The sequence below is a fragment of the Eupeodes corollae genome, chromosome 2, assembly GCF_945859685.1.
Source record: "Eupeodes corollae chromosome 2, idEupCoro1.1, whole genome shotgun sequence".
NCBI classification, from domain to species: domain Eukaryota; kingdom Metazoa; phylum Arthropoda; class Insecta; order Diptera; family Syrphidae; genus Eupeodes; species Eupeodes corollae.
In genome coordinates, this window is record NC_079148.1 from 87,112,367 (window position 1) to 87,244,436 (window position 132,070).

The 132,070-nt window shown below is 32.5% G+C and overlaps 6 protein-coding genes across 9 annotated transcripts in view; 5 read left to right on the forward strand and 1 right to left on the reverse strand.

Annotated features, from left to right (window-relative positions):
* Positions 1-48,295: 48,295 nt before the first annotated feature.
* LOC129948295 (homeobox protein aristaless) lies at positions 48,296-85,699 on the forward strand. Its single transcript, XM_056059248.1, has 3 exons — positions 48,296-49,384; positions 74,135-74,598; positions 83,841-85,699. Exons 1-3 carry the CDS (start codon positions 48,985-48,987, stop codon positions 84,513-84,515), a joined length of 1,539 nt encoding a protein of 512 aa, XP_055915223.1. The 5' UTR covers positions 48,296-48,984; the 3' UTR covers positions 84,516-85,699.
* A 4,438-nt stretch (positions 85,700-90,137) lies between these two features.
* On the forward strand, positions 90,138-90,705 carry LOC129946312 (uncharacterized). The gene is made up of 3 exons (XM_056056447.1): positions 90,138-90,290; positions 90,368-90,452; positions 90,548-90,705. The coding sequence occupies exons 2-3, from the start codon at positions 90,369-90,371 to the stop codon at positions 90,617-90,619; spliced, it is 156 nt and encodes a 51-aa protein (XP_055912422.1). The 5' UTR covers positions 90,138-90,290; position 90,368; the 3' UTR covers positions 90,620-90,705.
* A 5,811-nt stretch (positions 90,706-96,516) lies between these two features.
* On the reverse strand, positions 96,517-98,838 carry LOC129945487 (high mobility group protein 20A). Its single transcript, XM_056055272.1, has 3 exons — positions 98,344-98,838; positions 98,119-98,278; positions 96,517-97,469 (listed from the first exon to the last, which is right to left on the reverse strand). Exons 1-3 carry the CDS (start codon positions 98,663-98,665, stop codon positions 96,746-96,748), a joined length of 1,206 nt encoding a protein of 401 aa, XP_055911247.1. The 5' UTR covers positions 98,666-98,838; the 3' UTR covers positions 96,517-96,745.
* A 5,054-nt stretch (positions 98,839-103,892) lies between these two features.
* Positions 103,893-105,300, forward strand: LOC129947407 (uncharacterized). The gene has a single exon (XM_056057946.1). It carries the CDS (start codon positions 103,952-103,954, stop codon positions 105,053-105,055), a length of 1,104 nt encoding a protein of 367 aa, XP_055913921.1. The 5' UTR covers positions 103,893-103,951; the 3' UTR covers positions 105,056-105,300.
* A 5,082-nt stretch (positions 105,301-110,382) lies between these two features.
* Positions 110,383-117,609, forward strand: LOC129946081 (multivesicular body subunit 12A). Of its 2 annotated transcripts, none has more exons than XM_056056110.1 (8): positions 110,383-110,751; positions 110,817-110,888; positions 110,971-111,215; positions 111,273-111,431; positions 111,493-111,687; positions 113,878-114,037; positions 116,655-116,858; positions 117,185-117,609. In XM_056056110.1, exons 3-8 carry the CDS (start codon positions 111,085-111,087, stop codon positions 117,302-117,304), a joined length of 969 nt encoding a protein of 322 aa, XP_055912085.1. In that variant the 5' UTR covers positions 110,383-110,751; positions 110,817-110,888; positions 110,971-111,084; the 3' UTR covers positions 117,305-117,609. The 2 variants fall into 2 exon arrangements, with proteins under 2 accessions (XP_055912085.1, XP_055912086.1); XM_056056111.1 differs by having other exon boundaries at positions 110,822-110,888.
* A 5,835-nt stretch (positions 117,610-123,444) lies between these two features.
* Positions 123,445-132,070, forward strand: part of LOC129947880 (filaggrin-2) — a 24,609-nt gene continuing 15,983 nt past the window's right edge. The window contains exons 1-4 of one of the 3 annotated variants that reach the window (XM_056058628.1): positions 123,445-123,809; positions 128,012-128,657; positions 129,255-129,420; positions 131,086-132,070. The exon at positions 131,086-132,070 is cut by the window's right edge and continues 2,365 nt beyond it. In XM_056058628.1, coding sequence (XP_055914603.1) covers positions 128,568-128,657; positions 129,255-129,420; positions 131,086-132,070 — 1,241 coding nt within the window. In that variant the 5' untranslated portion in view covers positions 123,445-123,809; positions 128,012-128,567. Of the gene's footprint in view, positions 123,810-124,023; positions 124,114-128,011; positions 128,658-129,254; positions 129,421-131,085 lie in introns of those variants that run through there. The other 2 variants (XM_056058630.1, XM_056058629.1) reach the window with 2 other exon arrangements.

A 132,070-nucleotide genomic window follows, 5' to 3' on the forward strand; every position in this document is an offset into this window, starting at 1 on the left:
TTTCTCCAATTTTCAAAGCAGGTTCGAGAGAAAAAGTATGTAACTATAGACCAATTTGTAAGCTATCTGTAATTCCAAAATATTTGAAAAGATTGTTTGTGATAAACTTTATTTTTTTACCAAAAATGTTATTGCTGAATCTCAGCGTGGTTTCGTTTTAGGCAGATCAACAACTTCTAATCTCTCTGTTTTATGTAACTCCGTAAAGGTTTTGATAAAGGTTTTTAGACAGACATAGTTTTTACAGATTTTACTAAGGCTTTTGATAGGGTAAATCATGAAATTCTTGTTCATAAACTTTCTTTGCTTTGATTTGCTTCTTTGCTGGGATTCCATTCTCATTTTTTTTAAATGGATAAGCTCTTATTTGAGCAACCGGACCCAGTTCGTCAAAATAGATAAATTCAAATCTAAAGCTATCAAAGTAACATCAGGTATTCCACAGGGGAGTCATATTGGACCCTTTTTTTTATACTTTTTATAAATAATATTCCTGATACTTTTAAATTTTCTAATTATTTATTGTATGCTGGTGATGTTAAAATTTTTAAAACCATTAAATCTGTTGATGATTGTCTATTATTGCAAGAGGATCTAAATGAATTGGCATTGTGGTGTAATAGAAATTTACTCTTTCTGAATGTCTCTAAGTGTCAAAGTTTTACGTATTTAGGAAAAAATCATACATTTTGTTTGATTACTCAATTAATGACATTGTTTTGGAAAAAGTTACTCAAAAAAAAGACTTATGAGCCATATTAGATCATAAACTTTCCACATTGATTTTGTTGTAAATAAAGCTTATACATATGTAGCTCGGCTTTGTACGAAGGAACACAAAGGAATTTACTGATCCTTACGCGCTCAAATGCCTTTACTTAGCCTTTGTCAGATCAAATCTTGAGTATTGTAGTGTTGTTTGGAATCCGTACTATAACACTCATTCCTTAAGAATAGAAAGAGTGCAGCAATCCTTCACTAGATATGCTTCTAATAAGCTTAATTGGAGTATTGATAGACCTCCATATCCTGTAAGATGTCAGCTCTTTGGTATGCAAACGCTTGAGTTAAGAAGGAGATATTTGTCAATAATGATGGTAAGAGATATCTTAAGTAACCACATAAATTGTTCTTATTTGCTTGAATGTGTTATATTGTATTTTCCTTGCAGAAGTCTCCGTATGGTTTTTTACCTACGTGATGAATTGTTTAGAAGAAACTACAGTAGGAATGAACCCATATTTCGTTGCATCAAAGTGTCAAATAGTGTTTTACACTCTATTGATATATTTCAACTCTGTTCAAGAGATAGTTTTAAAAGATATGTCATGCTTGTTTTGCTATCTAATCACACATGGTTACTTAAATTCATATTTATTTACTAACGCCGATTGTATATATTTATACATATTTATTATTATTAGTACTATTATTTTATTATTATATTTTTTATATAAGTAGTAATTTATAAGAGAATGTTAAGCTCTGCTATATGAAAATAAACTAAACTAAACTAAAAAACGTGTTTCGTGATATAAGTAAATTAACAAAATGCATAACAATCAAATTGAATTTTCTGTTTATAAATTAAAAATTTTAAAATTACCATCAACATTTCGACTATGATGAAAAATGGATTTTTATAAAAAATTACGGAATATCCGAAACAATATTTTTAAAAGAAATTAGTTTGAAGCCAATATTTTTTTTTATTTTTAAAATGATATTTGAGACGAAAGTACATTTTTACCAACTTATAGTAAAGTTTTTTTTTAAGGTTTTTATATTTTATAAAAAAATATTATGAATTCGATTTTTCTTAAAATTTTACATACAATTATTTCGGAGATATAACCATTTTTTTTTTTGTCAAATATTCGAGGACACAATTATTTTTTTGTCAGTTTTTTAGCTAACGTACGGACGTACGAATGTACGCACAGATATTTCATTAAAAATCGTTAATTTAGACTCTAAAAACCTTGAAACGTTGAGACTTGTCAAAAAGTTCAATTCTACAAATCGGATCGATTACAATAACTTCCTATACGAAGTTAAAAACCGTTGCGGAAATATTATTTTGGTCCTTTTTTGGTACGGTTGGTCTTTTTTATTTTCAGCTTTGGTCAGGCAAAGTGGACTACTAACTGAGATTACAAAACAAATCTGCATTATGTTACTGTATAGGAACGCATTTTTCTAAAACTGCTCTTTAACTACTCAGTAACTTATATTGAGAGACGTCACTTTTCAGTCAAAAACACTTATGTCAAATAAATGCAACTTCAATAATTTAAGTTTTAAAAGATGAGAACAAAATTATTTAGAAACTTAGTATCTTAGTTCTTTCAAACAAGCTGATGTAAAGTAGCTGCCCTTGACACACTTTGTAAAACATTTAGTAAGGCCTTTAAAGTAAAGTAAAGTAAAGTAAAGTAAAGTAAAGTAAAGTAAAGTAAAGTAAAGTAAAGTAAAGTAAAGTAAAGTAAAGTAAAGTAAAGTAAAGTAAAGTAAAGTAAAGTAAAGTAAAGTAAAGTAAAGTAAAGTAAAGTAAAGTAAAGTAAAGTAAAGTAAAGTAAAGTAAAGTAAAGTAAAGTAAAGTAAAGTAAAGTAAAGTAAAGTAAAGTAAAGTAAAGTAAAGTAAAGTAAAGTAAAGTAAAGTAAAGTAAAGTAAAGTAAAGTAAAGTAAAGTAAAGTAAAGTAAAGTAAAGTAAAGTAAAGTAAAGTAAAGTAAAGTAAAGTAAAGTAAAGTAAAGTAAAGTAAAGTAAAGTAAAGTAAAGTAAAGTAAAGTAAAGTAAAGTAAAGTAAAGTAAAGTAAAGTAAAGTAAAGTAAAGTAAAGTAAAGTAAAGTAAAGTAAAGTAAAGTAAAGTAAAGTAAAGTAAAGTAAAGTAAAGTAAAGTAAAGTAAAGTAAAGTAAAGTAAAGTAAAGTAAAGTAAAGTAAAGTAAAGTAAAGTAAAGTAAAGTAAAGTAAAGTAAAGTAAAGTAAAGTAAAGTAAAGTAAAGTAAAGTAAAGTAAAGTAAAGTAAAGTAAAGTAAAGTAAAGTAAAGTAAAGTAAAGTAAAGTAAAGTAAAGTAAAGTAAAGTAAAGTAAAGTAAAGTAAAGTAAAGTAAAGTAAAGTAAAGTAAAGTAAAGTAAAGTAAAGTAAAGTAAAGTAAAGTAAAGTAAAGTAAAGTAAAGTAAAGTAAAGTAAAGTAAAGTAAAGTAAAGTAAAGTAAAGTAAAGTAAAGTAAAGTAAAGTAAAGTAAAGTAAAGTAAAGTAAAGTAAAGTAAAGTAAAGTAAAGTAAAGTAAAGTAAAGTAAAGTAAAGTAAAGTAAAGTAAAGTAAAGTAAAGTAAAGTAAAGTAAGCTTTTTTTCATAGCATCTTTTAATAGATACATATGTTTATTCTGCAATAATACAAATTTAATTGAAGTGAGATATTTCGGGTCGATTTAATTTTAATTTTTTTTATTTTATTTTTTTTTTTTATTTTATTTTATTTAACTTAATACAAGCTATCATAACTTAACTTAACTTAACTTAACTTAAAACTAGTTTAACATTTTTTTTTTTTTTTTTTTTTGCAGTTCTTGTTATCAGTTTTCAACATTAATTCATGTGGGCCCTAAGGCCCACATCAAAGCTCTTTAATGTACAAGAACTAACAATTTTGATTTTACTTAACTTAAAATTGCAGGGGACAGGGGATTCGGACTCAAAAAGGGAAAAAGTAAAGGGTATCTTTCAGATGGGATTTGGAAATGTTGAAATCGAAAACTACCATAGCAGCGTTGCAGTGACGAAGAATTCTGGACATTGGTTCAAAGTGCCCGTAATTAGTGCGGTGATGAGGGATATAAAAAAGGGAAACAGATCGCAGATTTCGAGGGTTAGTGTTAAGATGAATATCACTCAGGAGTGCTGGGGAATCTATATTGCCCATTAACAATTGGTGAGCAAACAATATATCAGCGTTTTTGCGTCTAATATATAAGGGCTGCAAACCTATCAGTTTTAGTCGATCAGCATAAGGAGGCAAGTTGGATGTATCATCCCAGGGGAGGCCACGTAAGGCAAATCGAACGAAACGTCTTTGAACATTTTCAATTCTGAGTGAATGGTTTTCATAAAAGGGAGACCATACTTGGCATGCATATTCAAGATGAGGACGGACTAGGGAAATGTAAAGCGCTTTAGTAACGTAGGGGTTGGAAAATTCTTTTGACCATCTCTTAATAAAACCGAGAGATTGTGTAATAAAAAAAAACACTATCATTTTTTTGCAATATCTTTATGCATCGTTTTGGGATATTATAGGAAAAAATGCAATTTATTTAGTGGCTATCTGTACTTGTTCTTGAGATATGGATGACGAGAAGTTGTAACCCAATCATAAGGACGTACCGCGGACCTACGAACGTACAAACGTGCCCTAAAAATCTTTGATTTAGATTCTATGGAAATTATAGCATTTTCAATACGACAAATAAAAAACACCAGAAAAAAGGTCACCAATTTTGAATGCACTCTGAGTTGAAAATAAAGTTGGGCTTATATTCAAAAATTATAGTCCATTCGGCGATTGAAGACTTGAGCCAAGTTTTGGATACTTCAATTGGTCGTCAAGAATATACGCGTTGACAGCATTAAAATTTTTTCACTACAAAAAAAAATAATAAATAAAATACAATGCATACATATAAACGAGGCTAAACAACAGTATTTTAAAACCGTCAGAAATATATCTATAGCCATAAATATTGCCTTCAAAGTTTAGTAATCCTTATATACAATCATTGAAGTTCCAAAAAATCCAAAAATTAATTACCTTTCGATACAACATGGGATCTAAAGTCTAGTTTTGAATCCAAAAGCACCCCATCAAGATCATTAACTTTAATTATCCTCAAAAGACCCACATCATAGAGTTTATAATTAAAATCAATATCAGATAAAGATTAATATACCTTCCTACACTATAGAAAAACACTACAAATTTTTCATTTTGAAAAATTCAGCTGAAGGTGACCGTCGCACGGTTTAAAAATGGCTGTAAATACTTTCTTATTATCAGAATACCTCAAGCAGTTACGATGTTTAAAAATATTAAAAAGAAAAGTTCTTCCAAATGGGACCTGACAAGTATCTACATATAAGATTTGAGAATCATTCATCTTTTTTACAGCTCGTTTTCAGTATAAAAGATATCATGCAAATCCCCGAACGCTATAACGCGAATTAAAAAACAACATTACTCAACTAAAAACTAAAAAGTTGTGCATATTACCTCATAAAATAGCAAAATTAAAGACCCCGTATACAATTACTCGCTTCATAATTTGCGAAATTTAATCAAAGTTCCTACCATCATCTAATTTTCATGCCTATCAATTTAAACCTGTAGCTGTATAGTAAGTAAGATACACACTCCTACATACGATTCTTCTATCGAACCACGCAATGTCCAATAAAAACTTTTTAATGACATTGCTCTGTCAAATTCGGGTTTTACATCAGAAGCTTCCAGGCTTAGACAACCATAAGTCAATAATCAATTGAAAAAGTTCCAACAGTGCACTGTTTGACATTAGAGTCACAAACACAGCAGGATATGAAAGTAATTTGTTATTTTCAAATTTATTTGTCAATTATGGCAGAACTTTCCTCCCCTATACATACTTTTTTATTCAAGACCTGCAACAATGGCTGCTTTCGTATCTATATTCATATCATAAGTGGCATCATTTTAAATCAAACTTGATTCGATACAAAATATCGAATGACATGGTGTTATATGTTTGTTACACTTTAACTCTGCATACTCGATGATGGGCAATGGGGTAGTATCATAATTCCCAAAATAATAACGCAGTCCGTGCACTGTGCCCCGCTTCACGACGTAAAACTACGCCCGATAGGGTGTTTTGGATTTAACTTGGTTCTTTCAGAGGTTATCAATTACTCGTATGTTTGGACATTTATAACTTTCATCGAAGTTCAGGGATGGAAGGTTTATAGTTTAAAGCCGATTTCGGACGGAGGCATTACTCTTGCAGGTTTTGTCAATTCCTCGCAAGAGGCAGTACCTGTGCAGGGTTTGAACCGAAGACCTCTAGCATAACAGTCCAACGCACTAACCATCACGCCAAGGGTACTACACGGGTACAAATCCTATACTTATAATATAAATTTGAAAATCAGTCTGTTTGTTTGACTGTTCTTCACGTCCCAACGGAGCAATACTAAACATGAAGCAGAAATAGTTACGAGGCTGGAGAGTGTTTTATCTTACTTTTTACCATCGGAAAATATATCATTCCCAGTTCAGACTTATACTTGGATAATCGATACATTATTGTTTTTTTTTAGAACGTTAGCTAGAAGCATATCATTAGGTGCTTCCTGCACGTGGAGCTTTCATCGTTGCATATCATGAGGCGTTACTTCTTTAATTTGGTAGGTTGGGTACGTACCCTTTCTAAGACTTCGTGTCACACAACTTGGTCGAAACATTATTATTGATAATGTTTTACCCGAAGTTATAAATAATGAAAATGTGTTTGTTCCTCTAGTCCTAATAATTTCATTCCTAATATTTACAGCTTTATTATTTAACTCAAAAGGCTTCAATGCCCCATTAAAGTCAGTTTCGCTAAGACAATTAATAATAATAAATAGCGTTAACCTAACAACAGCGTTACTTTTGGTTAATCTTTGTTTCTTTTGATTGTGGAAAGCTTGCCAATTAACTTGATCCTGGAATGTCCCTATTTGATATTTCATTTTCTTTTAAGACGCGGATAAAGCTGCGGGTGAAAGCTAGTATTTAAAAAACTATTTAGGAAATGGAAAACAAGCTATATTATACTTTCGACATATATTAAACTCAAACTGCGTTACAACCTATTGTGTTAAGGTGTTAACTCCCTGTACATGTAAACATAAATTCTTCATACGTGCCAAAAAGGATCAAAGTCAGTTCGCCTTATAGCATAACTCCCAATATTAAATCGGCATGTAAATCCAACCCGAACCATACTCCCAGTACTCCAATACTTTTTGGTTAGCTGTAGTCAGAAACGCTTTTTGCTCTGTACTTTGTATCTGTTCATTAGCCAAATTTACAAGATATGCCAGATCATTGGAAATGAAAACTTTTTTCGTTTGCCAATGTTGTCGATAAATTTAATGCGTGCGTGATTCAGGCACCAGATGAGTATGCTTTTCGAAAGGCGAAGGGTTAAAGTTTTGATCGAGCCTTGACAGTATCAAATTTGCTAGTTAAAACAAACATGTTGTTTACGTTGTGTGTGCGCCACTTTTATACACATGTACGTGTGACCAAGGATTCCATATGCTTTTTTAACACGCATCCGTCTATTGTTTCATTTTTGTTCTGGCTATGTTTGTGCGCCTCAGGCTATTTATTGCCTGTAGCCAAGAGGAGCGTGCAAATTGAAATAATTACATTCGATTCCCTGCAAATGGTTTCTACCGGCTCCAAGGATCATAGAAGTCAATTCAATCTTAACTTACTGAGTACTTTATTACAACACCGTTTTTGTGTCATCATTAAGGGCTGTTTCTGAATTATAATTTGTTTCGAACGCTACCCTTGTTTATGGATTTATTATTGTACAACCGCTGTTGCTTATCGGATGACCATCACGAGGCGAAAAAAATATGGGGACCGGGATATTGACGACGAGGTGATTAAGGGATGATTAAGGATTTGATTGATTGGAAAAATAATTAACTTTGGTTCGTTGGTTATCGCTCATAGAAAAATAATTATAATTATATCTCGATGAAAGGAAGTTTGATGTAATAATGGTGTCAATTTGAGGTCAATCATACAGAAAGGTGGATTAGTTCAGCAATAACATTTGTGTGGGTTATGATGTGATTTTTGATTTTAAATACAAAGTTTCAATTAAAGATTACCTACTGCAAAGTAAATACCATTTAAGAAGTTCTCGGTTTATTTAACAATTTTTCTTTGCGTTATACTCTAAACTTATAGAGTTAGTATAAAACCCTCCTAAACTTTGATCATCTTCTATTTATATGCGGTGTGGAGGTCATTCAACATATTAAATATAAAATTAGTTTAACAAAGCATACGTAAGTATACCCAAATTTTCGAAATTTATTAATCAGAAGTGTATCTCTTTGAATGAATTTTCATATGACAGACATTATTTTTATACACTTTCGTAAAATATTTATCATTTATTAACCATAACCTTCGTACATGACAAATCAAATTTATAACTAAAATCAGATCATCATATACTAAAAAAGGCTTTTAGCTGTGATCTATAATAGACTTTAAAAAAAATGACTACCCAGTTTCTTCTTACAAAATTTTAATGACAATTATCAAATATTATTTGAACATTTTCTAAGAGTACCAAAAGAAAATTATCAGTCTGAGCCCCATCCTGACCACTTTTTGTTTTTTATTAATTTTAACTGTTATGTAATTATTCTCAGTGACTTATTCATATCCACTCTAATCAAAGCAAGGGCGGATCCAGATTTTTAATCAGGGGAGGTCACGCACTTAACATATAGACGAGTTTTTACTTACCGCTTCTTTAAAGAAGGCAAACAAATTTAAATAACATAATGTTATTCTTAACCTGAAATGTACACAAGGGCTAAAGGGACAACTTTAGTTATTTAATTATTTTAGAACGCTATTGTCCAGAAAAGTATAGTCTAACTATTTAATTAAGTAGACTTTCTTCATATGAAAGTATTCCAAGATTCTAACAGTTTTCTATATATGCCATATTTAAGAGCAAAACACATTAGTTAAGAGGGTTGTTATTGCTTTCATGGCGAAATGTACGAAAGTATTTTGAAACTTTGCTTTCTTCCAAAAAGAATATATTCTTTTTTGGTTGCCATTTATATTAATGCGAAAAACGCTACAAAACTTGAAAAGCCCAGAAAATTGAGAAAGAATCAAGAATTATCTGTTTTTTTACGTAGTTTTTTCGGAGTCAATTTTTGGGAGTCTATTATTAATATCGCTACCAGTCTGCTTACTCGTTGATTGACTCTTAAATGAGTCAACAAAACTTTAAAATTGTAGAGAGAAAAATGTTTGGTTCTTGTATTTAAGGAAATAAGTGCATTTAAGTACATTATTTCTCCGAATATAAAATAAAAACAAACCAACTTTTGTGTGGCAGTCACAAATCCCACGTTTCAGAATTTCTTTTCACTTCAGTTCTCAAGAGATACACAGGTTTTATATTAATAGATATAAACGTTTATTGTGTTTTTCAATTAACCCTTAGTTTAAAAAAGGGCCACTTTTCTGTTTTTGGGACATTTATATTCTCAAAATTCGTGTTTAAATCTCAGTTCTAGAACATCTAAAGCAAATTCCCTTCAAAATGTAGATTGCTTTAGTTTGTTACGACCTTAAAAGTTTTATTCAACAGAAAATCAATTTTGAAAGAAATATATTGCCCGGTTGCAATACCTGCAAAAAAAAGTTCTCAAAAAGTTAAATGCTATTACAAAAAAATAATGACATTTTCGATCATCAAAAATCATCATCAATTTGAAAATTTGACCATCGACAAGGGCTTGCATTGAAAGACAAGATTATTGAAATCTGTTGATTAAGTTCTTGAGAAAATTTGAAAACAAAATAACGCTTTATGAGGGGTACCCTTCTGGAGCAATACCAAAAAATGTTTTTCTTGTAAAAAGAAGCCGAATTAAGAAAAATTAAAAAAAAATTCGAATTCACACCAAAAAATGTGTATGGGGACTGCTATTATTTTTAGTATTAAAACATGAAAAAATTGCCTAAGACTGATTGGCTTAGTTTCAATCGGCTCCGTGGTTTATGCTTTAGGGGCCAGGAAAGACCGACAGAAAAATGGAATAAAGAACCCACTTTTTGACTTTTCTAACATCGTAATATCATGTTTGAATCGAAATTTCTTACGAAAGCAATACTTGCCATATAAATAGTTCCTATGTGTCGCAAGTAAAAATCACTTCAATGTTCATTATTTATGTTCATAAAAATAATAAGATAGAATTGAAGGCTAGTTTCAGGCCTTTAAAGGGAACTAAAAATAAAATTTAACATCTCTTATTCAAGGTTTCTTCTTAAAAACCTGAATCTTTGCTCTTTTTCTTGGAAACAAATTTTATGAAAATAATTTAAAGCATTACTCAAGTTACAAAAATTTAATTTTTTTTTTTGACAACAAACCACATTTTGGTGAATGTCGTTAAATTACAAATAAATCTTTACTTACACAACTTAATTGCATATGAACCCCCCGGGTTGTCCATTGGTCAACATTTGATAAATTTGTGCCAAGTTTTTGGAATAGGGCTAATTGTCAGCTTTATATTATTTTCGTGGTCCAGCAACTACGGTCCCCCTCTGGATCCGGCATTGTTTCAAAGTAGGTACATGCCTTGTACTGTAATAGATATATTATTATAAAATATACAAAAACACAGAAACATTCTTTAATATTTACAAATGAGCACTTAAAACTAAATTTCTTGAAATTCTAATATGCTAAGAATAAATAATTGTCAAACTACAACCAAGTCGATCTAATACGAATATGATTTTTGAATTTTTTGGCTTTTTTTTGTTACAAAATAATTGAATTGAAAGCTTGAGCTTGTAAATCTGAAAGTAAGCACACGACACACATATGTATGTACATAGAAAGTTATAAGCATAAGAAAATTTTGAAATGCACTTTATTTTTTTAACATGTTCCCCTTTAAAAAACTAGAATCATATTTCAGACCAGCCACCGCTATTTAGACTTCAAAAATCAGGCTGAGATGCGACCCACACTGATAACTACACATACCGTCTGTCGATTTATCTCGTTTAAAACTTTAAAATGTTCATAACAATTTTTTGTGTGAGATAAATAATTTGAAGTCGATATTTTTCTTGAGTCGACACCATTTATGCCCAATTTTTTGTTGTTTTTGTAGGTATTCGTGTTGTATTAAACAAGTTGTCAGTTGAATTTTTCTATGAAATCAACTTAAGTTTAATTTCAAAATCAATTTTTTTAACGATATTTTTAATTGAAAATCAATTTGTACCAATTTTAGTAGCATTTCTTGAATGTTTTTATTTCTTATGTAAACAAATACAAATTGTATTCTTCTAGGAAAAATTTTGAAAACCCACACAATTTTGAGTACTATTTTTGTAGACTTTAATTTTTATGAAAACACTGACTGTCGAATTTTTATTAAAAAAAAAAAGAGGCTGGGATGTGACCCACACTGATAACTTCCCATCCCGTCTGTCGATTAGTCCTGCTTAAAAGTTTGTAGGTTTTCGTGTTGGGTTAAAAAAGTTGTTAGTTGAATTATTCTTAAAAATTTTAAAACTACCAACAATATTTTTGATATAAGGAAATAGTTCTAGTTCTAGTTTTGTTAAATAGATTTTTAGTCGAAAACAAATTTTTACCAATTTAATTACCATTTCTTAATTGTACAATTGGACGAATGAAATTAATTTGAGAGATATCAAGAACCGAACATTAATTTTTACTAAATTTGCGTAGAATTTTGTGTAGATTTAATTTTTTATGAAAAAACCGACTGTTGGATTTTTATAAAAAAAACACTACTTTATATCGAAAACAATGTGAAATAAAAAGAGTTTTGAGTCGAAAGTAAGTTTTTACCAAGTTTTATTTTTGTTTTTTGTTAGGTTTTTATTTTTTGTAAACAAAACTGTCAATTAAATTTTTCTCAAAATTTTAGCTGAATGTTGAAAACAATATTTTTTAAAAGATAAAATTTTTTATAAAAAAACAATCAATTCGATTTTAACAAATTTTGTCAGAATGTTAAAAACAATATTTTTTAAAAGATAAAAGTAGTTTAAATCGAATATCTTAGAGTTTTGAAAAGATATTTGAGTTTAAAATCAATTTTTAATAATTTTGTTGTTTAGGTTTTTATTTTTGTAAAAAGACGTCAATTCGATTTTTCTCAAAGTTTTTTCAGAATGTTAAAAACAATATTTCTTAAATAGTTTGAAAGCCATAATCTCAAATTTTTGAAAAGATATTAGAATTGAAATTCAATTTTTACGAACTTGGAGTAATGTTTTTGTTAGGTTTTTATCTTTTATAAAAAAAAGTATCTATTCGATTTTTCTCAAAATTAACCCAGGTGTTAAAAACGTTATTTTTCGTTACACAAAAATAAAATAATTTTTATTTGTAAAATTTTCGAGGTGACACATTTTTTTTTAGTTTTTTTTATTCATAAAAAAACAACAAGTTTTTTTTTTAATATACTTGTTTGGTATCACGTTACAATATACATACAATATTAAATTTAATTTATGTCTCTAGCAATTTTTTTGTTCGAGATATTTAGGGTTAACCAAAATGTTCACCTTTTTTTAAACTGCTTTGGTAAAAAAACCCATGCAATTATCTTGAGAGTCCTTTCTGCATCTTTTTGCATTATTATCTGTTTAACAAAATTTATTTGAAGTCGTCTCTACTGGTTCTTGAGCTATGGACGATGAAAAAAACGTATCGAACGTACAGACGTGCGGACGTACGAACGTACGTACACACGCTCGCACAGACATCATTCTAAAAATCTTTTATTTCGATTCTAGGGACCTTGAAACGTCAAGAAAAGTCAAAATTTTCAGTTTGACAAATCGGACTCATTACAATAACGTTCTATGGGAAGTTAAAAATTACTGAATGTCAAATTAGAATTTTCTTAAAAACGAAATTGGTTTGGAGGCAATATCTTAAATTTTTTTAAATATATTTGAGTCGAAAATCATTTTTTTACCAACCAATTAAAATGACTTCCTATTGCAGGTTAAAAATTGGTCATTTCTATTTTCAACTATTAAACTTAACTTTAAATCATAAACATCAACTTGATAACTGAACACTTATCTTTATACATCTGTTTTCTACAACCTATTATATTACGTTTTAAAAATTTCCCGAACTGTATCGGAATCGTTATAACACCTTGATACTTACATACATTTATCTTTACGTTTGTTTAATTGGGATTTTATGATCCATTCGATCATTTGCATTCCTTGATGCAATACAAAACTAATGCACCTTCTTACCAAATCGACGTTAAGCTTTTAATAAATATACATAACTTATAAGAAATTTAACCTGGAAATTTCATAAATCTGGAAAACCGTCAAAACTTCCAACAAGTTGTATAAGCAAAGTTTTTGAAAAAAATTTAAGATGTAAAATATTACGCATCGTTGATGAGCTTTAGATATTTCCGAATGAACAGTTTGGATTCAAAACGCATCACAGGACTACTCAACAGGTATTTATAGGCTGTGAACATTATTAAGAAAATCGATCGACTGGGCTTATTCTTCTTGATATAGAAAAGGCATTTGATTCAGTTTGGCACGATAGAGTTGTGAACAAGATGACATATTTCAGGTTTTCTTCGTACCTTGTAAAAATTATCCAAAGTTTTTTGCCCAATCGTTAATTCAGTGTTTTCGTCAACAACTGTTCGTCTAACTGTTACCAAGTCCACTATGGTGTCCCGCAAGGATCGGTACTGCGTCCTTTACTGTACAATCCTAGATTACCAGGTTGTCAGATAGCCATATTTGCGGATGATACAGGCATCTTTTCATCGCATGAATTTAGTCTTATCATTGAGACAAATTTTGTATTACCCGTCTCATGATGGTTAGTGCGTTGGACTGTCATGCAAGGGGTCTTGGGTTCAGTCCCTGCCTGTGCCAACTTAATTTTTAAAAAAATAATTCTCGCGGGTACTGCCTCTTGCGACGAATTGACAATTCCTTCAAGAGTAATTCTCGTCATGAAAAAGTGCTTTCTCAAATTAGCCGTTCGGATTCGGCCTAAAATTGTAGGTCCCTTCCATTCCTGACAACAGTACTCGCACACAGAATGGTTGCGAGTTGTAAGTCACTAGGACCTGGTTCACAACGGACTGTTGCGCCACCCAATTTAATTGAGACAAATTTGAAAAATGCGATAGAATTGATGACTAATTACTACACTTAATGGAAAATAAAACTGAATGTTAACAAACTACAAGCCATCTTTTTCAGTAGAAAAAGAAAATCTTGCTACCTACCAAGCAATCAACTTACCGTTAATGGTGTAAATGGGAACCAAAATGTGAAATATCTTGGTATTTACTTAGACCAAAAACTGACTTTCCATAGCTTATTGCCAGAACTCTGCAAAAAGTTAGCATTGCTATAAATATTTTATATCCTTTTATAAATAGAAAGTCCTGCCTTACCAATGACAATAAAATGATAATTCAGAAAGTAGTATTCCAAGCAATACTTCTGTATGCATGATAGATTTGGGGGAAATGTACAAAATGTCATTTTAAAAAACTACAAATATCACAAAACAAGCTACATACATGTTTTCATATACAAAGATATTATATACTAGAAAACAGTGCTTTTAGCTGTATCGGTATCGCTCATCCAAATAAATTTTAAACTCTAACTTTTTATATACAAAGACTCTTAGCACACACAGAACAACTGCAACTTGTTTCCATAATTCACAAGCAACTTATCATATTCACCAAGCAATTTTGCGCAAGTGCGCGCCCTCTATTGGAAACATTAAACCAAGCAAAGTATTTATATCTGACACAAACCAAACGCAATTATTACACCACTAGTGGTGAAAAATCACAGACGAAAAAAAATATTTTTCAAATCAAAAGGAAAGGCGCACACATCCATACGTACCTTTCAATGTTTCTTTGATATCATCTTTGTATATGAAAAGATATCATATGAAATAAGATTAACATCGTTCATTCCGTGGGGTAAAATCGTTCTTCGGATTTTGAAAATATGGTTGTCCTCCAATACGACATCATTGTGATTGTTTTGTGTATTTGACCAAAAATTTGATTTATATATAAGATATTTTATTAGACTCTTTTGGTCTTTTTGTTTTTGGAATGCAAATAAAAAATTTATTTCATTGGTTTCCCAACGTTTCGTAAGTGTTCCTTACTTCTTCAGGGGTGTCTTTATTCAATATTTTGTATTAAATCACATTAATTTTATCAATTTTTGTTATTTGTTTGATTCAATGATGCACCTTAGCTAAATCTTTTTAGAATCCTCCAAAATTGTACTTAGATTATGAGTATGATTTTCACTTTTGAGTTTGAAAGAAAAATGGATACGAAGTACATTTGTTACTTGCAACGTTAGTACGTGATCGATCCACCCCTCGTTCTTAAGTGCATGGAAAGATAAAGAAAGGGTTATCTCTTCAGCCACATGGGGTTCATGGAGTTCGATTCAAAAAGCACCCTTAAAGACAGAAATGCATTTATAAAGCCATTTATACCGATGCAAGTGATAATCATTTCGGATGAACTCTTGAAATTAAAATAATAATCTTGCTACATATACATAAAATTCGCTTATATGCTTTACAATAATTGACGGTTCAGCGTGCGCTCGTCATAAGGATCCTTATTGTTTTGATGCTTACATTTCCCAGCTTAATAAAAATGAATAACTTGCAGCTACGTGTCTATTGAGGTACGTTTATTATCTTTGATTGTGTTTTGTACAAAAACGATTGCTTATAATGACGGAAGCATTGCATTAATTTTGTTTTGTTTTTGTTTTTGTTTTTATCTTTCTTTTATTTATGACTGGTGTGTGCAGCAACGTATTCTCTATACTGCCTACCTTTTTAAAGACTGGCATCAAGATGTTTTAATTAAAAACCACAAAGTCTTGCGGATTTGCAATGTAGGTACGTTTTTTTTAGAATGTGGTTCTAAATGAGAAATTGAAGTGGACGCTGGTAATTGGATAATAAATTAAAATGGAAGATGCGAAGTGCACTTGGCTTGAGATACGGATGAAATTCTAAATTAACGCGAAGTAGATGGACGAAGTAAGCCCAAAATCTATGGAAAAAAAATGTATACAAAAATATGGTATAGGAAGTTTTCTTTTCTTTTTTGAAGAAAAAAACTCCAGAAAGAATAGTAGTTTTAGTGATTGACTTGGGTCTCAACCAACATGCGTCTCCAGCCAGCTCGGTCCCTAGCTAGCTGTCTCTAGTTTCGCACCCCAAGATGGTGGAGGTCCTCTCAAACGTGCGTGCGCCACATGAGTCGCGGTCTTTTTTTTCTCGAAGACCTTCCGTGCTTCAGCGTTGATGTCCATTCGCTCTACATCTCATAGCCATCTGAGTATTTGGACTTTTATTCTTTTAACCAGTTCAGTGTCGCTGGACAGCCCGTACAGTTCGTAGTTGTATCTTCTCCTTCACTCTCCATCAATGCATACGGTACCAAAAATTACCCGAAATCATCCTAAGACGTTCTCATCTTTCTTTCTGTCACAAAGTTCAAAAGTTATCATTCTTTTTTTTGTTATTTGGAAGGCATTTTTTATTTTTGAATCAGCTAGGTATTAGCTGTACCAGAACTCGTTAACATTTTATAAATACAGGAAATGGGTAAACAAAATTTACAATAGACTTAATTGCCCAGGTTTCTTTACTTACTTCTTAGGTCCTCAGACCTGTAAAGTCGGTTGGGAACACCTTAAGGTGCATAGGGCCTCTACTACGCCTACGCGACATCGTGTACGGTTTCCGGAGATGTGTTTCAGCTTCCTCCAACTCTTGCCTAGTGAAGATGATTCCGCCTCGACTGGTCTGCGCCATTTGCTTCTGGGTCGTTCAGCTCTTTTTCCTTCTTGTGAGCGGATTCCACTGCATTGCTTGGCCTGCAATGCAGTCGTTACCTTTTCGAAGCGTATGTTCAATCCATTGCCATTCGTATTATAGATTCTATAGGTTCCTCACCTGTCCTTCTATGAAGGACCTCATTTGAAATACGGTATGGCCAGAAAATCCTTAGGATCGGATGTTACGAAGACATCCGTTAAGGAAGGTTTCCAGTTTTCTTGTTATGGTTGAAGTAACCTACCAAGTGCTGAACCTATAAAGAAGGACAAATTCGACATTTGTGCGAAACAGTCATAGCTTTGTTCTTAAGCTAATAAAGTTATTCCTCCAAATTTTTGACAGCATACCGAATGCCGCTTTTGCTTTTCCGATGCGGCAGATGACTTCTTTTTCGGTTTCACCTTCGATGGAAACGATACTTCCAAGGTATTGAAAGCTCTCCACTTTTTCCACCGGTTGCGAGAAAATATTTATTTGAAAGGATGGTCGGGTTCCGAGGCTGTACGTTTTTGTTTTGCCGGAATTAATTTTCAGCCTCACAACTTCTGCTTCTCTCTCAACACTTGTTGTCATTTGATGGAGATCCATAATCCTATGGGAGAGTAAGCAAAATCATCTGACAACTTACCATCGTGCAGAACGTGACACTTGGATCCATCATATGCTGCTTTTATAATAGCAATTAGTTTTTCTGTGATGCCTCTCCTCCGCAAAACTAACCAGATATACTCCCTGTTAACGTTATCAAAGGCCATCTCGAAGTCGATGAAAAGCAGGTATAGTGGTGATCGATATTCAACGCACTGTTTAATAATGATCATTAAAGGAAGATCCAGCGTGGAATCCTGTTTGTTTGGCATCGAGTATGGCTTCAAGGTGTTCTCTGATGTGTTCCAGTATGACTTTTGCTACCAATTTCGCAACGGCAGGTAGAACGCAAATTCCTCTACAGTTTTCGCACTGTGTAAGATCTCCTTTTTTGGGAACTTGACGATAATTCCTTTCTTCAACTCATGGGTTAAGCTTTCGGTGATCCAGGCTTCTTTCATGAGCGGTTGAAACACTTCGCTTGATGACGTTGGTGCTGCTTGTAAAAGCTCTGCGGGAATTCCATCAAGTCCTACCGCTTTGTTGTTATTAAGTGCTTTAAGTGCGGCAACGGTCCCATCTTTACTGGAAGGTGCGGTAAGGACTCGGGGATTAGTTTCCTGTTTGGAGCATCTTCTACTTATTGCATCAATGCATTGATGTAGTTACGCTTGTCACGGCTCACACTGCGGTGAACCTTTCTCTTTTTCATGCGATACAACAACTCCAGCTTTCCATTTATTAGTTTAACAACACTTAATATAAATAAGAACTTCTGCTCTCAAGACTTGGCATTTCAATGAGTTTAATTTTGTGTTGATAAGATGGAAGATCGAAGTGATTAACCCATCCCAACCCCTTCAGCACAAATCTCTACAGAAAGCTTTGTTCAACCAGTTCTAGTCTGGAATTATAAACGTCATAATTTTTTACCCAGACCTGACAATAGTCTTCGCAAATTAGTAGAAGTGTCCTTAAATACAAGGTGTCCTTTCATAACAAGGTGAGTCTATAACAAATTATTTTATACGTTCCTGTTTGTAACATTTGCTTTGGTTAGCAAGCTATACTAAAGTTTAAAACGTATTCATATATTAATTCAAAATATTCAAAAAATTATTTGATTTGTGTATTTCATTGTTGAGTTTTGTTTGTGCTACGATACAAACATATAAATCATAATTTATTTACATACATTCTTTTTCTTTTTTTTTTTGTACGGATAAATGAACAATAAGTCAATTCAAGAATATGTTATAACTACTAAAGGAAGGTCGCAAAATGAGTCCGTAATGATTCGTTCTAGAAGATTTTTTCTTATAGAATTCTATACTCAAAGCATCCCAACAAATGTATTAAAATTACAACAAAAGCCAACCCATTTTATACTTAGTGTAAGGTCTTCATCTGGTTCTTTGACGTGCTCCCCTTTTAATTTTTAATTATAATTTGTTGCAGCAATTATACGCCATGTAGCTCACAAATAGCATTCAAGATTTTTTATATTTTCAAAAAAAAAAAATCCTTACACACTATCCACAGCTTGACAGAGAATTAAAATTAAGTTATTTCCTCATTTCTTCCTCGACATTTCCTACAGCCAGCAAGGAACCGGGCTGGTAAAATCATTCTGCAATTCACCAAAAGAAAAGGACGCTCACTCGGCTCACGCGAAACGTTTTGCAATTTCTTTGCCAAATTGGAAAAATATTCAACAGAAAAATTAAGTTGTTTATTCAATGATGATGATCATGATGATGAGTCCTTATCCAACTTTGTGGCAACTGTCTAAAATTGAATGTTTTAATTGTGTGTTGCAAAAAGGGTGAAGCAAGGACACACGACTTCGGATGAATGAATACAAAAAAGTCACACCACATACGGACTTTCAACAGCAAATGGATGAATACATATTTTTTTAATTAAAATTAAATCTCACACATGAGTTCACCACACTACCATCAGAATCGCAACAGTTCTATGAAAAGACCAACGGAAAAAATCATGTTTCCTGAATCGCCTTTCAGGACTTTTCTTCTTTTTTTTCATTTTTCATAAATATTTGCTCGGTAGTCTTTGAAGGGATTTTTTTTTCGGGCTTTAGAACTACAGAAAAACTTGGTCGTTTACTAGATTTTTTTATTTTCCAACTGAGAGTTATACCTTAAATAAAAAAAAATAAGTGTGTGAGAGATAAAAGCTTACGATTTTTTAGAAAAATAAGAGTTGTATGTACATGAAAGTTTTGAAAATATGTATTCGCGTTAAAAAAGAGGATTCAAGGTTTTTGCAGTCAAATTGATGCAAATTATTGAATGTTTGTGTGATGAACGTGAGTTACAGGAACACCTGTAAACTTTATACTTTGTTTTTAATCATTTATGTAGTTATTATTAAATTAAGTAGAATATTAATGAATATTAAAAACATATTTAAATTCATCGAACATAGTTCATTCCTTATTTTAAAATAAATTTGTATATCAATCCCATTGTTCGAAACATTGGATTTTTACTGAATGTGTGTAATTGGATTCTTTAACCGGGCAGTCATTCTGAAAGCTTATTTATTAAATTGTACATAAACATTTCTTGAAATAACTTACAAAAAATAGAGATTGGAAAATATATGGACTTAAGATAAATTTAAAAAAAATTGAATGACCATCAGCTAACAGAAGCCTTTTTAGAAATAAAATTCAGTTTTTCCATTTTTTCTTAAGAAATATAATTGATTGTTGGGGTAGGTCTAATCACGGTTTTAGCTTATTGGTTGTTTGCAACATACAAAAATATAATTAAACTAAATTAAACAAATTACCATAACCATTTGTTGCATCTATGTATCTTTTTCTTGATAAAAGCTAAAGTAGTTAAAGAGATCTTGTTGATTTCAGCAGTTTTGTTTGTTAAGGAAACGTTTAAAAGTGAACAGTTGTTTATAAAACCATAAATTAGGTACAAGGATTTTTAGATTTTTTTTAGATTAAAATGATTTTATTTATTAACAACATAAGAATACAACAATTTACATTTACAAAATCTTTAAGGCGTGGCTTTGCCGTCTGCCGATTGGTATAATGTTTATGAAATTAACAAACAATTTTTAAATTTATATAAGAAATATTTTTAAAGAAAAATAAAATGAATCACTCATGATTCTCTTGAAATATTAGAAGCTAGCATTTTATATTCTATCTCTATAACTAAGAGCTGTTTTAAAACAAAGTAATAGCTTTTCTGACAATTCGTTCAATACATTTCGAACTTGTTCCGTTGAAAGCGTATCTTTACCGAAGAAATGTCGCCTTGCTTCACGAAGAGTCGGACATCTATTGATTCTGCAACAGATTCAAAAACTTTAAATTTCGTGGTATGGTTCAGATATATGTTGGAGAAACACATCTTCCAAGTTGAGTTTATTGCAGTTTTTGCCTTTGCAAGCTTATCTTTCAAGTTTGTTTCCATTTTTAAATTGCAGGTGAAGATCACCCCGAGGTACTTGTATTCGCTTACAACTTCAAGTCGTTCGTTATTGTAGTGCCACTTCTCATTTGTTCGTACTCTGCCTTTCCTTCTTTTGAAGATCATGATCTTCGACTTCTCTTGGTTGACCACTATAGGTTCCATTTGGCACAGTATTCGCATAATCGGTTGATCATCAGTTGTAGCGTTTCCGGTGAATGAGCTAGAATTACTATATATCATCTGCAAAAAGAAGTGCTTTGATAGTAGTACTGCTGACTTCAATTCCACCAGGCAGGATGTCCATAACATCGTCGAGAAATAGCGCAAACAGCAAAGGGCTTAGATTACAACCTTGTTCACTCCAATTTTCGTTTCAAACCATTCTCATACTACTTCACCATCCCAGACAGCAGCCCATGTATCTTCCAGCAGCTTTTCTATGACTCTTCCAAATTTGTGAGACATTCTCTTGCAGTACAATTTGCATATCAACGATCTTCTATCGACTGTGTCAAATGCAGCCTTGAAATCCACGAAGAACGCGTATACTTTCTTTCCCTGCACTGCAAAAGATTCAGCTACATTGCGAAGTACAAAAATGTGGTCGATAGTTGAGTATCTCGCCTGGTAGGTACTCTTTGAGCATATAGTAGTTGATCCAAGATATAAGGCGCCGTTGTATTATAGTCGTAAAAAGCTAATGAAATTCTAAAAATTTATGATACTTCTCTATATTGGAAAGAAATTAAAGACAATTTAGTTCTTCACTATTCAGAATAAGAGATCTTTCAGTGTGCAGAAATTTTATAAACAAGTTGTTGAAATTTTTTCCACTATGATAAATCATGTAAATTAGAATGATTTTAAAAGAATTTTTGTATTTCAATTGATAACACTTTTCTTTCAATTCTGTCTTCCAGATGAAAGGAAGTAAGTAAAAACATAATTTTTTACCATCATATTTTTATAAGCAATAATCAAGCCAATTAGTAATCTTTTTTCAAAATATCAAATATTATCGATTCCCAAATCGCGTCTCTTAAGAGAGTGAAAGCATAATACAGAATTCGTAAGGCATTTGTATGTATCAACATAATTAAGCTCAGTCGAAAATTCGTTACTGCGTTTAAAAATTTTGCAGATGACCAAACTGTATCTACATATTTCCACGGGGCAATAAGCCACTACACTACCAATTATGGCTGTATTATTTGAGAAATTTCCTAATAGTGTATTTTCACGTTTAGGCAACGTCAATAAGTTATACAAATGCCAAAGAAGAAAGCTTAAAACAATATTTTTTAAGATGAAATCATTTCAAAGTCAACACGTTCATTCTCAAGATATTTAAATCGAAAATTTATTTTTATCAAAGTTTAGTAATGTTTTTTTTTTCAATTTGATTTTCCTAAAAATTATTCGTTGTATAAAAATGTTTCGTATGTAATATAAATTTTCATTCGTAAAATATTCGAAGTGAACAAATTTTATATTTTTTGATTTATAAAAAAGCTATAAGTTGATTTTTTTTTAAGTTCATATGACGTCAAAATAGCTGAAGTCGATAGTGTAATTGGATCGTCAGATATTGAGTTTCAATCAAATTTTTCAACCATTTTTACGGAAGGAAGTTTACGCTGATTACAGACAACAAACCTCTCATATCCATTTTTAACCCAAATAAGAGTTTACCACTACTGACAGCGCAGAGATTGCTTCATTATGCTCAATGTTTAAGTGGTTTCGATTACACAATTCAATATAAAAATGCAAAGGAGCACCTTAACGTAGATTTCTTTTCTAGGAATCCTTTAGCCAAAATCGGAGTTGAAAACTTTGAAATACATCAAATTTGGCAACGATGGAAAAATACTTCTTTTTAGTTGTTGATGCGAAGACTAAGTGGCTTGAGGTTATGCCAATGAATAACAGCAACAGGAATTCCTCAGAACATGAATGAAGCTGGGTTATCACCACTCCCATCAGGATCAATAGCAGGGTTCAGCAAACTTGCAGGGCTACCAGACCTACCAAAGGACTCCGACCAAGTTGTTGAAGCAAGAAGATCAACCAGGATCCGACGTCCAGTTGTTTCATATCAACATAAGACTGTTATATACTGAACCTTATGTGGCAGTAATCACTCATAACCTGAACTATGCGCATCGTATGCAATGGCACCTATGTAATATACAATTTGACACTTGATGAAATAAAAGACGTCACTTCTCGACGAACATTCAAACACACGAGGTATTTCATTTTCCCGCTTTAGCTTCCAAGTACGTATTTATCAGTGATCATAAGTTTACTTACTGAAAATAATGTTTGTACAAATGAAGAGCCCAAGAAAAAAAAACAGATTAAGTACATTTTTTCAGAAAATAAATCCAAAATTTATTGCGACTATTTGATATTCTTCTTTCTTTTTTGAGACGATAAATATCTGAAATTATAAGATCACTTGGATCGTTGTAGTAGAAGTATCCTAAGTGAAATGTTCGTCTTCGCGTTTAGGTGGGTAACAGGACATAAACTTAGAAGGGAAGAAATTGTTTCGCCCAAATCCATGTAGCTTCGGCAAATATCAATTGCAAGAATTCAAATTCCAAATACAAGCCTAGCTTGCCTACCTACATTAGGTAGTGTCCATGATAAGACGCCTATGCCGAAGTGGCTTAGCTGTCTCATATGATGCATGTATCAGTAGTCGAATTAGGTGTTTATTGTATCGCCTTTAGTCTCATCAGCCACTTAAATTATGTGTCTCTAAAAACTCAATCATTGTTATTGACTCATATATGGCTTGATAAATCAAACGTTCTATTTATTTCACTTATAGTCTCAATGTTATGTTTTGAGAAGTTAATCAGAGTAAAAACAAAGAATAAAGAATTGATTTGTTCCTGTTTTTTTTTGCCGTGCTCAGGTTTTTTGCAAAGTCACTTCTAGCGTGAAATCCCAACGGAATTTCCATTGCTTATACACTCACCCATATTATGCACTCATATATTTTGTTTGTTTTCTAACCAATTATTGTCATAAAATATTTTGTGACCCCAATTTCAAAAACCCATTCCAATTATTTGTTTCAATCTACTCACCATTAAAAGCACTTAAAGAAATGAAACCTTACTTACAACTCCACATAAAAAACATATTCCCCAAGGGCTCTGTATTCATATAGGCTAATATGTCTCTTTCACCTCAATGATTTTTCTTCTATACAAATAATCTTAAAAATCTAAATTAAAAACCAAACAAATTATTGTTTTGCGGAAAAGGCTTATATTCCATATATGTATATACGGACGCGGGCGAAAAGGAGCTATTTTTCGCACGTAAGGGCAAATTAAAATACAACACTCTTCAAGGACTTTTAATGCATTTTTTGTTCCTTTTTGTAATTTTCTATTGTTTCCATATAACCATAAGTAAAGATTGAAAAACTCATATTAACGAAGCCACAAAATACAATGGTTGATGTTTTCTTCGCCGTTGCATTCAAACAAGGATTTTAAAATGAACCATTGAAATACTCCTGCAAGTGCCATATGGGATTGATCATTTCGTAATTAGTTGGTTTTGGTGTAAAATGTACCTATACTACACACAGCCATTGAAATGAATGTTTTCAAATCATTACTTCCGATGGAATAAGCAAAATGTATTCAACTCAAATGTATCGAGTGTTTTTAAAAGTTTAAATATTGTTATTAATTTGTGATTTAGGAAGCAAGAAATGACTATCTATATGTATTTATTGATTAGAAAACTTAAACTAACTATCATCACCAATACAGGTTAACTGAAGTCTGAAGTCTTGAAAGGGAAAACATTGGACATTTATAAACATTTGGTCAATATTCCAAGAAATGCACGGGACAAATTCCGAAAGAACGAATTGATAGCCAGAAGAAATAATATTGACTCTAAACGGGACTTTCACTGACAAAAAATTAAATATTGCACAAAGATCATTCCAATTCGTAATCCACGTGAACCAAATTATTATTCAAACTTACCAGAGTGTTGTTTCGACAGAGGAAAATATATTCTTTGAGATCCGAAATGATAGCTGGAAGGTGTTGAATTGAAAACTAATGAACAACTTAGTAAACTCAATGTGCCCAAAAAATGCATATATCTACTGTCCAACAACGCAACACAACGAACACATACAAATTAAACTGACTCAGTTATTAAAAACCCAGAAGTAGTTAAGTTTATTTTCATAGTTTAAATTCCTTTAGCTCTGTTCTTATTCCTGTGCTATGAGTATGAAACCATGTCACTGGTCAGCCAGTACCGATGGTATTTCCCTGAGAACACATTAACAAAGCGAAGAAATGCTTTATTTCGTTCATATTCAAATTTTTCCTAAAAACAAGAAAATTTTCCAGCGCATAAAGAAGTCATTTCTAACACCAATATTCAAAAAAAGTGCCAAGCCGGAGAAACAAACTACAGCACCATTGCATTGTTGGTTTTGAGAGTGCATTATTTTTTAGTAAAAATCTCATAGCTGAACATACTGATCAACCGCTACAAATCTCACATTCTCAAAAAAATATTCAAACGCTTTAGAAGAAGGTTATGAAGTTTACAGTCACTGACTTTTCTAAGGCCAGTTGGTCTAGGAATTATTTTATTTCATCATGACCCTCCCTGGGAGATTATTTTGCTTTTCAAAAAGTGACACTTTCGTTGAACTAATGGCTAATTGAAAAACATAATAACCGTTTCATATCTATTTATTTAATATAAAAGCTTTGAATCTCACGAGAACTGAAGTGAAAAGAAATTCTGGAACGTTTACATTTTTAAATGCAACACTAAAGTTTCTTCGGAAGTTATTTGTTTAGTTTGTTTTTTATTTAATCTTAAGAGAAAGTATGTTATTTAATGCACCTATTTCCTTAAATTTAAGAATCAAGCACTTTTCTGAGTACAATTAGTAAGTTTTGTTGACTTCATAAGATCAAAAGGTTTAGTATTTCTTTAGAATTTGACTTTTAGAATCAGCTATATTATATGAGTAACCAGACTGATAACGATAATAATAGACTCCCGAAAATTAATTCAGAAAAATTACGTCAAAAAAATCTATATTTTTGTAGCGTTCTTCGCATTTATAGAAATGCCGGAAAGATCGGAATATGTAAATTAGGAAAAACAGCTTCGTTTCAACACAATTTCTAACATTTCTGCATGAAATTCACCAAAAACTGTTTAAATTATTGTATTTTAGCTCTTCGAATCTTGGAATGCTTTCATATGTAGGGTCCCAATTAAATAGCAAGACAATTTCTTGCTTAAAAGCAGTGTTTTCAAATAATCGAATTAATAAAGTTGTCACTTTAAATATTATCTTATTTAAAATGTTGTCAACTCCTTTATAGATGACATTAAAGAACATTTTTAAGCGGTGCTCAAAAACTCAGCATTATGTTAAGAGCGTGTGTCTGGATCCACCCTCGATTTGACTGCTTTCAAACATTGTCAAGCAGTATTATTTTAATATTCTCATTTAGCTCGACTTTTTTAATTTTGCGTATCTTTTTTCGGTAAGATCTTTTCGGATCATAGTCATTTTGCGCAGACGGCAACGAATTCAACTAATTTTCCATAAGCAGAAAGTCGTTTAGCAGGAATTTTAATACATATGAAATCTTGTGTTGTGTTTCGATACAGCTTAAAATTACGTTTTTCTTCTTTATAAATGATTACATAATAAAAAAAAAACTTTCCAAATCCACCATATATTTGATAACTTTTATGAACCTTAAAAATTAAAAATTTATAACCTTGTAAATAATTACAATAAAAAACTCATACAAAAGGATTTTTACTTTCACCATTTCATGTAACATGTAAAACAAACTCTGAGCACATCCATCCAGAGGAACTTCTATATATCAATATTTTAAATACTCCTTTTAATAAAACTAATATTGCATTACTAATATCTATGATATTTATGTGCCGTGATATAAAGACAAGTGAAATAAGACCAACATTATGACGCTTTCTGAAAGCGAAATAAGACCAAACGTTGAAATTTGGTCTTATGACACTTGCCCTTATGTCATGGCACCGATATTTCTTTCCAATTTTTAAAACACTTAAAATCATTCAACTAATATTTTTTACAATGTTTTCATTTTTACAGAAAAAAGCTCACAAGTTAACATTAAATAAATAGTATTGAAAACAAACTTAATTTAATTTAAAAAATTATAAATTGAGTTTACTTTAAATTTTTTAAGGAAGAAAAATTACCGATTTGACACAAAATCTTCAAAATTTGTAATTAAAGTATGGGTTCAAACGAAATTTTTGTTTCGAATAGACATTTTTTGCTAACAAAACTAACTTTTCTGTGTTATAGTTCGCCCTGGAAAATTAATCATACTTGATCTAAGAATCGCCCCTAACCAGAATTCAAATCAAGTTATAATTGAATTAAACACGAAATATGAAACTTAATAGTTCTTTTAACACTCATATAAAAACACAAATATTTATACGTTTCAAAAAAACAAACCTTTTCTAAACCACCCACCTAAGGCCCTTATATCTAAGCATCCATCATCACGTAACAAAAACGTTTCGGTTTATCCCCTCATACACATGCACGTGGATAATAATTTCTATAGATAATTGGATAAAAAGCAGTTAACTAATTGTTCAATACAGTAAGTTGCCTATATCTATTTTATAAAGCATTTAACATAAAAAGTGGCATCCTAAATTTTATTGGCAACACACATCATTGATTTAATTATTGTGCAATTTTAATTGGTTCTATTTAAATAGAAACACTTAGCTAATATATATGTGGCTTGTGTTTAATATCGAACTGTAGAGCAAAAACATTTGTATCCTAACAAAATTTTTAGGTACCTATAACGAAATCTATATCATGAATTGATGTGAAAAATCAGGAGGAATCCCGACGGAGAAAAAACTACTTTTCCAAGCCAAGACAATAAGACGATAGTTTAAATCATCTTTTTAATTTGTATCTATACTTTTCAAATCCGATGTGAAACCCATAGACTATTTGCTTTTTGAAATTAAGCATAGGTTTTTAAAAGGCCCAATGAGATCAACCAAATATGACTTTTGTAAAGCCCATACATCATAGACTGAAGCGCTAAGAGTGTATTCGACAGGGGCGGAGAGCCTTATAGCATTATAAGATTGTCTTGTCTAGTTTCTATTTCCTAATTGTAATCGTTTGTAATGTTTAAGTTCAAGATAGACGAAAGCCATTCAAATTGAAAGTTTTTATTTTAGTCTTAGTTTTTTTCGCATTTGCCTCTGTAGTTAGTGGCAACTGTAGATATTGAATTAGATCGAATCACTTAAAAGTATAGAATTATAAACTAATTTTATTGATTCAAAAACCGATACAAAAATATTATCTATAGGAATTAAAATCTCCTGACGCTATCTGTAATATAGTATTGAAAGAGAGAGAGAGAGACAATTGCTAATTAATTAATCGATTGAAAATTTAATTTTTCAATAAAAGTATGACTTAAAATACTTTATTTGGATGATTTAAATTGATTCCTGTCTAAAATTAGCAGATGTTTTTAAGAATATGTTAGGTTAGGTCTAGTTAAAGTGGCTGGCCATTATGAAAACGGACACACGTAGGCCAGTTTAATGGCCCATTGTGATACCACATGAATCTTGAGGCTTCCTCCTTAGATCAATGGAACCAGTTTGAGTCCCTTACGAAACGTGAGAGGCTCATTATGCTGGTATGATTTAGATCGATAAAAAGAAGAATTCTCCTAGGTAATTCCTGCGGTTTTGAGCTAGAGTATCTCATGCACAGAGAAGGTCAAGAACTGTTTCCTCCTCTTCCTCGTTCATACAGCTTCTGCAAAAGTCATTTGAGAATACGCTTAACCGCGTGGTGTGCTTTCCTATTAGACAGTTTCCGGTTATTACACCTATTATTGAGCTTATATGCGATCTTCTAAGAGACAGCAAGCACCTTGAACGCTTTAAATCCAGTGTTGGCCAGATGTTTTTGTGTCCTGACACGTGGTGATGTTTTTCCACTTGGTGTTTGTCTTCTTCATAGCGTCTTGCATTAGCAACAGTTTACAAGAAGCGATTGGTATGTCAGTATGTATCAATCGTGGTAGGATGGGCTGCACCGTTTCTGGCGAGTTCATCTGCCTTGCAGTTACCTGGAATGTCTCTATGGCCCGGCACCCAACCAAAACCCTTTTAGTATTTGCTAATTATAAAAAAAAAATAAAAAATCTGTTTCTTAGTGGAGCGTATATTAATCCAGCTCCACTAAATAGTTGTTAAATGCGTCTGCAATGATGTCACCTGTATGGCGATCCTTAAACGTCTCGCATTTTAATACGATTGATGTTCGTTCAAAGTTTAGCAAGAAAACACTTAAACTGGGATCTGTCCAAATATCAGAAGTAAAAGACATGTAGTCATATTTTTCAAGCATTTCTTTGACTTTAGCAGCAACTTTTTCGTACAGTTCATTGCAAATAAAATCAAAGGTGAATATTTAACTGCTGTGCCATCACCATTAGAGATGATCGACATGTTATTGACTGTTATAGAGTTTGTAGAGACAAAGTCCAGAGATTTTATAGCGGCCTGGCTATCTGAGAAAATACGAATATCAGATGTTAATATCACGTTTTCTTTAAGACAAGACATCTTTTATCGACAATAGTTCCGCCTGGACGGCAATTCGTCTTTTCAGGAATGCCCTTTCCTAACAGAAAGATCTGGGAGGTATAAAAATCGGAAAGTTTCTGTGGAACTGCAGTTGGGGGATGGTATAGTCTGTGTGCTTTGGAATTGATTAGAAATACCTAAGAATTACGGAGTGACCAATGTTGTTGTTAGTCCACTGCGACGAAGTTCTGAGACGAATAGCAGAGCTTGCAGCTATTTGTTTGCTAAATATGTCAAGTGCCGCAAAAGTAGTATGACGAAGCAATCCGCTTATACATAGACTGAACGTTGGACTTTTTTATTTAATTTGTCGCGGGTAAAAGCTTACTCTAAAGCAGTCCACCATACTGCCACACTGTACATTAAAATAGGATGTGTATAGCCAATGCGTGATTCTGGGTTGATAGCCACATTTTTTACCAATAGCTTTTTTGCAAAACAAGAGAGTTGCAGTAGATTTTTGACTTTTTCCTGTACATTGCGTTTCCAATTTAGTTTTTATCTAAAACAAAACACAGGTATTTAGCCTCTTCTGAGAATTTGAATTTGATTCCTTTAATATTATGAGGGTTGACAAATGGAATCTTGTATCTCGATTTTGTGTGGGTTAACACCAAGTCCACACCGATCAGTCCAAAGTATTAGTCTGTCCAAGGCATTTTGTAAGAGTTCTTTTAAGGTGTTAAGATGCATTCCTGAAACTGCTATAGCAACGTCGTCCGCATAGGCGATCACTCTAAAACCCTCCGTACCCAGACTAGTTAGAATTTCATTTACCACTAGGTTCCAGAGGAGAGGGGATAGAACACCACCTTGCGGTGTCCCTCTACTAACGAAACGTCTGCCAGGAGAGTTGCACAGTTTTGAATTAATTCTTCTCCTTGTCAACATTAAATGAATATACTTCCGAAGGGAACTCTCTAGATTGAAAGAAGTTAGTGCAGATGTGATTGCAGATATGTCCACGTGTCCACGGAAGAAGTTTTATTTAAAATAAAACGTACGACTCGGTCGAACAAAGTTGCTCATTTATCCAAAGATTTATATAAACAAAAATAATATCTATTTAAAAAATCCAAAAAGTAATATTTCACATCTTTGATCTTTAGATATTATTTAGACATCATAATCGGTTCATAATTTCTTTAAAAAAACTTAAACACAAAAAAACGGTTCTATGAGTGATTTCCTTCTGAAGCAATACATAAAAGAAGCCAAGTCAAGAAACAAATTTAAAAAAAAAAATTAGAATTTTCGATTTTTGCCAACCATTTATAATGGGGACCACTGTTTTTTCTCATCTTTCAAAAAAACGCATAACACGAATGGACTTAAAACCTTAATTTTGAAGTTTGAACTCAATCGACTGCGTTCAATCTCATTTTGGATAGGGTATCCTGGTATAGGTAGATTTTGAGATACTTTGTTGAACGAGTTGGATAGCTGTATTGAGATAGCTGTCAAAAAATAAAAACAATTTTCAGCTATTCACAAAAAGCAGAGAAACATTTAAGCTTTAAAGTCAAAATTGTTGTAAGACAAAACAATAAATGGATTATTCAACTGATTCGTCGGAATTTGATGAATAATAAGTGCGTAACACTTTAATAAATAAGAGATAACCTTAATCTGTAATCTATGTTGAATTTCTTCTTAGCTCGATTGGAATTCTATACTATTAATAATCTTCGGTTTTAAACGATTTATCTACGTTTAACAGAAAACTATCCTAACAGAAACGAAGACTATTATGAAGTGACAATATATAGATATAGTTTGGAAGAACTTCGATCTCATTTCCGAACGAGCAGAAGCTGCTTTGCGGTAAGATTTTGAGTCGGTTTGTTCACAGTAGATAAAGTTTTAGCTTAACGGTGGGACCAACGCAAGAACTTTTGTTGCATGATATATCCGTTTGGTTATCCCACGCTTCTTTAAAAACCATCCAAGGGGCACCATCAATAATATCCAATAAAATCTGAACAAACTATCTATAGTGAATTGCTTATTAACAATTTCAAATTATTAGAATCTCTAGCACAAAGGCAGCAAAATAAAAGAACTTTTAACTTAGAGAAAAAACTGTTTTTTTTTTGGATCTTGAGTGTTCGGTTGAGATTTCGGATGGTTTCAGTTCCTTCCAAAACGCATTATTTTCGTGGAATTTTAAGAGGTAATTAGTTAAGTACAATATGACATCAATTATATTACATTTAATCTCTTAGACTTTGATAAAAGGTAAATAATTTTATTGTTAATGGGAACTAAAGGAATGTATATTATGTAATACATCTAAAGTATGAAAATAGAATATTCTATTGTCTTACATTAAATGAGCATATATAATTACAATTAGGAACAATTTATTCAAATATTGTTCAAAACAAACGATTCAAATATGTTCCTTGAACAATTGTAAAAATCAACCCTGTCACAAGTTTAATTTGCCTCCCTGTTGTAACGGAGAATGGGTTAATTTCAACCATAATTGGTACGATAAAACCGTTCATAAATTAAAAATCGACAACGTGTTGTTCTGTATGGTGCATTTCGTTAAGTTAATAATATATAAACATTACCAGGAGGAGTTAGATATACTAGGGAGGTCATTAAAGCCTTACTGTTCGAAGATGATATAATCTTGCTGGCAAACTCACAGCAAGCTTTACAGCTTATGGTAACTCGACTTTCAATATATTGTAGACGATGGAGCTTGGTAGTGAACCTGAACAAGTCGAAAGTGATGCTTATCAAGAAAGGTGGAGGAAGGTTAAGCTCAAGTGAACTATGGTACTTCAACAATGAGAACGTAGAAAGAGTGAAAGAATACAAATACTTAGGAGTATATTTTACCCAAAACTTAAGTATGGAAAAACACCTCAACGAAAAACTTCTTAAGGCTAAAACCGCGATTAATGTGGCATGGAAAGAATGTTTCAACAACAAAAACAATGCGCATAGCAGTAAATATAATGATTTGGGGAGCAAAGAAATTTGAGACTGTAGAAAAACTCCTGAGATTTTAGTTAAAACGAACATTCCGCCTTTCTTCATGCAATCCAAACTACATGATAATGTTAGAAACAGGTTTGTCCCCACTCTTTATAAAAACGTTGAAACTGCAAGTCGATTACATTCTGAAAGCACTGAATATGCCCAACAATCGCTTACCAAAAAAAGCAGCTTTAGGTGTCCAATTCTGCGAGAAACTAGAAGAAATGTACTTGATATAGACTTTTTATCAGAAACCGAAACTTTAGCCCTCTTAAATGAAGTAGATGTGTCTATAAAATGCTTATATATTGAAAAACAGCACTTATTTATAGAAGCAGAACTAGGGATGAAAATGTTTAGTTAACACAACTGCATTTTAATTAATTACAAAACTTTAATACAGTTAAAACTTTGTCAATCAGACAGACGCCAAAAACATGCTTTAATGATTGGTAATGAAATTGTACATATAATTGCAAGTAAATAAAATCTATCTATCTATCTGTCTAATGATATAAGCGGAAGACAATTAATATGATATTTATGATGTCTCTTATAAACATAATTGAAAAGTATAATTTACGATCTTGAAAATATTATATATTAAAAACAAACACCGAATGCTATAGGATGGTCTTGGGATCCTCCATTTTAACTGAAGAAGGCATTTCTGAAATTCTTTTGAATTCTCTCAATTCTGTGCTCTGATTTATTATAATAAGGATTTTAGACTCCAGAATTGACCTTACTAAAGAATTGTATAGCGTTTATTTTGCTAAATTAAAGCAATATGACAAATATGACAAGTTGGTATTATAAATTACTCCTAGTCTTCGTTGTCTCTGTTTTTCTTACTAACGTGATTGATACTATAATCAAACGAAATTGGGTTGTAATTCTTGAAGCACGACAAGAATTGACACTTTGAAACAGTGAAATATTAAGTAGATGTTGATTTCGTCGACCCCAATCATCTAATCTTGCTAGATCTTTCAAAAGAGGAAAACAATCAGATTCAGTGCATATTTTACAATATAGTTTGAGATCATCCGCAAAACGGAGGCAATTTGAATCATTGAAAATATTATGAATATCATTCACAAACAGCAAAAAAAAGTAATGGCCTTAAGTGACTTCCTTCTGGAACCCTTATTGAAACAGTGATGCTATATGAGAACTAGCAATCAATTTTAACTTTTTGGATTCTGCATGTCAAATATGATTTTATACACTTTCACAAAGAAGAATGCATACCTAAAGAAGATAATATTTATGTGGTAATACTTTATTCTAATTAGCACCGTGTTTCAACACTCTAAAAAACGTTTTCTCTTTACCTTAACTAATTATTATTTTATAAAGGTCCGTATACGACCTGTGTACAATTATTGTAGGAATTTTTGTTTTAAAAGGGATTAAAGTAGGTGATATTTTTTTCTAAAGTAAGCATACAAAAATTTATAATTTTTTCAAGACTATAATCTTTCTAGAAAATACGTTTAATTCTAACTTTGTCTAAAATAAAACGTAACAGCTATATTAACAAATTAAAACTGCTACTTACAAAACATTTTCAGTGTAAAAACGAATTTTTTTACTTGCGACACATAGGAACTATATGGAAAGTTTTGCATTCGTAAATAAAATTCGAACTCGTTTATACACTCAAGGGGATATTACAACTCGTTTTATTCCAATACACAGTGTGAGCACTAGGAAAGGGAGGGAGGGGTTGAAAAGAGGTGTCGGTTCAGGATTCCTGAATATTGCAGTGGCTAGGAAAGACAAAGTGTGGTAAGACATTCCACATTCGCCCAGTACGACTAAAAAACGAAACTCTGTACTTGACAGTAGAACCGAAGTTCGGCTGCAAGGTACACTGATGGGCATTTCAAGAAGCGCACATTTTACGGTCAAACTGTCTAAGTGGAGGAATGCAACTGTCTATCTCTCAAAGCATAAACTATTAAAATAACGAGAAAAAAGGATAAGGCAAGAAACTTTATGACGATGGTCGATTTAAATGACCCGATTATGATATTATCACCAATTAATCTAGATATTCTACGTTCAATACTGTCCAAGAGGCTTAAGTAAGTTGCAGGAGCGCCAGCCCAGAGATGGGAGTTATTCTCAAACCAGATCAGGGATTAGGAAAACTCTTTGCATCGCTTTAGAAAACTCAAACATCTTGCTGTATTTTTGGCGAAATCGCGTATGTAATCGTCTTGCAAGAGGTGCTTGGTGATACACATATCGAGAATATTGAGATTTTCAGTCTCCTTGATACAATCATCCATGCATAAAGCAAGGGAGGTATATCTCGCACACTCTCTTATTATTATAACGATTGAACGATGCTGTTTAGGTGTTTTTCAATGCATTTATTATGTGGTTTTCAAACTTGCGGAAGGAAGAAAGAATTACTGATAAAATGAAGGACGGATTTATGAAAACACAAAGCACACATTTTTGATTCGAGAGCCTGATGTCATACGCTATTAAATGCTTTTGAAATATCAATTTCAATATTCTAACTTTCTCCAAAACGATATAAAGTTTTGCTCCTCCGTTCGGTGAGATGAAGCATGAGACCACCAGTAAACCTATTGGTACAAAATCCATATTGGCGGTTATTAAGAAGCTTTCGATTTTTGAGATATTTCTTAAGCTGATAAATAATCAATGTTTCCATGACGTACAATCGTTTGATAATTGGAGTAAGAGGAGAATTTCATCTACTAGGAACGAAATGAGGAGTAGGGCACATAAAAAAGCTTACGCAGTGGTTTTAACAACGGTGAAGAACACCTCCTCAGAACAATATCGGTCATACCATCCGGACCATCGGATTTATGCATGTTGAGATCTTTTAGTGCGAACTAACTTAAATGTTGTAAAAAATAACATTAGTTTAGACGGCACGGTTTATCAAAGCCTTATAAAAATATCCTAAGGGCCTTACTTTTATGGGGTTCCCATTCACGTATCTAACGAACCATAGTGTACGTATGTAAGTTTTGTTTTGTAGTGAAATTGATCGCTGCCTACACCTACAGAAGAGTTGGACCTTTTCTTAAAATATAATGCTACTCCTTTTAATACAGAAATATTTGCATTTCAAAGATCTCACCACACGATACTACTTTGCTTATACATTTGTTCCATCTCAATAAATAAACAAAACATAAAATAACTAATGAACCACGATTTTTACTATTCATTTTGTAAAAAAAACATCGTTACCTTACGTAAAAAAATGCAAAATACAAATTTTCAGCAAAAAAACAATCTTCAAAAGCAGCGGCAAAGCTTCATTGAAGTGGAATAAATATGTTGCACACTTTTTCTCCGTCCGTCTACGAAAAGCTTTCATCTTTTAATCGATGCACTTGCATGTAACATACCTTCGCAAAGTCGTTTAAGAATTAGACCTCAACGTCAACATCGCCAAAAAAAAAACAAATAAACCTTCGTCTTAATGAGAGTAAATAGAAATAGCAGCTTATACAAGTTGGCATTCGTTAAAAACAAAAATGCTTTTATCGCCAACAGTCAATTAGTATCGATATACCATACCCTCGAACCTTTGACAGAAATATATTTCCAAAAGAATCAAAAAACCCACCACCATCCCTGAGCTTGAGCGTAGAAACTGAAACCGCCATTCAACCCTTTTGCACCTTTGCAGCATTATGTAATATATGCAAATCCATTTAGCAGCAGGAAGTAAATGTCTTTTTTTGAATTCTTTTGTTTATGTTTTTCGTAGTGCGTTTGTTTTTGTTTTATTTTCGCATATAGGTAAAATGCATTACTTACCTGTGATATTAACGATGGCTCAATCTATTGACAACAAGGATAACGAATGGTTACCACTTCGAACGGAGACGGCAGGCGTATAAAGTATAAATGGTATGGTACATGATATTAAATGGAAATCCCTTTGATACTTGCCGATAAGAGGCTTTTTCATTAACAACGACAAAGAAAGCGTTTTTATTTTAAAAATAGAGAAGTGGAAAATGATAACTTACATTTATGTGTACATTTGTATTATGTTGTATACATTTTAAATCAAGAGAATATTCCAGGTAGTTAAGAAAGAATTATTTACTTTAGGAAATTCGTATATGAGTAATGGCGATTTAGAGATTTTATAGGAACTCTTTTATCACCAGATATTTAAAAACATAAAAACAGTTAAAGCAACAGTCAGTTTTTGGCTTATAATGCCTTTGATTTGTGGACGTGACGACCATTTTTTTTCACTTCTCCCAGGGCCGGATTGAGCCATATCCATATACAAATGCTAATGTTAGTAAGTAAGGCATTGAAAAAAACACTAAAATTAGTTGTATTCTGTAAAAAAGTTATCCATTAGCAGGAATCATCATCAATTTTTGTATGTAGAGTGTGATTTTTTAGCTATTATTTTGTCGGCAACACTGGTTTAAACAGCTAACCACGTTTTTTGTTTGGTTTCACTGTCAAACATCTTCAGTTTGGTCTTTAGTTTAACGATGAATCGTCTTACAAACGAACAACGCTTGCAATTTATTGAATTTTATTATCGAAATGTGTGTTCTGTTAAGAAAGTTCATCACGCGCTTCTTACATTTTATGGTCAGTTTAATCGACCCACTGAAGCGGCTATTTGGGCTAAGGTGACTAAATTTTGCACCAAATTTACATTGTCGGACATTAAACCTCCAACACACTTACGTAGAGTACGAACTGAAAAAAATATCGCCCAGTGTTAATGATGATGGTGACTATCAACTACCGATTCGTCGTTGTTCGCATCAATTGGGTCTCTGTTACTCAACAACGTGGAAAATTTTACGGAAGGATTTAGTTGTGATGCCTTCAAAATACAGCTTGTGCAAAAATTGAAGTCGAACGACCTTTATTGCAACGTAAAATTTTTAGTGAATGGACTCTTGGGAAGTTGGCCAAAGATCCACTGTTTTACGGAAAAATCGTGTTCAGCAACGAAGCTCATTTTTATCTCAATGGTTACGTAAACAGTGGCATCTTTAGGCATGGGCCCGGTGGCCCCGCAATTATTCGGCCCCCAAAATGAATGAATATATACAAAAAATAAAACGAAAAAAGGTTAGTAGACAGTAACAGAAAAGCAAGTGTCATTTTACTCTCCGTTCCGTTGAAATTCTCCTCACTTCTGGCAACATAAATCCTTAATCGTTAACCTGCACACGGTGCTGTCAACATTATTTTAACAATGTTGCTTTCGTTCTACTCTACAGTTCTGCAGAAATGTTGACAGTACACCCGACCTTTCTTATATCGAGAAGTTGACTTTTGTAATTTGGTATGTTAAAAATTGTGTTCCCATCGTAAGGTTCTTAAAATGACCATAAATATTTGGCTGACACAATCTTGACATTTCTGAAATATCATGATATTTCAATAAAGAATTGTAGAGGACAAAGCTATGATCATGCGTCTAATATGTCGGGAAAATATTATGGTTTGCAACTGAGATTAAAGAAGAAGTGCGAATTTGCTACCTTTGTACTGCACAGCACATTTTATTAACTTAGTAGGACTTCATGCGGCTGGTTGTGTGCAGGAGGCAACAAGTTTCTTTCAAGTGGTTCAAAAAATAAAAAACTTTTTTCCCATCCTGGAATAAATTGAATGAATGTTTAGGTTGACATAGAGTTCTTAAAAGCCTTTCTGAAACAAGATGATCTGCACGAGCTGATGCAGCTAACGCGCTCCATCATGGTTATAAGCAAATTACTGAAGATTTGACATCTATCTCGAGAGATCCAGATCAAGCTCCAGACACAAAAAGCGAAGCGCTAAGCCTGTCTAAGAAAATGTCAAAACTGGAGTTCCGCATTTCCAAATGTAGAAACTGCCTGTAGAATTTGTGTACCTTTAATGGTTTCAAATTGCAGTAGAGAGCTTTCATTTTGAACCGGATAAAAAATGAACTTCGAAGCACAATGCTACAAGATAAACTAAACAGCATGACAATTTAATCAATTGAAATGAATTGAATTTGATGACTTAATTCATGATTTTGCAACTGACAAAGTCAGAAAAGTTTAGCTAATATTTTATTGTTATTATATATATATATCTGCAAAAAACCCAAACCAAAACAAATATAAAGAAATAAATTTACAAAAAATTCAAAAAATATATATAAAAATAAAAGAAATCAACCAAAAACAACAATTAAAATTATCACAAATCAACTACAGAGAAAAATGTTCAACTTTTAAAGGTAAATTAAAAAAAAATATATTAAAGTATAAAAAAATATCTGTTTTATGTTCTTTTTTAAATCTTTTTAAAAAGTAAAAATTAAAAAAAAAACACTAATTCATTTTAAAATGATTTTGTTAACCTAAAGAATGAATCGATTTTTTAGTGAATATCAGCCAAGCACTTCAAGAAGCTACCAAACATCCACAAAAAGGGACAGTTTGGTGCGGTTTATGGGTTGGTGGCATTATTGGACCGTAGTTCTTCAAAGATTTTGCGAATCGTAACGTAACTGTGAATGGTGAGCGCTACCGTAAGATGATATCCAACTTTTTATTGCCCGAAATGTAAGAGCTTGACTTACATGATATGTGCGGTTTCATCGAGCACCGTCAATATTGGACTTATTGAGAGGCGAGTTCGGTGGGTAAACATTTTATTTCACGTTCGGGACCGGTCAATTAGCCGCCTAGATAGTGCGATATAACGCCTTAAGACTAATTTTAGTGGGGCTATGTTAAAGCTCATGTCTATTTAGTAATTTAATTGACGCATTTGAGATACCGGCTGAAATCTTAAAAAGAGTATGCCAAAATTGGACTCAGCGAATGGACCATTTGAGGCGCAATCAAGGTCAACATTTGCATGAAATAATCCTCAAACATTTAATTTTATGAAATGTACTATCGATTTAAATAAATGTCATCGATTTTAAGTGTTTTTTTTTAACTTTTCCATAGCTTATAAAAGATCACCCTTTCCTTGCCTTTTTGACAAGCATTAAATACAAACAATTAATAGTTCAGTTTCTTTCGCAAACTGATTTTTCTGATTTACGCTAGCAAATGTTAAACCCCATAACATACTATTAAAACCATTGCTCATCTCATATCTCACTACCTTACACACGACCGGGCTTTCAATCCGGCCTTGCTTGGGTTCTAATCTAAGTGAAATGAAATTTAACTTCTGATACAAATAAAAATAAACAAAGGAAATTCTTTTGCTTTTTCCTTTGTAGATTTCAATTGGGAAATTAAGGACAATAATGTAAAAGAAATTGTAATCTTAGAGGAAATGAAGTGATTATGAAGTATTAACAAGTGTTATGGCCGCAAATGGATTCTAGTCCTTGTATTCTATACACGGGCGTTACCAAACGTTAAAATTGAAATACAAAATTATAGGTAGGTACTTACATACCCTGAAAGTTATGTTTATCCGCACTGGAGAATTTTCATGTTATTTTTTAAAAAGCAATTCTCTTATTATTTTTTGCTTTGAAGAAACGAAAGTTTTTGTAATGCATGTTGCTTTTTAAATATTTTATTATAATGTCTCCAAGAGTTAAAAACATTTTGTGAAAATATTCCCATTTCAAAATAAAATTAACGAAAAGTTCTTTGTTTACGAATAAATGCATTTGTGACTTATGTATATTCCTTGTCATTTTAATTTAAAGTGATTAAAATAATATAAATAAATTAAATATGCTGACGCAAACCTCACAATGTCCTAAATCAAAATAGCAATTCAAAAAATACCATCCATTTTCTTGTATTCTACTGTGTATATATCTATAATAGTTTGAACCAAATCGTATTACAGTATGTTATCGTAAAGTAGGCTATAATCTTATGAATTTTTGTCTAGCTTTAAGATAGTTTTAAGAATGAATTAATACAAATTAGTTGAAAAAATATCGTTTTGAGCAACATACAACACTTTATAACACAAAGGGTGATTTTTTTGAGGTTAGGATTTTCGAGCATTAGTATTTGACAGATCACGCGCGATTTCAGACATGGTGTCAAAGAGAAAGATGCTCAGTACCTATGCTTTGACATTTCATCATGAATAGACTTACTAATGAGCAACGCTTGCAAATCATTGAATTTTATTACCAAAATCAGTGTTCGGTTCGAAATGTGTTTCGCGCTTTACGTCCGATTTATGGTCTACATAATCGACCAAGTGAGCAAACAATTGATGCGATTGTGACCAAGTTTCGCACTCAGTTTACTTTATTGGACATTAAACCAACCACACGAATGCGAACAGTGCGTACAGAAGAGAATATTGCGTCTGTTTCTGAGAGTGTTGCTGAAGACCGTGAAATGTCGATTCGTCGCCGTTCGCAGCAATTGGGTTTGTGTTATTCGACCACATGGAAGATTTTACGCAAAGATCTTGGTGTAAAACCGTATAAAATACAGCTCGTGCAAGAACTGAAGCCGAACGATCTGCCACAATGTCGAATTTTCAGTGAATGGGCCCTAGAAAAGTTGGCAGAAAATCCGCTTTTTTATCGACAAATTTTGTTCAGCGATGAGGCTCATTTCTGGTTGAATGGCTACGTAAATAAGCAAAATTGCCGCATTTGGAGTGAAGAGAAACCAGAAGCCGTTCAAGAACTGCCCATGCATCCCGAAAAATGCACTGTTTGGTGTGGTTTGTACGCTGGTGGAATCATTGGACCGTATTTTTTCAAAGATGCTGTTGGACGCAACGTTACGGTGAATGGCGATCGCTATCGTTCAATGCTAACAAACTTTTTGTTGCCAAAAATGGAAGAACTGAACTTGGTTGACATGTGGTTTCAACAAGATGGCGCTACATGCCACACAGCTCGCGATTCTATGGCCATTTTGAGGGAAAACTTCGGAGAACAATTCATCTGAAGGAATGGACCGGTAAGTTGGCCACCAAGATCATGCGATTTGACGCCTTTAGACTATTTTTTGTGGGGCTACGTCAAGTCTAAAGTCTACACAAATAAGCCAGCAACTATTCCAGCTTTGGAAGGCAACATTTCCGAAGAAATTCGGGCTATTCCGGCCGAAATGCTCGAAAAAGTTACCCAAAATTGGACTTTCCGAATGGACCACCTAAGACGCAGCCGCGGTCAACATTTAAATAAAATTATTTTCAAAAAGTAAATGTCATGGACCAATCTAACGTTTCAAATAAAGAATCGATGAGATTTTGCAAATTTTATGCGTTTTTTTTTTAAAGTTCTCAAGCTCTTAAAAAATCACCGTTTATATCAAAACCCTAAATCCTTGATTTGAATTTGACTTAAGTTTGCTGGCTAGCTGAAGGTTAGTCGAACTCTGGCTATTTAATTCTTCAGTTTGTATCTTATGTAGAATGGATAAAACCGGATCTGTGTTGTGTGCCTTCTAAACTCGATTACGAGTGAAGCAGGAAATTTATACATATGTATATCTGAAGTTTTTTCCTTATTATGTTAGAAAGCGCCAAACAATAATTTTCGACGAAAATTAGCTTCTATCAAAACGAAGTCTACAGATTTTTTGTAACATAGGACAAATTGCTAAAAAATTGGAAATATCTTCGTTTTGGTTTAAGATTCACAGTGAACAAATTGCATTAATGTCAGTTCTATGTGGCCTGTAGTTGAGCTCAAGAGTTTCAGTCCGTATTTTGAATATCAAACGTATGTATATCAGAAGCAGAAAGGTCCTCGTAGAAATATTTATAATCACCCAAAGTTAAATTAAGACGGCTATAGGTTGCCTAGCCCTTTCGTATTTCTTCATTCTTCTTTGTTGTTTGCATTTAGATTCATTGCTAAATTATGCGCTGTTGCAAGTGCATGCCAATTTCTAAAAAGGGAATATCCATGGAGTGATATAAGCACGATTTGCTTGTGCAGATTATTATCAGGTCTATGCATGACTTTAAAAGATAGTCTCCGTTGGCCTTTAAATTTCTAACATATATTTGCGAAAGCCCGGACTCAACATATATGGCGTAATTAGGCGTGCTACGCGGCAGCCGAAAGATTTTTTTGAAAAATTATCTTTGAATAACTTCCATATCCTCTAGAAATTGGTATCCGTACACTTGATTCTCATAACAAGAGCAACTGTTCAAGGTAGCCTCAAAAACCTTAAATTTCGATGTAGGGCCCACGAAGCTTTTTGATGTTCAAATTATGAGTGATAGTAAAACCAACATATTTATACTCGCTGACAACTTCAATATTGGTTTTATCTAATGTCTAATTTCGTACATTACTATCTGAAGGGTTTTGAAGTTTAAAAATCATAATTTTAGATTTGTAAATGTTGATTTTGAGATCCCACGAATCGCAATATTGTTTAAATATATTTACCTGAAGCTGCAATGTCAGCATAGAGTCCGGTAATTAATTTTGAATATCATTGATAAACATAGCTAACATCAGCGGACTTCACATTTAAAGATTTAGAGGTTAATTTCTGTTCCAACTTAGAAGTTACATTAATTTGGTTTTATAAAACGTTGGGCAAAGGAGTTCAATGATCCCTATGTTACTCTTTCTTTGTACATTTGCCATGTTCTTCCTCCTTATTACGAAATTCATAGAAAACGTTTCGAATCAATTCAACGTAATTTAAATCGCTTTGCCCTAAAGGGTCTTCCTTGGGATTTTTTTATCAACTCATTAATCGTTATTTGCTATCTTCTGTATATTTGAACTACCGAGGCGGAACTCATACCTGCGTTAATTTTTTTTACACAGAACGAAGCTTTAAGTCGGACGAGCATTGTATATAACTTAAATTTTTTAATTATTGATTATTAATTTTTTTCTGCATTTCCTTTGACATTTCTCAATTCAAACCCATATCTGTGGAAGATGAGAAAACAGCAGTGCATGCTCGTAGAGCTCGTGCTGCAGAAAATATTGCTGATGTTGGTAATAGTGTGGCTTGAGAGCCGTCCACCTCAAGTCGTCATCGTGCCCACCAATTGCACCTCTCACGCTGGTCGTTTATGAACTATATTAATAAGGACTTAGATTTACATGCTTACAGGTGCAACTGACTCAAGAACAAAAACCTCTTGACCATTTCAAGTGCCATCAATGATCAAAATGGTAGCAATGAATTCAAGCAAAGAAAATCAATTTAAAAAAAAATCATCTTCAGTGGTGAGGTACGTTTTCATCTCAGTAGGTTCGTCAATAAGCAAAATTGTCGCATTTCGGAATGATAATCCAACGATGACTTTTGAAATAAAGCCGGTCAGGCAGTTATTGTGAAATGTGTTCGTTATCGTGAATTGATAATAAAATGTTATTGGCCCGAACTAGAAGATATGGTTGCGCAACACAGTGTGAGCACTAGGAACAATGGAAACTTACCTTATAGACCCTAATAACCATAAACGGAAAAAGTTCAAACAAGCCAGGAAGGCCTGCAACGCCTATATTCGACGGACCAAATTTTTACATGACCAAAAGTTACGGCAAAAAATACTGCAATGTCCCAAAAGCAGTAAAAATGTTTGGTCATTTGTAAAAAACATTAAAAATTCTTCCTTTTCTTCGGTTCCTACGCTCGTTGTCAATGACATTCCTTTTGTTAGCTCTTTAGAGAAAGCTAATCTGTTTGCTAGGCAGTTCGCCGCCAATTCTACGCTGCCAGTGAGTATTATGACTCCGCCTGTACTTGAGCGAGTTAGTGATTCTATGGGACCAATCTTTTTACGCACTCGTACTGTGGCAAGAGTCGTAAGAGATCTAAACACACATAAATTCGCTAGTCCGGATGGTATCCCCGCTATGCTATTGTTCTGAAGAGGTGTTCTTCAACGCTGGCAAAACCACTGCGTAAGCTTTTTCAACTGTCCTTCTCCTCAGGTCTCGTTCCGAGCGAATGGAAAACTGCATTTGTCCAGCCTATTCCCAAAAAAGGCGAATCTTCCTCACCCTCTAACTACCGACCGATTGCACTTACGTCCCTTCTTTCCAAGGTCATGGAAACGCTGATTAGTTATCAGCTCAAGAAATATCTTGAAGATCGAAAGCTTCTTAATGACCGGCAATACGGCTTTCGTAGCAATAGGTCCACTGGTGATCTCATGGTTCATCTCACCGAACAGTGGAGCAAATCTTTACATCGTTTTGGAGAAAGTAAGATTATTGCACTTGATAGGTATTTCAAAAGCATTTGATAGGGTTTGGCATCAAGCTCTCTTATCGAAAATGCGTGCTTTCGGTTTTCATGAATCCCTGCTTCATTGGATTAGTAATTACCTTTCGGATCGTTCAATACAAGTAATATTGGATGGATTCAAGTCTGAAAACCATACAATAAATGCAGGAGTGCCCCGGCTCTGTTTTATCCCCAACACTCTTCCTAATTTTTATTAATGATCTCCTGTCTGCAACATCTAATCCAATACATTGTGTCGCTGACGATAGTAGGTACACTTAGCTTTTCATCTTCGTTTTCAGATTCACATCCCTCTTCTTCGGATGTGGAACTGCAACGACAAAATATGATAAGCTCATTAAATTCCGACCTAAACAGCATTGTTCAATAGGGATTAAAAAACCGCGTGGAATTTAATGCTTCGAAAACCCAGTGCTGTCTTGTATCGTTAAAGCGAGATATACCCCTTTGTCACTATCCATGGATGGCGCTTGCATCAGTGAGACTGAGCACCTCGACATTCTCGGTATGTGTGTCACCAACCAACTCTTGTGGAATGATCACATACGCGATGTCGCCAAAAATGGCGCAAGGTGTTTGGGTTTCCTTAGGCGATCCAAAAATATTTCAAAAGTTCTGATCTGATCTGTTATCTACAAGACTTACATACGTCCAAAGCTTGTTGTATTGAACGTAAAGCATTTAAATTGATAGATGATAATATCATCAAATAAGTTAATTTACTTCGCTTGAACATCGTCGTAAGGTCTCTTGTCTGACCCTTTTTTACCGTTATTTAACGACTTATGCTCTAGTGAAATAGCCAGTTGCATTCCTCGCCTTAAACAGTTCAACCGTAATACTCGCCCTTCTAGGAATGCTCATCAGTATACCATCGAGCCCAACTTCGGCCGTACTGTCCAATACAGAGATTCGTTCTTTAGCCGTACTACGCGAATTTGGAATGCCTTACCACACTCTGTCTTTTCTAGTCATTGCAATATTCAGGAATTCAAAACCAATGTACTCCGACATCTCCTTTTAAACCCTCTCTCCTCTTCCTAGTACTCACACTGTGCCTCTGCATAATAAGGGTAGTAATATTCCCTTGGGTGTGTGTTTATTATAAAAAAGAAAAAAATTTACTTAGGTCTGATGCTTTTAACCCTATTCCGGATAAAAGTTATCATTCCCAGGAGAATCAACGTCACTATCGAGGAAGAGTAGTGACCTCCTGAGGCTGTCCCAGTTGGCTTTCTCGTATTGCCAAACGGTTCACTTAGGAGCTCTTTCTTTAACTGGTGAGTTCTTAAACGAGAAATTTGGTGATAATGGTCAGATGTGTCTTCAGGAGATATAACACTTATAGTGTACTTACCAGGGTCAGATGTAAGAAACAAGTTAAGAGTGTTTTCTGCTCGACCTACCACGTCCGATATTCGAGTGGGCTCGTTGACCAGCTGAGTTAGGTGGTTTAACTCAGCGAAGATCTCTGCACACACTCCTTCTGGTGTTATCTGGCCTGAATGTTGAAGCCATGAAGAATTGTGAACATTGAAATCGCCCGTAATAACGATTTCAGTGCGTGGATAGGAGGAAACAATAATTCCTTGGATGGAATCAGACAAAGCATCAAATTCACGAGAAGTTGACAATCTGTCTAGATTGGGGCTTCGATAAAGGAAGCAATAGTGAATGATTTGCTTATTCATGAAAAATTTAAACCACATACAACTGAAAGAAAGAGTTGGTGCAGAGACCGTAACGTGATAAGCAAATGTGTCAATTGTTCCATACATAATTGACTCACACCAATATTAAATCAAATCAATCTAACTCGTCTTCTACCAGAATGTTTAATTATCAATATCCTTTGTCTTTTCAAAAACTTTACTGTAACTTTTGTTTCAAATAGACGTATTTTTATTGTAATTCTTAATTTTGAATTAGTATCTATAATGATATAATATCTATACCTAAGCGGAAGTTTGTTTGAAAGTTTAATTTTAATTTTGGCACAGCCTTGCCATTTGTAAATAAATTTCCGCATTTATGGCGTAGATATTTTTTTATTTATTTGAAATTGTTATTTTTTAGAACACATTTTTAAGGAATAAGTATAAATCAAAAAGGACTTAGACAAAAACTGGAAGGAATTTACTTATAGGTACATTAATATGATAAGATAAGTATCTAAAAAATGTAGGCACTTGACAAAAGCATACATTGGTATTCAAATTCGTATTTTTAATTTAACGTTTTTCAAAAATACCATATGTACTTTATTGTATTCTTCAGTTTCAATGAAATATTAGTATATAAAATAAAACCCATAGCTATTTTAATTAAAAATTAGGTAGGTCTAAGTACCTTGTTTTCTAAAGTTAGATACGTTTATTAGACAAATATCTACTCAGAAAGCTCATTTAAAAATATTGATTTTATATATGTACCTAGGTATGTAGGTTGAGTCATATACCCACCTTCAACCTAGGAATAGTTATTCCTAACTGCCACAAAATATACAAAATATAAAAAGAACAAGGTAAGAAAATATAGCTCGAAGGTCATTCTACATTTTCAAAGATACCTACATACATATATCTACAGTCAAAAATCGTTAACAGAACACATATAGGCAGCCATACAATTCTAAAGTAATACAAAAATATATTCTAAAATAGGTATGCCTTTCTATTATGAAGGCAAGTTAAACAAAGTACCTAGGTACCTACCCACCTTAATAACTTTAAAATAAAAAACCATTTAGCGAACAAAAACGAATTTGTAACAACATATCATGTAAGACAGAGACGGAACAAGACACAACCAATAATCAATTTATTTCAGAATTCAGACTCAAAGAGAGAGAATGAGAAAAAACGAACATCCTCCAGCTAATCGATAAAACTGACTAATTATTGGCATTGCTAGGTAAAATTCTTAATTAACATGTTCTCTCCACTCAAGCTAGCTAGGGCGGCAAAATCTCACAAAAAAGCATTAAAAAAGATAAAACCCAAACCCAAACCCAAACCACCCAGCCTTCCAATTCCAACAGATCAGATCAACCAAAGAAACAAAACGATGAACAATCCAAACGAAACCAAGCTATCTAATTTTAACTGGCCAAAACGAGACGCCAATAGGTTTGTGCAAATGAAAAAAACTAATTTTACAATCCCATCCCACTCCTGGCGAATTCCTCCGACAGCCACCTTACTCCATACCCAACCAAACAATCCAGGTTTTCCTTTTCAACATTCAATTTCTCTTTCTGTCAACACCCAATGATACAAACTAAACCAACACAGCCTTCAGCAATCTCATGGATACGTACTGTGTGTACACCTATTGTGTCCGTGTGAACATGGGAACTGGAAAGCTATCAGGAGCTAAGAGCTCACTTCCAATGGAATCGGGTAAGTGGAATGCATGTCGTAGCTCCACCCGTACAAAGTCTACATCCCAACTAAGCAGCAGTTAAAAAGAGCTCGAGATACTTTCCAATTTGTTTTACTAGAGCTAGAGCTAGAGCATCCCTTCAGTGTCGAACAACACATCACGGACACGGACTACGGACCAAGTTCAGCTCAGCTCAGCGTCAGCGTCAAGGGTGGGTTGTGGCATTTGCGTCCGTCTCGGAGAGAATCGGTCTGTTTAGCGCGGATTAACCGGAATGGCAATTGGAATTCCTATTTGGATGCGTAGCGATATCTCGAATCAGTTGTTCTTAGTACAGCAAATCGTGTACACGGTGTGAAAAATTTCTGTTTTTTGTGTGGACACCTTTAAGAAGGAACGTTCAACGAACTCACTTCTTCGTCATCGTCATCGTCGTCGGTTTGGTTTTTTGTTTTTGGTCTGTGGTTTTTTTTCTGTGGTGGATGATTTGGGATTTTGTTCTTCTTTGAAATTTAATCTTTGTGCAGTAGAAGTGTTTCTTCGCAAATATTTTATCCGCCCTTTGTTAATTTTTTTTAAATACCTACCTACCTTTTTCCGTAGGGTATGTATACAATTAAGTGAAAGGATACCTATAAATACACTAATAGTGAACTGATAAGTGCAATATCTATCTAAATACCTAGTTGACAAAACAAATGTCCTTAAAAATTAAAATGATATAATAAAAAAAAAAGACCAACCCGTAAAAGTTCAAAGAGGTTTTAATTAATTTCTCGTTTACTATCAATATCTACATTTAATAATTTTCCGTCGGCAAAGTATCAGAAAATATAAAATAAAAATGCAGGCGACAAAAATGCGAACCCCATTTGCAATTCAAGAAATTCTTGGACTTGGTGTCGGAAGACAATCCAGCAATGTATCACCACCGATAAACGTAACATCATCAGGACTTTCGCCCACTGGTTCAGTTAGAGAAACTGGCTCAATGTCACCGGATGCAGTTAAGATGGCAGCAGCCGCCGCTGCTTCCGCCGCTAATCACTGTCAATTGCCTGTTTTTAATCCTGCGAATTTTTACGCTGCTGCTGGCTATGATCATAATACGTTGAATGCGGCACATCATCATCATATGACAACTCTTGCCGCAGCCGCGTACTTACGAGGATTTTTACCGCCGGGTTTTAGTACACCGCACGAATTTAGAGGACATTTTCAGCAGCATTTCGGCAGTCAATTTGGTGAGTGATGAATGATAAAAGCTCAGACATATTTAAAATCAATAATCCTTCTTACTAAACATCGTATCGTACCTAGGTACGCGTACCTATCATATTGAAATAAACATAAATATCCAGCAAGCATCCTTACCAAATTTTTTTTTTATTAGAAAGTTTGTGTGTACCTACCTATGGTTAAAAATAATTATTGATTTATGAGCTTATAACTCTTATAATCAATAATCTACTAGTTATTAGTTTATAATCCTTGTAATAAGTGATCTGCAAAGTTATCAGCCCAGTTGAGAAAACTCATCAATTTTCACGTAAGCGGTCGAGCTGTAGGACTTAGTAACTCAAAAATATGATTTAAAAAAATAATATCAATTGAAAAACTAAACAAAAACACAAAAAGCCAAGTTTTGAATTCTAATCTAAAGATACCTTTTATGTGTCAACAACATTTCTCCGTAAAAGAATTTGGGTATAAGTGCTTTTCAGAACATAAAACTATAAGTATATAAGTGTTTTAATTACGAGGTCCCGCACTTCAACTCGTTGTTATCCAATTTTGTCATCGTCCAGCTACTACTCGTAAATAAGCTTGGGACCACATCGGTTTACAGGTGACGGTGTTCGACTTGTAATTAATACTGAAAGTTTAATCTTGTATGTTTTAAATCTTGCTTTTTATATTAAACCGATACCCGAATAGCAGCCGATTAATGTTTTACCTAGAGATTCCAAAATAAATCGAAAATGTATTCAAATTTCCGGTAGCTATGAGGACTTCAAAAAAAGAACTAAGAGCACCTTTCAGGAAGGTACTAGCTAGAATTACCAAATGTCATTGCTTGAAAGAAATTCTGAAAAGCTTGTTTTAACTTTAAAAATAGCTAATTAAAATATCCTTATGTTGATTTTATATTTTGAAAATAGTTCAATAAAAGTATTAATTTTTTTCACAGAAATTACTATAATTAGAAATACAAATTTTTGTATTATATATTCCAAGACTTCCTTATTTAAATTTCTTAAAATTTAAAGTTCATCTTAACAAAAATTGTTTTTTCTACAACAAAGGTTGTTATGTATTGTGACATATATCTACATTAAATTGTGTATAAGTGCCTATCTTATGTACTTATGCAATTATGTATAATATCTACCGTAGGTTCTTAAGTTCGTTTAAATATTGAAATGGATCTATTAAATCTTTTAACACCAAAATGATTTAAAATGTGAAAAGTGTGTCAACAATTTGTCCCTGTCTAGTTTCATCTTGTACAACAGCATGTATAAACTTCTGATGTGATTTTCTTGAGATTTAACAATATTTGAAAATTTTCTAGAGGTACAATTTAAATTGTTTAAATGCTTTGCTTGAACAAAAACATTATCTTTCATAAGTTTTCGAATGAATATTCACTAATAGTTTAATTAATGCTCTAAATATTTATAGACTATATATACTTGGCACCATACAACAATTATTTAAATTTAATCTTCATTTTGCAACTAAACGACTACATCGATTTTAATCAAACTTTTTTGAGAAATAGTACTTCCTTACAAACAAAATTATATGGTCTTGAAAACCGGATGATAATTTTTGTTGGAAATTTATTTTTTGCTTTTATATCAGTTGTTGCTGTTGCTGTTTAAAAAGTTTGAAAAGTATATATTTTTAAACATGTATTATGTACATATATAAAAACAACTACATATTTAGATATTTTTACATACTTTATTGGTCTATTTATTTATTTATAATTCGTTAAATTCAAACGTTTACAATTCTTCATATATACTTAAAATCTAAAAACTTAAACTAGGCTTTAAAATATTAATTTGCAACGTTTACTTTTTATATTATCATTTGGTGAATAAATACAAGAGTGAAATTTATTATAGATTTCAATTAATTGATTTAAGGGGCTATGTACAGTACACCATAGTTTGATCTGCTAAAATAAGTATTCAATGGTTTCTGGAGTCTTATACTTGAACGACTAAAACTAAAGTTAAAACTACCAAGAACTGATGGTGATGAATTTTGTCCTTTTATTATTCCAACAATAAAAGAAAACTGCAAGTACATACTATGATTTGTCAAAGAAGGAAGGATTATGAAAGAAAGCCTTAGTGAATAAGACGGTAATGTATGAATATCATGAAACCACGGAAGGGATCGTAGACAAAAACGCAAAAATCTTTTCTGAATGGCTTCGAATCTTGTGACGTGTACGGCGTAGTAAGGTGACCATGCTGTACAAGCATATTCCAGAACTGGTCTCACAAATGAAACAAAAAGTAATTTTAAAATATGTGTATGAATCACGGAAATAACCGCCAAATCTCTCAACATAAACCCAGAACTCTATTTGCTTTTTTAACTATAAAGTTAATAAGTTCATTAAATGTTAGTTTAGGATCTAAAACAACACCCAAGTCAGAAAATACATATACTCTACTTAAAGGACAGCAATCAAACATGTAACTAAAAACAATTGTAACTTTTTTGGGTGTAAAATTCATGGTTTTACATTTTTCAACATTTAAAACAAGATGATTATGATGACACAATTCCCTGAATAATATTAAGTCTTCTTGCAAGAGAAGACAGACAGATGTTGAGTTATTTTTTTTTTAATTTTAATGTCATCACCATATATTAGGACAGACAGATTTTGTATGATTACCAATAAAACAAATAGAATAGCACCAAGGTGACTACCCTAGGGGACACCAGAACCCACAACAACTTTAACACTCATTACAAAATCTAACAATATAACGTCTATCTTGGAAATATGAGGAGATCCAGTTTATGAAACAGTCGTTAAAACCTTGCTGTGATAGTTTTAAAAGTAGTGTTTTATGACACAATTTGTCAAATGCCTTGCTGAAATCAGTAAAGATACAATCTACTTGTTCACGTTTTTCAAAAAACATCTAAACAAAAGTACGTAAAGTGAATCAGATTAGTAACAGTTGAACGTTTTTAAACAAAATAATGCTGGTTATTACAGATAATTGAACAAAAGTGAAAAGAAAGGACGCTACATACTATTGACTCAAAAAGTTTAGATTTGATTATTCTTAAGTCAAATTAAGATGTAACTTAATTATGTTTGTTTGGCTTTCTATAATTTTTCTACACATCCATTTCTTATCAATCAAAAGTCTGTAGGTATACTATAAGACTTTGTTTTCAACAATGTTTCTAAACAAAATAATATAAAACAAAAATATTGCAGATTTTGTATTATTAGAATCTGGGAGCTAATTTCATAGCATTTAAATTTCGTAAACTGATTTCTTGCGCTTCAATCAGTCTAATTTTCTTTGATTCTTTTTCCAATAGTTCTGGCCGTATGGCGTCCATGGCGGTTTGAATATTGCTTTTCAATGCATTGAAGAGGCTTACACAGTCCCAACAGGTAACAAGATCTCTTATGCAAATAAATTAGTTACTAAATTGATTTTACAATTAATGAATGACAAGTTACAGCGCCAAGTTACCCGTAGAATAATGGTTAGTGCGTTGGACTGTCGTCCCAGAGGTCTTGGGTTCGATCCCTGCCTATGCCATCTTAAGTTTCTTTCACAGGTACTGCCTCGTGAAAAGTGCTTTCTCAATTAAGCTATCTGCTTTCTCAGATAAGGATTCGGCTTAAAACAGTAGGTCCCTTCATCCCTGACAACAGTACTAGCACCGTTCGTTCGTTTTCAACGGACTGTTGCGCCACCTAATTTATTTATTTCTTATTTACAATGCCAAACCAAATGATTTAGTTTTTTTGCAGATCTTTTATTTTAATCGAAAACTCTCATAAGATTTCGTTCATGGAAAGAAAGTCATATCATTAAATATTGATTAGTTTGAATTTAGTGATTATATATTCTAAAATGCAATACAACATGTGTAGCTAAGGTACATACTACAAATTACACTTTTTACTCTAGTATACCTACACCTAACCTAAAGTTATTTTTCAAAAAAGCAGTTTACTTGTTTGTGGGGTTATCTTTTATATCAATTTATGAAGTATCGAATGACTTATATAGGTTTACTAGCTCTGAAAATTTAATTTTTAACAAAGAAAACATATATTCAATTGCTAAAGCGAACAGGTAAGTACCGATTAATAGCTTAATATATTTTCTTTGAAAAAAACAATAACTTTTAATGTATACAATAATTTTAGAACATAAGTCCGTATATATTCCCTTTTTGGAATATTTCACAGTCACATATCAGTGACTGCATATAACTTTTTGAAGCGATTTAGATCCGAAAGAACGGTTGATTAGCTTTTTTGATATGTCGTCTCTCGTCTCCTTGTTTTCAGGGTGCATCTCTGGTAATTTTTTGAACATAAGGAGCCATATTAATTTTCGTTGAGTATCGCAATAATATATTGACTTTTTTCCGTTCTTCCTTTTTCTAAATTGAATAGTGAAAAACTTGCTTAAGAAATCGTCAGCATAAAAAATATAGACAGCTTATTCCCAAGATCTATTCGAAGCTTCAAGCCAATCCATTTTAAAAAGGTTTGAGTTATGACTGCGGCACCAACTTCCAAAATTCAGAATTGAAATAAACGTCTTGAAGTTTTGGTATTGGAAAAGTATGCTTATTATTTTTTTGTTGGTAAATCTATAAATAAATCTTTATATATTTGAGAAATTTCACAACCCTCAAATGAATATAACAATAACGATATTAGTTGGAAGAAGGTATAAGTAGTTGTATTTAAAGTTTTGATTAGTATTGTATCGATATAAACATTGACTTTATTTGTTTCAATTCGTGGGCAAGGTTTATCTACTTCGAATCTTCTCGTAGTTCAATAGGTTTCTTGAAATAAAGCTGATGTATACTTTTCAAAAGGAAAATAGGCCCAATTTTTGAAAGTTGCTTTTATTTCACTTAAACAAGGTGAAATAAAGCCAAATTGGTTTTATAAATAAATACAAATCAAATAAATAAAATTCTCCTGTCACAGTGTTAGTTGCCAAACTCCTCCGAAACGGCTTAACCAATATCGATGAAATTTTCCATAAACAAATTCGTTAGATCTGAGAAATTTTAGCTATTTGTTATATTCCTAAGTATTATGGTTTAATTGCATCAACGTTGTACACGATGCAACGATCTAACGATAGTATTCAGTGACGCTTTGTACAATGAAGCTTTGATTGCTATTGAGGATCTTGGCGTTATCATTGCCAACTTACCACTCAGTCATTTTGGCAAGCATTCACCTAATCGAAATGCATCTGATTTAATAGACACTAATTTGATTCGTTAACTACAATACAATACTGAATAAAGAACAGAGGAACCATTTTCACAACACCACACTCGCAGTTTCAGACATCTCCAGTTTCATTTAGTCTACTTGAATTTAGGATTTTTGTTATTGTTTTAAATTTTTTTTTCGTTTTTCTGTATACGTATATACTTACTTATTGTATTTATTTTCCAAGTTTTGAATGTATGTTCCCAAATAACTTAGATAAGTATTTTAACTATCGGACTTTCGGTCCAAATTTAACACAATCAATATATTAATATAACTGATGGTTGTCAATTAGTCTTCTTTCCTCAATTATTTTATTGAGTCTTTTGAGTTAAACTTTTTCCATGATTTGTAAAAGCGATATAGTTCTGTAAGATATCCCTTATTAGTTAAATTCATGTGCCAAATATGAATTAAAATTATCTTAAGGCTTTTGAAGGCATTTCTTTAAACCTGTGGGGTAAAATCGGCTAAGGTGATAGATTATAAAATATCTAAATAAAAGTTTCAAATTGGCTGATTTTGAATAAAATTCTTACTTTTCTTACGTTTTTCGATTGTAGTAAGCTTTGTCGGTCACAATGTGTTTTTTTTTTAAGAAACATAGTGAAATAAGAAAATTTTCCAGTCATTTGTGTAAGCGTCTGGTAGCTCTATTCGGAATAAACATACATATATATGTTTGAAAACCACCATCACATTTTTTGTGTCAGCTTTTTAGGTATCAATTTGACTATCAACTTACGCAGATCAAATTCGATAACTTTGATTGTCATTTATCAACAATCACCGTAGCCGATTCCACCCCGATCAGTGATTAGATCGTATCCTGATAATGTTCATACATGCTTTCTCACTTTCTTGAGCCTCAAAAAAAGTTAAAAGGAGCGTGCATGTGTACGTCATTTCTCTAAGCAAACTGTAAGAGATGTGTCATTGTATTTACTGGATCCATTTAGCTACATTTATAAGATTTCACTGGGGATTTGTGTCTGGAGTATTTTTAGACGCTTTGGTGATGATTTGTATAAGAAATGTCGTGAAGAAGCAACTGCCATCAGACTTTTAATTAATCTACGTAGTATACATTTTTGAACCCACCATTTCTTTTTTTAGTTCGCTATCAATATTGCTACTATTTCCTTCGACATCTTATTTTTTGCAAACTCAGTTCCTTTCATTGCTATAGCAATAAAAGTAATTTAAAGTATTTAAGAGTTTAGGATTACTTTTTTTCTATTATTTCATCTTAACTTAGTGATCAAATTAATAGAATATGGTGTGACGGTAGATCGTAATTACTATCGACACTTACATACATAAATGCCTCTAGCTTTGAATAAGTCTATATATAAATAAATAAATCGAAAACTCCTACTCATAATCACATAACAATTGTAATATACAATAAAAATCCAGGCTTTGGCATTCAAGCTTATCTGAAGTAAAACTTTGAACTGAAACTAAAATTAAACCTTCTACTTACTTTAGTTCCACTCACGCATGTACTATTGTGTTAAATTAGAACAATTGCACTCACTCACTCACTCACTCACTCACTCACTCACTCACTCACTCACTCACTCACTCACTCACTCACGCAGTCACTTACTCACTCACTCACTCACTCACTCACTCACTCACTCACTCACTCACTCACTCACTCACTCACTCACTCACTCACTCACTCACTCACTCACTCACTCACTCACTCACTCACTCACTCACTCACTCAATCACTCACTCACTCACTCATTCTCTCATATAGAAAAAAAAAATCAATGAAGCTTTAAGCACTTTTTCTACTAGCATTCCTACGTTACACGCTAATTTAAAAACCTTTTGCTCCTAATTAACTATACACATGCTATGCTAATTTGTCCGTAACAACGTTTATACAAACTTAAATGCACATATACATATATCTACATGCTATATGCAAATGTGAAAACATTTATTGCACTACCCAAATCTTCATATTCCGAACTCTAAGAAGTGCACCACGGAGCAATAGGCACTAGATTTATAATAGGAGCATATATCCCTTAACATCACAATCTTTTTTCCCATTTTTAATATATGCCCTAAGGATGAGCTAAGCAAAAAACATAAACAATATGCACAGCATATGCACACCTGCACATACATACAAATGCATTGATATGAGCTATAGGAATAATTGGCCTAGGAATATAAAGTCAAATCTCCCACATGCCCTAACGAGCATTCTTAATTTATAGTTTCCTCTTTGCACCATAAAAATAGGTATTCCCTTATGTACGTTTACATTCTTATGTATATTTATGTATACCTATTTTATATTTTCAGTTTTTCAGACGTATTAAGAATACCTTTCAAACAATAATGAATCCTATACGAATGGTTATTATGCTGCCTCTTAGGGAGAGCTTTTTCAATCTTGAAAGTCCCCTTTAACCAGTTACGTCTTCTTTACAGGTCTTTTGTAAGAACTTCTTTTATTCTAGAAACATGCTTTGGATGTTGGCCGATGATTTTTCAAACAAGATTTCTTTCAATGCTGTGGAAATTGAATAACTAACTAAATTGCAAATGAATCTTTAAATCATTTTAAAAGATATTTTCGGCATCATACATTTTTCTAAAACCATTCACATTTTAAAAAAGTAACTTATTTTGTTTTATGGAAATCACATGATCTACAAACTTTACCAGGCCAACTTTTTGATAGAATTAAATTTTTAAAAATTTTAAACTGATAACCGAAATTTCTCGCTCAAAACCTTCAAAAAATTTTAAAGATCATATAGAATTTTTAGATAGCTTTCTTTATTAATGAATCATTTCTGTGAGTTAACTCTTGAAAATATGACTTTTACGAAGAAAAAGTTCCGTACCATGAAATCTTAACTCTGATTCTTTTAATTATCTGCCTGCTAACCATCACCATACCAACTCTTCGGATCGCGACTTTTCGTTCTTGTGCCTACCTTCACTCCCTCCCTGTTTGAAAATCTACTTTTAAACTACACAAACAGGTGAGGTGTGAAAAAGATATGGGATAAGATTTTTAAGTTGGTTCTTATATGTAGGTACATACCTTCACGTGGTATGGTAACTCGGTGCGCGCCCTCAAGTGGAAACGAAGGGAAATATAAGCTTCTGAATAATGTACCTACAACGGCAACGATGAAAAAACAACATTGATTCGCCTTGTCTCATAATCATCCGACATCATTTTATCTCATAGGCCCCCATATCTTTTTATGAACATCTCCTTAGTGTGTCACTGCAATATTGCATAGTTAGCTGGTATAAAACAAAATAGACACCTCAGTGAGTCCTTCAGAAAGCATAACAAGTGTCAGATCATAAAAGCATCTAATTAGCTATGCGAGTGACGTTTAACACGAAACGTCAAAGAAAAGATCCAAAAGAAAAGTACAAGCATGCATAGGGATTGTTTAAATGTGACAAAAGGATGAAATAGGATGGGTATAGCGCTTTTCAGGCTTTCTTCTTAATTTTTTCCACACAAATTATATACACACAAGATATACTTATGGCGTTGCATGCATACATACGTACATACACGGTAAGCCAACAGCCACTCAGTAGCATACAAAAAATTACAAATCTACAGTGAGTGCTGATGGTGAGAAGTATTCCTCCAGGACTCAATTGTCACTTCTTTTAAGAAGCTTTTTTTGAATGGAATCGGTAAAGGTAAAGGGGTGCAACAATATTAAAGAGTACCTACATATTGAAAAAAACAACAACAACAACAACAACAGTGCGGTATATGCAACGCATATTCATAATTCCAAGACATGCAATAGTATTTGTTACCTTTTGTGGGCCTTGCCCTTCATTCGAGAGTAAAATTAACTATGGCATAAATAGCTATACAATATACAATGTTATATAGTATTTTTACAAAAAAAGTATTAAGCATTCGGCTAGGTCGCACGTCTCCGCCTCAGGTATGTTAACTTTTTATATTTTATTTAGAAGCTGCTGAAAAATCAAAAGTTTTAAATCGTGTCAATTTGAGGTAATTGACAATTCGTCAAATTTCCCTGACGAACAAATAATACTAGATATGGTCAATGGTAGATCCAGAGTGGAGGTCGCAGGGGTCATGGCCACCTGGGAGATAATTTGCTTGTATTTTTTTAGAAATTGCCTTCAATTCAAAACTAATCGTATTGAGTCATTGGATATGACCCCTTTTATATTTTGAATTATTTTTTTTGTATATAAAAACAAAATTTGTATTTTAATTTTTAAACTATGTTGCAAAAAGTACCACTTTTAACTGAGGGCTGGACCAAGAACATAATATGAATCTGACATTCAGCCCTTTTCCAAAAACTTAGCACAAATTCATCAAAATTTGACCAATATACGATGTAGCGGGGTCATATGAGCCATACAGCTCATGCAGTTCAGTTGTGTAAGTGGTTTGTTGTCAAAAATATTTAAAATGTTTGTAACTTGAGTAATGCTTTAAATTATTTTCATAAAATTTGTTTCTAAGAAAAAGAGCAAAGATTCAGATTTTTAAGAAGAAACCTTGAATAAGAGATCTTCAATTTTATATTAAGTTCCCTTTATAGTCCTAAAACTAGCCTTCAATTCCATCTTATTTTTTTGTATGCACATAAATAGTGAACATTGAAGTGATTTTTACTTGCGACACATAGGAACTATGTATAGGGCAAGTATTGCATTCGTAAGAAATTTCGAATTAAACATGACATTACGATGTTAGAAAAGTCAAAACAAAAGTGGTTCTCCTATTCCATCCGTCTGTCTGCCTATCCTGGCCCCGGAAGCATAAACCACTGTGCGGGTTGAAACAAAGGCGATTTTTTTATGTTTTAATACTAAAAATAACGAGTCCCCATTTACAAATTTTTTGGTGTGAATTAGAAAATTCGAATTTTTTCAGGAATGAACCGATAGGTTTTTTTAGAACTTGCTCTAATTTTTTTCTTATTTCGGCTTCTTTTTACAAGAAAAACATATTTGGTTTTCAAATTTTCTCAAGAACTTAATCAACAGATTTCAATTATCTTGTCTTTCAATGCTCTTTTCGATGATCAAAAAAAGTGACACTTTTGTTAGACTAATGGCTAATTGCCATTAAATTGCTTTGAATGTTCTGAGAACTAAAGTGAAAAGATATTTTGAAACGTATACATAATTTGTTTTCTTCCCGGCTTATTTGTTGACGTTAGTTAGTTTTTATTTTATATTCAGAGAAATTATGTACTTAAATGCACTTATTGCCTTAAATTCAAGAACCAAAAATTTGTCTCTACAATTTTAAAGTTTTGTTGAAAGCTCCAATCTACGAGTAAGCAGACTTATAGCGATAGTAATAATAGACTCCCGAAAATTGAGTCCGAAAAAACTACGTAAAAAAACAGAACATTCTTGATAACAGATTCTTTTTCATTTTCTGAGGTTTTCATTATTTTTAAGCGTTTTTCGCATTAATATAAATGGCAACATGGAAGAAATGAAAGAAAGCAAAGTTTCAAAACAAGTTCGTACATTTCTCCATGAAAGCAATAAAAACCTGCTAAAATATTGTGTTTTGCTCTTAAATATGGCATATTATGAAACTGTTAGAATCTTGGAATGCTTTCATATGAAGAAAGTCTACTAAATTAAATAGTTAGGTTATATCTTGGACAATAGCGTTCTAAAATAATTTAATAACTAAAGTTGTCACTTTAGCCCTTTTAATGTATATATTAAAGGTTATTTAAATTTTGTTGGCCTTCTTTAAAGAACATTTTTGAGCGGTAGGTAAAAACTCGTCTATGTGTTAAGTGAGTACCCCCCCCCCCCTGATTAAAAATCTGGATCCGCCCTTGGCGTCGTAAACGACGCTGTTATTTTCTTTCGAAAATCCTTACGTCTGTCGTCGTAAGGTAAGATGCCTTAATAAAAAAGACCACATTTTCAGGGAGCCATCTTGTTTTGCATATGGAGCAGTTCTTTTTTGTTCAGCTTAATATAACTTGTTGACTGCCTAACCAATCTAAAGGCCAAAAGCAAGTCTCCTGCCTTCGCAGATTTTTGAGATACATTTTTGTATGCATTTTGCTCCACAGGGGGGTCGAAGACGACGTTTTTCTCTTTCTTTTTCTTTCCTTTTAACACTTCTCCTTTCCTTTTGATATCGCTCTTTCGACTGCCTTTTCAACCCTAGTAAGATTTTGAAGCTTACTCTATATTTTTTTCAAGTTCAAATAAGTTGTAAAAATCAGATCTAATTAATCTATTTAATCTAATATCTCATCTGTAGTTGTTGTAGTTGTAGTGTAGTTGTCTACTTTGTTCTTCTACATTTTCTGTTGAAGCTGGAGAAAAAAACCTTTATATAATATAAAAACTGACTTACAAGAAATAGTTCATTGAAATTCAGTGTCGTTATTTTAAAAGAGAAATAAGATTACGAAATTCATAGAGCTTTCCAAAATCATGTCTGTATGTAGTAGATTTTTAAAATTTATGTCCACATGATTTGTACTTTTGGGTTTTAAGAAATTGGTATTTTTTTGATTTATCTGAAGATAAAGCCTCAAAAAATAAATAAAAGTAAACGACTATTATATGGAAACTCATGTGAACATTAGGTGCGTCCCGCATTTCCATTCTCAGTTCAGTTTTATTTTAAATCAAGTTGACTTCAAACCTAACGGAGATCCTGGTATAATACCATACTTCATAGATTACATCTTCTTCTAGTTTTAATTTTTTGTTTGATTTCAAACTGCGTTCTAAAGCATATAGTTGCATTTTTAATAAATATTAATTAAAAATATTATATGATGAGTATAATTAAAAAAATAAGGAGTCTCATATCACAACGTAAACATCAAGTGTAGCCATATCATATTTCCATTTTCAATTAACTTGCACTTTAAAAGCAAAAATATTAATTCATATATTTCATAAATGTGTATAAATATACAAATAACTATAAAATAAAAACTCGCCCTCAACATCCTTAATATTCGACCAATTTGATACCTTCAATAAGTCCTCCTGAATGAACTGGACAAAAGATATTCAATATCAATACAAATACAAAAAAATGGTCCATCAGAAAATAAAATATTTCGTAAGCCACTATCGCCTATCCATAGGCTGATTTGTCTCCTGCTGTTTGTCCAAGTGTATGATTGTTGCTTTGTCAAGAAAAATTCGCAGTTTTGCGTCTGTCATAAAGTAACGTGATACTTTCTCTCAATTATCATGTTCGTCTTCATCAACATGGTCGTCATCTCCTCAATTCATATTCAATTGAAAATGATATTTAATTGATGACCACAAATACCAAACAAACGAATCGAAATCAAATCAGTGGAATTGCTACATAAAAACCAAACTGTGCTTGTGCTTGAACGCCTAATTGTTCAATTAACTAATTTCCCCTAGCAGCACATTCGATATTTGTTTTCTTTTCGTTTCGTTTCTCTTACATTTAGGTAGATACACTTTTACATATTATGGGAGATGTATCTATAAAAATAACTTTATTTCTTAGTAAAACGTTCTGCACAATGCTCAAGTAGTTAATACCAATGAAAACACTTGACGTGAAAATTATGAAAGATAATGATTCCTGGAAATCTGAATCTCATCACCTATGTAGTGTTTGACTGGCTGTGGCAGTCCGCAGTGGCGGATGGTATAGCATCACTGTTTGCATTTGCCTTCTACTTTATAGTAAAGAGTCGCTGCTTGTTCATGGAACGCGAGAAGGGACACACGTCTCAGCTGATACATATGCATTTGGTTATACACTGCAGTCAGTGGCAGCATTATTTTATAACGTGCTGTGAATGGAAGATCCATCATGTCTCATCTATCCAACCGTCACCATCTACAACGCCATAAGTACGTACGGCCGCAGCCTCAAGTGGAAACATTCACTCATCACATCATGATAATCACCATTGGGCAGTGAATACAACCACGTCATAGGAGATCAGAAGTCATACTCGTATATGGATGCTATGTCTGATGTCAGGTTTTTCAATGGACAACAACAACCACATAAGGAACCGTAAATAAGTACTCGATATCTAGGAAGTATTTCATTTTCGATATATGGTCTAAGCTGGTTTTTAAGTTTACAAATTATATTTAAATTTAGTTCATTTTTGGTTATTTTGTGTGCGCACTAAAGGGGTTGTGTAGAATACCCTTATAATTAGAAATGAGAGGGCTGCTTACGGAACCTATACGATATTTTACTTTTTCATATGTCATAAAGCACGGCCTAAAAATGTAAAAAGTATACAGCAAACAAAGACACATACATAAGTTTACTTATATATTACCAACAATCACGCGTTCAGTCGTGATAGACCATTTTAATAAAAAGCTATACATACATCGCTGAGGAGTGAGCTTGAATGGCACGCTGAAAATAACAAATACATAACATAGAACCTCGGTTTTACCAGGTTCAATGGCGATAACTTGGCAAATGCCATTATCGCCGGGCAAAACGGGACATCTTCTATTGATTAAAGAAAAAGAAGTCAGCAGGTGACGATGGTATATCCAACATTGTACTACGATGTTTACCTCAGGAAGCTGTGGCCATTTTTACCACTCTGTCAACGTTCTGAATAACGCATATAATCCGGTCCGTTGGAAAATGGCCGTGGTACATCCTCTCCCGAAAAAGTAAAAGGACAACTCCAATCCGGCGAATCTCCGGTCGATAAGTCTGCTGCCGATTATCAGTAAGGTATTCGAGAAGGTTATAAATAGAGCAATGTCCAAGTTGGCTGAGAACAACAAAATGCTTCCAGATAATCAGTTCGGCTTAAGGCGGGACATGACACTATTCATGCTGCGACTAAGATTGTTTCTGATAACCAGTGGAACAATTATAAAAGGCAATGTACGGGTGCTTGTCTGATTGACTTGGAGAAGACTTTTGAAACGGTATGGTTAGCGGGTCTGTATCTAAAGTTAAACAGACTTAGCATAAATAAACCACTGTTTTATATGACATGCTTAATGGTAAACGGTTTATTGTCAAAATTGGCAATGTAACATCTACCAAAATCTTTGATACTAAAAATGGTATTCAACAGGGAGCGGTTAGCTCGACGATCATATTCAGCATTTACACCAGTGATCTGATAGCAAGTCTGACTCAGACAATAACGTACGCCGACGACCTAATTGCGTACAGAAGGGCCCCAAAAATTGAGGATATCAAGACCCTTTTGCAGGGTGACTTCGAAAAGATTCAGCAAAATAGCGGTGACTGGAAGTTGGAAATCAACATTCAGAAATGCGAAACTATTCTGTTCAGCACTTCGCTGTATGGAGCCTCCAGGGATACGACAAAGAACTCGAAAAATCTAGTGATTGTTGGACCAAATCGACAGCCACTGGCGAGAATAATAGTGTAGAAAAGTACCTTGGCATCATGGTTGTTTCAGTACTTGTGTTTCGACAGATATATAAGTGCTGCTCTGGCCTAAGCTAGAGGAGCCTTTGTTCAACAAAATGGTTGTTTTTAGCAGCCGTCTTGATAGCAGGGTGAATGTGATTTGCTACATGGCCCTTATCCGGCCGATGATTGCCTATGGGTGCCTGGTATGGTTCAACGTTGCCCCATCTCAAATAGAAACGATTCGGGTGTTTGAGAGACAATGTCGTTTCCTTGGACTACACAAAACACCATAGTCGGAGTAAAAACATTACTCACAACCAGGTTCTATACAACAGAACCAACATAAACAGAATACGAGAGCGATATTCATCGACTAACAGCTTAATTTTTGGGGCTTACTACGCAAACAATGAGTACCTACTACGAAAGTGCACGGTTAAGTGGCAACATTCCGCCCGAAACTTTTCTCTATTTAGACAATCGAGGGCTGATATAGGATAGGGAGGCGGTTTCGCTAATCTACCAAGTCAGCCGTAAAACTGTAGATAGGCGACTCCTTTACAGACGAGACGTCCTCGCACTGGACAGAGTCGAGTGCCTTCCGTTCAGTAGGACTGTTTCCGATAGGGACCGAAGAGGTAGGGTGAGGCAGGAAAACTAGATTTGGTGGCTTCAAATTGAGAATGTCATTTAAAGTTGTCTAGGGCGTTTGGTCTTGGCCGGCTTAAATAGGTTTAAGGATTAGGTTAGAAACAGTTAGGGTGGCACCAAAAAAAATTATTTGAAAAAAACACAAAACACGAAACAAAAAGCTTACTATATTTTTAAGTAGTATTATTGGTTTCAGTTAAGTAGATTACTCGTAAGTGTTATAATGGGTTTCGGTTTTTTTTATTTAGTTTTAAGTTTTATTTAAAACAAAAAATAATGATAAAGATACCAAGTTTTTTTTTTAATTTTCTTGGTTTTAGATTAAGTTCTTGTTATTTAGTATTAAAATTGTTCGTAGGCCGAAAGGCAGTAGTTATAAGATAATGGATAAACTTAGAGCATCCGCATATAGGGCCAGTAAGATATTTTTTAGTTTTTGAAATTTACGATAGTTTTTTAAGAATTTTTTTCTAGCTTTAAGAGTTTGAAAAAATAAAAAAAATTAACAAATACCGTTGAAATGCATCCGAAAAATAAGTCAATGTTTTAATTAAGATTTTTAAGTTTTTTAATGTGTGCCATCAATTGAAACTAATAAAACATAATAATTTCATCAATTCAACATCGAATACAGATACAAATTATCCAATTTTACGAATACCTATCTATACATACACTTAAATATTATATATAGGTGCCAAGAATTGACACGTTCTTGACCCTCATGAAACCACATCAAAACCAACAAAGTTACGCAAAAAAGGTAGCTTATCCTCTTCCTCGACTTGTTGACTTTCCACAGAATTTTGTTCCCTCGCAATCCATCAGCGCTAGTATTCGACCATTTGGTCTCAACAATCTAGTTTCTAGAAACTATTATTTTAACACAAAATGTACAACACCAAAGATCCTGTGAAAACATCCTTGAGTGTCATTCGTGATGATGTATTTTTTTCGCACCTACTACTCAATAGCCACTTCAATAAAACGAATGAAAAGCCAAAAGAAAATTGTTTGCGAACGAAAGAACTCTAATACTATACATAAAACTACAGGACTTTAGGTACTAGGTACAAAAAATAAATAAAAAAAAACTTTCTAGTGCCCTTAAGAAAAACGTTAGGCCATATAATCTTTATTTTCACCAGAAGGTTGTATAAGTATATTATTTATACATACAGGTATATTCGTTGTTTGTTTATACTGAAACAACTTATATGGAGTAGCTGAAGCATCATCATTAAATTAAGGAAGTCGAACCACACTATACACACCTACCTACCACAAAAAAGGATAATATGTCATCATTAAATTATTTACACAAAACGCCTACTTAAAGTACTTACTCCAGCAAAAGGACCAAAAAGGTGCACTTGGTACCTAAAGTAAAAAGTAAAAGGAAAGAAAAGAAAGGACATCTTCATGGTGTTGGTCTCATGTGTCCGGACATCCTACTTGGCTTTGTTAGTATTTTTATGTTCATTCATTGTATAAAGGCTGTAAGTATGAATTGTAGAATGCGGTTGCACCTTTTTTTTTTATTTTTGTCGGTCAGGAGTGCGAGTGCAGTGTAATTCATCTACCTAAATAATCTTAGTTTGTAAGTGCGCTCTGCCCTTATTCATAGGTATATGGTATCCATAATTGTAATCCACTTATCGTATTTAAGGTCTATAAGTACACAATATTCTTTGTCACGAAATTCGTTTTGGTGCAATTTTCAGTGGAATTTGATATTTATTTTGATGAAATTAAATACACGATCAATTATTTTCTTATAAGTCTGGATCAATTCATCTCAATATAGGTAGCATTATTCCTGATTGCTTTTTTAATGCCGGGTGTGGATTGATGATCTCGTGAATATGTCGTGTAATAGAAGAACAAGCAATAAGAAGGTATTTATATATATGTAGGTGCCTGCATATGTATTATATCCTTTATCCTTAAATAATATTATTATTTCGAAAATTGACTTAATCAAAAATAATGAAGAACATAAAGCAAAAAGAATTGTATGCATGCACAGTTCATGCATATGTATATGTATTCCAAACTCTTATCGTTGTTTAATGCTTTAAACTCCATAAAAATTTAGTCAAAATTTGTAAGTAAAATTTGTATACATAATAATACATTCATGCCTTTATATATATGGAACTTAATCACCCATATTAAGCTAAACATACTATATCGACACAACCCATTCACAGGAAAGAATTCCTAATAAAAATTCCTTTAAATATTCCATATCTTCCTTTTCGTTCCATTCTTGTCAAATTACCCAATTATTTCGAAAATAGCTTTTTCTTCACAAACGTCGTCGTTGTCGTCATCTTCAACTGAAATCCAATAGTATTCATCAAATACCTATCTTCATTATTTCCCTCAGCCTTGTCCCGTACCGTACCCCATATATTCAACATTTCTAAACGCAGAGAAATTCACAAAACCAAACCAGCAAGCAGACATCATGTATATGTATGTACGTACGTATGTAGATGCGAACATAGGTATACATATTTCTGTCTGAGTGGTTTGTTAGCAGCCATCATTATTTCCGAGTACCTTCCTAGCTATACCCTCTGTACTTCTTCTATATCTATGTATGTACATTCTCCCGGTCCCATAGTAATGCTTGCAACACTGCTGTGCCATAGTTACAAAGATTGGGTATCACATCATCTACAACCACCGCACCACACCGCACCGCACCTCCCTATAGCACCCTAGAAGAACGTCAAAGCTGCTAGATGAGAACGAAGAGGAAACTAACAAAAGTGCGCAGCGCAAAATCATAGTCAATAAGGACCCACCGCCACCATCACTTTCATGTTCTCATATAAATGTATAAACATCCCCAATCTACCCCCATTTGGAATAAATACGTATCTCAATTTGTCTTCCTGTTATTTTTTTTTTGTTATTTGCCTCCTTCACGCGTTTAAGAGATCTTTTTTTACCCCTCGCAAGTTTCTAGATATGTATGAATGTATGTACCTTCATAGCTATAAGTACCTACCAAAGATAAGATATACATTTCGAACTCTCCCGATGATTTTCAGCAGCCAATGTGGTGCAGAAGTTTAAAGTCGCGAACCTAATAAACATATCGCGTTCTTAATCTTAAATTGCCAATTTCGTATGCATATATCCTGTCAGCGACAATCCGTGTACGCTCCCACCCCCAATCCACTGGATTTTAGAAAATGGTTAGTGTTCGATAAGATAGGAATTCATCATGATTTTAAAAATAAATAAAGATGGAAGGTAAGTTTTCCATGTTTTTTTCACAGTCGGTTAAGTGAATGCCAATAATTGTGTTTGTCCTTTTTTAAATTCTCACAGACTCTAATTAAATTAAGCTGATCAACTAAACCCTACTGGCATTATAAAAAACTTAAGTCATTGATTTATATCGATTGCAAGTCTTATATGGGTTAGAGATTACCCACTCAATTCTGGGAGCTTCACGTTAAAGAAAACGAAACAGATAGAAACCGTTTGCGCAAACTTCATGGCATGTACCTTTAGTTGAAGTCAAACAGTTTAAAGCTGATTTTCATTTGAAAGAATCATTCAGAAATTTGTATCATTTCCGAAAGCTCTATATAAAAAATAGAGCGTATGTAGGTATCATTTGACTATTTTTTCATGAAAGTTTTTGAAGCTATTATTGTATCATTCACTTTTTGTCTTATACAAAATAATTATAAGGATTTCAATTTTTGAAAATTATGCACACAATATTCGAAACGTAGCCTCGTGTTACTGTAAACTCTCTTTTTGAAGTAGTCCCATACAAAAAAAACCATTGGGGTTTAGTTGAAAACTTCAGTGGGCACGGGATGTCCCAAAGCGATTGATAAGTTTTTGGAGGAAAGCTCTAGCCGTGTGTGCGGTCGCACTATCCTGTTGGAACCACGTGTGAGAAGAAAACGATGGAGGTTCGGCAAAAAGAGATCCGTTATCATGCGTCGGTAACTGTCACTATTTAAAATTGTTGCCTGGCTCCGAGCATTTTCGAAAAAAATGGTCCAATTATCCCATTAGTGAATAAGGTGGACCAAATAGTTACCCATCAGTGGCAATGCAATGGCTTTTGGTGTTTCAGTCCAGACTTATGGGTTCTTAGAGCCCAGTAACGGCAGTTTTGTTTATTAACGTGTCCCTTCATAAAATCACTTTCTTTGAGTTCTTGAACGATTTAAATTTTGAATGTATATATGGAACTTTAAATCCTTTTTTAAAATTTCATAAATAATCGCTCTAGCTCTTGGAAGACCCAGTGAGGCTGCCCTTTCCGTATCGAAAGTTTGCACGTAAACTCTTTTCAATCACTTCAATGTGTCTATTCTAGCAGTTAAAGATACGATGTTTACAATGTATAATTTAAATATTTTTCTTAAATAGTCCTACGAAAAAGGAAGGGCAACTGTAAAGAGTACAAAATTTAACTGGGAAACTTTTCTCCTTAGTTCTTATACAATTCCCCCCAATCATAAAAGCTAGTAAAATGTATATACTAAAGAAACGATTTACATAAAACTTTTGATTGTTGCTGTCAAAATAATTATACATCCCAAGAAAAACGGTTTTCATATTTTAAATTTAAAACATTTGATCAGAGACTCGTATAAATGTCTAAAACCCATCCGTAGGAAGATTCTACTTTAACTTTTATCGGTAGTATCCAAACTGTGGATATTGTTTTTGTTATTCGTGTAAAGTCCTACTATACTATTGATAGATTTTCCAACAAAACACGGGTAATGAATTTTGAAAAGAAAGAATAAGCAGCAGTTTTAATGAGTTCATCGATTTTATATTAAATGTTTGATACAAACTTTTCTCGTCCAACGGATGGTGAATGTTGCATACCAGTATGTGTTGAGGATAGATGCATATTCGGTTGTTAAGTGTCATACTGTATTCCATATTCTACTCTATTCTGTTCTTCTAAATATAAAAAATCTAATCTAAAAATATAAAAGGGAATTGTACAGAGGTATATGTTCATGAAATTGTTTTCAATTAAACTGGGTAATAATGTTATATCTCATCCCAATTTAACAGTCATTGCCTCTTCCAAATACCTACAGCATGGCATGCTATAACACACCATACAAGTTCCAGCACTGGTGCCTTCACCCTTTTTTAAAACGTTTGTAGGTATGCCAACCCCTTCTTATCAACCTAAGTCATATTCGTGGATATAACACATACATATGTATAAAGAGAAGCTTCAAAATAAACATAAACATACATACATGTATGTATCAAAAATTTTTAAATAAAAAAAAACACAAAAATTAGAGCCAAACCATAAGGTTTGTATACCTACTACATATGATACAAGACGAACATACATTTTGACACCCTTTGCTAAGTCCACATCGTAACAAGTCCAAGAAAAATGTAAAAGTTTACACCCTCTTTTCTAAAAATGAAAGGGATAAAGCAATGGTTTTTCTTGTTGTTTTCAAACTCAAAAAAAAAAAAAAAAAAAAACTTAGAGTGTTCTGGTGGTAGGCCGTTTTCAAATATTTATCAACCCATCAGAACGTGCAAATTGCGTTCTGGGTGTGATAGAAATGATGATGGTGACATTTCCACCCGTGGGGTTAGTAAAGGAAAAAAAAGAAAACAAACAACCTAAAACCAACCCTCTAAAAGACATTAAGTGTGAGTTAACAAATTGTACACGGGTAATATTCAATTTAAGCGTAATGTTTCTTATGGCGAAGACATACATTTTGATAGTAGTTACCAGCAGAGATGATTACAACAGCGCCAGCGGAACGAAATGTTGTCGCGCCAACCAACCTACGACCTTAAGTGCGATGTTACTCAGAAAGTCAGAATGACATCTTATTTTTAAGAGAGCACTTCAGATGAATAATTTATTTATCGAACCAGTTGGTGGTATTTTGTAAGCTTGACGTTCTAATTCTAAACTATACATATAAGAAATTAACATTTGATGCTGCATATAGAATCATTATTTTACATACCTCCTGATGAATGCTTATATTTGTCCTTTTTAAGTTAATAGACCACTAATAAAGACATTCCTTCACGTGCGTAACTTCGATTACCATATATGATGTATTTGAGCTGTATTGTTATTAAAAATTCTCAAAAATTCATTAAAACAATAATAATATCACATTATTTATTTTTCGATTGAATTCTCTCAAAAACTGATTATTTTTGAAGCATTTTCTTAAAATTTATATTTCTTACGGTTATGGTTAAGTTTAATAAGCAATATTTTATACTTAAAACTGTGGTTCAACTTAAACCCTATAAGCAATATGAAACCTAGCGTTGGCCTAATTTTTTTGGTGTGTTAGATAGTAAAAGTCTTATTATATTGTTGACAATTTATATTTTTTGTAAGAACTGCTAACTTTGGCGTGTACTCAACAACTTAGTATTTGGATTTGCTATAAAAAACACGTAATTGCGAAGAAGTGGAGTTTCACAGTTTCTGACGTTTAACTTATGAACTAGATAGTTTCACAGTCTTATTTTAATACACACATACTTCATTATGACAGACTTCATTACAAAGCGAATATTAAAGTATCATTATTTTTCGCTGAATGTTTAATAATATTTTGGTGATTTTTAAACATTATTTTATTTTTATTTTCAATCAAAAGTAAACGTTTATCTTATAAACAAATCTTATAATAGATCCCTTGACTACAATGAACGAAAAAATTCATCCTATTGACTATTTTGGTAGTCAAATTGAAAATTAAATAGTCAATTTCAAGTAGATAACCGTGGTAGTCAATAGTAAAATTTTTGGTTGTCAATTTGAGATCCGAAATTTTCTTCCAACTTGATAGTCAATATGACAACTGCAGTAGTCAATGGCTGTCATATTAAATACTTTGGTAGTCAATACGACAACTACGGTATTCAATTTGACAACTGTGTTCGTCAATATGACAACTGCCGTAGTCAATACGACAATTTTTTCTGAAAATTGAAATCTAATTTGACTACCGAATAGTAACAATTTAGTAACAATTTTCGATAGCCAATTTTGGTAGTGAATTTGACAACCAAATTGTCATATTAACTACTTTTGTTGTCATATTGACTACCGGAAGTTGACAACCGAAAAATGTTCTATTGACTATCCAATAGTCAATTTTTTAAAATAAGGTTGTCATATGTTGTCTATTTTGGTAGTCAAATCGACAATTTAGCCAAATTTCAAGTTGACTATCGACGATTGTTAATATGACAACTTTTTTGATTCTATATGCAAGTAAAGATCATATAAACACATACAGTGCCGTGCACTCAATTAGAAACGATTTTCAGGTCAAACTTCAACTTCTGATTATTATGCGTTCTTTAAATAAATGCGGCCATCTTTTTTTTAACATTGAAATCTAGCCAACTTCACTATAAAATCATGATAGTAACATAGGGTACCGTTATTTTTTCATTAAAGAAAGCAAAAGGCACAAAACCACAAAATCGATCGTGCACATAGTTAGAAACGAACCTTATTTTGAGACTTTCAAGATTAATAAGTTATGTTTGGGCATTGTAAGTTGCACTTTTGTATCTAGTTTCTTTCGACAATTGAATTTTAATTGTTTAGTCATCAGGTCATCAAAATGGGGAAAACAAATCATGTGTGACGTAAAGACTCGACGTGAAATTTTGAGCCACCATAAAGAAGGAAAATCTTATAGGGAGATTTCTAACATTTTAAAATGTTCAAAGAAGATGGTATTTAATGCTGTTCAATATTCAACAAAATAACAATAGAAAAAATACCCCGAAAACCGAGACCAAAGTCAACCTCTCATAAAGAAGATGCACTAATTGTTCGTGAAAGCAAAAAAACCCTTTAGCAACTGCTGGGTAGTGTTTGGTGAAGCAGATAGTGGACCATCTGTAAAAACTGTCAAAAGAAGGTTGCGCGAAGCTGAACTCTTTTGGGCGCGTAAAGTAAGGAAGAAGCCATTACTGAATGAAAGTCACAGAAAAGCCCGCTTGGCCTTTGCTAAACAAAATATGCACTGGACGGTCAATCAGTGGAAACATGTGCTTTTTCGGATGAAATAACAATCAGTATAGGATTAATTCTGATCGAAAAGCTTGTGTTCCCCGTCCGAGATCAAAAGAATATAATCCAAAGTACACTCGCCCCATTGTCAAGCATGGTGGTGGCAGTATTATGATCTGGGGAGCAATGTCTTGGTGTGGCGTTGGCTTGATCAAAAAATTTGAGGGTCATATTGACAGGATTCAATATTACAGAATCCTTGAGAATAGTATGGAAACTTCTACAAGACAACTAAAAAATGGTTTCGAAGACAACTCCATCACTCTTTTGTACTATTTAATAAAATAGATACGAAAACGAATTTCCAGCAAAAACAAAATTAAAAAAATATTAAAGAAGAAAGCAAGACAGGTAAAACAAAATGATTATGAAAAGACGTATTTAATTATTTGCACGTCACTGTACATATTATAATATTTTAAAATCTTTAATGCATCAAAAAATAATAATTAATTTTGATGAAAATTACCTATTCGTAACTTCCTTAAACACTATGAAATATTATGATTGCACATGAATTAGGTAAGAGCTCTGCTGTAGTACTTCTACATATCTTCTCTCATAATTTTGTCAAGAATATAACTACAATACATACAAAATGACATGATAAAAGTCAATTTCCTTGGAATTAAGTCTTTTTTAAATATTTTATTATAACACAATCAAATGTAGACATATTTTATTGTTTGTACCGTTCCAAAGAGATGAACGATTGCAAATCTTTCTAATAGAGAACCCAAATCGCACTTTAACAAAAGGAACAAATGTAAGCAACAGAACGCCTACTTACTTCTTTCTATGCAGGAATTATCCTTCCTTACCTATAAATTCATATTGTGCCTTCAAATTAATCGAGGCTCAATTTACCATAAATGAGTTTGCCTAAATAATATAAGATTTACCTATTGTGAATTCATTTTGTTGTCACAATACACCATACCCACTTTTTTATTTGATCCTATTTTCCATTCATCAAATAAGGGTTAACTATACCTTCAATGCACACAAAATTATGTATGGTACATATATATTTAGATATATATGTAAAATGCAGCACATGTCCCGCCGTCGTCGTCGTTAAAGGACACAGATAGAAAGATTTGACATAGATTACAAGGAAAGGATTCTCCTTTCTTTTGATGGCATTTATCAAGAAATACTTAGATAGAAAGGTGTTAAATCTCGAGTTGATATTTGATACGATGAGTAGAAAGGATTATAGAAAGTACATATATTTTGTTCCTCTTTTCGTCAATTGATTGTTCCTTAATATTTTATCTTTTTTACAGAACAATCCCGTAACGATTATCACAATAGTTTAAATAGCAACGATGAACACTGCAATAATGGCACTTCATCTAATACAACGAATAATTCTTTGAGACTTCACCCTGGTGGAGGCGTCTCGCCCGTCGACCATTCTCCGGCAGCTGCGGCGGCTGCCCTAGTTGGAGCACACCATGCTGCCGCTGTGGCTGCGGCCGGACATCACCACCATCATCATCTTCATCACCCGCATCATCACCATGACAGCGGCTATGTCAATAATGGTAGTAATGGCGTTTCTGGGCCAGGAGCTATGGTTGGTGGTAGCAGTGGCAAAAAAAAGAATAAAAGACGACATGGTAGAACAATATTCACCAGCAATCAATTAGAAGAGCTTGAAAAGGCATTCAAAGAAGCACATTATCCAGATGTGAGCGCTAGAGAGTTACTGTCAATGAAGACAGGCCTAGCTGAAGATAGAATTCAGGTAAATATGTTTTTTATTATAATTTCAAATATTTCATGATAAGTGCATGTAATTATGTGCATGCAATTTTAGATAACATTTAAGTCTTATCTACAAAATATTTTATATACTATTACTTGAGACGGCATACATAAATTCGACGGTTGATATGGTCTATGGACCACTTAGAAGGTTACGGTCGTCAAAACACTAATCGCCATTGAATTATCGAATCATGATTTCGCCTTAAATAAAACAATTTGCTGCATGCGTGTCGGTGGGTTTGAAATTGATAAAACTATCCTTGATCATATTGTTCTGGAAAGAATGTTACTCTCACTCTCAGACACAAAAAGCTAGTAGTTTATTTAATATTATATTTTTTATTATTCTTTATTCGTCTGTGGAACCTTCATCCAAGAAACTTAAAAATAACACTGGTCAATGAGGTAATGTTGGTGGCAATCAAATCATCCTTTTCTGGCTTAAGTTCGAATGCAAATTCAAAATCAGTTTATCACGTCAGGTTTTTGAGATAAATAAAATAAATTGGGTGGCGGAACAGTCCGCAATTGCCTTTGTAAGACTATCTATCAGATCACTGGTGTAAATGCTGAAGAGAATCGGCGAACTCACAGCTCCCTGTTGAAGACCATTTTTAATTAACAGTCCAACGCACTAACCAACATGCCAAGGGTACTACAGGTTTTTCACATACAATTTTGTATACATAGAAATGGAAAGGAAAGGATTAGAAAGGATTTTTAAGGACATGTAAATTCATGCAGACATTTTACTTTCAATAAAATTCATGATGATTTTTCAAATATACATCCCAAACCTCATTAATTTTTTAAGAACTATAAAACATGTAGGTAATGCCAAAAACCGCTCTAACAGAAGAACCCAAAATACTTTAAAACCAATTTTTGGTCTTAATCCAAATCCGGAGTCTTAAGATCAAGTTTTTGGAATGTACATATTTAAAAAAAAATATAAAATTAAACGGAAAATCGGGTATTTCTGAGTTTGAGCACATTTAGCTGCAATCAGAGTTTGGATTCGGAATCAGCACTGAAATTTATCTTTTAAACAAATTTTTCAAACACATAAAGAGAATGCATTCAGGGTTTTTCAAAACTTTAGATAGATTCAAATGAAGACCCATAAATCATCTAATAACTAATGAGATATTACGAAAACTGAGTGAAATAATAAAGTGATTAAATCTTCATTTTTAAAATGGCATATTTTCAAATCTTATGTAACGAAAAATTTACAATTAAAGAATCAAATTCAGGACATCTTGATTCTTTAAAAAAAAAAGTATTCACCAGTGTTATTAAGTGATACGAGATTCAATATGAGAGATCTTGTTAATTATCAAAACATGTAAAAAACACACAAAATCAAAAACAGACAAAATTAGAAGTAGCACAAATTATTAATCTAATAACTTATCAATCGGTGAATGTTATTTCCCTAATTTCAAACTCTTTAAAAATGTTCCAATTTTTGTGTGCATCATTTGGAGAAACTAACTGAAGGGCTTGAAATATATTATATGGCTCTTTACCTTCTAAAACGTAGATTTAGCTGAAAAACTTCAAAAGAACTACTTAAACATTTTTAATGGGCGTTAACCCACAAATATTTACTTCAGGATATGGCAATGGCACTAATCTGTTTAACAAAAACAAAGCAAAACACTGCTTTTGTCCCCTTTTTCCAAGATTTACCCTGCATTTTTGCAGGCATGGCTGGCTTATTACGCACACGATGGACATGGAGACCATGCCAGCCATATTGCATCACATTTTAAGATGAATGATTGCACGAATGCTATTCATATGTATTTCTCTTGTATAGCACAGACCCTGCTCAGTATAGAAAGGTTACCTTGCACACTGCAGTAGTACTTGTCTTTCCCCTTAATGAGGAATGGAAGCCAACCAATTCGCTATCTTAAATCACACATGTACACATTTAATCTTATAGTCCCTGTATGGTTACGTTTCACAACGTGCGTGAGTACCAGTACAGTACACGACCGACAGCGACTGGTAATATAATTGAAGAGGTCCTTTCATTTACACAGAACGCGCTTCTCTTCTATACTCAAACAACACAACAGAGCTGATGGTTGCAAAACTTTTTATGTCCGTTCTCTTTGACTGAACTTTTTGCACCATCTCAATCTGTGTGTACTTATTTTGTTCAAGCCGCCATTGTCAGGTGAGAAACAGAAATGGCTGCCACAAGTCTTTTATGATAAAAAGATTGAAACTTGTTTTTTACTTTAACTCAGTAAGAAAAGTAGCTATAAACATTGCTCTTTAAAAAATTTAAATAGATATTCAAAAACCATACTCTAAGCTAATTTATACAAAAAAAGGATATGCATGAGTTAATGACAGCACCATTGTCTTTTAAACTTTATATAAGATAAGTATATCTATTTTCCTATTTGTTCTTAAAAGGAGGTTCATAATTGATTCAACTATTACAAAACCCTTCCGCAATGGTAATTCGTAATTTAGCAGGCCCATTGGCACACCGAAACAAATATCAAGAACTCTTATTTTGATAGAAATTTTTAAACATTTGAGGACGATCTCACCACGTTTATGCGTAGATATACATTAAATATGTTCATACATACATGTATTTCACGCAAGTTATAAGAAAGGTCTCCATCAGGAAACCTAAGAAAGCAGTTTTGGCATTAAACTACCCAATAATATAAATTTTTTGTTTGTCAAAACCATCCCCATTTCATAACCACTTTTATAACCATCAAGCAAATGCATCAATTTCTTCTACTCCATTCTTGCTCTTAACCATATTGCCATCCACTTGAAAGCAAAACACATAAATAAAAGAAGAAAAATAATTAAACGATTATCCTATTTCATGCATAATGAGCACGAAAATTATATTTTTGCATCTCTTTTACTCTTGCTTGATGATAGGAAAGGAACATTTGCACGGCATCAGCAAAGAAAGTCAAAGTGTCAGTCATAAAATCCGGGTTTTGTTTCCTGTTCTCATTTAATGTGGTTTTTTGTACCTCCTTCATTTCTTTCATTCTTTATTTAATTAAATTTAATTTCACAAAAATAATCATATAATTATAATTCGTAAATGACTTGCCTTGTTGTTGTTGTATAAAAGCTAAATAAAGCACATTAAATAAAATAGTTAAAATATTAAAAATTTACACAAAAGAAAGTTAAATGAAAATGCAATTGTCAATCTTAAATGCCCTGTAGCTATTATTTATATTTTTTTTTTTCTATTTTTATGATTTTGCTTTACCTTCTATATACCGTGTACCGTTGTTTATTGTCCTAAGTAAGAAATATATTCCATTTAGTTAAATTGTAAAAAATGAAAGCGTATATTTTTTCGATTTACAAAATAGAGCTTAAAAGATTTCCTAAAAGCACCAATGTTTGGTGTTGTTAATTTGACTTTATGCTCAGCACTGCAGCTTTAACATTTTGCGAAAGGAGGGGTTATGAGCAATGATTATTTTTGACAATGATTATTATTGGCATCAATTTTAACAAATATTCATACAACCAAAATGTTAATTTTAAAACAACTATGCCCAATTTCATACACAACTTTTATACATTTAACGGTATTTTAAACTGTAAAATGGGATATTTTGGTTTCACTAAGAGTTTTTAAAGTAAACAAGCTTTTAAAAGCCTCTTAAAACTAAATGTCCTTTTTTGACTCATTAAATTTTAAAATTGTCATTAAAAAATGAATATGACAGATTAAAGCACTATTCACATGAGCACGACAACCGAATGAACGAATATTCGTTGATTTTGACATTTAATTCACGTGAGAGTCGCGAATATTTCTTCAAGGAGCCACAGCCGGCCGAACACCATTCACCACCAAATCCAAAACAAGAATGATTTGTATAGGTTAAGTACCTACGCTCGATTATTTTATTCGTTGCGAGTGTGGATAATGTGGAACGCCAATAAAGTTTTGACAGTTCGTATCAAATACAGTTTTTTTTAGGCGAATAAATTTGTTCTCTTATTATTATTTATTAATAAATGATATTGAAAAGTAAAAGTATGTATCATAAATCAAATATAAACTATATTGCTATCATTTTGTTAAGAATTTGTGTGGAAATATGTCTTCAAACGTATATAAACTTACATTTTGTATTTCATTCGTCGTTCGTTGGTCGCGCTCATGGGAATACTGCTTAACAGCTGATGTTTTGTAAAAATTTGTATTTTCAATATTTGGAGATACAGAATAAATAGGTAAACACACGATTACTCAACCGGTTGTTTTTGATTTTGAAGTAGTTTACTCTGTTGTATTTTAAGATTCTTGTCATTTATTTCAACATATAATGCTTTCTCATTTTTTCTCACGCAATTCGCTTAATAGAAAGAAAAAAGGGGTTTTATCTTTACACGGTTGTCAGGAGAACTCTATTTTAACAAAAATATCCCTGAAATTTCCCATTCCATAAGATTGGTGAAACTGACAAAATTTAAAGGCCTGATAAAATTTAAAAAGCTTTTAGATAAAAGTGCTTTTAGTGTTTGTTTATAAAATCGGGCACGAGTGTTTTAAAGATACATATGATATCGTAGTAAAACATTTTTATTGGCAAAGGGAAAACCCTTTAAACATTCAACTAACCCTCAAACAATTGGCGATGGTGCCGTTTACAGATTCGGAATTAAATGAGATTTCTTCCACAAATATACCTGGATTTCTAGAAGAGAGTTATACAAATATGTACAATAGACATTTTAAATATTTGAGTCATGAAACGAGATTGGTATTTCTAATTTATGTCTCGTATTTCAAGAAATAAAATAATTACATTAACGAACTTAATACAATTATAACAAAACAAACTTAAATTATTCCAACACAAAAACACATATTGATTTAAATTGATTTACCTTTTAAGATTGTTTAAAAAGAGTTGTGTTAGTCTAAAAGCCAAAATATTTTAGTAGGTACATGATCAAAAATAAAGCTATTTAAATTCATAGATTACTAGTGCGCACTCAAGGGGTTATGAACACTGCTGCCATTTTGACTTGTTTGCAGTCAGACTTGACTTTATTTTTTCTTCGTTACCGAGAAATAAAATACATTTCCAGTAAACATTTATTTTTGACTGGAATCAAGTCAAAAATTTTAAACACTTTCCTTAATTATTATTTGCTCATAGTGAACCAAGTGTAACCGAGTTGTTATTATTTCTAACTGCAATCAACGAACACACCCATCACAATCTCTTTGACAAGCTTATTTCAATTGGCATTGCATATAGAATCCATTTTCTATTAGAATGTTGGCAGGGCTGTTTGTCAATAACCCAAACAATTCCTCGAGTTCCGATTCGGAATAAGTTTATTTGTATATTTTAATTACCTGAAAAGAAATTTAGTAACATGAGTATATTAAACACTGTGAATTATAAAAAATAATTTATTTTTTATTAATTTTTCTACTATAGTTTTTGTTATAAAACAGAATAAAATACGTTATTTGCTTGTTAAAATGTTTTTATGATATTTGACTGTTTCAAGGCAACAAGTCAGATCTCAATAGATTCCCGATTTCTAGCTGGTAACACTGGTTATGAGTACCCTTATAGTGATTAAATACAGTGTTGAGTCTGATAAAGCATTATACATTCGTGAAGTACGACTAAAAAAAGAATCTCTGTACTTTACAGTACGTCCGAAATGATTTCATACTTAAGTATATAGTAACATGATTAAAGTTTCGTGAAATAACTAATTCGTTTTGCCTATAACTAACGGCATACTTCTCCTTAAATCGATAAAGCTTTTAAAGGTGACATAGATCATTCAAAAACTGTCCTTAGCAATATATACTAAATATAAAATTGTGTTTTAACTATGAAAACTTGTATTTTATGAACTGATCGATTTGGAATTGCAAAACAGTTTTTTGCTTAAAATAGAATAAATTACCGGTGCAACAGTGTATTGGGAACTAGAGTCTAGTGACTTACGACTCTTAATAATTCCTGTGTGCAAGTTTTGTTTTCAGGGATGGAGGGGACCTACATTTTAAATCGAATCGGAATGGTTAATTTGAGAAATCACTTTTTATGACAAGGACTACTCTTTTAGGATTTAGTACCCGTGACAAAAACTTTAGATGGCACAGGCAGGGATTGCACCCAAGACCTCTGGCATGAAAGGCCTACGCACTAACCAACACGCCACGGATACTACAGCTCATTCTATCAAACAACAAATTTAGTGAATGGTTTTACTGATTTGTGTTTCAATTCCATACAATTCTAGATACAGATTTTTGTCAAAAAAGGACGGAATTTCAATGATTGGTATGACTTGTCTAAAATTTGAAAAATTTATTTCACAAACCAATGAAAGCTATAACTTGCACCTTATACTAACGTCAGTATGATTAGGTTAGGATAGGTTAAAGTAGCTATCCGTGTTGAAATTGGACACACTTGGGCCAGTTTAATGGAACATTGTGATACCACACGAATCTTGAAGCTTTCTTCTAAGCTCAATGAAACCGGTTTCATACCCTTACGAAACGGTGTTAATCCAGAGTTTGCATTATTCGGAATCCCTGCTAAACTTAACAATTATTTATTTATATGATTATTACTATGACATAAATCATTCTTGCGTCTTTAAATTCATCATGAAGATGACTTTCCATTGAAGACATCTCAATTGGCAAACCAATTCTTTATAAAAACAGTGATTCAACTGCTAACACGCCAAAGGAAGCACTGTTGCGCAACATCATTATAGTATTTCGCCACACTATAAATTAGAGAAGTGAATTATATCAATTGCATGCCTTTCTACGGATGTTAACAGCTAAGACTGGTGTAATCCAGTCCACGGGCTATTTTCCTTGCCACCGGCCGTCGTGGTGCGCCAAGCGTCTACAAAAAATTAATATTTATTATGCATTAAAATAAATAAATTTCCATTTTTCGGCAACTTAAACGCATATAAGATCGTGTTTAGAGTTCCAAAAGTTATTGGTTCTAATGCCGCAACGCACTATTTTTGAATTTAGCAACACGATGGGGTGATGAAGTTTAACTATGAACGATGAAATATAAATAATAAATCTGTACGTATGCATAGATTCGAATGTGCTAAACTTACATTCTAAAAAAAAGATACAAACACAAGGGTGCGGTTTGTTTGAGTGGAAGAAACAAGGGTGCAAGATTTTATCTCTATACAAATCCCTTAAGAATTTAATCCACCATAGCATCATCACCAGCAATTGAAATTGAAATTGAAACACTCTGTTTACTCATCCTGATTTAATTTGACATACGAACAAGTAGTTTAACGATTATTTTCCCAAACACTCATTTTATTATATTTATGATCCTTGGAGAATTGCTATACAGTCGGTCGGGTTCTAACCTTGTATTCGTGGTGGGAAATTTGTTCTCGCCTTTGCTGTTGTCGGTATGATGTAAACTTTTTGACAAGTGGATGCGGTGTTCTTCTTTGGGAAAAAATGACCCTTTAATGGTGTGCATATGATGCAATGTGTTGGGCTCTGTTAAAGGCAATTAGAGAACGTAAATTGAAATTAAAAATTTCAAAAAAAAAAAACAAACAACCGCAGGTTATTTCATAAAAGCATTCCTTTTCATAATTATGTCTTCGTCCTTTTTGTTTCTTTTATGCAAATATTTATAAACCAAAGTGGACTTTTCACACCTCTGGTGTTTGTTTGGTATAAAATCTTTTGTTTTCCAAAAGAATGGTCATCCTCATGTGTACGTGTATTTGCATACCCGAAGGATCAAATTTCACAGATATATTGCTTTTATAATAACTATAGTATACAGATAAACATATCACACTATAGGTACAGTGAAGAATTGAGCTCAGAATAGGCAAAGCCAAAAAATTTGTTTTAAGTATGTTTAATTCTATGGTTCGTATGATCGTATGGGAGCACTTGGCCTTGGGGGTATGTTAAATTCTTCAAAAAAATGTTCGCAATCCTTTGATTGAAAAAAAATATGTATATATATACACAAAAAAGCAAGATGGAAGTCCCTCATACTTGAAATGTTCAAAAGGATACTTATTTATTTTAACCAATCATAGAACTCGTTCAGCAAACCACAAGAATATAATAATGACTTTAAGGTAAATCAAGGTGGATTTTCATTCTATAATTTGCTTCCTTCCATACCACATAAAATAATGCAACCGTACGTCACGTGTGTCTAGTAATAATATAATGTTACATTTGAAGGTGCCGCACCTCAGACTTGTTATTCAATTATACTGCATTTGCTCTCGAGCTTTATTATTTTTTTTTATTATTGAAATCTCATTAGGAATATTAGTGCAAAAAAGGACTAATGGCAAATAATGCAATAATTACATTGCAAAACTTGAGACTTTATAGAGGAACCCTCAAAATGTATACGGATATATGGTGAAAATGCATTAAGACCGCACACACTTAACAGTATGGCTTGATTTTTTATAATTAAAACCCACTTTGATGGCAATGCGGTTATTATTAGAGGACTTCGTGGTAGTAACAAGTGCTTAGAGCTATTGCGAATTGTTGAATTTTTAAAAAGAAATTTTAAGCTACTAATGGGACATTTTTTGGTGAGTTTCCTGTAAATGCTGCGGTTTGAAGATACATTTGATTGATGTTGGTAAAATGTGATTCAAAAAGAAAGGGTTTTTCATTCCTGCCTGTGCAGCTACATTAAACAAAAGGCATTCTTTCAATTAAAAATGAACACTGATCGCTGAGCTGTAAGGACTGTCTTTGATCAGGTTCTTAACGCTTTGTTTCGAGTGTGTGTATACATATTATAACTTTGAGTAAAGTGTATTTCGTACTTATTTATTGACATTATGAAGCATTGCAGTCTTGCGATTTATACGATTTATGAAAGCTTGAATTATGAGTACCTCGTTAACCACTTAGATTTAGAGGGCTTAAATTATAATAGGCATTATAAAACATATTTGTAAGTAGATATACTATAGGTTGGAAATTACAGCAATATCTACATACATATATATTCAAAACAAAAGTCATAGAATTTATTAATAGTCAAATACACATAACAAAATTTTGAAATATTTTACTGAGTACATTTTCCTATTTTTTATAAGTCAAACGAAAAACAAAGATTTTCATTTAAAAATATAACACATTCCTTTCTATTATTTCAGGTCTGGTTTCAGAATCGTAGAGCAAAATGGCGTAAAACTGAGAAATGTTGGGGACACAGTACAAAAATGGCCGAATATGGTCTCTATGGTGCAATGGTACGCCACTCTCTCCCATTACCTGACACAATATTAAAGTCGGCTAAAGATGACGAATCAGTAGCTCCATGGCTTCTAGGTATGCATAAAAAGTCTCTGGAAGCTGCTGACATTCTTAAAAGCGATGAAAGCGATCGTGAGACACCTACTTCTGATGACACCAACACCTCATATTCCGCCGGAAGTACGCATAACTCCCCGATTTCATCATTTTCAATATCACGATTACTTTTTGACGGCCCCAGAAAACCTGCTGAACCACAACAAATGCATCACCAACATATGCAGTTGCAGTTACAGCTGCAACATCAACATCAGCATCAACATCAGCACCAACATCAACATCAGCATCAGCACCAACATCAACCACAAAGCGATGAGCACCACCAAGCCAACGTGCAGCAGCGACATGAAACGCAGCCGCATGAAGGACAGTTGCATGAATCACAGCAACATGAATCTCAACAACCACATCAGCAACATAACGAAGAGCGCCAGTTGTCTGCGTCTCATCCCCAGCAGCAAATACTTGTCAAACAAGAACAGAATATAACTATTAGGGAGCAGGACTCCAGATGAAGGCCGACTAATTTTTAAAAAGCCAATAAAGCCGGGTATTGCATTGACCAGGATACACGCATGTTAGATATTAAGTCATTTGAATAGCTGAAAATCTCTTATTGGCCAGCTGTCAATCGCATAACTCAAAGTTCTCTTTATTTGTTTGATTTCGTGCTGACCAATCAGATGGTCGACTTGATTTCGAGATTGACTACTAAATGGATTCGCGTTAAACCTGGTCACTTTAAAATGAGATTAATAGGTATTTAGTTGTTTTAAGTAATTTTGTTAGGAAATACAGACTCGCATAAAAAATTAAAATTGATAATTTAAAAAAAAAAAACTGTACAGAGAGGATTTTGTTCATGGTATTGTTTAAATTTTAAATTAAAAATAACACATCGAATGATATAGAACCTTTAAAAGACTTCAAGACCAAGTAAAAATTATCAGCACATAAACAGTGAAAAGCGCAACGATTTTTTTCTCATTCTCTTTTACAGGAGAAGGGTTACATATAATTAAAATTAAAATAAATACATAGTTAATAAAGTTTTATTTGAGGTCTTGAAATCCACTTATTACCACGTTTAAATTGGTATTAAGTTGGTTAGGATCCTAGCTTAAAGTTACCGGTTATTCTTAGTTTCCTTCAAAACTATAACATTCTGAAAACAAAAATAATTTAAGTTTTTAACTTTCAATTTGAGTTTAAGGTAGTATTCATCGACACAATAAAAATAATTTAAATAAAATCTTCTTCATTTGAATAAATTTGCAATTTACATTCAGCTATATGCGCAGTTATAATTTTTCATTTTTTATTTAAGAAATACCATTTCCTGATTCCTAACCTGACCATTTTTCCCTGATCGTTTGTATTTCACGTCCCAATTTTTCAGCCTTTACCTTACTCAAAACAATTTAAAAAAAAAGACTCTCAATCTTTTCAAATAAGTAAGTGAAAGTCAAAAAGAGAAAATAAAAGTAATTTGAAAACTAAACTTTATTAAAAAAAAAAATTATAATCTCACAATGTAAATAAAATTCTATAAATTAAATTACAAATGAAAACATTTATTAGGATTACATTCAAAGGAATATTGCAAATATGTATAGTTTCTATTTTATTTGTTTTTAAGTTGAGTTGTTAACGCAGCGTTTTGTAAAATCGAAAATTAATAATAATTTTGTATTAATTATTCAGCTCTTATTGTGATTTATTTTTATAGTTTCATTTTTATCTATAATAATATTTTGTCTTTTTCTACATAATTTTTACACATTTTTTTTGTATTATAGAAAGAAAATTAATTTTATTCAAAACTTTTTTCAAGACATAATTATGTAGTTTAAGAAATGTGTATTTATGTATGAATGCGTTTCATATTAATATGTCAGTTATTATGTAATAAAAAATATATACAATTATAAAATAATTATACATAACAACAAAAATATGAAAAAAAAAAATTGAAGATATATAATACATTTAATGAAAAACAGAATAAGTTATGTGTGTTTCTATATTTCCAACATAAATGGCTTGATTTTCAATGGGTAAGCTTTTAAATATTTACAACCCGGGCCGGATTGTGGAGGGGCCTCCACAAACGGGGGCCCCACAATAGAGACTTCGAAAAATTTTGTTTCAAATTCCAACTAGTAAACATTTTTCCCTTGATATTTTTTTTTTGCTGTGACTCTTGTCTCATCGGCTGTTCAGTTCTTTGATTTCGTGCAGAATTTATACACATTTTTCACAGCCAGTACAGAGCGGCACCGAATTCTGATTGAGAAATTATCGGAAAAAAAAGCGGCCAGTTTTTAGTCTTGAAAAAGCTCAGCGATACTCGTTGGTCTCGTCGAGCTAAAGCTACGAAAGCCTTAGTCAACGGCTATTCGGAAACCTTAGAAGCTCTAACCGGCATATCTTCCAATAAAGCGCAAAGAGACATCGTGAGGAATAAAGCAACGCACCTTCTACAGAAGATGAGTGGTCTCGAGGAAGCAGCCAAACAAATATCCCATACTGAAGAATAATATGTACAATCACGCACCCGCACCAGAACGAGAAATGTGAGGTTGAATCCGCTCGATTACGGGAAAGCACAAGACGCAAATCTGACACCCAAGGAAAAATACAAAGTATCCGCCTTCGTCCCAGTGATTGACCAGCTATCCGTTTCTGTTACTGAAAGATTGCATGTTATGAAGCTGTACGTTCGAGATTTGGATTCATCGAGAAGATGGATGCCGAAAATTTGCACGCTGCAGCAAAGGCTTTGGTGAAAGTGTAACCGGATGATTTACAACCTAGTCTTGGTAATGAGTTGCTTCAGTTTGTGTCTTTGTTTGACCCTTACAAAAAGGAAAATGTCTATGGAATAGATCAATCTCCGGAACAATTTTACTACCAAATTGTCGAAAATCGAAGTTTCAGAGCTACATTCTCAAACCTGGAAATTGCTTTGAGAATGTATTTGGTTTTGATGGTAACAAATTGCACTGGAGAGCGCTCATTTTCAAAAATGAAAATTGTAAAAAATATACGTATGTACATTTACCGCGTTTACAAGGAGAATTGAATCCGAATTGAATCAGGACTTAGCGCCGTATAGACCTGGATCGGATCGAAATAGGATTACTCGATCCGATCCCACTGAAAGAGGTGAATCGAATCGAAAATTTGTTTGTAAACCTGAATCGGGGAATCGAGTTATTGGTGTGTGAGGTTTTGCTTGTGTGCGTGCGATAATTTTTTTTCTCTCTTGTTTGTTCTAAGCAAAAAGACTCCATTTAAATGGAGTATTTATGGTTCTAAGCTGAATTTAATTTGGCGCTCGTCCTTGTGTTTAGAGCATTGTTCTAAGATTGTAAGTTTATTTAAAAGTACAGTACGCACACAAATAAAACCGAAATGTCATTTCGATCCCATTTGAATTCGATTCCTCGATTCAGTGCCACCATATACCTGGATCGAAATCTCAATTCGATTCGATTCGATTCCTCGATCTCGTCTTGTAACCAGGGTAATTGAAAGCGACTTACTCCGAAAACTGGATTTCAACGAAATCATTAACGATTTTTCGTCGAAAAAAGCTCGAAAGGTTTCGTTCATTAATTAATTTCAGATAATTCTTTTTTTCGTTTATATTTATATGTGTTTTTTTTCAGTACTAAAGGAATCTACTTGGTTTCACAATAAATTATTTATTGAAAAACCGTTTTGAACCGTCCTGATTTTTCTAGGTTAATCAAAAAAAAAAAATGGGCAGTAATTTTCTCGAAAAAAGATGAAAACTAGAAGAATTTTCTTCTTGATTTTTTTTACTTGAACTACACAAAAGAATCCATGTTTTCCTGCCATAAAAGCGTCTTTGGTAAATTAGTAGATTTAAATTTTGCAATTTGCACTAATAAATCATGAAATTTAACCTCTATGTTATTTCGTGGATTCGGATTATTATGAAATCTCAAATCTTAATATACAAATAATTTTATGAATTTTGATACCAATAAGGTTCCTTCTAGGAAGAGTAGGAAACCAAAGAAATCGACTAAAGATTAAACCCTTGCTTGTATAGATTTTTATGAGTCGGAAAATACAAGTAAATGAATTTGAGGTTTGTTGAGATACTAAGAACAGAGTATTGATCTTGCATCACTCCCCCTCCAGATCTGGTAGTGTATGTATGTCTACGATAGCAATGACCGTGTTAACTTTTCTGCTGTGGCTCCTATTTTCTCGTCTCGTCAGTGTCTTGTTTGTGGTAGTGGTAGAAAGACTGATTTAAATCCAAACAAAAAATTGGGTGGCCCAAGAGTCCGTAGAACTAGAGCCTAGTGACTTACAACTCTCAAACATTCCCGTGTGAGAGAACTTTTTGTCGAGCATCAAGCAAAAACCTAAATTTTTAAGCCGAATCCGAACGGCAAATTTAAGAAAGCACTTTCCATGACAAGAATTACTCTTCGAGAATATATCAATTCCTCGCAGGAGGCAGTACCCATAAAACAAAATTTAGATGACATAGGCAGGGATCAAACCCAATATCTCTGGCACAGTCCAACACACTAACCATCATGCCACGGTTACTACCTGATTTAAGTCAACAGATATATATTGACCTTTCGATCTTTGATTAGCAGATTAAGGAACTTTTCTTTTAGGTCCAAAACCTCATAAATTCCTTCATATAGTCATTGGACAGGAGTAAGGACGGCATCATCGTGGTTGGACAAACATGGCCTTTCGTGGATGGATGGAGGATATGGTTGAATTTTGGACATCGTTCGACGCAAGTTTTTTTCACAAACTATGCTTGATCTTCATATTTTTGTTGAGTTCCAAGGAAATCGCCTGGTACCCGAAATAAAGTTCCAAACATCATATGCGCTGGTGTAGCATTTATTTGATCTTTCAAAGTAACGTAATGCTAGTAAAATCATAGATAAAACACTGAACCAGTATTCAGTTTCATTGGATCGGATGACTGTTTTGAGTGTTCGATGCCATCTTTCAATAATCCTATTTGACTGAGGATTGTAAGGTGTTGTCTTTAGATGCTTAACTCCTAGAAAAAGTGTTAACTCTATGAAGATATTGCTTTCGAATTATCATCCAAAATTGGTTGTGACTCGAAGAGGGACACCATAACAAGAAATTTATTTGAATATCAAAGATTTAGGTACGATACCAGCTTTAATGTTAGGCAAACGGAATGCCTGGTTCCACCTAGAAAATTGGTCTACACACGTTAGAAATCGATTGCCTTGAAATAATGGAAGTGGACCGATTAGCGTCGATTTTTTCCCATGATGAGAAAGCCCTCCAATTGCTGTATAATAGCACTTCGAAGAGTTTTTGGAACAAAATTCCCCTCCTTCTAGGAAATTTCAGAAGTGTTCCACGGCTTCGTATATGGCTAGAAGTTATCGATCATAATCGCTGTAATTTTTTAGCTATTTGTTAACTTTTTGAAAAAAAAAAATATATATAAGTCTTTTCATATAGGTCTCTTTTTAAAAACTCTCACATGCTGCCTCTGCTTCTTTTGTCCAATCTATTTCCGCTCGATTATTTTTGATGTTTCCTTTAATTAATTTCTGAAGGATCATTTGACTGTTAATAGCATGCAGTATGAAAGACCTATAAAAATGTAACATAGCCAAACATCTTTTTAATTTTTTAATTCTAAAATTAGTTTTGTTTTTGTGTCAAGTAGCTTAATACCTCCAAGTTTAATTTGATGGCCAAGCAATGAAATTTCGCTTTTTCCAATACTTTTATTATGACGGTAAGATTACTATTTAGTGGTCTCAAATTGTAAAGTAGTGTAAACTTTAGTTGTAAAAATAGGGACATACGAGTATATTGGCTATTGGCAATATTCACTATTTTTGTAATAATCAAATCTAATCAAATCTAATTAAACCGCTTAAGCAACTGTTTAAAAACTAGATCAACCTCAGCAAACATTTTTTAATTTTTTATTAATGTGGCGTATTTTTGATTGTCGGCATTTTAATTTAACATTTAACTCTCATTAATGTAACTAAACCATAATTAGGAGATTCATTTTCGATGGATTATCAGCGACATCTGTGTATGAGTGCGGTGGTGTTGCTGCTAGCCGACACAACAGTGATTTCATTTGACACGAATGTTATCGATAACAAAATCGATATTTTCAAGCATACACATTACATAACCTAACCTGGAATTTTTGACAAAACTTCACAGAATTTTTCCATCATCGAGAAGAAGCTACACTGAAAAATTCTTCTTAAGTAAGTTTACAATATAAATTAAACTAACTAAACTTGTCTTAAAATGCTTAGCTAATCTAATTTATTTTCATTTAAAGAATGGCTGGTGATTCTGGCGAAGGTGCTAAACTAACTGGCATGTCCAAAATATTCAATTCCCAAACAAACACTGGCCGTGCTAATGTATGTACAATTTCATTTTTCCCTTAACATCTTTACGGAATCCTTTAAACAATTGCATAACTAAAACTTTTTTATTCTAATTTATGTAATTTTAGGTTGCAAAGGCAACATATGCCGTCATCGGACTGATTATCGCCTACAATGTCATGAAACCCAAGAAGAAGTAAAATCGCCTATATTTTCATATTATTGGCCTTCTTAAGGCACGATGAACTGTTAAAAAGAAAAATAGAACTCAAATTATAAGTAGTTATGTGTTTGTTTTATATTTTTTGCTTTTTGATAATATTAAAGACCTAACATTGCAAGGCGAGAAAGTCTGACGAAAGTTTTTAGTAATGTGCCAAAACTTCAGGGAAGAGAGTAGGTATCAGAACTTGAGAGTGTTAAGTTGTATTGATCATTTAACGATTAAAACTTGTTAATTTTAACCATTCCTTGCTTTAACATGTACATGTACACCCTAAGGCAAGAATTTGAGACACCTTATTTTGTATGCCCAATTGCTAATGTAAAAGTTTTGGAAGTAAACGCGAATAAAAATCAGCTTCATCCGTAAATTGACTGAGCTGATAACAAAAGGAATGCAATATTAGGCAAAAACGAGAGCAAAACAATAACTCCAAAGATATATTCAACTTTAAATACAAAAATCGGCCCAAAGCAACTTTGTTTCCAGTCTTACATAAAATGTTTTGCCGGTACTTTTAAAATCAAGTTTATAATATCAACAAACTGTAACAAAGGATTTTCCCCCAGTTTGTTTGGATTAAGACTTTCTTCTTAAGTTTCGTTTTAAAGAGGCCTTATCGCAGATCCTGTCGGAGGAAATTCGCGTACTTCAGATGTAGGCGTTACAAGTTTTAAATAAAAAGATAAGTACAAAAAACTGCAACGGCTAATGTCGCCGTGCCAATAAAAACCAACGGTGATAGGTTTTATATACAAAGGTGTCAAAGCCTTAACCCAAACAAAAATATTGCTCCTAAAATTCGGAGTTCCTGGAAAGTTGCATATCAGGTTTCTAATTGAGTTATTTTAATTACGACTTATACTATGATAGGTTGTTTTTTACCTAATACGAATTTTATGCGACGGGGGCTGTGATAAGACTGATTTTCTCTATTTATTTTCATGAACCTCCTCTTCATTAGATCAGTAATTAACCTTCGGAAAGTTAAATACAAATATTATTGGATGGATTCCAGTTTCAAAGCCACAAAATAAATGCTGGTATACTCCAGGGCTCTGTTCTATCTCTAACACTCTTTCTCATTTTTATTAACAATCTGTCTGCCATTTCTAATTCAATACATTATTTCGCTGAAGATAGTACTCTTAGCTTTTCATATTCGTTTTCTGACTCACATCCCTCTTCTTCGGATGTGGAACTGCAACGACAAAATGTGATAAGATCATTAAATTCCGACCTAAACAGAATTGTACAATGGGGTATTAAAAACCTCGTTAAAATTAAAGCTTCGAAAACCCTTACCCAATGCTGTCTTGTATCTTTAAAGCGAGATATACGCCCTTTGCCTTTATCTATGAATGGCACTTGCGTCAAACATACATATTCTCTGTATGTGCGCCACCAACCACCTGTTGTGGAACGGGTTTCCTTAGGCGATGCAAGAAATGTTTCACCCCTTCTGATCTGGGTATTATCTACAAGACTTAAATACGTCCAAAGCTTGAGTATAAGTCTCATCTCTAGGCTGGTGATCCTACAGCTTACTTAAGCTTCTTTTATAATATTAAGTTTATTTACTTCGCTTTTTATTTTTACCATAGCCAACTGCGTTCCTACCCTTAAACAGTTTAACCGTAATACTTGCGCTTCTAGGAATGCTCATCACTATACCCTCGAATCCAACTTCGTCGTACTTTCAAATACAGAGATTCGTTTTCTAGACATACAACGCGAATGTGAAATGCCTTACCGCACTCTGATTTTCCTATTCATTGCTATATTCAGGAATTCAAAACTGATATCTCCTTTCAAACCCTCTCTCCTTTTCCTAGTGCTCACACTATGTCTCTGAATAGTACGGGTAGTAACATTCCCTTGAGTATGCGCTTATTAACAATTTCTCCATGGCTTGTAACATCTTTGTACAATAATTTAATCTACAGAACTTTCAAATCTAACAATTTCATTTCAGCAAATTAACGTTTTTCTTTCTTCTCATTTTTATGTGGCAGTACGAGTTTTTTTTTGTCAGTTCGACAAAATTATTATAAGTCGAAAAATAAAGAATTGTTTAATACAATCGAAATTATGTTTTGTAATATTATATTTAAAAAAAATAGGGAATTGTTTTTTGTATGTTAAATTTAGTTAAGTTATTTAACTTACCATCAAATCATAGTTACCAAATACATTAGCTCCTACAATTATTCGGGCAGATAATATATAAATGTTTACAATGCATTTTCTACAAGAAAATTTAGGAGAGAGTAGAACTTTATTTATTTTAAATACAATTTAAACTCGCTTAGAATAAACCAAAATTACAGAATGCAATAACCACGTACAGGAAGGTAGGTGCTTTGGGTAGTTGTATGGTAAAATTAAAAATAATCTTGTATTTTAAGCACATTAACACTGGACTCCAAATGCTATTTCAAAAAATTCATCAATATGTTTAAGTTGATTTGCCTAACAAGCTTCTTCTTTTCTGTTCGCATTACGGATTCTATTTTCCTATTTAAATCGTGGACCTATAGGTGCATGTCCATTTGAGAGTACCTCTGCTAGTTAACTCTCGGAAGACTGTCCATTTGAGAGCCAAATTGTAGAAATTCAAATTGAAGATCCCCAACAGTTTCGAAATTTTTGCCGTTTGTCAGTTAGTGAAATTAAATTTTTGATACAAACGTGGGACCCATAATTTAAAAAAAAATACCCGATTAAGGGAAGCCATACCAGTACGCGGGCGTATACTGGTAACACTTAGATTTTTAGAATCCGGTAAGCATATGAATCGCTTCAGAACGCGAGAACTGTTTCGAAATTTGGTTAATATTACCCTTTTTTTTGTCGTGAAATGATTTATCCGGAGTTCTCCAGAATAATTCAACTGACTCATATTTTTCAATAAGTTGATTGGTTTCCTCCATTGTTCACTGCTTTTCCATGTTTACTCTCGACAGCTACTCGCAAAATACGAACTGTGTTGGTTGGATAGTGGTAAACACATGTGTCCACTTGCGAGTGACTTTCAAAAGGATCGAATGTCGAGAGTAATTAGTCAACTCCCCGCGAACTCTAGAGTAGCTTGAGAGAGGGCATATTCGAAGAAAGTGGACAAATGTTTCGTCTTCTCTCAAGTTACACAAGGAGCATTGAGTTCTTCTGTTGCCTCTCGAAAATGTACCGTTTAAATACAGAAGTCCTCCTCCTGCTTTAAAAATCCAACCTATTTCTGACGTGTTCCTTTCTTCCTGAAAATATCTACTACCTTCAGTATAGTTGAGGGCATTGAACAGCCCATGTGATGTTGACGCTTGCGCTTTTTGGAATGCCACATCCCGTTCGCTTTCCATTAATTGCGTGTGAGCCAAATAAATTGCATACTGAAATAATCTGTTTTTTCCAACAACCTCATGGATATGTCTTTCTTCTAACACATTTGTTCACTGTGTAGCCCAGTATATGTTTTTGGTTATTATTATATTTGCTAATATATGTACATATGTGGGAGACGGTTCTGATTATACACACATTTTTTTTAATGTAAATCATGTGACATTTCATTGTGTAAATAAAAAGTGGTTTAAGTTTAAGTTCTAAGGTAAACATGACGTTAGGAGATAATGTTGGTATCTTCATGGATTTTTTTAGAAAATATCGTTGGACCTTTTCCATTTCATCGTATTACTGGTTCCCCCAGGCCTGTGCTCCATACCCGAAGATTGATCTTGCTACTGCGTTGAATAACTCTAGTTTTGATGAATTACTGATGTCCTTTTTCGAAACAAAAGTGTGCCAAGTCAAATTTAAGCTCGTTTTGCCTGCTGTGCTCTTTCTTTGATATGTTCGGTCATACTCAACCCTGGCGTCAGAAATAAGCCCAAGTACTTATACTTGTTGACCACTTCAATATCTTCCGTACCAAGAGTAAATTTTTCTAGATTACTCCTTCTGCCTCCAATTTTTTCTTAATATAATGATTTTTGACTTTTCCAGATTAATTATGAAATTCCACATTTAGCAATATTCATAGAGCTTGTTTACCATTAATTGTAAGTCCTTTGAATTGTTTGCAAAAATTACAATGTCATCTGCGTACAGTAACACTCGGATGACATGGTCATTTAGATGTATTCCTCCACCTATGAAGTCATGCATGTCTTTAATAAACAGTGCAAATAACATAGGACTTAGGAGACAACCCTGTTTCACACCCACTTTTGTATCAAACCACTCTGATAGATTTTTTTCCATCCCATACTGCGCTTGCAGTCCCTGCATAGAGGTCCTTTACAATGTTTAGGAATTTTGTTGAAATACCCATTCTTTTAAGCTTGACAAACAGAGCATTCCGACAAATAATGTCGATCGCTGCTTTAAAGTCTACAAATAAACAGTATATTTTTTTGCCTTCATTCATCTTGATTCTTACAATGTTTAGTAGATAAATATCTTTCTCTAAACCCTGCTTGAAATTCGTTAATAATACTGTTTCTTTTTTCCCAATCCTGTAGAATTTTGAGAAGTATGACTGTATTGCATCCATAAAAAAAGTTTCACTGTAGTCTTGTGCGAGGTTTATATCGCCCTTTTTGTATATAGGAAAATCAAAGACTACTTAAAAGATGATTCCACACTTTCTGTGAGTTGGATTCTATTATAGATTCCAAGCAGTCGATCTAAAAGTATCTAGGGTGCATGAATAAAAAATTCATATGGGACACGGTCGTATCCGGCGGCTTTGTTTTTCTTTGCTTAGTTCAGTACTTCTAGAATTTTCCCATTTTCAAGCAAGTGGAGAAGAAAACTGACTGGAAAAGGACCTCTACAAAGTTACTATAGTGTAACAGTGAGTTTCCGATTATTTGTGAGAGTTTATATTAAGGAGCTATTTTCGTTTTTTATTTGCTAATTAAAAACTTTAAATATAAATATGTATGTTAAAAAAAAAACTATGGTTAAGTTCTACTATTTCTATACATTTTCTTGGAGACTTGCATTTGGACATTCATATTTTTTGTCCGCTTAGTTATGTGAGCAGCTGTGCATATGTTCAAACATGCGAAGTTCCTAATTTAAAGCCGAAATAACTGCTTATTTTTCTTACAAAACACTCATTTAAACCTCTAACCCGGGCTTAACTTCAAGAAAAATCAATAAGCCGCTTACATTGGGCACTTGGGCAGATTCATAAGGGACATAAGGGATTTGAATTAAGGCAAGTTTTTAGCATTTGATTAGCCAGCTGCCAAAAAATTACCTTCCAATTAAGGCAACTTCAATGGAAACTTGACTGGAAAGTTAGCCAAGAAAAATCTCCCTAACTTTCAAGTCAAGTCAATTTATGTCAAAATGACAATCGATCACGTTTTTTTAATTAACTGAAAGTTGAACTTTATTCCCCTACGCTTTATTCATTTTTGCATAATTTCATTTAATATTTTATGTAAAAGGGTTTCTTTTCTCGTCAAATTGGAAAGGAAATAATTTATATTTCTTTACAAAACGAAATGCAAATTGGGATGGACTTTTAGTTTGCCTGAGTAGTGTTTTGTAGACAATAATGTTTTTGGTAGTTTTTGTGCGGTAAACTAAAGGTCGAAGTTAGGGAAGTAAAGTTCCGAGTTTGAAGTGTATGACACTTGAAAAACTAACTAGTTGACTTGGTCAAAATGTAGGTTCAAGAAATGCAGTTGACTGCAAATGAAGTCCCTTATGTTGTCTGAACCTGCCTATTCAAAGTTTGTATTGCTCAAAATTGCATCTACTAATGAAAACTGATGTCACCTCTTTAATTTGTTGAGGTTTTATCTTTTCCTTAACATTATAGTAACATAATGGTTGCAATAAGATTAAGTAAAACAATCATTTTGTTATTAAGACAAATTTTTATATGTGAATTAAAAAATAGAAAAAAGAATGCAGCATATCCAGCATTTCTTTTCTTGGAAACAAAAATACAAAAAAAGAAAACTTAAAATAAATTTGTTGTAATTCTACAAAGGTAACAAAACTTAGCAAATATCTTACTAATACTTCATCAAAATGCCTCCCGTACTCAAACAATGAATACGACGCAATGGATGCCAATCAACATTTAAAGCTGGATTGTTAAATCAAGTTTTCGAATGATATCCTTTGCTTTGTTAAGGCTAGCGGGCCCGTGTGTATTTGTTGTTGCCATTTTGTACAAATCACTCATGTATTTGTCAATATTTTCCAAAGTCGCACCATGCGGTTCTGTAGGAATGGACAATCCAGAGAGGGCTTGAGTCAGCTTTAGCTTCAATTTGTCCAAATACATTTCAAGCAGACGATTTTTCTCTTCTAACTCATCATTTTCATTAACCATTTTTTCCACCCCAAACTTCATGTTTTCTACATGTTTTTCAAGCACTGCATTTTGTTGCTCGAAGTCAACGTGAGATTTTCGCAATGTTCGAAGTTCCATGTCAACGCATTTATTATGTTCTAAAAATTCTTCAGTGAAAATCGGAATACCACCATTATCATACAATCCCCCGCTTGTTTGGCCATAACGGCGATTCAAATCTGTGTTGGTTTGAGTGGTTTGAGTAGATTGAGGTTGTTTTATAGAATTTTTAGAACCAGTTACTGGAATGTTTTCGACTAATTTGGGTGGCGATGGCGGTTTTGTTGAAGAATTCCCATTGAAATTGTTTCCATTGACTTGGGTCTTTTCGGTGAGAACTGATTTAGCTACAAGATTTTCTTTACGCTTTCGGATTTTATTTTTAGCCAGCTCGGAGGCCAATATATCGGGACGATCTTTAAGGAAATCATTTAATTCAGTTAGGTATCTGCAAATAATTAAAGAAAAATATTTTCTCATTAAAATAAACTACCATTTTTTGCAACTTAATATGTTATAATTATTCATTCAAACTGTTGGTCTTATTCGAAAGAATCTTACTAATGTTGAGTTCAACAGTCTAAGTTAGCTTACGATTAAGAAATAACACTTCAACAAAGGTTTAACCAAGCGATAAAATACATATAGTATTATTTCTTTGATTTTCCATTTTTTAGTATAAAATTTGTGAAAGAAATACAATCGTTTTTTAAAGATCATATTCAAGTTAGTTTGCTTTAAGTTTTAACCAAAAAACTCATGTAAGTTGATACAATTCTGAACGTAAACAAAAGTTGCGTAGGTATGAGCCTAGAAGGACCCTTGGACCTAGGAAAATCAGGACCAAATGCTAATTTACCAGTTTTTCTATGGACTAAAAGGATTTCAAACTATTTTGACTTATTGTTGCGAACATCATGTTCTAAACAAAACTAATTAAAAAAAATTAAAAATGAACTTCTGTTGTCAGCCAACGTGTTTTCTAAGACACAAAAGTCACACAATCAATAACTGTTTTAAATAATTACATATTTCGTAGACAAAACTCGTTTGAAACAAAAACTAGTTTACACTAGAAAATTAATTGATCTACGTACCTCTGCCTATCAACTTCAGCTTCTTTCAAAAATGGAGACTTTTTATCTTCGGACATGGTCGACCATTCTTCTCCGATCATTTTTGTATACTCAATAGAAGTTTTCTCTGGGAATTCCGAACGCAACTGATCCCGTCTTATATTCATGTAACGTACATATCCTATTTAAATACACAAATGTCAGGCATTCAAATTCTGCATTAAAACAAGAAAATATGATACCAACCTGTTAATGGCATTTTGGGTGCTCCGGCAGCTTTAATTTTACGTCTCTTCAATCGATAACGCTTAGCATCCGTTTGTGCATCACCCGCTGAACGTTTCTGAGAAGTAGATTCTGCGGCAACACCTGACCCATCAGCGACAGGATCAGCTTCGCTGCTTAAAACATTTTCTATCTCTCCTGAACTGGAGACAGGACTTTTGGGATCTGGCAAAGGCAAACATGACGGTTGCACAAGTGGTGTGAGGGGTGGTGGTGATGTGGGCCCGGTTGGTTCAACGTTACAGGTTGATGGCTGTGATTCCATAGGCTTATCAGTCTCCATTGATAATTTAAAAGGACTTGTTAACAACTAATCAATTATAACATACAAATTTTGTATATGCAAAAACTTCGGAATTCTGAACGTTTTAATTTGATTTTTCGGTTGGGTTTGGGTATGATGTTAAAAATGTTCTTGTAACTTGTTTCTCTTTCTGATGCAGTCGAAGATATGAAGCTTGACGTTTATTAAAACAAATTGAGGGGTGAAGAGTAGAGAAATGGTGATTATCGAGACTCGTTTTGTTGAGTACCTTAAGCTGGGTACACATTTCGGATGCTGAATTGGACTTGAATTAAGCAGGTACACATATATCAGTTTTGTTAGGTTGTCGATCTGATTAAATTGTTTGCTTATATTACAGGTTTCGGTATGGTAAAAATACTAATTTCAAAGTGGAAGATAACCGCGAATAAGTTTAAGAGTGCTTTTACGAAGATAAACATGTTCGCGTTCATAATTTATATTTTAATAAAATTCTTGTGAATAAAGTGTGACAAAACAGTAAAGTAAAATGTTATCAAAATGTATAAATAGAGAAGAAATGTAAAGCTTTTTAGACTTATTCTACTATTCATTGGGGAGAATTTTTCTAAAACTTTTACTGATCAGTATTTTGCTACTCATTTGAAGGGAATCAATATTAAAGTCGGTAACACTGCGTGGTATTCCGTTTTTCACGTGAACTCATTTATTATATGCAATTCAAATCCGCATATGTAATTTTGCGGATTTTTCCTTTGATAGGATATGTAATAGTAAGTAACAATTAATGTATTATACTTAAACTAGAATATTATGTTGTAAATAAAAGATTATTAAGTTTTTCATTTTCGTTTCTTAAACTAAATTAAATGCAGATATTGCCAGAAATAAGTTAAGAGGGTTTGTCGTTGGCTCACAATAGCTCCTGAAACACTTAATGTGGATAAACGAGAACCACATTAAAATCTTGCCAAATCCTTCCATGTAGCAAATTACCTTCAGGTACAAACTTGACCAGGTAATTCATTTCTTTTTTCTGGACATTAATTATTTCATTCATCAATTTATTTAACTTTATTTCACATGAACAGTTACTTATGTGAATGTCAAATTAATTTGGGATAATGTAGTTCACCCGATGGATAGTGGCATGCAAAGGAAGTGTGAAAAGGAATCGATTATGCTATCCATGTCAATAGTAATATAGGACTGTTTGTTTAAAATTGGGCCTCAACGAACGAAAAAGGTATTTACGTTAGAAAAGGAAATATAAGCAGCAGATAATTGGGGGCACAAAATGTCCGATCGATTTTGTTGAATGGAAGAAAACATAGAACGACAAACTATCTGTTCCGTTCGATTTACTTAAAAACCTTAGTACATTTACTGATAACCATTGCCGAGTGTATATTTCTAAGATATCCGAACATTTTCTTAGTCGAATTGACATTGCATAATTGAATTAAATATAAACGGAATTCACTATTTATTCTCAAGTGACATGACAGTCAAATCACCTTATTGGTTCTCTTTTAATTGATGCAAGAAACTCTAATAATACAAAAATCTCCGATACTAAAGAAATATTATTATACTTATACAAAATTTTAGTTACCTCTTTTTTAACAGGGAATTATTTTTTATTAAATGGATTTTGACATTTGCAGTTCTGATAGTTACATTAGCCGCGTTTTATTATGACCATGATCTGAACCGGATCTTGGATTTACATGCATTACAACAACAACACAAGATCCTGCTCTGTGTTTGGATCTCAATTTGAGATCCAAAATTTAATTCTTTTTTTCACAACAAGGAGCGCTCTATCATTGTGATTTCACATGTAAATGTTGGTATCATTGCGAACAAATTAAATAAAACCTGTATTGCCATATAAACATTTTAATTTGACTGAAATAAAATATTTTTTTTTAAATAAAAAGCGAGAAGCTTAATATTTATTTATTTGGTATATAATCCATGAAATAATTAGATATTTTAACAAACTAATTAATTGGTGAAATTCAAATAATTAAGTCCAAAAAAATGTATATTTGACATAATTTATGGGTAATATTTTCCCCAAAAAAAGGAACAAAAAAAATCATTGAGCAAAATGTTCTATGGGCAACCCTGCTTTAAATGTCAAAAAACATAAATAAAATCGAGAAAGCTGCAGCAGAAAAAAATGTTGAAAATACTTTTACATGGGAATTTTTTGAAATCATTCTTTTAATTGAAAATGGTTGTAAGAAACACTTAGGTGACATAAATTAGAACTCAGAACCGTCTGAACCATCTCAATGAAGAGAGTAGTTTTGAAATGACAGTGGTTTGTATGTAACACTTCCAAGATTTTCGAGAGAAAATCATACAAAATTCTTAAAAGTGTTACATACAACCCACCGTTGTATGTAACACTGCTGCAGCTTTCTCGATTTTATTTATGTTTTTTGACATTTAAAGCAGGGTTGCCCATAGAACATTTTGCTCAATGATTTTTTTTTGTTCCTTTTTTTTGGGCAAAATATTACCCATAAATTATGTCAAATATACTTTTTTTTGGACTTAATTATTTGAATTTCACCAATTAATTAGGTTTGTTAAAATATCTAATTATTTCATGGATTATATACCAAATAAATAAATATAAAGCTTCTCGCTTTTTATTTTAAAAAATATTTTATTTCAGTCTAATTAAAATGTTTATATGGCAATACAGGTTTTATTTAATTTGTTCGCAATGATACCAACATTTACATGTGAAATCACAATGATAGAGCGCTCCTTGTTGTGAAAAAAAGAATTAAATTTTGGATCTCAAATTGAGATCCAAACACAAAGCAGGATCTTGTGTTGTTGTTGTAATGCATGTAAATCCAGGATCCGGATCAGATCATGGTGATAATAAAACGCGGCTATTATCACGCATCTTCTAGATTTAAGTAAACGTAACAAAACTATTAAAAAAATTATTTTGATAAGATATGATGGTTGACAGTTAATTTTTCCAATATTTCGATTTCTTTCATGCTCTAAGATATACATTTGATTTTTTAAATTTCCTCAACACTAAAATAAATAAAACTATACCGTTACATTGAAAGAATTAAATTCCGAATTGATATACACTTTAAAATGTAATCAGCTCCCTAGAGGCTTATCATAAAAATGTAAGTATTTCTTAAGCATACCACTGATATAAAAAAAATGAAAAATAAAAAGCGATTTAGGTTTTTTAGGGATCCCGGTTAGTTACTTTCAAAAGTTGGAGTTCAATAGTTCAACATTTTTTACAGAGTTGGTTTTCATTCGAAATGCAATTCGAATGCTCGATTTATTGTTGGCTTCATAATGCTTCAAGAAAACCTATAGAATTGACTATGTTCATTTTGATCAAACCTAGATACTTGCCCACATTTGGAGTGGTACTTTCCTACCCTGGTTACCAGAACGCTCTGATTCTATTTCAAGATATCTCATTTAATAAAAATAGCCATACACGATAGACCCAAAAGCCAAATGGACCGGAAAAGATCTAAAATCGACTGTGTGCAGGGAAACTGACATGGCTCTGTCTGGCTCTCTGGATCCATTTGGATTTTGAGCAAATAGAACATTAACGAGCCCAAACAAACTGGGGTGTGGGGAATCAAACAACCAAGTAGTTTTGTCTTCTTATCTGGCCATCAACAACTATCTAACAATTTCTGTATATTTCATAAAAAAATATCAGCCAGACAAATCATTAACGTCTCTTCCTCTTTTGAATATGCCTGGTACAGTGGCAAACTAAAGTAAATTTTAATTAATTTAAACAAGTTTTTTTCTGAACAATTGTTTGAAAATAATTAGTTTATTTTATAAGAACTCTTTTTATGTTAATGATTATGCATATCCAAATATATTTGTTGTGCTCCACAAGGAAAAATATAAATAATCAATCTGTCGAATTGGCTGTTCGTGGTGGTGGCTTGGAGGCAATTGGATAGGTCATGAATGTCCAGCTTAAGAGTAGTTTTGCATGCTTAGAAAAGTACGAATATGGTTAGGCTTCACGATAGTACTTTTAACTATCGTGTCAGTTATCTTGGAAATTGTGTACTTCATCCACCCAATCATTTTCTTGACACAAAACTTCTTGTTAGACCTACCTATATAGTTATTGTGAAACAGTAATCAGATTTTCTACTGCTAATTAAGTTGCAGATAGCTTAACTGTGACTTAAATTTTTAATTGTCAGCTTAAAAACATAAAACTGGTAATTTATTTACTTTTAAAATCAATATTAAATAAATTAAAAGAATACAACAGCATACCTATGAAAACTCAATTATCGATTTTATACCGAGCAACGTTGAAAATCAGAATGAGTAGTTATATTAGATTGTTTGAATTTCTATCTTTTTGTTGACAAGATACTTTTGAGGTTTTATTTGCTGTGTTCAACCAGTTGCCCTGGACTACTAATTGATGTACTGAAGGTTGGTGAAAAGAGTAAATATTAACTCGTGTCATTACTGGATTGTATTTTCTTAACCAACAGTTAAATTTTGTTCGACGTTTTGTGTTTTTTGTATTGTTTAAAAATGGATAAGAGCTAACTTTTAGTAAAAGGGTATCTCTGGTGATTCAGTGTTCTCCAAAAACCAAATAAAATTAAGAAATAAGTAAATTAATATTAGAAATGAAATATTTATCAAATAGTTTAATTAACAATAATTATATAACCTTTCTTAAATTGAATTTTTAATTAATAGTTCAATGTAACTATCTATATTTAACTATATTTAATTTGTTTTTATTTTACCATCTGATGTATGGCTTTTGGTTAAATTTGCTCTAATAGTTTTCATAAATCTGCACTGTACTACTCTACAGAGGCTATTATCTGGTTGAACAAACTTATTGTGATACGGTAATGGTGCTACAGGAAAAGTAATTAAATTAACAAACATTTTTTGAAACAAACTAAAAACAAATTATGTTGAAATATTGAGTTTGTAAATAATGTCATCGTGTTCTGAATTAAGGAAACTACTCTACCATCAGTTACTGAGTGAATATTGAGAGTGATCAGACGTGTATCGAAGTGCTTAAGATTGATTAAATTTAAAAAATAGTAAATAAACAGTGTGAAGGCTTATTGTGAAGTTTATTAAAAGCAAAAACATTGATAAAACGGAAAAAAGTTAAAGTCAGTGTAAAAGACAATTATATAAACTAATAAAAACACAAATTTAATCAAAGGATTTTCCACTTCAATTTGCATATAGATATATAAAAAGCTGAGAACAAGTAAAATGAGTGAAATTGTCTCAAAGTGTGAAGAGTGCAGTAAGCATATAGGTAGAAATGAAAGTTTTGTTGTATGTCAAGCTTTCTGCCGAAATGTTTATTGCCAAAAATGCACTGAATTGAGTAAATATGAAATGGGTTTGCTTAATAACAAAAACATTTTATTTGTGTGTGACAATTGTCAACCATATATAAAAAGTGTAATCGATAAAATGGATAATATGCTCAAAGTGGTTAATGAAAATAAAATGGCGTTAATAAAGCAAGAAGAGGAGATAAAAACAATAATTAAACATGTTAAAAATCTGAGTGAAAAAGAGACAAACGTTTTAGAAAAGAAAAAGACAAACAGTGATATGATTAAAAATGTACCGCCGGTTATTGTGAAACCAAAAGACAATGTGGAACAAAACAGTGAAAAAACTAAAGAAATTATAAAAGAAAGCATTGATCCAGCTGATCTTGCATTGCAGATTAGTGGGGTATCGAAGAGTGGAAACGGATCAGTGGTGATAAAATGTGGAAATGAAGAGTCTACTAAAAAGATTGAGTCACAATTGAAAGAAAAATTAGGAGAAAAATATAATATTAACATTCCTTCTTTAGTGGCACCAAAAATAGTAATTATTGGAATTGATAAAGAAGTCAGTGAAAATAATTTGTTAGAAGTGGTAAAAAAACAAAATAAAATTGAAGGTTCAATGAAAGTTGTTAAGTGCTACGAGAGATATCAACATAAAATGCAATATAATGCAATAATTGAAACAGATAGCAAATTATTTAGAAACATTTTAGAAGTGGATAAGCCAAGTTTAAATGTAGGTTGGAATAAGTGTGCAGTTTATGATAAAATAAGTGTAAAAAGATGTTACAAATGCTGGGGATACAATCATATGGCAAAAGATTGCACAAAAAACATATGTTGCCCAAAGTGTAGTGGAGAACACAAACTAGAAGAATGCAATAGTGAAATCCTAAAATGTAAAAATTGTGTAATGACGATAGAAAATTTGGGTATGGAGATAAATCCAAACCATGATGCTCGTGATGGGAATTGTCCAGTATACTTAAGAAGGATGAATCAAGAACGTACTAAATTTGCATACTAGCAATCAAAATCGTATTTTGAAAGCATACTTTTGAATATTCAAGGATTAATAAATAACTTTACTGGAATTAAACATTTAATAAGTGAAAAAGAATATGATGTTATTATTTTAACTGAAACTCATTTAGGTAACTGGATACAAGACAGTGAAGTGAATATAGTGCACTATAATATGATAAAATGTGAAAGTACATCATCTCATACGGGAGGAATAGTAATATATTTAAAAGACTGTTACGAATTTAAAATTTTATTGAATCTCCAATTAGAACTTAGTGCTTGGATCTTAGTAATTGAGGTAAAAATTCAATATAAAAAAGTTTTATTTTTTGTTGTATATAGTTCACCGAGCACATCTATAAGAAATTTCTGTGATAAAATAAAAGAATGGATGGATGAATTAGAAGGAAAAGAGAATTTAATAATACTTGGTGATTTCAATATAAACTGGCTTATAAATAGCATATATAAAAATGAACTAGAGTGTATGTTTCGGGAAATTATGTGCAATCAACTGGTTACTGAACCAACACGTATAACTTTAACGACGAAAACTCTTTTAGATTACGTAGTTACAAATATAGAAAACTGTATGGTCAAAGTTGACCACAAGTTAAAAATTAGTGATCACGAAACGATTACATTTAAAATAACAACGACAAAAAAAGATAAGTGTGAAAAGAGAAAATTAATAAGATATTTAAAGTATAATAAATTTCAATTTGTTCAAAACATAAGAAGAAGTGCAATTAATAACTTAAGCATAGTTACACAAATTAATAGTCAAACAAGCAATATTTTTGAAAAAGAAATGTTAAGTGTAATAGAAAAATTCATAACTAAGAAGTATATTAAATTTAATAATAAAATAAAATGGTTTAATGATGACCTGCGAACATTAAGGACCCATAAAGTTCAGAGTTATTTGAAGTTTGTATCTACTAGGTCTATTGAAGATTGGCAAAATTATAAAAAAATAAGAAATAAATATAAAAATAATCTCAACAAAGCAGAACGATTATACATTAAGAAAAAAATAAATGAATCAGAAACCCAAAAATCAATGTGGAAGACAATTAAGAACTTAGTGCTGGGTCAAGTGCAAACAGAAAATCAAAGTATTGTGTTTGAACAAAAAGAGATTTCAAATGATAAAGAGATAGCCAACAATTTTAACAAATACTTCGTAACGAGTGTAAAAGAAATAAATAATGACATTCCAAATGAACCCTGGGTAAACTATGATCAACAAAGTGAAGTGTGTTTTAAATTTAAAACTTTAGATAGTATTGAAGAACTCTTAAAAATTATAGAAATGATGCCAAATAAGAATGATTATAACTTCATGAATAAAGATATGTTAAAAGACAGTTTCAATTATGTTGGGCCAGCTTTACTAAAAATAATAAATTATTCATTAACTAATGGGATTTTTCCTGACAATTGGAAGACATCTGTGATAGTTTCGGTTCAAAAAATTGCTAACTCTAATAAATGCGAACATTTTAGACCAGTGAATATGCTACCATTACTTGAAAAATATTAGAAAAGGTAGTACAAATACAATTTGAGAAATACTTGGAAGACAACAACATTATAATGGAAGAACAATCTGGTTTTCGTAACAAACATTCCTGTGAATCTGTGTTGAATTTCGTAATTGCTGATTGGAAAGAGAAGATGCATGAGAAGAAGAAAATAACCGCAGTGTTCCTGGATCTCAAAAGAGCATTCGAAACTGTTGACAGGGGTATATTATTAAAGAAACTATACAACTATGGGGTAAGAGGAATGGAATATTTATGGTTTAAATCATACTTGGAAAACAGAAAGCAATTAGTTAAGTATAATAGTGAACATTCGAACAGTATTTCTGTTGAGTTAGGAGTACCACAAGGGGCAATGTTAGGCCCACTGTTATATATATTATACATAAATGATTTTAAAAAGGTTATAAGTAACTCACAAATAGCATTTTTTGCTGATGATGGACTGTTATATGTAAGTGATGTTGATGTAAATGTTGCTATAGAAAAACTTAAAGATGATATAAAAAATGTGAAAATGTATCTGAATATGAACAAACTGAAATTAAATACGGAAAAAACGAAAGTATTGATTTTGCCCAGTAATAGTGAAATAAATTATATTGAAGAATTCAAATGTGTAAAGGAAATTAAATATTTAGGAATATTAATAGATAGTAATTTAAACTTTAAAAGGCATTTTGAAAGTATGTATAAAAAGATATCTAAAAAAAATCGGTTTCTTTAGAAGAATAAGAATGAAATTAAGTACTTCAATGGCAATAAAAATATACAACACTATAATTAAACCACATTTTGAGTATTGTCCAACAATACTATTATTGGGGACTAATGGCATGATTCAAAACCTTCAAATATTACAAAATAAAGCTATGAGGTCGATATTGAAATGTAATAGATATACACCCATAAGTAACATGTTAAGTATTCTAAACTGGTTAAGTATTAAACAAAGAATAATTTTTTGCACATTACTGTTTATATACACAAGATTAAAAATAATTTAACGCCAAACTATCTTCAAAGAAAATTGACGAGAAGAGCTGATGTTCAGCCATATAACCTTAGAAACAATAACAATTTAAATGTACAATTTTTCACAAATAATAGAACCCAAAATATGTTGTTTTATAAAGGATTACAAATGTTCAATAGTCTGCCAAATGATGTACAAATCGAAAACAATATGCTAAGATTTAAAAATAAAATATCACAATTTGTCAAACACAACTACTAAGTGATCATAAAATATTGTATATACTTTTATTAATTAAATTATTTTGTATTTTTTTTTTGTTTGTATTATGTAAGTTGTTTTAAGTATTAAAATTGTAAAATAGCGTTATTAATGCTAAATAAACATCAATCAAATCAAATCAAATCGTAGCCTTCGAATATTAAATATACCAACCTATGCAACGTTAAAAATGAAAACCTAGAATATTTATTTTGATACGAAAATTAAATCTCTTTTCACCACAAAATTATATGTTCTACATTTCACTTTTACTCGAAATGAAATTGAAATCGATTCAAATATAAATTGAAATTCTGTAACTCACTTTTATCGATTTGCATTTGTTCATTTCGATTTTTGTGATTTTCAAGTGATTAAATTCAGATTAAATTGGTGTTGTTTGAATTCAACAACTCTCAACATTGTAATTAAAACGATTTTTCAACACACCAAATGTTTTCTCTTCACCGAAAACAACGTGCTTCTAAAAACTATCAAGACACATTCAGAAACTATACTTCGATACCAGATTCTCCAACCAATACTTGTTAACTGCTTATCGCAAATGTGCATCAAAGCAGTGCAAATTAAGAAAACCTAATATCTTACATTTTTTTTAATAAAGAGCACAGAACAAATAAAAATATAAGAAATTTTACAAATCATGAAAATGAACAAAACTGTTTATCGACTGATGTGATATATTTTAGCTGCTTTAATTTCTAAAAGTATTCGAAGTAAAATCCCTGAAAACAATTTCTTTCGATTTTCTATTTAAATTCCGATTTAATTCCACTCGATTTTGGAATAATAATTAATGTGCGTTTCTACTGTAATACGTGTAACATTTCCAAAAAACACACAAATATTGGCACTTCTCCATATGATTTTTGAACATCTAGGGCCATAACCAATGATACGGACTGCTAGTAGCCAAATTCACGATGGTTCCACTTTTAACGGACAAAACACTAGCGCAAAGAGGGCTATGCGGAAAAATTGTGCAACATTTAATACTCACATCCACTGCTGTCGTTTTTGCTACTATAGTAGTATTTTACTATTTTCAGAGTAAACTGCTCCACGGACGAAAACTACTCCCCAAAATAAAACGGAAAAGAAATTTGTATTTAGTTTACAATAAAATCCAAAATTTAAAATATAATGCCCCAATAATAGTGCAACAGCAGAAAGAAAATTTTCAGATATAAGCCTTATAAAAGATAAAAAAAGAAATTCACTCAAGGTAGAAACAGTAAATGCCCTATTAACTGCTAAGGAACTCCTTAAAAACAATTATACAGAAAAATGGGAGCCATCGAAAACTTTAATCGAGAATAACAAATCATTGTATAAGGCGCCAGTTATGGCTATCATTGGTTTTCATCATTGAAAACAAACATTCGGATTTTTGTGACAGGTCGTTTATAGGTATCCTTAAACATTTCTGTCATTGAAAAAATTTCCCGATTGAAATCCACCGACAAAATTTTACTGACAGAAATGTATCATCGGAATTGTGTTAAATTGGAACACATATCAGTGGAACGATTCGTTTCACCTTTGAACATAAAGTATCAGCTGTTCAGGAAAATGAATTTCCATCCGTTGTAGAGAAAAATAAATGTGCAATTACACTTTTTTCTCAAAAAACAAATTATTAGTTTTATTATTAATTATTATATAATTTTCATTTCTAATCAAAGGGAAACACCGTCTTGATCGATTTCAATGGTAGCTATAATTGACCCCTTAATGATTGTAACTGAAAATATGAAACATCGAATTTACAATAATGACGTTAATTTATTCTTTAATATTCAAACATGTATGTATGTTGATGTAACTTATAATTTCAATTGTCAATTTCTTATTTAATAAAAAAAGTTATAAATTTAAATTATTTATTTCAACTTATATTATATTCAAATGTTGGCCTTTAAGCAGTGAAAGCAAAAATTTGGTCTGCTTTCGGAACATTAACCTTCGCAATAGGCCAATTAACTTCGAATTTGGACATTTTTATTTTCAGTTTTTAATTGTGTTCATGGGCGAAGCATGTGTTTGTTGTTTTTTTGTTTTACTCCTCAATTTAAGAAAATGATCCCCAAAATGATAGAAAAATACTACTCTTGAAATTTTCAAAACGACAGCACTGCCACAGCAAAAAAAACATGGCATCGTTTGTCTTCAACAAATTATAATAGATGTCAGTACTTTCTATGTCAGAAAAAGCTTATCTCAACTAAATACAAACAGATGTCGCTAAATATTTCATAACTTTTTTGCCACTGTGCCTGAAAGGGCTAGTGTAGCTAATTTGAAGTGGAACCATTTTTATTCAAATTTTGTATGGAAAATTCACACCACTAGCAGTCCATGTATATGTATAGTATGTCAATGGCCATAACTCTTCAGAAATTAAGATTGCCTCAGCACCACCCCTGTGTGTGTGGCCTGCAGCATATTCAGCACAGTTATGACATTTCAAAACAATTCAGCCGAAATCTAGCGGTTGAATGACATTTTTGACAGAACAAAGAGAAGAAGAGAACCGTACGATAGGACGGACCAAAAATCGACATTTAGATTCGTCAAACGATTTGGTTTTGGTTTAGAATATGAAGAAGATTGCGTAAAATTTAATGCTATTCCAAAATAATCACAACAGAAAAAACAAATTTCCAAAAGTTTCACCAAACCAATAATTCAGTATACAAAACAAGTGTTATTGTTCTATCCTGTATTTTATATTTTGTATATTACCTACCCTGGGACAAATTAAAAAAAAAGAAAGTTCTTTACAAAATATAAACCAAAGCAGGTGCCTCCCCCCACAAATTCTCTCTAAACCGTCACTTTGAACAGCCAAAGTGAGTAAAGTAAAAAAAGATTTACGTGCGACAATTAAAGGTAAAAAAAGAACACAAATTTAATATTTGTTTGGCTTTGATGTTTGATGGCTCCATTCCTCCAAGTGAAGGGCCCTCATTTCCAATCTACGATTTGAACATTGAAATTCTGAAACGTTTGCTGTGTGTGTGTTCAAAGTTTGTATCAAAGTGTATAATTGAAGTAATGAATATTTTCTAAATTAATCACCACAAACTTTTTCTTCTTTTTAACTTGAAGTGGTGGCTTAGTCAGACAAATGTCAGAGACAGGGCAATTTTTTGTGATTTCAAGTTGACTATCTTCTGAGTGCCACAACTTCACAGTAGCTACTACAAAACCGCCATTATAAAGATGAACAAAGCTTCGAAGCATGTTCAAATTCCATCTACAATGCCACAAAAGAATGTTATTAATTCTATTATGAGTTTCTTGCCAGACAATAGACCGATAACTTCTCTGCAGATAGTGGAAGACTTTGAAAAGTAAGTTGTTGGTATTCCCTTGTGTTTGTTTATTACTTTATTTTTACTCAACTTCAGATGCCCAAAAAATTTTACAACGGTTCACCGCACGTACGATCAAGACTCTGATGCTGATCTATGGCGTGAAAATAGCATTATTTTTGGGAGACAAACTGCTCGTTATCTATGCCTTTCAAAAACTGAAGGTTTGCCTGAATATGTTGTGGAGACATTGAGGTAGTTAATCTTAACATTTTGCACAAAATTCGTTTCCTAATGTGATTATAATTTTGTTAAGGGTGATTTCGGAGAAAGAATTACCACCAAAGGAATTTTCATTGCTTTCGAGGACCGCAGACACAGAACAAAAGGCATGGAGAAAGCGTCAGATTGCATATAAACTTTCTAAACGCAGCTCGGTGACGCACGCTGTGACAGACATAATTCTCTGTTCAAAACTCAAGACTGCACCGGAGGGATTTAAATTGGCTGGGTAAAAACGTATTTCTTTTTGTGTTGTAATTGTTTTGACCTTTTGAAGAATCAGTTTTGTAAGGTGATTGTATTGCATTAGTATTTATGGTTCACATTTACCCTCGAATATGATCGAAAATAACTGAAAACCTAACAATGCAAAATTTCTATTTTTTACATTTAAACTACATAAATAAATTCAAGCAAAATATGCGAAGCAATTTAATGCATATATACAGGGACGCACGAAACAATATTCTCACTTTTTCAGCTAACATACAAAAATCAAATGTATAAATCCTGTTCTGAAACAAATTACATTTTATACGAACATAAATATAAGGGTGATTATACAAAAGTTGGGTAACTCGATGTCATCAACCAATATATACAAAGTCTTATTATATTTTATTGAGATTACAATTTATTTTAAAACAATGCAAAGACCTTTACTTCGTCACCCAATTTCAGTTCTTCTTTTTTAATACAAGTTATTAAAAAAAAAACACAATTAGTCTTCTTAAAACTTTAGTCCTTTGGCATGTCACAACCCCGAAAACTAACAATTAATTGACGGTCTTTTAAACATTATCATTTATTTAAGAAAACTTATAAATTTAATAGAATCTGTGATGTATATAATTTAATATATACAACAACTTTCATAATGCAGTGTTCTCCACTTTATTTTAAAAAATAAGAAATTTTGTGTTCAGTTTCATTCGTCAGTTCGTTGTGTGTTATTTAAATTTAAAATTTGAGCGAAATATCGCCGACTAAACGTCAAATCCCAATTTGAATTTAAATGTTGGTAATAAAGTTAGTTGCGGGTCGCACAATTTGACGACCACCATAACTGTTCCAGAGTTAGGGTTATGTTTGTTCTCTATAGACTTGCTAAGCCAGTCAACACGTCAGTCCTTTGGTGAGTCGTTATTTTTTGTTAATCTAAAGTTTATTTTCATTTATTCATATTAGACTTTGATTTGTTAAAATGGAGCTTTTTGATATTCGAAATTAAAAAAAAACGGTAGTCGTGATAATAATCTCAAATTTGGTCGGTATTGTCAGTCCTATGGCTTCAGTCTTGTGTCAGGTATACTGTTATTGTTCTTCATTACGTGATCAATGATCATTAGTACTTTTAAAATGGATAATTTTAGATTTTGTTACATTTTTTGTTGATTACTTAGAAATATTTAGTAAAACTATGTGAAAGTAGTAAAACATAAGTGAATAAAGTTACGTTAAATGTCAAAAGTCTGTTTTGAAAACTGATATAGTATCACATATTAATAATTATTTTTAATTGTTATTAAGTGATTTGAACTGATCATTAGTAATCCTAAGAGATTTGTATTAAATTTCTTTATATTACTTTCAAAACTATGTCAATTAAATTCTGAAATTTTTAAATATCTTACAATGTAATCAAAAAAGTGACTGGCCCGATTGGGAACAATATATTAATTAGATTAGCTATCATATGCACCCGAATTTGTTGAAGTTTGATTGAATAAGTATCGTAAACAAAATATCCTCAAAAGTTACTCAACTTTTGTATCATCACCCATAACAAGGTGCGATTAAAAAAAATGTTTTAGTTTTCATTGTCACTTTAAAAGATGTTGACAATTTATAAAATGGCTTTAATTCGAAGCATTCTGAGTAATACGAATTATAATTTTATATAAATTAAGACAAAAGATTCAGCAGCGCACCATACTCAACAGATAATCTTCGTGAGCTATCGACGTCCTCAGATATAACAATTAAGGCATTGTGTACATCAATTACAAAACTTTAAACAGAGTTTTCTTAAACTAATCCCTGAAATTGCTCATGCTTCTCGACTCGATATTCCCTTTAAAAAAAATTTAAAATTAACGTAAATCATAGTACCAGTAGCATACCTTATCAAATCTCTACGAGCTGATTTCCGATAAAATGTCTCAATTACAGAAGTACGAGAAATAATATGGATTTTAAAAATGTTACATAGAATTGTTGATAGTAGTATGTAGAATATTTGAAAAAGTTTAAATATGTCTTTTATCTGTTTTGTTTATCATACACTTTCTGAGATTGGTTAAAATGGTTTCTATCTGTTTATTTTATCTTCGAATAACGCAGCTTCCTTATTTGTCACATCATTCTCAGACTTAAACCGAAACCTTTTAAAAATTTACTTATTTGTTTGCTTCCCTAGGGATATCAATGGAATTTTAGTATGCTACAAAACTGGAGTACTGTACATACGGGTCCCTCCACAGCTTCCTCAACAAGAGCTTCATGCTGATGTTCAAGCTAATAGTGAGGTTGAAAAGGCTTTAAATCGATTAAACCTTAACAGGCGATCTAATCAACCGGTAAGTAACATTAATATACTTTCTTTTTCAAGAAAAAATAAAACGCATATATGTAATTAAATGTTATGGCCTAGAATTTAGCTTATTATACAATTAGGGTTTTCTACTATCGTTTGAAACTTGCCACTTTCCTGTCGTGGCTGACTCAAACAAATTCCAGCAGAGGGGCCCAGTTTCCGACCACTTTTTGCAATAGTTAGCGGCCTATGTCATCAAAACGATTTGAACATTCTTTTCCAGAGCTTCAATCGTCTCGAGCCTGTATGTAGACAAGCGAATTCACATAAAAAAAAATTAGGTGACGCAACAGCCCGTTGAGGGCTAGTGATTTACAAATCTCAACTATTCCTGTAATGTTGTCAGGGATAGAGGAGGCCTGTTTTAAGCCGAATCCGTACCCGTGAAAAAAAACTTTAGACGACACAGGCAGGGATTGAACGGGTTCTGCATCTTACGAGGAATTGACAAATTCTTCAAGGCTAATTCTTGTCATGAAAAGTGCTTTCTTAAATTAGCCTTTCAAATTCGGCATAAAAACTGTAGGTCCCTCCAAATTACTTGCACACAGGAATGGTTTAGATTTGCCAGTCACTAGGTCCTATTTCTTTACGGACTGTTGTTGGTTAATTTATTATACATTGCATAACCACATAAATGTACGAAGTAGAAACACAACACCTTGAGCGACTAAGACTATGTAAGGTAATAAAACACAAGACATTAGTATAAAAGATAAGGACAGAGAAAGCAAGATGGTCGCACATCTTTCTACTAACCGCTCTAACTGTTGCTTGCTTTCGGTGATCAATGATGATCACTGATGTCTGGGGAGCCATTCCGTAATTTCCGAAACGATAATCGTCAAAACGATTTTGTGATGTTTATTGTTATTGTTACTTTTTTAGTTTTAATTTGTTGCCGTCGACGTTAAAACTATAATATCAAAATGTTTGTTTTATGTCTGACATTTTTGCAAATCAGCTGATAAACCCAATTCTGTCAAAGGAAAGGAAGATAAGACTCCATTTTATTTACAATGGACATGACTTGGCTTTGAAAATATTTTTTTTCAACTACTTTGTGCAAGAGCGACACTAAAATCGTTGCCTGTCCAATATACCTTGGTAATCCGCCCCCAAACTTTCAATAGTTACAGCAAATTTTAATATTGAAGGTATATACATTATGTATGTAGAACGACAAACTTCTGGCAAATTTATTGTTTATAATATCGTTATAAAGTCCTCTTTTGCAATTCAAAAACTACAATTGTTTTATTTATTTAACAACAATTAAGAGAGATTACTAATGTTTTGTATGAAGGTCCCATTCATCTCTTAATTTTCTTCGTAACCGAATTCATTGTATTTTTTAAGTTTTTATTTTCATTTTGTAACAAAACTTAACTACACCGATACTTTTTTACTTCAATTTGCTTAGTTATCAATGGAAATTAATAGCAGACGTTACCTACTTAGCTATCGTGCGAACGATATCGTTTTGACGATATCACTTTGACGAATATGGTCTTACGTGAAGTGAGCCTATCGTGGAAACGCTATCATTTTACGGAATGACCCCCCCCCCCCTCCTTAAGTATAATAGCTTCAATTTATCAAATGGAGCATTTTCACATTTCTCGATACCTAAAATCTAGGTTTTTAGATTGATTTCAACAAAATACAAATCTAAAATATGGTACAAGTTTTGAATCGAAGACAAATTTAACATTTGGTAAAACCCAACTTTACCCAACTTTAGCTTTTTACAAAAAAAAAATTACACAAAATATTATTTATTGGTAGGTAAAAACTGATTTTTGACTTTAAAACTTCTAGATAAAATATTGGTATTGCCTTCAAAACTTTTGCTTTCCATACGTAATATTGTAATAAGTAATTTTTTTGGAAGAATTCAAATAATAGTTTCCTCATACAAAATAAAAACCTATACAAAAAAACTCATTCGTTTTTTAAACTTTCGCTTAGAGTAAGTTATATACATTAACAAAATACTTTAACAAATTAGTAAAAAGATTTTTGACTTAAATATCTGGAGAATAAATGAAGGTATTGACTTCAAAATAATATGATTTTATACAGAATATTGCTCTTAATATTAGTTAATTATTTTAGATTTATAGAAACTTGGTTTTGAACTAAAATATCGCAGAAACAACAAAAATATATATTTAAATCAAAATTTGAATTTAAACAACTATTGTTGTTTAAATTCATTTAATTTTTTTGGAAGAGTCCAATTGACTCTTTTTTCCAAAAAACATAAACCTGCAAAAAATAACTAAAAAAAGAGAGAAATTGACTTTAATCTATTTGTACCACATAACTGTATAATTTCCATGAAAACATAATTAAGGTTTTGAGATTCATTCTTATAATTATATAACTGATTGTAATAGATTAGTAAACATTTAAGTAAGACATTATGTAATATTTGGAAAGCTTGCATTTTTTTATAAACAAAATTGCAAAAAATCTTAAACAAATTAATAAAAAACAAAAATAAAAAAGATCGAACCATAGACGTAAATATCATGAAGCTATCTTGAAAAGATCAAACCAGACAGCCACTAAAAAATATATTCTTTGTCTTTCAGCTTCCACCTGTACCACAGCCAAATGATAACGATTATGAAGAAATTCAAGCGTCCTATCAAATTTCACCAATGCGTCCAGCGCCAAAACCACCTGCCACTGCAGCAGCTGGTTCTTCAGCATATTGTATTGGAACACTTGGGGCATATTCAGAACTAGAAGGAGTACCCTTTAACCTTCATCCCAATTTAAAAACAAAATTCGAAGTACGTACATATGTCTGAAAACTTATCAAATAAGTGTGTTCCAGAAAAATGGATCAAAAATGGAATGGATAGAAATGGAAATGGATGGAAAATGGATGGACTATGTCAGTTTCTTAAGCAAGCTTTTTGGCCAGTTTTTTTTTAAATTGGTTTTTCAAATCGTTTGGGAATAAATTTGCATTCGATTTCAAACTTTTTAACTTTGACAGAGTCGAAAATCTTATTTTTCCGGAACACGCTTATTATAATTACACTAAAGCTAACAAGTTGACTTAGCTCAGGAATTTCAAAGTCAGTTGAATATATCCTGTTATTTTTTATTTCAGCTTCCATCACTTCCAGTTATTCCAGATTCCCTATGTGACCTGGACTATGATTTTCAATTAGAGCGCCAAATCTTATGTACTATGAAATCATCAGCATCAAAAAATCCGTTTTTTCAGTGAGAATGAATTATAAATAAACATTTAATTGTTCTTTTATAGCGTAGTATTAACTTGTTGAGCTAGTTAGTAACAAATATAACAATTAATTCAAAAATATTGTCGAACAAATCTTTCCAGACATAAACTAGCTAAGAAAGAACGATTAATCTATCACAACAACCTCACATTTAGCGTCGCCATTTCTTGCCTTTACACGGCATTATGGCAAAGTAATATGATTGTTAAGTTCAAATATTTTAATGAACAAATATTTACATACAAACAAATATAAACGAGAATAAAATTCTAAACAAGCAAATTATTAATTACAACAATTTTTTTTAAAGTGGTTCAAGTAAGAGCGTAGAATATTTACTATAAACTTTATTACACTTGAATCAAAGGTATAAGAAAAGTGTCTGATGATTAAAGGCGCTTAAAAGCATTGATCTGCTACAAAAAGTTGTTTAAGAAGAGAATACAGTTTAATCTTAGATTTATAGTTTTCTTTTTCTATTTTATCCGACTTTCTAATATTAAGTTCAGTTTAAAGTTTTGTTATCTAACTTATGTGACCTTTATTCTGAGTTTATTTCATATTTGATTTCACCTGAAGATGTCTAGTAACGTGGACAAAAGATCCTTAATTCAAAATGGAACAGTTGTTAAATGGATTATAACATTCAATATTATCAAAACGAAGTATTTTTATTCAATGGATATTTATATTTTCCTATATGATTTCAAATAGCCAACAATTTTAATTTGACCAAAATCAAAAACGTTAAAAAATCCTCGTGCCTTTCCTCTTTGATGCATTGTTTAAACTAAGAATATAGTCGTTAAGCGTGTAAAGTTATTTATTTTAATCCGCTACTTGTAGTTAGACACAAGAAGGTACAAGTAATTTTTGAAATGTTTCAAAAACATAATATTTTGTATATACATATGTATATGCATACAAAAATAAATCTTACGAAATCTTAGATCTCAGTCGAAGGCTAATGCTTTAAATTAATATAATTATTTCGAGAGACGTATCAAATGGATGGAACTTTTATTCAAAGATATTTATGATCCAATAAGTTTATTACGGATTCACTGAAAATTGTATGTATACAAAAGCGAAATGTGGAAACTGCAATTTAAATGTCATTATCCGGGAAATTGTTCTAAAAGCAAGATCAAGCAATTTGGGTTGACTTAATGAAGTTAACACCATTCTGATACATGCAAATTAATTTTATTTGAATGTTTCTGAAACGTATAACATAATTGGTTTTAATTGTGTATTTTTAAATTATTAATTTTGTTTTGATCTTGATAAAAATTCACAAATGCAAAAATAAAACAAATTTGAAAATTTCACTTGTTATTATCAATACGCTATCTGACTACAATTTATTATTGTTTAAACATTGCATTTTTTTTAAGAAATTTGTATTGAAATCGTAAATGAATATTGTGATCTCTTCCCTTAATGTTGCTTAAATCTAAAATGTTTGTTAATTTATAAACAATAAATAGTTAAAGTTTTCATCATACATTTTATTTTCAAGAGTTTTCATGTCTAAAAACTTCCGTTTTAAGTTTAAAATACGATTACTTCTTTCAAAATTCTTTCAAAAATATGCCGGGTGTTCTTATGTGATCTTCAAATTTGAGGTAATTTTTTCAGTAAAAATTTCAGCGATTCTTTGAAATTCTGTTCAGAAGTTTCACATATCTTCGAATCTTTAAATTGTGCTTTAAACTATTGATGCAACTCTTTCAAAATAAATTTAATTAAGGCCAACCGCAACCACATTTTTTATCCGGATCATTGACAGATTTAAGTAATTTTATAATATAATTGTATGCTATTGTTTACCAATTGAGAAAATAATTTTACTGCAAATTGTTCAAGGACGATAACCAAAACCTTAATTTTTTGGAACACCTTTGAATCCATATAATGGGCATAGTTGTGAGTTGCGCATCGGTATTTAAAATACACACGAACCTATCTTTTACATTTATTTAATTTAATTTTTAAATTGAAATGTTATATTATTCAACATATTTGAAAAGCCTTATAGTGCCAATATTTCTGTAAGTCTTTAACTTTATACAAAAATGTTAAAATGCATACTTTTTATTTTTCATTTAATGTAAAAGAAATAACTCTAAAGAAGGCTATAGTTCATTTTCAAAGGTTTTAATTTTAAGTAAGGTTATTTTTTTTTATAAATAGGTATACAAACTAAATCATATTTTATGAGTAAGAAATTTATTTTAAGCTTACGTAAAAATTAAAAATACATATATACAAAAGGAAAAATAAAGGAATTTCAAACATTTGAATATTTGTTTTTTTTTATTTTATTGTTCAATCTGTTAAATCTGCCCTCAGATTATTTTTTTGAAATAGTGTAAGCTTAATGTGTTGGGTTCTGTGTGTTCAATTGTAAATGGGTGCAGACATTCGCTTTTATTAATAACTTATACCCCTATTTATACTATACCCCATTTTTATTCAAATTTTGTATGGAAAATTCACACCACTAGCACTAGCAGTCCATGTATAGTATGTCAATGCCTATTACCATTGGCGAATCGAATGAATAAACGTGTGAGTGTGAAAAATTTGTATTACCGTAGGCGAATTGAGAACCGTTGATTCGACTTAAATGTCATACACTTTTCGAAGATTGATCTCACTCTATTGTCGCTATCGGGTGTTTGTTATTTTGAACGTGTTATTTGTCGAACGTTCATATTGTGTGAGAAAAGGTCCAAGATTATGTAAAACAAATTTCGGAAAACAAAGCAATGTAAGCTTATAGGTATATTTAATTTATTTTATTAAATAACATGAATCAATGCATTTTTATTCAGCTGCAAGAGAATTCATACAAATGTTGGTTCTTCAAAAGAAACCAAAATAATATTGGGACCAATTTGCTACAATCCTCAACTCACTTGGGCCACCTACTCGCGATGGAAAAGAAAATTATTGAAAGACGAAACAAAAATACAAAAACTAACAAGGAACATTGAACGTTCTCCTCTTTGGTACCACGTTTCAAGAACTGACTTAAGATTACTGCAGTTAAATACAAAAGAAACATGGGTCGATCCAGGATATCTTGCGTCAACATAACGAATACACATTTTATGGTCACACGCCTTAAAAACTTGCATTAAAAACCAAAAACTACTCTCAAGGAAAAAACGGAGGATTGTGAAAGGCCTAAGTCAAAACCTTTTCCTACGCTGCTCTGATAATTCCCACTAACAAAAAATAAGGAGGTGCTTGCATTCTTAGATTGGCATTCAAACTTGTTTAATACGAATATAAATGCTTCCTTATTCACTCAAAAATATGATATGAAACTTAAGGAATTAATTAGAATTAAAAGAACTTCTATTATGTAGGTACAAAATATTTGTTCTACTTACAAATGATTAGGGAGTTCCAAGCATTCTTACTTTTCGAAGCATTCTTACTTTTCTTCTGTAATTTTCGTTTTCTCCGAAAAAAATCTATGTTGCTTATCATTTTGGTTTATTTTGCAATTTTATTAAATATGAAAATTATTAATTAATAAACACAACCGTTTTTTTTCGACATTTCATGATTTGACGTTTATTTATGCCTGTTATTTTTTTGTATGGTAGCAGTGAATTTCCAACTCGAATTGTAAAATTCGCCAATCGTGTTATGTCGAATGTGTTAGTTCGCTAATGAAAATATCTCACTTCGACCGTTCGATTCGCCAAGCATAATAGGGGTATTAATTAATCGTTCCACAAAATATAATATCTGGGGTGAGATATGTATTTATGTGTTTTATTAACGAAACGCATTATTTTTGAAATAGATGCAAAGTTTCCTCTAATTTATCTGGTGATGTAGTGGGAGTAAGAAGAAAGTAGATTTGTTCATTTCGTGGGTTAATATAGGCTGATGTGTTTTCTAGATCATGAAGTGAATATCAGAAACCTTACAGTAAGAGTGTAATACGAAATTATCAATTAATACCAAGAAGGACCAATCAATTAATTTATTGTAAGGGCACAAAATTGAATTGAAAAAATTGGACAGTAAATATTAATAACCTATACCCTAAAATTGTGAATATAGATAATAAAGCCATGGTTCACGGAAAGAAATACATTGCGAATATTACAATGTTAGTATATAGGTGTGAACGCAGTACTGTATGGCTTAGAAGATTTCCATTGGATAAAAAGTTGTAAGCATAGTTAATTTGGCCATACTAAGAAAAGTAACGTCGACAATAGTTATAGCTGATACGCCAATGCCAGTATGGGAGCCAGGCCCATACTGACTGGCGGCATGTACAATGCTCCTAGCATGAAAGTCTATACATTATTGTTATGTCCCTTATAGTTACACTATTGACAGCAATCCAATAAGGGTATCGATTATCACGCCATAAATTATTGCGGGAAAAACTAGTAGCATTGCGACATCTTCGATACAGTATGGGGCTAAAGGCAATGCTGTCTCCTGAATTAGCCAGTTGCATTCCACCCGCTAAACGATCACAGCCGTAATGTTCGCACTTCAAGGAGTGCTCATTAGTTTACCCTTGAGCTCAATTTCGTCCCTACTGTTAAGTAAAGAAATTCTTTCTTGAACCGCACATCGAGAATGTGGAATGATTTGGTAAACTCTGTTTTTCACTCCCATTTTAATGTTCAGAACTTTACGAATATCGTGCACCCAAACATATAAAGGGTACTAATAACCGATTGAGTGCCTGTAAATTAAAATAAAATAAATTGGTGGCGCAACAGTCCGTTTGAGAACTAGGGCCTAGTGACTGACACCTTTCAACCATTCCTGTGTGCGAGAACTATTGTCAGGGATGGAAGGGACCTACAGTTTTAAGCCGAATCCGAATGGCAAATTTGAGAAAGCACTTTTTATCACAAGAATTACTCTTGGAGAATTTGTCAATTCCTCGGAAGAGGCAGTACCCGTGAAAAAAAACTTTAGGCGGCACAGGCAGGGATCGAACCCAAGACCAACGCACTAACCATTATGCCATGGCCTGTTAATTATAAAACAAAAAATAAAGACCTAACCAACATTTTTTAACTACTACAATCTTTATAAGACCCAAAGCCTTAACTTTTGATTATTAATATTTTATTACCCATCTGTATGGCGGTAGTACTCGTGAAGTGATGGCCATTGCTTAGGAATGTCATGCAAAAGGTCCTGGGTTCAATCCCTGTCTGTGCTATATAAAGTTTCATTATGACCTAGTTCTTAAAGGACTGTTACACCACCTTATTTATTTTTTATTTAAATCGTGGTTGTGTTTTTTTTATCTTCTGCCTTTATGTAAAAAAATGTATTCTATAAAGAAACTCTTGAAACAAGATAAATTTCAGCTTTGTAGAACGGTTTACATTTCAGCCAGACGTTTGCATGAACGCCCCTAAGAAGTAATGGAGGAATTGTCAGAACAGTTACTTTTGTTATATGTATCTAACTTCTGTCTTCAACTATTTTGCTTCTTTTAATCTTAAAATAGCTTTGACTTGTGCTCTAAAGTCAAATTGAAAAAGGAAAAGTCTTCTCTGGGTTAATTACACTTACGATTCAACTTTTCGAAGAAAAAATCAAACATAAATCGTTTTTGACTGCATATATGTATCTAGTTTATGAAGTTTATTCAGACTTTAAGTCATTACATGTCATGTCATACGGCTTTGTTTCGACGGACGGATTGGAAACTTTGTTTATAAAACCTATAGTACTATCATCGCGAGACTCAATGGCAGGGAAATATCAGTTAGTGTAGTGATTTTTGACTTAACTTTATATATAACTTTAAAAAACTGTTCTATAATACTATAGATATTATATACAAATATGGAATATACATTTTTTTAACATGTTATTCCACATTGGTAGTATGTAAACGTGCCCTACAATATAGTGTAAACAAAGCTTAGTGAATATATCTCCTAACGATATCGAAAATACATTGTTGACTAGAGGGCGCTTAAGCTATTAAAAAGAATATTTGTCTCAAGATATCGAATTAAATTTCAATAGAATGCTAAAGAATTGAAACAAAGTTCACCGACAGCAAAACTCAACGAAATACGTAATTTCTTCATACCTACGCCATTTTGAAGTTACACAGAAGAAAGTGTTCTCTATCCTGTTCGTGACGGTATAGGAAAATTGTAATTTATTCGTAAAAAACGCTTTTAATTCTCCACTAAACAAATTAAAAATCGCAAGTCAAACTAACGCGCAATTCATTCCCTATAAAATCAAACGTCTACAACGTTAATTTCATCTGAATAATTAGTGTCGGAGTGTAATCGAATTGATCATTTTTTTTTGCAAAAAAATCTTTTGTCTATTCCGTTCTCTCATCATTCACACCTTACACACATCTATGTACACTCTTCTCCCCTAAAAATACAGACAAAAAGGTGAGATACAACAAAACTGCATGCCCGATTACTTGAAAGCGAGCGAGCGAGAAAAAGGGTAAGTATTAAAAAACATGCATATAAAAATGGTAACTTTAAATGTCCAAAGAGCTAAAGAGCAACAGAGCCCGATATAGTAGTGATTGACAAAAGTTGTGCGGTCGCGGTGGTGGTGTTGGGTAGATGGGTTGTAGCTGATCAAAAAAAAAAAATCTATGCTGAAACGATTCTAGAAAGGAACATGAGAAAAATTCTTTTTAATTTTCAGAGAAATAGAAATAAGATGAACCCTTGTGTCCGTGGTCGTCGGTAGAATGCAAGTTGTAGTTTTTATTTCTTTTATTCCTGGAAATTTTGATCGGGTAAATAAAGTTCTAGTTAAATACTAAAAAAACATTAAAACTGAATTCTGTACAACACGCGCGGAACCTTTCTTTGAATTGAATTGTTTGATGAAAATTAAAATTTAAATTTTTGTGTCTGTCATAACCTCATTGAGACAAGTGTGGGTCGAAGGGTGAAGAAATCGTAACAAAAAGCAATAGCACCATTAGTTTGTCAGGGAAGAGGTGGAAGTGGAGTAGAGTGTGAAGAAAACTTCATTGGCAAGTGAAATCCATAATTCTATCGAATAAATAAAGTCTCCATTTCTTTTTGCTTATATTGAACGACATAAACTTTGTGGTGCAGTTGCAGTGTGTTGGAGTTGTAGCTTTGTTGCACCTTGCATTGAAAACAACATTGAAGGTTTCTCTAAATTCAATTTCTTCTATCCAAAAAATGCACTTGATTAAGTGAAACTTGAAATAAAAGCCATCGAAGGCAAGAAGAAGAATTTTCTTTTAAAATTCATTTTGTGGCTACCCTCCCCCTTTTGTATGCTCTATGCTCCTTGGATCCATAACAGTGGGGCTGAAGCTGAACGGGTACGGTATTGAACATTGAAATTGGAAGCAGAAGCAGTAAGCAGATGAATTCGCCATTGCAAGACGCCACCGCATTTTTCGGTTCGTTCCTCAGGTTCCTTTTTGGTTTTGTTTGCCCTAAGTCGAAGTGGTATAGTGTGCGTAAATTGAGTAAAGTAAAAAGAAACAACATTAATAAATTTGCCATTTTGTTTTTGTTTCGTTGAATTCGAGATTTTTTCGCCGGTGTTCCGTTCTCACTCTTTGAGTTGTCCTCGTCTTCTTCTCTAATAAAATAAATGAGGTTTTAATGCCAATTTGTTCTACTAAACTGACAATGAGAACAAATCATGTTCTCTCATTTTGACATGTAGCGCTATCGCTATCGCTATTGCTATTGCTATTGAATCGAATTGAATTCTTTTAAAAGTACCCATTTACCCAATATTTTCCAGATACATCCGTGCATTTTTTTGATTCTTCGACTTAAACTGACTACTGAATGTGGCGGTGGCCTGTGGTCTGTGGCCTTCTAAAATCTAAATAATTACTTCTCCTTTTCTGTCTAGCTACTGATTTTATTCTCTTCGAATTTAGATAAAAAAAATAAGCTTGATAGGCATGATGTTAAATTAACTTATTACCTATCTGTTATACCGAAACGTGTGTTATTTGACAAATATCGATGTTTTGATGGATTTTGAATTATAACATTATATACAAGAATGACAAAAATTAATCAGACCTCCATAGCCACAAACACATTTAACAGACAAATCCATTAATTGAACCTCTACGATAACTTGATGCGGTCATCATCTTCTTGGAATGAAAGAAAAATGAAGCATCAAATGTTGTTCACCTTTTGGCACATACACTCTACAATGAGGGGCCACAGGACTTTGTGTAAATTTTGGGATAGTGACTCATTTTTCAGGGTTAACAAATAAATAAATAAGTAAATGATTTGTGTAATGCATTTAAGATTGAAGTTGTTTTTAATGAATTGGAAAGTTGAAACTGTACGTAGAAATCAATCAAGGGGCAATGCCACCTTTTGAAATAGAACAATAATGCTCTGTGACATTGATCTTATCCCATGGAGATTGCATCATCAATATTCTCTTTGTGACAATGTGGTGGATGCAGTTTATGGGTATTAATTTGCATTGTTCTTTTTTTTCGTCAAATGCAATGCATTTTATCTCGATCTATGTGTGTGGGGGAGAGGTTAGGGGGTTTCGCATGTTATAAGTTTATTTTAATAAAAATAAGTTGAATCAAAAAATTACTTGCATGCAGACATAAAGTAATATAATACATTCGAGCATCGGGCTTATGTATTTTCGAAATTTGATTATTAATTGAATTTAGTACCAACATGATATTTTATCAAAAAACATAGGGTCTTTGTATTATCGTATTATTTAAAAAAAATCATCTCATGAATTAGAAAGACTAGTTACTGATTCTTCAATCATTGTATGAGTCTAATAGTTCATAAAAACTAATAAAATCTTAGTTTAGTGCTTCAACCCCATTCTATTTAAAACTACTTTTTTTATTCACTCAGGTCAACATCATTCCCAACTATCTAAATTTTTATTATTCGAATTTTATATTATATCTTATGGTTTTTACGGTTGTTTTTCAATGAAATTGTTATAAATTTTAAGATAAGTCGCGTTTTTGTATATATCAAGTAAGTACGACATTATTAGTGTGAAACACAACATCATTTAAATGACCACCAAGCGAATTGTTACAAGCATCGATACTTTTGAGCTCATTTTGAGCACTTTTATATCACTTTGACATTGTTTATTAACAGAGGTACCCACCGAGTGCGGAATGTGTTTGTTTTCTTGTTCAAAAAATTGCCTTGTACCGCTTGTTTAAGCACCCATTCGACGTTTCTACGACGTTTGTTTGGTTTTAACAATTTGTAGTCGTTGTGTGAAAGTTAAGCGGTCCATTTTCGTAAATGGCAGATTTTCTATTGAAAACAAAATTGGTTTAATACCTTAGTTTGACAGATGTCGAATTCCAGCCCTATACTTTCGAAACCGCAAAATGGACAACCCCCCGTTAATATCAATCGCCTCGCATAGCAAACGTGGGCTGTAGTGTTTTTCTCGAGTTTAAACCTTGACTTGATCGAAATGAACTAGTGTTGTTCTTTTAAATTATCCAAGATATAGGTACTCCAAATTTGCCGACTTTTTCCGCTGATTTTAGCTTACAGCACTCATGTACTAGCGGGTGTTTATGCTTCGTAGACCCACAGCTACAAGGAATTACATATACATACCTACAACCGGTGTTTTAACAAATGTTCCTTTGGTGACCTTATAATTTATGAAAAAAGTATAATCTACCCAACCTATCTGATACTACAAATTTTGTTTGCAACCTTAAAATAAAATCATTCTTGAAATTATAAATAATTTGTTTTAAAGTGATTGGAAAACATTTAAAAAAGTTTCGAATATATGCCTGCTTTACAATTAATCAAAAGTGAGCACACTGACATTTTAATGGAACACCATCACGCATTTATTTGGGGATTGTAATTTTCTTGAACGCCTAGCTACCAGAAAACGGATTATATAGTTTTACTTTTTCTCACAGCAGAGCTATGAAACTTAACTAAAATCAATAAGCAGTCACCTTGTAGTACCCAGGGCTTGAAGGTTAGCGCGTAGGGTCTTGGGTTAATTCCTGCCTCTTGCGAGAAATTGATAAACAAAAAATGCTTTATCAAATTATCTTTCGGTGTCACTCCATCCTTGAAATGATTTGCACATTAGAATGGTTGAAAATTGTAGGTCACGAGGTCCTAGTTCTCTACGGACTGTAAAGTTTTGTAAACTTAATTTTTCTTTCCTATGGGTAAACATTTTCAGAAAAGTTATAGTTTCGTAATTTAAGACTTATCAATTCAATTTTTACTTGCTTTTTTTAAAAAAAAATTTTAGTATCGAATGCAACTAAGAAACCAACAGAGCTACGAGATACTAAATTATAAAAGACTAAAACCAGAAGTACTAGATCAACTTGAAGTTACAAAAGACCATAGTTAAGAAACACAAGGGATGAAAATCAAAGTTCGATTTCAATGAAGTGCTTGTTCATCAAATATATATTTATCATAATTAAAATTATATTTTCCTATAATATACAAAACCGCTTGTTTTCTTTTTTAAAATGTTTAATAGACTGCTAAGTTTTGACTTGCAGTAATAGTTTTATTTCCAAATTAAATACTTTATTTGAAATCTATTATAAATTATACCTAACTGTAATATAAAATTTTGTGTAAACTTATTAAAATAAATTTCTTTTTTCATTTTAGGATTGAAGAAGACTGAGGACTTAGGTTTAAACAATTAAAAACTAAAATTATATCTAGCCTGCCACGCATAACTATAAATTAAAAAAAACTACTCGAACATAGTTTTACACAAAAAAGAAAAGAACTTATGTAATTCGATTATTCTTAATTATTTTTTTTATTAAATATTTTAATCGAAGAAAAAACATCAGAAGTGGGAAATAATTTCTATCGTTGCTCTCCACAAATCATAGTTATCATTTCAATACAGCAGAAAACTACAGATAGGCTCAAAGCAACAGTTAAAAAAAACCTGTGATAAATACGAAAGAAAGGAAAGATATACAAAATCACGCAAAAATATTTAACGGTTTTTCTTCAAAAACGAAATCACACACAACAAAACCGATAAAATTTGATCACAAGAATTAACCTAAAAGGCTCGATTTAAAAGTAAGAAATACCCAAACAAAAAGGTTTCATTCCGTCAGCCAACAGCAGACGTGAAACAATAGTTGAAGTAGTCGTGTGGTGCACAGTCAACGGGAGTTTTTGCTGATGAGGATTCACTGGCAGCATGAGTACACTGGGGGGAAGTAGGGGAGAGCGAAATGCCAAGCCCAAGTTCGCAGCACTCGATATAAATCGAATGTACAAAAATAGTCGTGTAAGTTCATTTATTAATTTAAGTTATTTGTATGCTCACTGAGGTGGTTGAAAAATATACTTTTTGGTTTGTTAGTTGCGACTTAAAAGCAAAAAAGGGTTTTTAGAGCCAGTTAAATAAACAAAGCATTTTTAAAAACAAAAAACCGATGAGCTATAAAGTTGCCATTATGAAGTGTTGATTAATTGACTTTAAATTATTTATTGTTATTTTTATATGACACAATTTAATTATTTAAAATTATATTTATTCGAACCTAAGTGGGTATTGATCATAGCTTTCACTCAAACAAAAATATTTATAATACAATCTCGAATTCGGTGTAAATATTTTAGTTACGACTAACGCTAGTTTTGTTTGACATTCTCAATACAAATCTTCTCCGATCAATTCCATTCAAATTTTTAAACGAATTTAGATTTAATCAATTTCTAAATTAAAATTTGCATAGCAAATTATAAAATGTATACATTAATGGCCTATTATTAAATATTTTAAGAAAAAAAAGTACATTTTATCTGAATTACCACAGCATTGTTGTTTTTATTTTATTTGCTTTAAGTTACAATAAAATTATGTTTGTTTTTTTATTTTTAGGGCGAATCTGTCGAACCATCTGCACAAAAAAATCAAGTGCCCCGTAAACATGGAATGCAAAGTTTGGGCAAAGTGCCGTCCGCTAGGCGACCACCAGCTAATCTTCCATCCTTGAAAGCTGAAGTTAGTTCGCCGAATAGCAATAGCAATACACCTGGACAAGAAGGTAATGTAAATTATAAAAAAAATATGATTTCGAAATCACATTCAATAAAAAAAATATGATTTCGAAATCACATTCAATAAAAAAATTATAAGTTCAGATTCTAGTTCGGTCAATCAACAAAATCCAACTACGAAATATTTCAATGTTTTGTATGCCTTTTAAACATTTAATATTTTTCTTCAATTACGAAGTTTTTTTATTCATGAAAATGGATAGAAAACCTAACATCATTTCCTCTAAACATTTGTGTTTAGTGTTTTATTGTCTCACAACTCTAAGCAGCTTGGCTATTTGTATGATATGAAAATGTGCACTGAAAAATGAGGCATTTTAATCTAAATATTAGTTTCTTTTTAACTTTTAAAGTGTTGTGGAGGTTTGCATTTGAAGAGTAGGAAAGCTTTGAAAATCAAAAAAAAAAAATATTAGTAATGAAAAAAAAAATTTAAGAGTGCTCTAAAATTAATTTTTCGAAACAATTTAAATCTTTTTATTTACGTACTTAAGGTGGGGCTACAGTCCTGTGTGATCTAGGGCCTCACCCAACAAACTTTTCCATCTAGCTCGGCCCTTAGCTAGATGTCTCCAGTTTCGCGCTCCAGGTTGGGTGAGGTCACTTTCCACTTGTGCGCGCCACCTGTTTCGCGGTCTTCCTCTACAGCGCTTTCCTGTGGGTGTGGATTCGAAGACTTTCCGGGCCGAAGCATTGGTTTTCATGCGTTCAACGTGACCCAGCCATCTTAGCCGTTGGACTTTTACCCTTCTGGCTAAGTCTGCGTCGCTGTACAGCCCGTACATCTCGTTCCATGTTCTCCTCCACTCCCCTTCCATGCATACGAGCCGTAGATCACTCGAAGAACTTTTCTCTCGAAACGACCAAAGATGCTTTCATCCGCTTTTGTCATAGTCCATGCTTCTGCACCGTATAGCAGGACGGGGTTATATAGTGACACTTTGGTCCCTCGAGAGAGGGCTTTACCACTCAATTGCTTTCTTAGCCCAAAGAAACGGCGGTTAGCAAGAGTTATTCTTCGTTTGATCTCAGCGCTGGTGTTATTTTCTGCGCTTACAGCGGAGCCTAGGTAGACGAAGTCCTTAACTACCTCAAAGTTGCGTCTGTCTATGGTGACGTTTTGACCAAGACGTCGGTGTTGTAGGTCCTTTCTCGACGACAGCATGTACTTTGTTTTGCCCTCATTAACCGTTAAAACCGTAGTGCAGAACGTGTAAGTTCATTCAAGTTACACATAACCATCTTATCACCAGAGATTAATCCCCCACCTACCCCTTTGTAGATCAAAAGGAACCTTCAGTCCAAAAAGGGTCGTATCTCAATTAATGTATTAACATTAATTAAACTTCAGTGTTGTCAATTCTACTTAACAAAACATAAAAAGTTTTCAAAATATAAAATAAAAAGTCTTTAGAATAATAAAGTAATATAAATAATGACAATGGGCTTACTAACCAAGTATACGTCTGAATACGACCACGACCACCAATATCACGGCTTTGATCGTTGTATATTTAACCTTAAATTATAATTAATCGCTGCATACAAATTTTTAATTATCTGTAAATGTAGATACCTTTAATAAATAATATTTTTCCTGTCTAGATAACTATTATATATTTTTTGGAAAATTTGATTTTTCTTTGATCTAGTTGGAACATCTAATCAAATATCTGGCGGCGCATCTCAAGGAACATCCGTTAACTCACCAGTGGTGTCACATTCAAGCAGCGTCAGTTCAATCGCAACTAACAATAATAACATCCACGCAAACGTCAATACAAACAGCTCTTCTAAGTTGCTAAACAATATATCGTCGTCTAACGAAAGGCATAACACAACCTCACATTCTTCTTCACATTCAACACTTAATAATAGTTCAGCGATAACATGGTCATCGGTAACAACGGGCCACGATCACCTGAACAACTCTGGTGGTGGCGGCGGAGGCAAGAACTCTGCTCCACCGCTTTATCAAAGTCCACAATTCCAACACGAATTTCCATCATTAGATGGTGCTGGTGCTCCCAGCCACCAAAAAGGAGCATCCTCATCATCTGCGTCAGGAAATCAACAGCACCAACCACATCAACAACAGTATCACCACAACAACCACAACAGCAACAACAACAACAATTACAACAATCATCAACACCAACACCAACAACAACAATACAATCATCAAAACTACAGAGATGGCAATGGCGGAAGAGACGAACGAGATCAATATCATCACCAGAACAAACAACAGCATCAATACCAGCATCATCATCATCACCAACAGCAAAATCACCACCATCAGCATTCGTCGTCGAGGATGACGACACAAGAGGGCGATGTGCAACAAGTGAGTCTAAGACCACAAACGGATGCAAATACATGGATAAACCAGCAACAAGGTGGCAAGCAGCAGCAGCAAGTACAAAGCGAAGCTGGCCAACAACAGAACAACAGCAACCAACAGGGCCAGGCCCCCCTACAAGCTGTTCCGCCGCCGTTGCTAGCTTTAATGCCATCATTTATGGTGCGTGGGGGTGGTGGATCCTCTGCATCGTCTTCAGATACACAGGGACGCTCGTTAACGCCACCAGCAGCTGGTGCAGATTATCAATATCATCGCCAGCAAAATGGCGGCAA

Excerpts from the sequence above, each read along its gene's own strand:
- LOC129948295 (XM_056059248.1), top strand. The coding sequence starts at position 48,985 with ATGCAGGCGACAAAAATGCGAACCCCATTTGCAATTCAAGAAATTCTT. Across the intron at positions 49,385-74,134 it reads GCATTTCGGCAGTCAATTTG|AACAATCCCGTAACGATTAT; the intron begins GTGAGTGATGAA and ends TCTTTTTTACAG. Across the intron at positions 74,599-83,840 it reads TAGCTGAAGATAGAATTCAG|GTCTGGTTTCAGAATCGTAG; the intron begins GTAAATATGTTT and ends CTATTATTTCAG.
- LOC129945487 (XM_056055272.1), bottom strand. The coding sequence starts at position 98,665 with ATGGAGACTGATAAGCCTATGGAATCACAGCCATCAACCTGTAACGTT. Across the intron at positions 98,279-98,343 it reads ACCCAAAATGCCATTAACAG|GATATGTACGTTACATGAAT; the intron begins GTTGGTATCATA and ends GTATTTAAATAG. Across the intron at positions 97,470-98,118 it reads GCTGAAGTTGATAGGCAGAG|ATACCTAACTGAATTAAATG; the intron begins GTACGTAGATCA and ends AATTATTTGCAG.
- LOC129946312 (XM_056056447.1), top strand. The coding sequence starts at position 90,369 with ATGGCTGGTGATTCTGGCGAAGGTGCTAAACTAACTGGCATGTCCAAA. Across the intron at positions 90,453-90,547 it reads CAAACACTGGCCGTGCTAAT|GTTGCAAAGGCAACATATGC; the intron begins GTATGTACAATT and ends ATGTAATTTTAG.
- LOC129947407 (XM_056057946.1), top strand. The coding sequence starts at position 103,952 with ATGAGTGAAATTGTCTCAAAGTGTGAAGAGTGCAGTAAGCATATAGGT.
- LOC129946081 (XM_056056110.1), top strand. The coding sequence starts at position 111,085 with ATGAACAAAGCTTCGAAGCATGTTCAAATTCCATCTACAATGCCACAA. Across the intron at positions 114,038-116,654 it reads ACAGGCGATCTAATCAACCG|CTTCCACCTGTACCACAGCC; the intron begins GTAAGTAACATT and ends TTTGTCTTTCAG. Across the intron at positions 116,859-117,184 it reads ATTTAAAAACAAAATTCGAA|CTTCCATCACTTCCAGTTAT; the intron begins GTACGTACATAT and ends TTTTTATTTCAG.